The sequence below is a fragment of the Glandiceps talaboti genome, chromosome 15, assembly GCF_964340395.1.
Source record: "Glandiceps talaboti chromosome 15, keGlaTala1.1, whole genome shotgun sequence".
NCBI classification, from domain to species: domain Eukaryota; kingdom Metazoa; phylum Hemichordata; class Enteropneusta; family Spengelidae; genus Glandiceps; species Glandiceps talaboti.
In genome coordinates, this window is record NC_135563.1 from 5881697 (window position 1) to 5991730 (window position 110034).

Sequence of the window (110034 nt, forward strand, 5' to 3'; positions counted from 1 at the left end):
GTAAATGAGTAAACTCCAACTGTTAAAATGATGCAAACAATGTATGAATAACATCCTGATCTGACAATTATACCATATTTGGACGTTATGTAAGTGTCCCAATAAACACTAACTTATTATTGACTGTGTGGGTGGCTTCATTTCAAATTGAAATGTCATTTCAGGACCTAATTGAGCTAGATGTGAGAAGAGATTCGAAGGCACAGATAGCCTCTAGACTATCACTCAGTTAAAGACAGTGTAATGGGTTGTGAGTTCATATTACCCTATATCGACAAAGGTGTGCTACTTAGCCAAATCATAAAAATTAACAATCGTTAATTCAGTTACCTGGATAGACAGCTCCAACGTACCATATCAACAGAATATATACCAGACAATCACATAATACGAAAATACATATATTTGCAATTGTTATGTCTTGGTTAAATTCTGGCCATGGTGCATTAATGGTAGACCACTGTAGACCTTTAGCTTGCAGCTCATATTGTAATATATATCGAATTCCAAAAGTATGCGCAGTTTGTGGAATCAAACACTGAGAAAGGAAACAACAAAATAATTTATACAAACGGGAGTCCAGCAATTACCCTGGCTTTAACGTCCTGAATATTTGCGATATTGCCAACTTACGATTACATTTGACAGTGTAGTATTCTTATGAACATTTATACAATATATGATTACACGTGTTCACAATAATAACATTAACAAAAATAATAATTTTTTCCCCAAACACAAAAATCCATTAAAAAAATCGCGTAGGATATTTGGTAGTGCAAAGCACTGCAAAAAAAAATAATAAGCAGAAATTGATAAATGGGATTAATTGTAATTTTTCATTGTATTTCTACGAAAGATTGAAACATTCATATTTGGGTGTCCCTATATATTGTTTAAGCATAGCCAATAGTCTATTGTCTATGGTTTAAGTTTCTCATCTGACCTACAAATTAAAAAGAAAAAAGATTACGCCCTCTGTGGCCGGATGAATAAGAAATCACACCATCACTGATGGCATCTGAGCGGAAATTATTGTTTATCGGTGAAATTTGGGGCCTTTGCTGAATTATGTGGTTCATAGTATCCTTGACGTTTCTAAGGTATCACCAACATGTACTCACACACAAACAGACAGACGCTTGTTTTCTTCTCTTGAAACGGATTGTGATGAGAAACACAAACATGAAATTAAAGGCTCATTCTTACATGAACTAATACATTTTTGTGAATGTCAACAGCGAGATAAAATACAATACTGTCGGTGGTAATATCATGACAATACTGTGTACCCTAATTGCAACACGAATACTATATGTTAATGAGTCCAATGCATAAAGGACTTAATGTTTAATGTTCTCTGAATAAAAACTAGACTCATAAAATGTACTCACAGATAGTACTTTGAATGGACGGCTCACTGTCATGTACGACGAGTTTTCAGCGTTCATGATGAAGATGTATGGAATGTGAACGACAAGGTGTAGTATGGTAGAACATGCTGCAGCCAACTTGGCTTTAGAGAAGAAGACGCTTACAGTGAAACTAAGAACAAAAATAATATAAATCAGTTATTTTATGAATAATTACAGCAAAATGTTGACAAAGCTCTTAAAGGTCTTCGCATTAGTGTTATCTTAAGGCCTGAAAAACTTGTGTGGTTCCAATTACGCTCAATTTCAGTTTCCACATTCACTATTTCTCGCGAGATTTCGCGGTTTTATTCCAATTTTCGCGATTTTATTTCGAATACGTAAAACAAAGTTTAGGATCGGCTGTGAAAAACTAGGTCGGGTTGGGCTACTGGAACCAAACAATTTTTAGGCCTAATAAGAATTAGCATTCTTTTGTTCTGTACATAGTTTTTTCCAAAGCATTTGTCAGACGACCCCTTACAAATAGATTTTAATTCCAATCAGAAATAGGCCTTTAGATAGTGGTTCAGTAATACTATGGAAAACCATAATGACAAAATATATAACTTATTTCTTTAATTTAGATCTAATTTTCAGTTTGGTATCTTTTAAAAAGGTTCACTTTCCTGGTACTACAAAGTGTAGTTGCATATGAACTGTTAGCCGTAATACAGATACATACAGTTAAAGTCATCGATGGACAATGGCATATTGTTATGTAATATCTGTTTTAAATACAATGTGAACATGTACATTGTCTACATTGGTTGTTAGTCAAGTAGACTGGAATGGACAATTGTTTAACCGTAACTATTAGTAGGGACGCATCCACACCCTGACTTATTACGTTTTCGGAGGTAACTGCATATTAAAATGTACTTCACATTCTGAAGTATACTCAACCATCCCTTGGTATTGGCAAAACTCAAATCTGACATTCAGACATAAATATATATTAAAATGCTGTGAAGACAAAATTTAGTGTACGTCAAATGTCAAGGAAACACATATTATGCAAATAACTGTGCTAACATCGCCAGAGATGATTGTCTATGTTATTAAAGGGATACATACATTGATATTCACATCATGCTAGATCAGTAACATAATAGTTGTAATAATGCGAACATTTCTGGTCAACAACCCGAGAGTAAAAACGGTGATAAACTCAGCTTGTGCGATTTTAGTTTCATTATCATATAATCACACTAAAGACTACCGTAAACATGTATGGTAATTAATTTAAAGTTAATCTAATTTTGATTAAGCTCGTTTTTTTATTAGAATGTCTAAGGTATTTAATAATTGACATGCCCAGAGACGTCTTCTCATCACCATCGACTTCAATATTGTGAAGTTAAATCTCTCACCTATTTCAATATACCACACCGTTTTCAGATTTATTTACTTGAATGCATCTAATGTCTTGTGTAAGCTTTGTTATTCCCCTCTCCGACCAGTGTTGCATACACCCCTAGCGAAGTGTACGGTTCGTAAGTACAATCCAATATTGTTTGATATTCCCTTGTTCAAGAAAATTCGAACCCATTCTCAGAATAAAACAGGAACCACCGTACAAATCATTGCAATATAGGTCAACATCACATCAAACTTAGAACTTTTTAATGGCGGTCGAACAATAAATGTTAATTATATATGTAAATATATGTCAGTTTCTTGTTGATTTCATTGAAAACAAGATGGCGGACCCCACATTTCTATTTTATTTTAAAACAACCAGGAGCAAGTTTACATGGCAACGTTTGGAGAAATTTCAAGCACTTCGACTTTCAGAGAACTTTGTCCCAATCATGCCTTTAACGCCAGAAAATGGCAACATGGGAAAACTCACCTAAATAGTACAGATGTAACTGCGGATAGCATGTAATACAACCATAGCAGAAATGGGTTGCTATAGGGAAATATTTCTCCATATTTTACTATAACAACCAACATAGTTATAGTGATCGACATTTCCACAATACAGGTTATGAACCATGACAACCAATATGTCAAATCGTTTAGTCCCATTATCTTCACCATCTACAAGAAATCGATTATAACAGAGACAAGATGTTATGCCTATTCGTCTATGTAAACAATTTTGCTGGACAAATCCTAATAAATTAATTAGGTATTAAAACTGCTGGAACGTTTTGTTTGAACTTTTTTGTTAAATATAATCGACTTACTTGCAATATTGTACTAGACATTGAACAGTATTGAATCACCTCCGGGTAAATGCATTTGTGCCCATAATATGGTACAGTAAACCCTATCAAATTGATATTTGGGTCCGCACCCTAAAATCAGCACCACTGAAAATGTGATCACAATTTCAACATGGTACTGTAATACTTTTTGATACAATCAACCCCTAATTAACATGTACAATGTCTAATTACGGGTATTTTAATGATTTGTAAGGAATACACTGTCGGTTGTCTAACGCAAAAAAATAAGCCTTCAGTTACAGCTAGTGTAGCCTTAACAGCGATAGTTTTGAACATTTGTCGTCACTTTTGTTTTCTGCCATTCATTCAGCCCCGAGGTCAACTCATCAATGTCTATCGCGCGTAGTTCTGCTTGCCGACAAAGTAATTATAAAGGCGGGACTAGAATCTCATTTCATTCTCCGGGAATAACAGAATGCAGTCCCATACTCCGTCTGCAAGCAGAACTAGTTACATCGCATGGAAACAGAGCGCCAATAGTATTAAAAGGCGATGCAGGACGTGTAACTGTGCACCCAATTACCGGAAAAGTGTTCGTGTTTAGCACATGTAACTTTAACCGTTCACACTTAAAAAGGACTCTTCTATATTGCGAAGCCTTGACCCCTTTAACCAGATATTTCTGAATTGTAGTATTGTTGACACATACTTCTCTCTCATTTCATCATCATCATCATGTTTGTTTTGAAACCAGGCTTCAAACACCAAAGGCAGCCGTAATATAATGCCTCGTTCACGACAACAAATATTGACACTGAATGACATATTGCACGCGTTTTATACATGCATGACATACTGAACTGACACAAAAATAATATTTGCCATGCATATTGAAACATGTAAAGCAATCAAATTAAATAAATGTGATGTAGCAACTCTTAGGAACCACGATTATTAGAAACTAGCTTTGGCTAAGCAAGCTACCTTTTACAATACATTTAGATTATAAATACTAGTCTAAGCAAGTAAGTGTTTATATAATGTATTAGCAATGCTCTCAATACTCGAGGGATATTTGGTGATTCATTTACATGTATTACGTTGTCTTAAAGGGGCACAAGCTGAGTTTATATGTTCTGGGATGTAATTTTTTTCTGAATATCAAAAAAGTGCTCAGAGTATCCTACTTGCTGATGTATACTTAACCATCACTTGCAATTGACTGAATTCACACCTGGTATTAAGATATAACTCATAAATGATCTAATGACGTAATTTATTATACGTTTTAAAAATAATGTACATGAACTCCCAACTATGAAATCAAACGTTCTGACAATGCTAGAACACAAATTATAACGTCAGAGAAGGCATACATCGACTAGCACTATGCTAGAATAGTTAATTGAAGGATTTTTTTGTAAGGATTTTCTCTTGAGGAAAAAGCTTATAAACTCAGTTTGTGCCACTTTAAAGTCATTTTAAACAAACTTTGTGTTATATACACACCTCTTTAATTCTTTCTTCCTTTTCATGCACTACCGCCTGTGTAAACGTGATGACATAATACAACCATTGCAGGATAAAAATCATACTATAAGATGGTGAGATGATCTTCATAAGTCTACAACGGAGAAATAAAGTTTTTTTTTGAAAATATGGCACACATGTAATAAAATCTTTGATAGGGTAATGTAGCTGGTTATGAATATCGACCTTTTGACAATAAGTTGATACGATAGGTTGTATTACAATGAAACATTATACTTTTATTAACAAATGTGACAATAAGTCATTATTAATGCAATTATTTGAATTGTGAAGCAACTGGAGTACAATGACTCGAACAGTTGGGGTCGATAACTCACACGGACGTCGACCCAGCAGAGCCCTGGGTAACCCCAGGGTCGACTGTGGGACTGACAGCTTGGGAAATGAAAGCCTTGTCTGTTCCACAGTGATGTCCAACATGTTTAATTTATGACACATTGGTAGCGAGAGTGTAACATTGCACTGTCATGTAGTACCACACCTGAGCGGTTAGACAGTATCATGTGTGCATCATGTGTATGTGTTTAGCGTGTGTAATGTATTGGGAAAAAAATCGCTGGAAGCGATCCCTAACACAATTTAGAAAACTGTATGTTGCGTAACAATTAAATGAATATTCAATTCTATCTACAACAAGTGCTATATTTGCAGTTCCATATTTACCTCCCTTATCAAAATAAGAATAATACAATGCGTTTTTTCTGAATCAAAATAACTTACTCATCAAATCGACGACATGGCTGGGGAAATTCCCGTATGTGAACACCAGGCTCAAACACAGCCCGGCCGATTTTGTCTTCAATAATGGCTCTTTCAACAATATCTTGTATCCATGGAAACAACAAAAACCTGTAAGTTTCGTCATGGTAGTGATTTTGGTACCAGAGTCTGTTTTCAAGGTGCACTGCTCGCGGAGCGTATGTATCATTCATCTTGAGTTTGTATACTACATGGGGTGGCAGTTCTCCTCTTTCATTTGTTTGGAATGCAAGCCCTTTAAAAGTGAAATACCACATTATAAATGAGTATTACAAATAGAAAGCAAACAAAAATAAAATTTATCTATTTCTATTTATTTATTTACTCATGAACCAACAGGTTGCCCCAAATATAGGTTTATTTTCTGAAAAAAAAGTATCAATAATAAATAAAAATAAAAATGAATAAGTTGGCACAAAAATAAAAAAATGCACCTGTTTAGAAATAATCATTTTGTGACATTGTTAATTTGATTCACCCTTTAAAGCCGCAATAGCTGCAACTGGTAACTTTTTTTGAAAATGTTTTGTTAGGAACAATAACTTACTCGTTACATCGTACGTAGTGAAGGGTACTGCATCACCTGTGGGTAAACATATATTCTGTAGCTATATACTATAATTCTAATCAAATTCAGTTGGGGTCCGCACCCAAAAATCAATGCCCTCAACGGCGATAACGATTTCAATCTGTTTCTGCATTGCTTATGGATAATATCAACCCCTGATTAACATGTACAATGTCTAATTATTGGTATGTTAGTAATTTCTGTGAATATATTATGAATATCTGATCGAAAAATGATAATCCACTTATAACTTATAAAGTTTTAACATGATGCCAGATTCAAAACCGAGCTTTCGCTCAAGATTTAAACTTGCCACTACACTACCTGTGAAAAATACTAACCATTAATTAACAGATACAATGTCTTTTTTTAGTGACAGGCCAATTTTAGTGCATGTATCTTTGGTTATTTGATAAAAAAAATAATGTCCCTATTGCAGGTTTAAAAATACACTTAGCATTTATGGAGCGGAGTTTGAATCCTTGAATCACACAAATGTAGATTTCTAAACTTGCCTAAAACCAAGTCTTCTGTGAATTAATCAAAACCCAATACTTGACTGCAGGGAATGCAGTCGAGGTCTTTCTTTTTTTTCGAAACTATTACACAATACGTTAAAGCTCGGTAGTCGTCTGATTCACACACGAACGCCTCGGGGTCCCACCCTACAAAAACATATCCAGTAACTAGGGACTCTCAGACTAAAACATTGTTTCTGATCGAATTTACATGATTTGCGATCGACTCTGGCGTCATGCAAATCAGCAAATTTCAACTTAATGGTCGGAAATGTGGTTAAGTAACAGCTGACATGATAAAATCTTACCATCATTGGTACATTTTCTTTGCACAAGCTAGCATTATTTTAGCAGATCATGGCCCAACCAATATACTAGTATTATAACAATAGATACCAGTCGTTTTCAGGCATGTCAATGGATTAAAATTTAGCAATTGTACTTCCATTTTTGTTGAGCCATGGCAGACGATATCTTGTCATACCAGACAATACAATATAGCAATGTTGGCGACGAGCCAAACTACAATTTATTGCTACTGGACTGATTTTTCATTGTATTTTTGTTACAATTTGATTGCATATTCTTACCAGCAATAACTGCTATTTCGTCTGTTCTATCCGCCTCTGCTGAAAATCGCGCCATGCTTTGTTCATCAGGGAATGGACGAAATATATCCAAGTTCAGTTTTGACAACGCTGACTTTAAAAAACACGTCATTTGGACAAGATAAGTCGTCAGTTCCTTAACAGTGTGTATATCTGGCAGTGAAGAATAATAGGCCTAAGAAACAAAATGTAAAGAACACACATTAAAATAGAATAACATCTCTTGCTACAAATATTACGCAAATTGAATAATTCTAATGCCGCTATGGCTGGATCAGGAATAGAGAAATAGCCGAACACGAGATGTTGTCGCTTCTTCCACACTTATTTTATCATTCTTCAAACGTTTCATCTTTTCTATATCAAAAGAATCATCTATTAAGCCTATCTTTGTAAGTTTGTAGGGAATCAGGTATAAATATCTCTTTAACTCATCTAATTTGGAATGGCTTAAATCTATGTTTTGTAGCTCTTTATAGAATGTCTTCAGTTCCGTATTCTGAGTTTATAGAACATTCATTATATGACATTCAAGTTTAAATTCCCAGGGTGATATTAGTAAACGTAGTGGTAGTGTTTGTAGCACCAATTGTTGTAGAAGGAGTATCAAAGACAGCCGTAACAATTATAACAATACGTATGGTAAAGTAGTGATTATGTGGTCGTAGTGGTGGTGCTGGTAGTAGCAACAGTGATTGTGATGGCGATGGTGGTAGTACTAATACAATCGTGATTGTGGTGGTGTTAGGAGTAGTGGTCGTGGTGGTAGTGACGGTGGTACTACCAGTATAATAGTGGTAATAGTAGTAATGGTTGCGATATTGTATTGTATTGTATTGTATTGTATTGTATTGTATTGTATTGTATTGTATTGTAGTTGTTGTTGTTGTTGTTGTTGTTGCTGTTGTTATTAGAGAAGCAAGTGCATTGTAAAAATACTATTAGTTGCAATGATAGATCTATTCATCACATACACATACCGTTTGATAAGACCTATACGCTATCAGAGTGGACGGCTTCTTCAACAAAGCTTTGAGTTGAATCAATGAACTGTAAAGTACTTCAGAGTATTCGGCAATGTCTTGCAGCATTTGGAAAGATTCGTTGGCCTGTAGGAGTAAAACATACCAAGAATGTTAAGAATCGTTATACTATAACTTATAACGTTATACTATTACTTTAATATTAATCACATTGTGAGGGTACAAGACGAAATCCATCGCTGCTTTACTCGAATGTTATTGCAGGAAACACTTCAAATTACGATTAGTTGGTTTACACGTTATAGTTGAACAGAGAAAATAAATTTTGTTCGTAAACTTTGGGTTTTGGAGATTCAGTTCATCCCTCAACATCATTTACATTAAGCGAGATAAATCATCAAGTTGAAATGTGTTCCTCGTTTCGTGTTACATGGGTGTTTCTGCCATGGGCACGCATTGTCTCATGGGAGTCGGCAGACATTGCATATTTAATAACAGAACATAAATAAAGTACTTGATACCTTCGAATAAGAATGGTGAATGTTTACTCTGTTAGTATCTATAACACCTCTGGGTATTATTGACTAGTATTGACTAATTTTGGATAGTATTGACTAATATTGACTAGGATTGACTAGTATTGACTTATTATAATATTAATCTACTTGTGTTCTTACCTTTTTAATAACTTGATTAATATGTGTAGAGTTAGGTGTATACAGAATTTGAGGGTGACCTCTTAGAAGAAAGAAAGCCATGACTTTTAACTTCGCCATCTGCTTTTCCCCAAAGCCAAGTTTATGTGTCCAATTTGAATCATTAAGTATGGTTTCGTTCACAGTATTATTAACACCACAGATAACAGATTGAATCGAATTCCAAAGTCGTAGAAGAAGTACAACTGACTGTTTAGGTACCCTAAAGCCATAATGTTGGTCAACGGTTAAGTAGTCAGTTTTCGATTCTTTTGGTTTCTCAGACAACATATTATTATCCTGTGATGATTTGTCTTTTTGATTGGTACCGCAGCCGTCGTTGTCTGGGAGCTGAGACACAATGTTCTTGGATATACGTAGAACTGTATCTAGCTGATCCGTTGCCTATACGAGAAAGAATAATCACAGCGATAGTTAGACTTTTTAAAAAGTTTTAAGCAAGAAATTTATTGCTTTTTACACACAAAATGTACATCACTACCACAAAAAGGGAAAGCACTCAGAAACAGTTTACATATAACATACGGAACTGGAAAAGTAAAGAAAAGTAGCTGATGGTAAAAAATTATCCCCATTTTTTCAAGTGTTTATCCGTTTTTTCCTTTCTGCGTTGCGATAAATATGCTTGGAATTCTACCCAATTTGGGATTTTCAGGTCCATCTTAACTTTATAAATATACTTCTTAAATAGAAGGGTAATGAAATTACATGAAATTGAAAGATTGCTGTCGCCAAGAATTTCTTGATTTGCTAAAAGGGAGGATAAACCCAGTGCCAGAATGGGAAGCAATAGTCAGACTTAGCGACTTTTAAAACTAGCATGATTATGAATAAAACATGCCAAAAATATCATACTCAAACTATAGATAGTTAATGGAAACGATACTAAAATCTGACACCACAGACTAGACAAGTATTCTTCTTAGTTGTATGTACTGACACTGAAAAGAGCAAGGTAAATATTGTAGGCATAGCATTCGATGTCTGAAAGAAGCTTTTTACATTATGTATATCAGAAAACTGTGTTTAAATCATTTCTACAATTCTGACAAAATGTGGGAATGACTGATCTTACCAGTGCCAGGTCAATGGATTTATATTTAAACTTTTATTGAAAGCAATATATTAAAAAAGAATATCCAACTAAACCAAACGTACAGCTATCTAGTAGGTTAACTTTGGAAATGTTGTCCGAATTCTCTTTAGCAAACAGTCTTTATTTTGTGATTCAACAGCTTGGTTATAGACTTCAATTAACAGAAATTTGAAGATATTGTGAACACACACACACACACACACACACACACACACACACACACACACACACACACACACACACACACACACACGTACGCACGCAAACACACACACATACATACATACATACATACATACATACATACATACACACACACACAAACACACACGTACGCACGCAAACACACACATACATACATACATACATACATACATACATACATGCATGCATGCATACACACACATACATACATACATACATACATACATACATACATACATACATACATACAAAACTAAACTAAACTGAATGTACACCTAATTTAGCATTACAAGAAAAGGCAAACTTCGAAAATATTGTCCGCTATACATTTCATTGTAGCGAACCGACTTAATTTAACATCATAAATCATAACATCATAGATTTTCCTGAACTTTCAGAGGTGTAAAGATTTAGTTCTTGGAAGGTTGGAACCTGAAATATCAGCTATTTATAACTTTGTTGGACCTTGAACGTTTCATCTTAACAAGTTTTTGTCTTTATTTTATAATTGTCAAACAGATTGGTTACAGATTTAAATTGACAGAAACTTGAAGGTATTTTTGTAGAGTTACCCAAATGATGTACATATATTATAAGTACATGTACTGTCATTTATCGCATATGTACTAGATTGTCTAGTCGTACCCACCTTTGAAACCCCCGATTTCCCTGTCATTGCATCCATAATGATCGATGAGAAGATCGGATCTTTCATCAAAACATCTACAGAATCGCTGAAAGCTGTAACAGAATGGAGATTCTGATGAGGGGAGACTGAGGGGGGGGGGGGGTTTAACTCCTAAAACTCTCGATGTTATTGTGTTCAAGAAAGCTCTAACCTATTCTCAGTTACAAATCAATAAAATATAATCAGGGGGTCGCAGGACAAATTTTGGAAATATAGGTCAAAATGTTATCACAATTTAGTCATTTCATCTCATTGTGAACATAAATCATCGTAACTGTCGGATTAAGCAAGAGAGATTCAAACACAAATCTGTTTATTTGTGGTCACAGTGAGATAAAATGTAACATTCTATCTCAGACCACTATAGAGTGGTCTGAGATTACAAGTATATGTACATGTTATCAGTCACTCGAGTCTGTCTTTTCTTTGTATAATTCGCAACAAAAACATTGTGCGAGACTTAACAAACATTATGCCGCCTAATTGATCAGGTTTCTATAGTTTGGTAGTACATGTATATGTATTTACACAGAGAGATAACACACTTGAAACGTGATAGTAATATTAGCATATACATTCATTGGAACTTTTGTTACCGATGACAATATAATGTTTGAAAAGTTGAATAAGAATATTACCTTTGTTGTGTTTAGAGCGTTTCAATTCACCATTACCTGCCTGCTTCATTATTGATAACAAGGCGTGGATCGTCTGAATACTCACTGGGTAGCCATCCGGTGACTTCGACAGAAATGTTAGTATTTCAGGAACCCTGGGAAAAACAGAATAATTAGAATGTGCATTATACTAGGCAAACTGATCTACATAGGTCACGACGTTTGTGAATGATTAATCTGGGTTTTTTTTGTTATAAAATCTCCAAGACAGATTCTAAACTTTCTATAACTATTTTATTGACAAGAATAACTTTACTTGAGTTGATTTTCAAAATCCAAATGATTTCATAAAATAACATAAAATACACGTTTTTGAACATTTTCCGTCAGGTTTGAATTTTTTTTAAATTTAAAGACCCATGATCAAATCCTACGGTCTCACTTTAGTATTATCTTATCAGTGAAGTCATGAGGATAAATTTGAGATTGGGTCACTGAATTAGACACCAATATCTTCTATAGCTCTGCCAGAACACGGTGTAGTCTCATTCAAATTTTAAGCCTATTCTGATATGGGCTTGTATACATGCTGTAAGTATCTGAAGAAATGCAGAAAGTAAACAGGTGATGTTGTTGTAACTCGTCAACTATCACAGACAGAAAAAAAATGTGTCAGCTATTTGTTTTAAATGTGTTTCTATATACTTTCGTCTCCTGTGTAGATAGTAGTATGATGTACTTATAACTCAACAAGGAATTTCCGTTCGAATTATCAAATACATGGTACACACAGTTTCTGTGTATTAAAGTAATATAAACAGACTGTTACAGGTTTTTTTTCAATAACATTGTTGACTGTTACTGAGAGTATTCATACTTACCTGCTGTTAGAATAAATAGGAAAGCCATACGGATCACTTTGGTTTGTTTCGGGACAAAAGAATTGCAACATTGGGATCCATCCAGCTGTAGGTAGTGGTACGGCTTGGTTATACTCTAATGGGCGAAGTAGAAATACAAATGGATGTGACGTCATAATTAATGATGTACAGATATTTATCAAGAATGTCATTTGGGTTTTTGAATGTCCGTCATCATCATCATCATCAACTAGATAACTTCTAAACAGGGACATGATCATTTTTCAACAGTGTGTGCTCTTAATTAGGCCTAAAAATTGTTTGGTTCCGGTTACCCGACCCCACCTAGTTTTCCACTGCCAATCGTAAACTTTTTCTTAATGTATTCGAGAAAAAAAATAAAGTAAAATGGCGAAAATTTTGAAGTCTCGCGACAAATATACATCAACTTAAAAGGACAATATAAAACTGTTCTTCCAATCTGTAATGACTACACATATCTTGTCAATAACACAGAATCCATACGGAAAACAACGGAAACGATAACTGAGTTAAACACTCACACATGAAAAAAATGCTAAAAAATCTACCTACCCCACCTGTTCTAAAATTGAGCGCAATCGAGACCACACAGCCTTACTAAACAAATCTTCATTTTAATTATACTGTACATGTATACAGTATGTCGACTTTTCAAAAGTGTACGCTTAATTCCCCAATATTCCTCGTCTGCTTTTAGTACTTTACATGTTGCTAAAAGTTAAATTTTAATATTTAAAATTTCTTGAAACTATAGTACGTCAAAATTGAGTGCTTGTACAATGGCGCTCAAAATCGATTGTCTAATTTAAAGAGTACATCTGAATTGATTGAAAGATGCTCCTAAAATTGTATGTCTGGTTTACATTAGATGATGAACGTCTGGTTTTAGTGATTTATGCTGCGCCAAATACTACAGTCTTTACTTTAAGTGTACCTTTACACACACTAGATCACAGTTAACTTTCCCGTCGCTGTGATTAGAGATCATGATCACTCAGACACACAGCAAACATCTAAAAGTAAATAATGTTATGCAATGCTCTATTGTTCTATTATAAACTCCCACTGACAGCTATGTAGAAGCCTGTGGTAAATGAGTCATTTTCAAATGTATTTTTGTTATAACCATTTGTTTATGATGCAACCCAAAATATTCATCAGCTTGGTAGATCAAATGATTTACAAAGGGTATAACACACAAGCAGTTCAAAGGTTTTTTTAGCATTGAGCTTTCGATTTTGTATGTAATATCGCGATCTTGCACTGGGTTGACAAAACTACAGAGTTCACCCCCCACCCCCACCCCCACCCCCCACTATAGAGAAAGCAAGCACAGTGCTAACATTGTCCTTGCCTTGCCACCCAGGTTACCATTCTTGGTAGGTATCTGCCGTGCTTCAAAACTGTTCTACCATCCTTGAGTTTGAGTAATCTTTTGAATGACAATATGGTTATAATAATACTTTCACATGAAGAGAAATGGCTGATTCCCTATATGTACATTGTACATGTACTGTACATGTGTTTGTGTGTTAAAACAGACATGTCAGAGTTTGTTCCAGTGTTGAAGACATGTATATCGTATACTGATCATTATGCAAATCATTCTGCAAATTACAATGTTAATGATATGTAAATCAGTATGCAAATTTATCACCCTCCTTGAGAGCATTCTTACCTGGTGGAGCTGTTTTGATGGGTTCATTTTTTCGTACAAACAAAATGACTAACGATAAAGTCAGCGGAAGGAATATTTCGAAAGCCAATATGAACTGTAATGAAAGTTAATAAAAATTACGTTAACGATTGAGAACGTAAGCATATGTAGAGATATGTATGGATGAAGGTCGGATCAGGGTTGGGCAAGGTACATTTTGGACTCATTTGTTTGGGGTTCTGAGATTTGGACTAAATATAGTTTAATTGTTTATTATTTGGATTAACTACTTTCAATTTATATTTGTATTATATAAATATTATATATTAATTGAATATTAGGAATTTAATTTTGAATGTCGTACATCTTATCACGTTATTCAGCGATACATTTGTCTTGCCCGTATCTTCTTTCGACTCTACACGCTTCAAGGCTATTTCAATGTACAGGAATGCAATGTATTTTTAAAACTCCTCTTTTACAACCCAAACACTGTTCCCTTGCTTTGGAATCATAGTATGTTGTAGAAATTGTCCAACTCAGATTTTCTTTTTTTCTTTCTTTTAACGACATTTTCATATTTGCAATATAATTGTATTGTATTGCAGGAACACATGCATGCATGTATGCATGTACGCGTGTATGTGTGAATGTATGTATGTATGTATGTATGCATGTATGTGTGTATGTATGTGTATGCATGCATGTATATATGTATGTATGTATGTATGTATGTATGTATGTATGTATGTATGTATGTATGTATGTATGTGTGTGTATAAAATTATGTATGTATGTATGTATGTATGTATGTATGTGTGTGTGTTGTGTGTGTGTCTGTCTGTCTGTCTGTCTGTCTGTCTGTCTGTCTGTCTGTCTGTCTATTTGTCTGTCTGTCTGTCTGTCTGTCTGTTTATGAGACTGCTGACTTATTGGTCACTTATTCTGGTCACTTATTCAGCAAGAAGTAGAGAAAAATAATCTAAGCATGAATCGGTTCGGATGTGATTCGCCATAATAATGTTTTGAAACGTTGGGACAAATTTTGATACACAATGAAGGCAGTTACAGACGACGGACATGGGTTATTACGTAATATTAGTAATATGTAAATTATTGTTTCCAAAATAACCCTGCTTCATTCAGCAAAGAAACACCCCCGATGCCACCTCAACCATTGCCAGTCAATTCCCCAGGGCTAAGTGTGTCTTTTGGCTACAAATATTGTAACTAGTTAATTTGAACAATCTCCAATACAGAAGGAGTCGACCGAATTGAACATATTACTTTTTTAGCCAAGTGTGTGTTGGCTGCTAATGTTTGCACTTTTTGCAGTAGTTTGTTTTATCCGATGTGATCTCTTGCGGACTGTGCGGCCTAATGTAAGACACGACACCTACATAAAAAGCCAAATCAATCACAATCTATCGAACATGGTAAAAAGTCGTCATTGAAAGAAGATTTATCACTCTCAGAAAATTCTGACGAGTATCAAAGTCAGTATTACATTGTACTACTGTCTGCCATTGCTTATTGGCATGAACCGGAACTCTCTATGACGTCATAATCCCCAATTAAGGGAGAACAATAGACAGTATAACTGCAAAATCATGGCTGCTCGGCTGATCGCCAATTTTAACTCTTCTTTTCTCCCTTACAATGCAATTCTGAAGAGTTAGCTTTGTATTTACTGGTTATATAAAGAGACATATTGAGATCAATTTTCAAGGTTGTGGTATGGAGCATTTTGAATCATGTTTTAAATATAAATTTAAATATAGAGAGCGATCCCAATAATAGATCCATGCTTTGACCATCTCCTAATACATCGATTGACTTACCACATTCCGCTTCTTTAGTGTAAAGTTTTTCCACAACAGGAGTTTTAACTGACTGAATGCTGTCATGTTGCCATGATTTGGACTACATATACACGATGACTTGGCCATTTTGAAGGTTGAACGAGAAAACAATAGAGTTGTAGGAAATTTAGCACGCTGGCTAGGGCGCTTGTCGTCATCAACAGTGGCGTTGCCAACGTTGCCGTTACGTCATCTAGCCACAAATCCCATAGAGAACAGCGTATTTAGTTGCACGTTACTCTTGGTTTCTTTGTACAAGACGCTAATATTGAGCCAAAATCTGTTTGAAAGGTCCAGGAATTACATAGATTTCCAAGCACGAGAATGTAATGTACTTGTATTCCGAATTGGACATGCCTCTACAACAAACATTCACTAAATTATACTTTCTTTCATCAAATTAATAAAAGACAAAGACGTTATTTGAATACGTCAGACAATAAAATGTACATGTCCAACAACCATTGTCAATATATATATAATGTGCGACAAACAATCTGTAAGTGACGTAATAATGTTGACCTCTTAAACGTGACATTGCTATTTATCGTCCTGTGACTGTCTCGTTCAGTTTAATGTCACGATAGACAGACACAAGTACGCTACGGGATGTGCATAGGTTCATACCCTCGAGGGTCTATGGTTCAGTCTAGAATACGATTTGTATTTAAGTGACCACGGATGAGGTAAAGGCACGGAAGATGTACACGAAAACAGATTATAAATTATTTTACCCTTTTGCATGCAAAAAAATGTTTAGAGTCGGGGGCTTCTTAAACTAGGGTCCATCGGGTTATCAAAGTCGGAATTATTTTTAATGTTGGCCTAATAATGCTAATTTTGTGTCTATAGGAGTCAGTTTACAATGAGATTTGTAATATATTTGGATAGACATTCTAGTGTATTTCTCTCAAGAAAAATGGTTAGTTTTCACCGTTATATGGACTGAAATATGTTGTTAGTTTGTTAGAAACCTCCTATTTCCCTTTAGGCGATGGCAACACTTCGCCATAACTTATCCATGCTCCCAAAACTTTGCAATGCTCTGTGCTATTTGCTTTATATACATGTTATTGTTTTGTATCGCATTTTCCCACAGTATGCTCAGATATCTTGACAGTTACTACCCCTGGCCTTAGACCACTAGAAGTCCGAGTCCAAGCGTTAACCCATAAAGAAAGGCCCATTATGCTCAACTTTTTCAACTCTGTGGAGAGACATTCAATGACGATAATGTTCATATATGAGCAAAAAAAAGACACACAAAAATCCCACTAAACATGCGAAGATGCTTTTGAAGGAAAATAGAAGAGCGAAATTTGGCATTTTCGACCCTCGAATGAACAATCAGCACGCATAAATTTAATTTACAATTCTATAATTATATTATTTCTGGATTTTTATGATATACTTTTAGATGATACTATTCTTAGTAAACTCAGGGTTAAAATGACGTATAAGTTACATTATCAACATCTTACACCATACCGCTGACAAATATTAGGAAACTCCAATGAACAGAATCAAATACGGTTTCAATACGAGTGAAGGAAGCATGGTCGCATCACACGCGCTTCTAGATCTAATTCCCATCGGATTTTTTGATCACCTACAGTGCCTTTGTAACGGCTTTGCTTCAGCATGTCTGACTAGACTCTTTATTGTTGCGATACGTAATACTACTAGTAATAGAACGTTCATCGTTCCATTCAAGATAGCAAACTTCTTTTCACAGTCAAGTATTAAAATCTAGTTATGTGATCATGAAGAGTGGGCATTGTATGTCGCCTGTCTACGCCGCGCCGCACATCTGTGTGATTCTGCTTCACTCTAAGCTTCACTATCAGTGAAGCGGAAACATCTATATGTGACGTATACAGGCTATGGGTCCTGTAACCCAGTTTGAACTATGAAATATAACCACAAGACTCGCCTTTTAAAATATAACACTTCCTAGCACGTCTCTTTGACTAGCTATAATAACCCCCCCCCCCCCCCCCACCTCCGCATGCTAAGAACGCACCACGATCGAGGAGATATCTTTACCAATACGATGTTATCACCTAAGTTGACTGACTCTCACACTGACCAAACAATTTAATTCCTCGAAGCTTTTAACATATATGTCAAATACGTCGGTGTTATTGTCTACAAACCGTGCCGGCTTGTATTTTATTTTTCTATAGAATTGTGACAATTTTATTATTTTAAAATGTGGACTGTAGGGTCTCGAGGTGTTATTAACAACTATGTGTTATACAGTACATCGTTCCTATTGTGAAGTAAGTGTCTTAGTGTTTTCGATTGGAACAAAATTCACGAGAAAGATGTCCACATGTAATGTCCTTCTCTTCGGTAAAGCACAAAATTGCCATATTTTATATTATTTAGTAAGCCTTCACAAGAAGAGAAACAAAAAAACAACAACACAATTCGTGACAATTGTACCATGCAATACAATGTTAAAAATGGTATCAACAACATGCTAAGAATTTGACAACTTTGTGGATCCTTCGCATAGAAAAGCTGACGGGACCACTGTCTGTCAACCCATCTGACCTACGACAGAATTAGAATAATGCATGTCAAAGATATAGCGAAGAAATGAAACATTATTTTTGACACAAAATTACCCGAGTACGGGACAGTAAATCAGTTTGTCCCTTCAGCTTACCACACTATTATTTAAAAGATGAAAACGTTATTGTGATTGAATGATTAGTGTGGAACAATATATAAATTACAAACAACTTCTGTTAGAATGAAAAAAAATGTAGAGATATTAAAAGTATAAGACTAATAAATGTTTCCTCGTGATCGGCACGTAATAATATTGAGTATTCACTTTCGCAAGGCAATTGCTTAATAAAGAGTATGCTGTATTCTCGCAAGCATGATTTGACTGTCGACGCAAAGCGGTGTGTCTCACACAGTGCCGTTAAAGGGTTGTCTTACGACGTCGACGACGAAAGCTGGTCCACTATATTTCGCATTCTGTTAGGCCGACTGTGACGCAAGAAAAACTATTGGCACATTTGGAAGACGATTCAAAACCACGGCTCGAAAACATATAGAATATTCATCGATTTTGGGGAAAAAAGGAAATAGTTGCAGGATTACAATTCAAATTGCCAGACCGGTACATACAACACAGGGGCGTGTAATATTTCATAGATTGTTGTTTTCCAGGTCTACAGACTAAATATAACAACCTTACATGTAAGGGGATTTATCGTAGTATAGAGATTGGTACATTTGTAGCAGCAAGATTCGTACGACATTTTCCTAAGAAAACGGCATTCTAAGCAATAAGAAAACAACAATCTATGAAATATTACACGCCCCTGTGACCTACAATACATTGAAGGCAATGTCCTTATTTCAAGTACATGTGACAGTGTAACCTTCGGAAGTCTCTCAAAATATTCATGAGCCCCTGTTGTCCGTAGACGTTCCCAACTATCGACAACTTCCTCGTTTTACCGCCTTGTTAGTTGCCCAGATATGTCCTTTGACCTGGTGATCTAATAAATCAAAACGCTGACGTCATTGCAGTTTACGATCAGGTCTAGGCCTTACAGTTAAAAAAAGAAGAGTTTGCCAAAAGAATATATACATGTAAAGTATACATTCCGATCAAAGATTATCATTTTACAAGTTGACCATGTTTTACCTACTAGACAACACTTCTCTATTACAATCCGGCAGTGTTCAGTAATAAAAATGCTGAAATTATTATCTTGGGACTAAGAACAACCTCAAGCTGCCAACATTGTCGCAAACCACGGCCTTTCTTACCGCATCGTCCAAAACGCACTGTTAACAACAGGTTATAACTTCGTTATTTCGCAGTGTCGCGGAAGAAATATCAGCTCTGGTTTGCGAGAATGGCTACAAACTGCTCAGCATTGCTCATTAAATGTATATGTTATATATTCAATCTTCTGGAGAGCACTTCCTGTTTTAGCTGTAAATGATGTTTTTTTTTTACAACTTTACACTTATGTATGTATGTATGTATGTATGTATGTATGTATGTATGTATGTATGTATGTATGTATGTATGTATGTATGTATGTATGTATGTGTGTATGTGTCTGAGTGTGTGTATGTATGTATGTATGTATGTATGTATGTATGTATGTATGTGTGTGTATATGTATGTATGTATGTATGTATGTATGTATGTATGTATGTATGTATGTATGTATGTATGTATGTATGTATGTATGTATTTGTGTGTATGTGTCTGAGTGTGTGTGTGTGTGTGTATGTATGTATGTATGTATGTATGTATGTATGTATGTATGTATGTATGTATGTATGTGTTAGTGTATGTATGTATGTATGTATGTATGTATGTATGTATGTATGTGTTTGTTTATTTATATATTTCATTCAGAAAAATAGAAAAAAAAGTGCACAGTACAGATTATGAGGAAGGACGGTTAGACACAAGTCTCATCAATTTTAGATTTAAAAGACGGAGAACATTAAAATAAAGTTATTTGTGATTGGAATAGATTATAAGAACAAACTATCGCAAATTTTGAAAACGACAAACAAACAACCACACTGACATAAATGCTCATGCATCATTCACGGATTGTGTGGTTACGTGGTCTGTTTTTATTGACTCGAACATTTTGTTCCACGTGACACACTTTTTAGCGGGAAAGGAGGGAGTGGTTGCAAATAACCCAATTTTTGCATGATTATGTCAGCCGATTATTTCGTTACGTTCTAGCAATAAACTGGAAACCGAAACATAAAAAATATGAAAACTTAAATAATTATGAAACCTTCCGACACAAGTTTCAAATTGTTGGTGTCAGACGTTTTTTGTCACTGGTATAAATAAATAATGACCAATTTTACTTTAAACACTGGATGCTGTGACCTCAATCACAGACAGTGTTCCGTTCCATTGACTACCAACCTTTATATTCGGTCCATATTTAGAAAATAGTCACCAGCAGTAAGACCCTGGAACACAACGTTTTGCATCGGATTGGCTTTTGCATCATTCATGTCTGTCACCCGTCAATCAATCAATTTGATTGGATCGCCCACCTGTGTGATTTCAATGCGAGCGACGTAATACATGTGTCTGTCCCTACCTGTGGCCTACGACACTTGTTAGACTGCCCGAATATTCAAAACAGGGGTCGCTTATTTATGGGCCGACACATTATACTTTGATACGTCAGGAGGCCGACCATCGTACGCTGGTTGATTTTTTTGTTGTGTTTGCAATAGTACTGGTATGCAAATACCTTTCTCATATTATACTGCGCTCAGAGAAAGGACGAGTGAACTTTATGGCTGTGTGTCATGACCCATTCGTTGGATCTGCTTCATACGTTGACTACTACAGCTACGTGTACAGGTTAATAGGCATGGATTGCGACATTGTCAGTAGTATATTTTAACAGAACAGGCGCTGGTGTTGACCTCTTGCTAGAGAAAAACGACAATATTGCCACTTGCACTTATTCTGGTGTGATGACGAAGACAACAATAGCGAGTGTTGTTAACACCGCCAAAGCCTGAACGTGTACGTTACGCGTTTACATCGTAGACTTGTTTTCTGGGTCAATCAGTTCAACATGGAGGACTCGTCATGTACGTGCGGTCCTAGCTATTGTAAATCAGCGGCGTTCAGTCAACTGAAGCTCCTGCTTTGGAAAAACTTTACACTGAAGAAGCGAAGTCTGGTAAGATATCATTTAAATGCGGTCTTGTGAACATTTACTCAAACTATTTTTTTTAACGAGACGATATATTTAATCGACTTCTGCCTGTACCAATTCGACGCTATTGGCAGCTGTTCGGCATCATTTACATAGCGCCGAGGCATTGCCTTTCTCGGCGATTTTTTAAGATGAAGGGCTTTGACCTGAGGAAGAGTTTAGAGTAATACACTTATGCGTGATACGTCTACAGAAAGGGCTAATCCATTTATTCAATTAATTCCTACGGAAGACCGCAATACGGTAGTATAAGCTGCTTAACAAATGTATCATGTTGGGTACCCACTTGAGAAGTCTGAACGAATAGGTGTTATATAATAATGATATAACAGTTTTTAACATAAAAAAGCAGCCCAGCTTTCCCACGCATGGCCACTTTTTTAAAATTGAAAAACAAGAATGATTTAATGTGAATCTTTTGTTAAAAAACAAAGTGTTTTTTTCCTTCTAAAAAGTGTAATGACATGAGAGTATTCATTACGGTTGGGTCAGTAAAGCAGAACCAAAACTGCCGATTAATAATTAAATATAATAAATGGAAATGCAAAACAGTGAATGAAAAATTGAAAGCACATTGTAAAATTGAGGAAGGAGAGAAAAGAGATTATTTGGGATAAGAGTATGGATTTGAAACAAGGGAATAATGGAATGTCACGAATAAAAAACGTAATTGTGAGTGGAGACAAATAATTCATGTTGAAAGTCGGAAGGACTCGTCAGAAGGAGCGTATCGTCCACAAAGAACGGTGCACTTGCTCTCTTTCCGACCACGAGAGCAAAGTTTCTTGTTGTATTTACCGAGAAATAGATTGACCCAAATGAGTTGCCTTTGTCAGGTTCGGTCAAAAAAATCCCCGCGATTTCTTTGAGTAGAAGAAGAACAAACAGAGGTACAACGGACCTAACCCAGTGCTCTGACAACTTTCAATTTGAAATCTAGGACTTGGGAAACATTTGGTGTAGCTATAAATAAATTTAATAGCTCCATTTCAGCCATCGCGTTAATACACGTTTTAGCGCGTACAGGGTTACGTGTTAGTGCACGCCGCACATCTCCTTGTTTTCCAAAATAAATACTGGCATTGTTCAAAAACAATATCGATAGGGCAATGGAATCTCAGTTTATAGCCACCTGAAATCTTTAGATTTCATTCAGTGACAAAATCCTGTATCATCCATAGAAATTAGTCCGATTGTCCTTGTTGTTTTGTTTGTCCGTCCCATTTACAGAACACTGCTTTTTTAGCTCTCCATTATGATGGAAACAACAAATTCCTCTTCTTATATCCTCGTAGTACCGACGCTTAAAGAATGGTGTCCTCGGACAATCGTTCGCTTTCATGATTTTACTAGTATATCCATTCCACACCCTCACCGCTACAAAGAATGCATTGAAGTAGCGCCATATCGTGAATGAACCGATGAACTTCTTGGGCGATGGCCATCTACGGTGACTTTTAACCATTGGTAAATAGTAAACTTTCCTGCATTATATGCCACCATTAATTGAAACTATCAACTTATTACGTATGTGATGAATTCTTCAACAAAGACAGCCTTTAGAAGTAGTTTAACAAATTAAACGGCAAATGTCTCGACAAAACAGATTTATGAAATGTTGAATATTCTGAATTGAGTCGTAACTTTAAACGTCTCTGAGCGTGGTTTCATGTCAAGATTTAAAAGTGATTTGTCACTGTACTTCATTGTGACGTTTGTTTGTTTGTAATTTATTACGATGACATGACATTTTAGTTGTTACAACAATCACGTCGCATTTATTTGGATGTTGCTTTATGCGTACGCGTATTGTGTAAGTTCACCATTTACGGTAATACCATCCATACCTACAGTATAGAGTTCTTACATATCTACAGACACAACAAAAATGGATCGAGCTAACATCTGTGGTTTGGACCACCTGTCAATACAGCTTAAACTGGCTGATCAGGTCAAATTATAACATATACTAGATCATAGGTTACTAGCCGGATTGACACTATCAATTTGATAGAGCGATTAGGTTACACTACGCTGGGAATGTATATGCATACATGTATATAAATCAGTCTGGTTTTTTTTTTTGAAGAGTTACACATGATGCTCCTACCAGATAGATTTTTAACGCATCAATGCCCCTCTGTTGCTGCACTGACAATGAAATGCTATCTGTTTTCCACTTTCGAAAAACCCGAGTATAATTACAAAGTTGAATATGGCAAGCCATAAGCTTATTTGACAGTTATCACATTAGTACTATGTTTGTAAGTAGACTATAATCAAATTACCATTCTTGGTATTACATCCATGAGTGTGTACAATGTCAAGGTTATAAAATACTAATTTTAGTATGACCTTTGACCTAAAGAAAACTATGGCCCGCTGTAGGAATCTAGGAACGTGTATGTAACCTACATATAAGCCTCATGTAAATACATATGATTTATATATATGTATTTCGCGTAAAGTGCAATTCATATAGTCCCAAAAAAGTACCAAAGTCGTAGACGTTTCGATTTATGACTCTTTCTCAAAAGATGGGAGAAAAATGTTTATGTATGATACAGTGTTTTGGCTGAGGTTTGGGAAACCCTGGTAACAAATGAGAGAAAGTAGGTAAAAATTTGCATATATTTCTATACCCTATTTTGACGGGAACGGAATCCCGGTAAACACTTAGCCAACGCAGCAGGTGGATTTCACCTGTTCAAATGCAACGACAGGGGGGAAACTTGTGAAGAGTACTGATCTCGAAAATTGCGTACACTCGAATGAAGAGATCTAGCGTTTGTAAGGTCAACGTGTTTCACAGTCCGCCGAAATAGCTGCACGTATTTTCCTAAGTCCATAACCTTTTTTCGGATAGTAATTTATCACCTACCTCCCACTCCCCTTTGAACAATCCCCTTCGGTGCGGCGTAAGAGTTCCGTTCGCTCACTTAATCATCTTTCTACAGGGATGGTAGTGGGATGGGGGAATGTTTACACACACACACACACACACACACACACACACACACACACACACACACACAAGGAAGTTGGGGGACGAAACAGGATTAATTTCACTCTGACAGAATATTGAATAATAAACATATTATTCAGTCGTTCTTCTGTCTGTTAAACAAAAGAGATGAAAGGTCGAAAATGGCAGGGTGTACTCGAAATTCCAAAATGAAGTAGTGACCAAAAAAACACCCCATTTTATTACCAACGAATTCGAAGTAATCAGGTCATGCATAGGCCAGACAGACCGTACTTTAAACATATACAATCCTATTAAGTTGTCGTAAAGCTAGCCTCCATAAACCTACACTCCCTTTGCAGGACAGTAAAAGCAAGACGCAAACAAAAATACACAATGCAACAACTCACTTGAACATAGCTTACGGCTATTCTTTGTCAAAGCATGCTTAAACAATTTTCAAAATAGGTCTCGTGTCATCACCTTACTCTGCTCGCTGAAGCATGAAAACATGTTCTGTACTTTTGAGGCGACATTCAACATTCGTCCTGGTATGAACTCCTAATGCATGATAAGGCTTGTGTGTAAAAAAAGGGGAGGGGACCGGGGATAGGCAAACTACAGATCTCAAACGTCTCTAGTGTTTTATCCAATGGACAAAATATTATACTTAGTGTGTGTACACACACACACACACACACACACACACACACACACACACACACACACACACATACATATATATATATATATATGTATATATATATATATATATATATATATATATATATATATATATATATATATATATATATATATATATATATATATATATATATATATATATATATATATAACTCGGTGAGTATCAATCTGCTAAGACAGTGCTCTATACCGCAGTGGGAGAGCGTAATAGTTTTGGTAGTACTGGAACTCTTTCTTGGTTGTAACTCGGAGTTTATATATATATATATATATATATATATATATATATATATATATATATCACAACAAGTCAACCCGTTTTGTCAACCAAACACACCAAATTTAAAAGACTGACAATGCCCTACATGTATAGCCCTCTGTAGCAGGCTAGATGGTCGACCTGGCAAGCATTCAGTCCGAGTCTGTGTCGAGAAAATGCTTGCCAGGTCAGCGATCCACCCTGCTACAGAGGCTACAGCAATTCTTACGTTTGAACAAGGATTACATTTGCCTCAATGCTGGTGACGCGACGTGTAGTCACGTGCATGTTTCTCTGTGTTCAATGTACTGGTAAAAAAATACATTGATGGCCTACTGTCTACTTGGCGATCAGTAATACCGTACATTTACTTCCCCGTTTTCAATGTGAAATTGGTCGAGAGGGATACAATGCAGAACGGATAAGTCAGAAACACCTGTGACAAGTTTTGTCTACATACCTAGCGTTTTGGTTTCCTGTTTCTGTACACTCTCGTTGTGGGAGGCATTATATTGCAATATCACTTCCGCTTATATCCATTTCGTTCGGTTCTACACAAATTGCAAAGTGGTGAATTTGTGTGTAGATTACAGGTAAAATGATGTAGGCTTGATGGTAGTTTCACTCATGTAATATGGCATTTAGTACACACCCTCAGACAACTTCTAACGCAAAAGAAACATTTAAATTGTATAGGTGTAGAATTAATCAAGTTGAAATGTTGATTATCAGTTAGAAAATAACCAATTGCAGCCGTTAAAATCATCAAGTCCATGTGTAATGTTTTCATTTAGAAGCCTGTTTTTACTACACTGTGAAAGAATAGCAATGATTATCAGTGTTCAATGTGATTGGGTAAAGGATCCTGTTGTGTTTATTGTGTCTTGTCAATTGATCTACCAAGTTGATGAACATTTGTGGTCGTCTTGTTATTGTTAGTCAAGATTTGAAATTTGAAATTTGTCAGGCTATGTGTCAAAAACGTAATGTCTCATGGAAGAAACACCAAGCCTACATCATTTTAGCTGTAAGTATATTCTGTATATTGCTTTACTAGAAATAGTAATTTCCTCAAAGTTATAGAAATATTCAATTAGTGATGTTATCATCGGACTAACTACCCCATCGTCTCTGTCCATAAAACGTTTACAGCAAATGAACATATTTTTAACGCGTTCATTGTTCATGAAAAATACAACTCTTAACTTTTGTCCAGCTGTGTATTGTACGTAAAACTCAATGGTCTGTACATATGTTATAAATCTGAGAGGCAAAGTGTACTCAGATACCAGTACTGGAGGGAAAACAAACAACGTCTTTATGGGTTCTATTAAAGTTGGGAACTTACCAGGTAGATTTTTGTAGCTACTACCCTTTGTACCAGCGTACTCAATTATGAACACATTTGAGCCGAACAGTGTTGTACACTGTGTCTTATTTAAGAGCCAGAGAAAACTCAAATTTTTATCACTATTGAACACCAGCTTAGGGAGCTTTATATGACATATCGCTTGCATCTATAGTTTCACTAATATGAAAGGTAATTGTAAAATGATGTTAAGTAGATTAACGTACATCGGGAATTTGATAAGCAAATGACAATATGTATTTAATAAATATTAAATTTCATACCTTTTATTTCAAACTGATAAATGGGACGTGGGATAAATTTATAGGCATTTCATGTCCGAGAAATTGATTATGAAATGTGACTACCCCAATATGTTACCATGGTAATGCTGGGTTTAAAACTGTCGCTATGACTCTAATAAGTAGAGTGCTAAATTTGTTAGTCTGAACGATCTAGTCGTTGGTCGGTTTCTGTAACCACTCGCTACCCCATGAGAGAGTGCATTATTTAAGCAGAAAGAACGCGTGGACCTTTCAGGTTATGAAAATAACAAAACAAAAAATAATTCTCATTTCTCTGATGATCTTTATTTGTCTTCTTGCACATATCTCGGGCTGATCTTACTGTCGCCATCATTTTTTGATGATTTAACAGATTAAGGATTAAATGACTGAGATACGAGACGGCTACATTCATTCTCAGACGCCGTGGGATGATCAATACACAGTCCATTACAGGAAAGAAAACCAAGGCTACACTTAGTACCTGTACACATTTCATATCAACTCTATTACCATAATCGATTTTCCCTTTATCATACTGTCAAATGCAGAGTGGGATAACATGGAGAAGAGTGTTGGTTGTCGCGTCACCATAGAAACATCTTCTTCACGATGAATGTACAGTGCTTTTTCATTCTTGAACGTTGATGAATATGATGACATAGATAAAAACCAATATCTAATTAGTAACTCATCGTCCTTGATACAAAGCGATTTGATCATGTCCCAATATTTAGGTTATCATTCATTTGGATACAAGCATTGTCGTTGATATAGAAAACCATCAAAGTGTGGACAACAACTTGACGGCCGATGAACAGTTACACTAGCTAGTTTACAATGCAAAATGAAAAATTAATGAAATTATATAATTAATCGACGTTTTATGGATTCGATGTGTTTATCTACAAAAATAGCACGATAAAGAGAAACACCATTGTGTTATGTGTTATGCGTATCCATGTAGAAAGAAACTAGTGTTAGAGTGATCGTATGTCGTATCCCAACATAATTTCCATTCTCCTTTCGGTTTCTTTTTGTCGTGTAATTTTCCACTATACGGTTCCAAGGTTTGGACAATCCCAGAATACCAACATCCGTCTACGTACCTGCAAATGTTATAAAACCCAACCCCCGGTAACTGACTGACCTGGGACTATCGTTCCAGGAAGTGTCCACTACAAACACTTCAAACAAGAAATAGACGAGGCAAAATCTATTGCTGTACTTGGTGTTGAGAATTGTATCAGTCGCACACTGGAAGGGGCCGAAAATATCGCCAGTGAATTTACACTAAATTACGTTACACTAATCCCAAATACTGGGAGCTTATAATATGTTATATATAGATCAAGAACCAACGAATTATACAACCTGTTTAGAGTTACTGTTCAGTGTCTCTGTTTGATTCAATCCGGGACATAAAGTGGCATTGATACAACCACAGACTGACTTGACTGTGATGCAACGATACAGCAATCAATATACCGCACATGCTACACTTTAAGAAAGCAAAGTTGAATGAATATAATTTCTTGCCACATCTTGCCGAAATGAAGTGAACTAAGTGCCACCCTGCAGACTTCAAATGCAGACTTCAAAACAATGGCGCCCGCGTGTCTGCGTCTAATTATAGTATATTTAAGTGGTTTTATTTCATTAAGACAAAATGTAGCAAGAAATTGTAATATTGCTACCTTAGAGAAGAACATCTGAACATACAGGTTTTTATTGGTTTCTGCATGGTTGTATCAAACAGACAGGGTGGACGGTACCGTGAAACGGGCTGTATGAAAGCGGTCTATATATGACTGTCGTAGATTCAACGGTTTCTCTCATACTACTACACACTATGTCATGCAGTGGGTTACAATGTTTAATGAAGCACATTTTATGCATCAAATCTCATTAGCAATTATTAAATGTCATGTTTTCTTTATCTGAGTCACACATTTCTATTCTTAAAATCGTACTTTGGATGAATAAAAATGTTTGTATTCGTAAATTTCATTTTGTTATTCATCACCGTTCTTTCACGTGGTTGCATAAGGTATTTTATATTCGTCAAATGTTTTGTAAAAACTTCCTTTCGAGTTCGCGGTTTTCAGTATTGTTATTGATGAATTATTTTTGTATTCGCATCATATTTGCACTCACCAATTCATCTAGGAAATATGTATATTGCCATTCGGGTGACATATATATGTATGCATAAATTTGCATTCCTAGATAAACTGTACTGACACGGAAAACTTGCCAGTACCCGCATATCGACACTGATAGTGATATCCCCGTCACGTTGTCAATACAAAAAAACCCACTAGTATTGTATGTGTAGAAGCGAATTACAAAAAATGAACATATTTTGAACAGTCTCGTACATAACACATGAACGCCATTCTTTTGAAATTAGTAAAAAACATTACATTATTTTAACAATTCGTTTGTTTAACTTTCATTTCAGCTTGCAGTGGCATGTGAAGTGTTCCTACCGTTAGCCTTATTTCTAGTCTTCTTAGCTGCACGCAAAAACGAACCCATTCAAACGGCGCCTGCAGGTGAGAAAACGATAATTGTTTTTAGAGAAATTTTCATTGGTCTTGTTCGTTCACTGCGAAAGCATCTATCACATGCCAAACCATCGTAGGAAAAGAGAGGTATGGCGTACAGAACTGTTATCAGTAAAACACGTCAAAATTAAAATATACCACAACACAGCGGGTGCAAACAATGTCCTTAGAAAGCATGGGGTTGTTTGTATGTCGACATTCCAACGAAATTCAAGTTGTTATGCATACTGTAGGGTCTATGGCGAAAACTAACAAAAGAATCTGTGCTAGATATTGCAATTGCAAACGGGTCTTGTGATAATTTTACCAGCTCTGTACATGTCAGGATTCGCAATATATGGTTTTGTTTTTATTATAGACGCAGTGTTATTTTTACCATACATGGCAACATTGCCAGGTGTAATTGCAAGGCTTGTGACTAATGGACAATAAATTCACAAATTAATATAAATAAGTTATTTGCAAGCTGCAACAATTACTTCCCAAACTTAAACAACCGAATCAAAGCACTGAATATACAATGTAGCAGTCCTAAGAAATTATTTACGCAAGCGCTATGGTTATCGCAGGATTTTAGCAATGGTAATCACAAAGCGCAAATCGCAAGTATAGGTGTTGTGAAAATGATGCTGTGTGATGACGTAGCCTTAGTTATAGAGGGAAATTGAATCGCATATTACAAAGTATTTAAAGTTGTTACAACATATCAGAAGTTAATTGATGTTTTAAAGAGTAAGTAGTTATAATCCCTTTGTACATAGAAAGTGTACTTAACCGTGAATGACACCTTGGGGTGATGTCAATGGGATAGGTCTTGACAAACATCCCAAATGATAGTGATATTGGACATTATCGCTAGGGCAGATTTCCATAACTTAATATGCTGATCCAATCATAATACTTAGATAAATCAAGTGATGACGACTATCCAATGAGTAGCATGCCAACTCTTTAGGGAGGTGTTAAGAGAGTCTAACTGGGTTTAAATAGTTGTGTATTCACGTGACGTGTTAAATTTGGATTTGGAGTTCATGTGGAATAATAAATCAAATCAAGTGAAAAGCTGTTGTACGAGAGCCTTTGCTGTATACTGTGAGATTTGTCGTCCCTCTCTGTGTAACTGACAGTTCGGTAACGTTTGAGAGTTTAAAATCCATCTGGAGTAGAGCTTTTACAACTAACTACTCCTCAATGTTATTTAATGAGTAGCCGAGGGCGCTATTCAATATCAAGTTCACGATATCACATATTTATTTATAACAACGTGAGCTGAAAAAAAGTGCAAGGTCTAAAATCAAGACGTGTTTTTTCCAAATGGAAAGAAAATGTAAAAAAATAATAATCGTGTCGGAAGACACCCTCTAAGTCTATGATGACATTCAGATAATCATTCGGAGGACCCATGCGTTGCTTACAATTAACGCAACAATAATATATTATAACTTCTATTTTTACACTGTTTATAGAGTATAACCAAGCCGTACCTCTTCCTAGTGCTGGATGGATCCCAATGCTACAATTCTTTTGTCCTGAAACCAATCAAACTGATCCTTATGGCTTTCCAATTTATACTAATAACAGGCAAGTTTCGTCATAAAAAAATCTAAAGTCAATTATATCTTGATGCTATTTACTAACAGTGAAACAGGTCAGGTGCAATGTATTGCTGGTTGCTGTTCATCTGGTTCTCTTTTGATGCAGCTACACAGAAACCAATAAGAAACTGCAATGCTACAAGCAAGATTGCATAATTAAAGTTTCTTGCTATATTTTGTCTACACATATTAAAAGGAACTACAATACCACCATGCAAACATGAAACGCAGACGTCAACAAAAAACATTTGTGCCAGTTTGTCAGCGTTTCGTTACAGTATATTTGATTGGTTGATTTCAGTCGGACTAATGTAGCAAGAAATTGCGACCGACCTTGCTATCTTAAAGTGTTAGGGTGTGTATTTTCTTGGTTTCTGCGTGGTTGTATCAAACAGATTCAGTGAACATCAACCTGCAATGCTCTGTCATTCAGGTAATCTCATATTTAGGTGCATGTAGTATGCATATCATATTGTGCAGAATATGGATTCATTCTTTATTGGACAGTAGTGTGTTTCTGCCCCAAAATATCACCTAACTCATTTACTGCTCGCTAGGAAATACAACTTGACTGTAATAGGTTTCTTCATTTATGTCAAATCGCATTCTTTGCATATCGGAATATCGTAAACAGTTGTATCAGTTATCGTGTTCAATTCTGTGTAATGTATCTGATGTTATCATTTATCACAATATACGTACTCTTTTCCTTGTCTGTGCACAACCTGACGGACGAACACATAAAAGAACAATATGCACATGTTTCATACTATAAAAAATTGTTTGTGTCTTAGACTCAAGTACACAATGTCAGTAGGCAAGACCTTGGATACTATACTTATAGCTAAAACAGGGAATGTGCGCCAGAAAGCTGCACATAACATATACAATTAATGACCAACGTTGATCATTTGGCATGTTGAGCTTGCTGTTTTACTCACTACTACTAGTAGGTAAGAACACTTTTATTGCTGAACCCAGTAGGATTGTGATTGGAGAGAGGGTTTTGTTTATGTTAATTCAGCATTCGAGACTTATCTCAACAATCATGTTATGTTCAGCAGTACAAGTGTCGTTATCTATCAAGTAAAACAACAACCTAAACTTGCAAACTTATCAATATTTGATCGTCAATGTACATATGTTACATATAGTCTTATGGCGAACGCTACCTGTTTTAGCTGTAACATCATTTCCTGTTTCGTCGAGGGGGTGGGGGTTGAAGTTGTTGTAAGCGTGAAAGGTTGACAGCGTGTGCTAATTGGTCGTTCAAATTTACTATTGCAGAGTTCCCGAGTTACTAGAATTCTTAGCAATGTCACCTGAGGGATACCCTGTCAAAATAGAGACAATCGAAGCCTTGATAACGTTTATTAAAGGGGCTGCAGCTAAAGATGATGATGCAGAACAAACAGCAGGTATGAATATTCAAAGTACACAATCCATCTGGCTCGACAGAAATCTTACTAACTCTACAATTTCTCGTCTGGATCAAGAAAAATATTACTAACACTGCTACATTTTGTCGTTTTATTCGACAAATATCTCTGTTGGTAAGAATTTTATTGAGTCAGACGATAAACTAGCCCTGTTGTAAGATTTTTGTTGATCCAGACGATAAAATGTTGGTAAGAGATTTGTTGATTCAGTCGATAAAATGTAGCACTATAGTGATAGTAAGAATTTTGTGGAGCCAGACGACGTTTTGTTTCAGGTTAACGTCGTGATTTTCATAGTGTTAGTGTTGAGAGCCGATAATAAGACGACATCGTCAATCGACACTGACATCGAAATAATCGGATGATACGACAGACCAACCTAATTTCATTTTCTTTTAAATGCACCCGTCAAATCTTTCGGAGATCTGATCGCCGATTCTGCCAAATATATCCAAACACAAGTATTGATTTATACAGTGCCTTCACATAAGTTCACTATAGTGGTAGTGGTGGGCTGGCACACTAGTCAGTGCCGGTATAGATGGCAGGTAGTATAATATGGCAAATCACCTTCAACGTAGAGAAGTGTCTTGGATAACAACCTTCACAGTATCCATATCTAAAAAATAAGAAAAAGAGGAGTAACTCGACCATTTTCTAGGACAAAATAATCCAGTCATTTTATGCAAAAAAGCGGGTTGTGACACCCATCACTAATTGCAACACAATTTATTTTTTCACCATACATCTCGGAAACACTGAACCCGAGAAACTTTGCAGAATCACTAGGTCGATCGGTTGTATACTTATGAAGGATGAAGATATTATTTTAAAAACTTTCCACACAAAAAATTAACTTTTGATATGGCATATTTTTCAACATTCGCGGATGTGCGTGTGGTTATGATGAAGCGACCGACAACAGCCAGACTCAGAGTCGGGTCGCGAAATTCGGTATAAATGCTTCAAAAATTTCATTTCTGTACTTGATTGTCCACATTTCATTGCAGATTTCAATGATGCTATGAATATTTTAATGGGCGACGCTTTCTTCTCAACAATTATCACAGATGCAATGACTGGTGAATCGAATTTCTCAAAGGTAAATTTTCTAAATATATCTGATCATTAGTATGCATATGATCACATATCAACAAGATATACTGTGCTTTGCAGATTACTGTTCACGCCCCCCCCCCGTTCGATACAATCATGACATCAAGGAGAAACCACATATTCTACAAAATAAGATTTGCAAGATTGCAATTAAAATGTAGCCTACTTCTTACAGTTTGTCTGTGGTTTATGACGCGACTGTAACGACTTCAGCAACACTGTGCGGCATATTCTCGAATCCCGTATGACAAAACAGAAACGCTCGTCTGAGATGGTTCACGCATTTACATACCTTATTTGTAACTGCATCTATCTCCGTCTTTATAGGAAATGGATAAACTACATTCAGTTATACGTGTGACGGAGAATATGGAGTCAATACTACCAGAGAACAGTGCCTGTCAAGATGATACGATAACACACGAAAGCAGCGATAACGTTTATGATGAAAATTGGACATACCATTCCGAAGAAACTGAGTTTATAACTCTGGGCGGTGATCTTGATCTCAAAGTGCCCAGGGAATCTACAGTACTACTTTTAAAACTGTGGAATTCTCTACAGTTTGTACTCTGTGGTGTTAATAACACTATAAATGAAACAATATTGGATGATTCTGATTGGATAGAGAAACTCGACTTTACGGAGAAACAGTTATCAAAGTTTAAAATCATGGCTTTCTTGCTTCTGAGAGGTCATCCACAAATATTGTATACACCCAACACAACAGATGTAAATAGAATTATAACAAAGGTGAGTTAAGACGAACAGCTGATATACAGTAGTCGATATGGTACACACAACCTGACAAGGTATAAGATGTCGACATAATCCTATTTACCATATTTGGTCCTTGAACTGTATTGCGCATGCGTTATTCTATATCAACATTTCACTCTCTTTCAGTCTTTGATTTTTTTTTCTCGAACTTCAAGACGATGCGATGATGTATTATGGCTTCAGCAGCATTTTGCACTTTACAAAACCTCTCTGACATTGTAAAATGGAGACATTCATTTTTCTGAGATACCTTTTTAAATTTTTTTTTTTACAAAATTTTTTACTTCAACAGGCCAACGAATCACTACGAGCATTGGACAACTTGGCAGAATACTCCCGGATGCTATACAACTCGTCCATCAAACTTAAAGATTTACTGGACAAGAACGAAACTTTCAATTTTGATTTGTACAGTGACCAACAAGAGGTACATACATGTATTAATATCAACAACTGCTATTTGGTGAAGCGACCCTTTGTAATCTGCGGATATTAATATCTAAATCCTCCGAATCATTGGGGTTTTAATCCCACATTAATTCAATTCTAATCCTAGTAGATACTGCTGTCATTTCTGTGTATATAATACACCCATGCATGACCACAATTTCATCATTTTTAAAAATCCTACAACTTTTTGGCAAATCGGAAACGTCCTTTTTTACCTGCTACGTTGGGAGAATCGTACATTCGCATCATAAGACGCAACAAAATTGACAGCCTTTGAGTTGTTGGCGGATTTTGACTTACGTCCGTCGGCGGAGGGACAATTAGTCGAAATCCGCCAGCGCGAGGAATCTAGGGTACAAAATACATGTATAAGCTCATGCAACGAATTGCCGTATGAGGGCGGGCTATATATACGAAAATTACAATATCATGGGTTGCATGGACTTGAAAGTTGTTTTTATGATTGTATAATATCTTCTGTTCGTGATTCTTCAATTTATATTTGGATCTGAAATCATATGTGGATCAATACAACTTTACAACTGATAGAGAAAAGTAAGGTAACATCCGATGTCTTTTTGAATTTCAGATGGCGAGTTTCTCCGACTACAGCGATGACATTGGAATGGGACCCTCACCATTTCCAGATATAGCAACTCTTCAACAACTTACCAAGTCTTTGATTAAAATCACATGTTTTTGGAACTCGTTTATGTCACAACTCAATCTAGATATATTCCGTCCATTTCCCGATGAAAAGAGTATGGCACGGTTTTCATCGGAAGCAGACAGGAGAGACGATATCGCAGTTATTGCAGGTATGCCTGAGTTCAGTACCCAGGGTTCAGTAGTGATGAAGAAGGAGTTCAATGCACGCGTAACAAAGCTCTTGTTACGAACTGAAGCATGACAAAGTCGTAAATCGCTTTTTCTGATTTGAATTCAACAAAACCATTTATTTCAAGACGTTGTGAAACTCGCTTTTCTTTGTCTAATATTTCGGCCACGATCTTCACCAGCTGTTACCTGTCTCAGATTCGTCACATGACCTTGACTTCTACTGACAGGATTGTATTACTATTCATAAAAAACAAATAGCTTGTGTTACAACATACAGCTAACGATTTCTCGGTCTAATATAACCAGTTTGAATTACCAATGTTTTGTTCTCGCGAAGTAGCAAGCCACTACATGACTGAAAAAAAGTTATTACCTTGAAACCCAGTGACCAAACGTTTTATAGCAGCCATATGCCGCATTTCATGATAAACGAAAGAACGCATACACCATTCTGTAAATGGAAGCACAGATAACGATTCGCCTTCTAGGACGAGGCAATGTCGACTGCCACCAGTCAAAGTTACTATGTGGAACGTGCTGTACGCACGACAATTCCCTCAAGAACATTAAACAAGCGCTTTGTCATTCAAAAAGGTTAAATTACAACTAGAAACAATTAACTAAATAGTCACGGTGGAATGTTTAAAAAGGACATAAGAACAGTTTTTGTAATTGAAGGTCAGTGTACACTTCAGATAAAAGTTCTTAAAATTGAAAATAAATGAGAGAAAACAAAAGGGAAAGCCCTTTTAAAAATGTATGTTAAATTTATATATAATTTAAAGGAATCTAGAGATGTTTGTTTTCGTTAAAACGAAACGCTGTGGCACCGATTGAAGATATTTATAGTGGTTAAACTCGCTGCACTTTCTTATATCATTCCACTAAATACAATGTTCCAATTTTGTTATAAAGGACTGGCATTTGAAACAAATGAAAATGGAGAACTACCAACGCATGTTATTTACAAGCTGAAATTGAACGACACCTACGCCCCAGCTAGTATACTGGACGAAGAAAGACAATGGAGCCAAGTACATTACCATGATGACAGTTATCAATCTTTATTATTTCCTTGGTTGCAAGACGTTGTTGAAAGAGCAATTATCGAGGACAAAGTCGGCAGACCTGTTACGGAACCAGGTGTTTACATCCGGGAATTTCCACATCCCTGCCGTCGATATGATGAGTAAGTTAATAGCGTGATCATATCATTCTCCTTTTATTTGAAGTGGTGCTTATAAAGACCAGTGTCAGATTAGGATTAGAACTTCGATAAATAAAATCAAAAACACGCCAATTTTAAGAGCTGTCGTGAAAGTTGATCCAGACAGAAATTGATCTATATTAGTTCGCACTACTCTATTGTGCATACCTGGGATTGAATTATGAGCCTTTAATTCAACACACCAGCCAACAAAAAATGGTATGTGAAAGAAAATTACTTTAGCTTAGAGTACATACCTTTCAGACATTCTTGCAACTTATATAGCATAGAGTTTGCAATCGGCTACGATTCCTACTTTTGTCACTGCTCTAGTAGAAGCACACACTCTCTTGTTTTATCCTTTTGTGTCAATGACAGCTACAACATCAGCAACAATAGAAACTGTCCGATGACTATCCTAGCAAAGGCAAACGTTAATGATAACCTATAGATTCTGAAATTTAAGTTAACCTTTCAATAAGTCAGCGCAATTTCACATACGCCCATATTTTATAAGGACCCCCCCCCGCCACCGCAGTGAAAACAGTAGCATACATAAAAGAGGCCGACAGATATCACATCAGATCATATCACGTGATGTCAAGTCATATGATGTCATGACGTGTCATGTGACGTCATGACATGTGGTCACTTCATGTCATGTCACATCATATGTTGAATTATGTTTTCTTTACAGAATTTTACTTCTACGAATAAAATGTCAGTAAAAATTGTGTCAATGTTAGAGTAATCAATCTTATCAAATTATTAATAAATTGCATGACTTTGTGTCGTTTATTGGTAGTTTTTGATAATAATATTCTGTTTATATTACAGATTTATGCATCATATTTCGACATCTTTGAGTATGTTGTTCATCCTGGCATGGATATTCCACGTCATCATATTTACAAAATCCATTGTACATGAAAAAGAACAAAGACTGAAAGAGGTAAATAGTTTTGATGACGTAAACAATTACAAATGCTCATTTTTAATGTAAACCTCAAGATCGGTGCCTTCGTACATGTAAATTGATTTGACCTTGGCAATATTCATTTTTAAAAACAGCGTAAGGCATAGACAGTGAGATACATGGTGTCGTTCGACCCTTAGTGGTATCTGGTACGAAGGGACCACTCGTCGATTTTACAGCCTACACAGCCAAGTGACGGTAAACGCGTACTTAAGAGGCCCATTTCTAAAATGGTAATGCCTAGACTTTCCTGTATTTTGTGGTGTGGTGTGGTGTGGGTTGGGGTGGGGGATGGGGATGGGGATGTGGGTGGGGTGGTGGTGGTATTATTTTTGCAGCTCCATCAATTATCATTCTATTTATCCTAATTGACAGATGATGAAGATAATGGGACTGAGTAATTTCATCTATTGGTTGTCATGGTTCATAACCTGTCTAGTGGAGATATCCATCACCGCCACTTTATTACTTATTATTATGAAATGTGGACAGTTATTTCCATACAGTGATCCATTTCTGCTGTGGTTGTATTTCATGTTGAACGCAGTTTCCACTGTACTGTTTAGGTGAGTACGATAACCTGTTATGGCAATTTAGTTCAGTTAAGGTAGAATGCGCCTAGGTGACAAACATCCCTGGAATCAAAGTGCTTCAATTCTCTCCAAACCTTTTCACACGAAAGCTTGTTCGTGGTACCTTTTAAATAATAAAAAGAAATTTGGTGTCCATCATCCAGTTTTCAAGGAAATCATCAATCTTTTATTTAACACAGTATTCGGCGGCCATATTGGATTTGGCGGCCATATTGGATTCTATAATAACTTGATTTTGATAACATTTTGATCACTATTTCACGAAATTGTACGGTGACCCCAGATTATTTTAATTGATTTTAACTGAGAATAGGGTGGAATTTTCTTGTTCGAAGTAAACACAATATTTTAAAAAAGTTTAGAGGCGTATTCCACGTTGAGAGTATGTTTTATATAGTCAAGATAACACTACTAATCTCAACAGCCGAAACATAAATTGTGGATTGTGGTTGTTGTGTCATAGACAGTGGAGGCCCTTCTACTGTCTATGGTTGCATACAGCCCCTAACCATGGAAAAGTATGGGAACAATTAAAACTGGGTGTGAAAACCCATATTCGAGTCGAGAAGCTTTTATTACTCAATGCTACTAGCTAACTTCCTGCCGCTTACTTATTGCATTTTCATTTGAATTTCATTTCCAGTTTCTTTTTGAGTGCATTTTTCTCAAAAGCCAAGTTAGCAGCTGCATGTAGCGGAATACTGTATATTATTATCTGCCTACCCTTCTGGTATATCCTGAATATGGAGAATACATCATATGCAACAGTATCGCTACCAGTGAAGATATTTACAGTGAGTATCTTGTACCAGAAGTTACGACTATAAAACAATCGAACATTATTTCAAATGTACAATCCATGAATCACATAATCACATCAATACGCTTCAACACTATGGTACGCATTACGTAAAACTGCGGAATCAAATATCATGGCATATAGTTTTTGTTCAGGTAAAAGTGACCATTCTATCATCAATAATGATTGACCTCGAATGAATCTTGACCTCCTGAGGTAATATTGAGCAAAAACATTTACCGTTACATAATTACCTTCCTGAGGGAAGCTAATACAATATCGAGCCTTGTGTGTGTGTGTGTGTGTGTGTGTGTGTGTGTGTGTGTGTGTGTGTGTGTGTTACCGTAGAACTTATGACCATTCAAATATTCTCTACCCATCTGTTTAATATACAAAAAGCTGTATGTTCTCCTATAGAGCTTTGAGTTGTATGTTAATGCCAGGACCTAATTTTATAATGACTTGCAAAGACGAAAATGTCATATTTTGTATGCAAATAGCAAATGATGGCCTTATGGTAACCAATACTGTTCAATAAGGGAACCTAGTCATGACTCTATTTTTGTATTTGAGCAGTGTTTGGTCTCACAAAGTGCTCATAACCTGGGCATTCGATACATTTTACAACATGAACAGCAAGCCAATGGTCTACAGTGGTCTACTATTAATACACCATGGCCAGATTACAGCCAAGACATAACAATTGGAAATATCACTTTGTTCATCGTTTTGGATTGGTTTATTTATATGATTATACTATGGTACCTTGAAGCTGTATATCCAGGTAAATTCTTTGAGTAATAATCATCTGACTGAAACTCATGGAAAATCAATTAATTTGTCAATTCAGGTTTTACTCGAGAAAAGGGACGAGGTATATACTGTGGTGGATTTTGTGCCCGATTCACTTCTTTCATCAAATGACTAAATGACAAAATCACATGAGTATTTTTGTCCAATGGCGTGTTGCCACGTTGACATTTGCAATCTGTGCTTCTCTCTGTATGAATGACTGACATGTTTAGTCAGCTGGCATAAGCGTCTCCTAAATTTGTCTCTTCGTATGGGCGTAGTCAACCAAGAAATCTAATTTGCGCTGTTTGATGAGAAGTCCGACGGTCTACAGAATGGCGTGGTGTTGTCAGACACACAGGATAGTTTGTTCTGCTACCGCTTTAAACTCGAACTCCGTCAGTGTACTAAACTAGAACTGTTATTGTTAAATAATATAACATGCCGTAACACAGGCTGCACAAGTTTATGAAAATATAATAAGAATATACACACTCAAAAATGATTTATTTTTCAGTGTCAAAGACAGTAACAGATTTTACTAAATTAAATTTACATTATCTCTTCATAGGTGAATAATTTTTTTTACACAAAAAATGAACTATTTTCAAGAAAGAGACAACAACTATAACATTTATTTTACGTTATGATTACTGCAAGTAATTACATTTCATGATGATATTCCAGTAGCCTTCACAGCATACGACTGTTAACATATATTCTTAATTTTCAGGAACATATGGTGTCCCTCAGCCATGGTACTTCCCATTTCTTAAGTCATATTGGTGTGGTGGAGACAGTGATGGTGACACTTGTCTGGACAAACATAGAGGTTTACATGAAGGGGAAACAGAGGATGTCTTATATAATATTTTCAATGTTACAGGTAATAAATCTCATTTATAATTTCTATCTTTTTCTATTCTCTAATATATCAGATACGACTTTGAACAAATATCCTGCCAGTTATTTCTGCTTTGTTACACTTGTATTGATGATATTGCTATTTTGGGTGCGGTGATACAATAGCACCTTGGTAACTTTTTAAATTTTTTTTAATGATTCTCATAGTGCTCCTTTATTCAAGAAACTTAAAATTCTTGATATACACAATCAATTCAAGTTACAAGTTGCTATTTTCGTTCATGACGCACTCCATGACAGACTCCCCTCACATTTCAAGTCATACTTCTCCCCTTCAGAGCATGTTTATTGTACTCGGTAACTTACTCAACTTTGAAATCTTGTTAAGCAAAATCCCTACTGCATAGTAAAGAAGCCGCACTGCCCTAATGTGTTCTGCAAAATGGCAGATTTCCTGCAATGGTTTGTAGGAATACCTTGCAACAAATGACACCACACTTACCACAATCTATGTCACAAGTGTACTTCAGACAGAAATAACCTTTCCTTTGTGTCTGTACTTTTGATAATTCATACCTTTTTCATCTTAAATATCTTCAGTGTTTCAATGTGTCATTATACAGTTCTTTTTACAATACCTCGTTTGACAAAGACTGGGCTTCGACTGAACAAGTACGATACAATAATGGACACGGTTTATGACTGGGAAACGCACAGTCACATTTCGATTTGATCAGGCTGTGCTATATTGAATTGAATTGAATTGAATTGTTTATTCACCAGATATAAAACAGGATAACATTTTTATGTACATTTCAAAAAGGAGGTTGATTTGAACACTGGATTACGTAATATCATGTCAATTCTGTAGGATACCATAAGCAAAAGATATGATGAAATAACAATTAAAGATTAGATACATCACTCTCAATTATTGTAAATATTTGAACATACAACACAGATCAGATTGATGTTCTTGCGACGACAACGGCGACATTTTTTACATTTTCACTTTTTCAGCACCAGATAATCCTCAAACGTCACAGTCTATCCACGAAGATAACCGAGTAGGAATTTGCATTAAGAGATTAGTTAAGGTAAGAAAACAATCGATTTTCACAGTGGTTGACAGATGAAACGCATTGTCTCATCTCATCCTAAAAGAAACTATTGTGTCTTAGTACTCAATGCCAACTTTTATCTTCGTAAGTTCTGTATTCTATTGTTCCATCTTTTAAGGTGTTATTTTGTTGTTTGTGAAATGTTACAAAATATGTTTCGGTCGTCCTCTAAAGTTTACCATGTACTTAATTTTAAACAGGTGTACCGGAAAGGTAAAGCACAAGCAGTGAAAAGCCTGAGTCTCAATTTGTATGAAGATCAAATAACAGCGTTACTTGGCCACAATGGTGCTGGTAAAACAACCATTATGTAAGTAAACTTTAGTTGTTTAATCAGGTGCCTCTAATGGACTATGTACTTTTGTAGAAGATGTAATTTATGACTGTTTGTCTTCCAAATCAAGATCACACTTATGAAACATTTTGTTAGATCATGCCATCCATGTGAATAGAGGATAACTTGAACTCGTAGAAGAGAGCGCTCGATGCTTGGGTGAGCAGGGCGGGAATAATCAAGTATGTTGTTTGGAACTTGAGGTGCTTAGTTGTTACTCCGAGTTTCACCTCTATGCGATCATCAGACAACTGGCAGCTACTCGTTGTGTTACTGTATCTATATGTGTAAGGTGTGAAAGACTTTATTGAAAGTTGATTGTGTATTGTTTCTATGCATACAAGGAGTCCTCAGATTTGTCAGGTGGTGTTACTTTTGAAGTTCGCTATGTATAAATTGTTTTCGTATCGGCACTTTGAGATGAGTTCAGATTTTTTGTTGAGAAGTGTTTGTTTGTCGGCAATGAGGATGCAGAGTTTTTCAGTTAGGCAGAGGTAGCACCGTTTGGTTTCATTACTGTATGCGCGTGCTCTCTGTGATATAGACCAGTCTACTTTGAACGGTTTTTTTATTTCTTTTCAGCTGCCAGATGTACTTCGAAAGTTCAGTGCTGTTTGCGTATTTTTTGTGTCTGAAGGTTTGGCTGTGGTCATTGTATCTTTGTTTGAAGGCATGTTCAGTCAGGCCGATGTACAGTTTGGGGGGGGGGGGGTGTTGCATTCCTCTCTTTTTACTTCTGCATTGTAGATTATGCTGGCGGTCAGGCAGCTTTCCTGTAGGGGCATGTGCTCTTATTTCGGCAATTGCAGGATTTCTGTTTGGTCGTTGTATTGTTGTTCGCGATTTTGTTGTTATGTATTTTGATGATGTTGGCGACGTTTGGCATGCAGCTGTAACTGACTTTCATTGTGTTTTGGTTGAAGATCTTGTGTAGGGTTGATTTCTTTGGGAAATGTTTCCTGATGAGTTTTAGATGTTCCCCCAATGCTTGTTCTGACGTTAGTGCTGAATGGTGGGTTGAACCAGATGATGTTACGTTGGCGGGTCCTTTTTTAGTTGCTTGTGGGTTATTAGTGTAGGATATTTTCTCAGTGTAACCGCTGTCCTTCAGTGAATTGTAGTACTGTAACTGTGGTGCTGAGAGGAATGCAACCAACACCCCAAACTGTACATCGGCCTGACTGAACATGCCTTCAAACAAAGATACAATGACCACAGCCAAACCTTCAGACACAAAAAATACGCAAACAGCACTGAACTTTCGAAGTACATCTGGCAGCTGAAAAGAAATAAAAAAACGTTCAAAGTAGACTGGTCTATATCACAGAGAGCACACGCATACAGTAATGAAACCAAACTGTGCTACCTCTGCCTAACTGAAAAACTCTGCATCCTCATTGCCGACAAACAAACACTTCTCAACAAAAAATCTGAACTCATCTCAAAGTGCCGACACGAAAACAAGTTCTACCACAGATAACTAACACAACACCATCTGACAAATCTGAGGACTCCTTGTATGCATAGAAACAATACACAATCAACTTATATATATATATATATATATATATATATATATATATATATATATATAATGGTGGGTGTATGTGTATATGATCGATCGTTAATCTTACAATTTATTTCGTCTCCAAGGTCAATATTAACAGGGTTTATAACTCCATCTTCTGGCACTGCCATCATCTATGGTAGAGATATACGAAGAGAAATGGTGCAAATCAGACAAAGTCTAGGAATCTGTCCACAATACAATGCATTATTTGAGAAGTAAGTAATACCCATACACGTCATACTCGTTCTTGTACTCCTTAGCATTGTTTCACCTATTGTATGATCTGAGTTGCATTTCGTTTGAATCAGGTTGTGTTAAAATAAGCACTACGAAAAGTAACCTGCTGGTGTAGATAGTCATGTGGGGGAAGGGCAAGAGGTGTACAAAGGGGTAAATGAAGATAATATATGTAAAGTGGACAGCACAACATGCAGACCGTAAGAATTGAAGATAATAGAACAACTATCATACTTTCATAAACAAAATAAGTGCATTCATGCCAAAATCAAGGCAGATGTTTATGCGATTCCAGAGACATCAAGATAATGAAACATGCATTGAAGATAGAAAATATTGGATATTATGTTGCTTTGAACAAATCTGAGCACGCTAAACACTGCGCATAAAGAGCAGCATGATCAGTATCAATGGTTTCAGAGAACTGACAATTCAAATATTGGTTTAGACCAAAAATGAAAAAGTGTCCACCGTGTATACAAAGTGGACAGGTATCATCTTAGCATGAACAAATCCGAGAAGACACCCATCTACACTCATACTAACTATCTGAACAAACGGATGAATAGTTCTAGAGAGGTCGAAAATAGAAGTCGACAATAGAAAACGTCGACGGGGGAACCATGTCAATAGACCACCACCTAGTAATTCAGCTGTCGTTGAAAGTTGAAGTTTTACCATAAGAGTGTTTAATCATAGGTTGATCTGCTGATTGTCTTCCAGATTAACTGTCCAGGAGCATTTATGGTTCTACAGCAAAATAAAGGATGCACCAATGAAATGTTTCAAAAGTGAAACGGACAGGTAAAGGACTTTACATATGAAGGACTCGCATTCTTTATATATCATTATGTGACTATCTTTTGAATTATTGAGAGGAAGTGTCCAAGAACAGAAGAAAATGAAACATTTGATATTTTGTATTTTCCCCATCCTCAGATTACTGACAGATATGGGACTATATAATAAAAAACACAGTACTATCAAGACACTGTCTGGAGGAATGAAAAGGAAACTATCAGTAGCTGTAGCATTTACTGGTGGGGCTAAAACTGTTATCCTGGATGAACCTACAGCAGGGGTGGATCCTTATGCTAGAAGAGCCATATGGGACTTGTTGCAGAAGTATAAACAGGGTAAGGTCTCCGCTATCAATATGGTGATTGCACTTATGGATGTGATAGCACACCTATATATGACCGACCTTGTCCATTGTAGTCCTCACTTCGAAAAACGGTCCACCAGGGACTATAAATGGAACGTTCTGGCGAGAATGGTTGTCTTATGTGCGGCTATATAATAATAAAATTGATTGATTGATTGATTGATTGATTGATTGATTGATTGATTGATTGATTGATTGATTGATTGATAAATGATAAAGTAAAGCCAAGCCAATTGCAGCCAAACATTTCTACGAATGTGGACACACTTGAAATTTAAAATGTGTTTTGCAATTCCTTTTCAGGTCGTACTATCCTACTCTCAACCCATCACATGGATGAAGCTAGTCTCCTTGGTGACAGAATAGCAATTTTGTCAAATGGACAGCTGAAGTGCTGTGGACCGCCGCAATACCTAAAAGCCAACTTTGGAGTCGGTTACCAGTTGACGCTAGTTAAAGACAAGGGAATTGACAAGTTTGACAAAGGTATAGTGACGTGGAAAGTATTGTGATGGTCCGGTATTACACTGATAGAAAACTAAACACACCCGATAACCATATCTACAAAATTGTTATATAGATATTACTTAACAATTACAATTAAGCCCCCAATACTAAACTTTTGCTATAAACTTGAAGAAATCTTTGCTGCCAATGCTGATGTGTAAAACCACGGATAACATATATACATTGTGTATAAATGTGTCTATAAGTGAATCTGTTTTACCAATATATGTTCAGAAGACCCTTTTAAAATAGTTTTTGCTTCAAAGACAACTGCCACATATTGTACATATGAATCTAAATTCAAAAGTTGAAAAGAAATGTTATGGTCTTTCCATTGGATCTATGTACCATTATGGAGGCATGTAACTATGTTCATTGAATATAATATTCTTTTATATGATAATATGTACCAGAACGCAATATTTGTTTCATGAAGTTTACTAAATAGAGATTCAATTCAAATATGTACACCCATGTTATCAAATGCGAGCTTTCATTTTCGAACTTGGCATTGACCTTGATATTCATCTTCATTGGTCAAACCGCCAGACATGTTTCTGTGCATGTTATATTATATTTATTATATAGTTACCTAAATGTTCACTTCATGAAGTATATTTAACGAATTTATATAATCAACAACATTCAAACCCTTACGAGAGGCGTTAACATGTTCAATGTGTATCTGATTTCAGATCATATTTCCCTTATGCTTTTTACTTTCTTCTTGGAATAAATTGTGTAGGGAGAACTGAAAGCCGGACAACAATTCCAAGACAGGTTGGAACAGGTCAATTATATGGACTGCAGCTGGCAAGCGTGACCTCATTTATACAGCAATACTTGCCATTAGCTGAATTTAAATCACAAAGTGACCATGAACTGTTATACCAGGTTCCAGTTAAAGCAACCCCAAAATCAAAATTCATACAATTGTTCGATGCCCTGTGTAATAATAAAGACAATTTAGGTATATCATCTTTTGGGATGACAGAAACTACACTGGAACAAATTTTCCTCAAAGTTATGCACGGTAAGTAACAGTTTCTAAGTTTAGTATTTCAATGAAACCTATCTGCATAGTGTAATATGTCATTTTTGAGCATTTTACTCTGTATATTGACTTTCGATGTAGTTGGGGAAACTCCTGTATTAATCCTAAATCTTAAACTTTAAGGTTTGGTTGGGGATGGGTTTATAATTAAACGGATGGTTTAAGTGTTAAAAAGAAGGGGTGGGTGCATAAATCTTTTTACAAGAACTTTCTAACTTTTTACAACGATCTACTATCGTTCCTGTTCTGGGCCATAGAACATTATGTCGTATTGGATTTTGGCGCTGTACAAATTATTTTGATTGATTGATTGATTGATTGATTGATTGATTGATTGATTGATTGATCGATCGAATTTTCTTTAAGTTCAATGAGTATACAGTATTCGTCGATAACCCTTGCTCATGTAACTATCAATAAATCAATCGACCGGTCGATTGATTGATAGTTACATTAGCAGGGGGTTATGGACGAATACTGTATACTCATTGAATTTATAGAAAATCCGCCTTATTTACCTGCGCATTTTAGAAGACACTGCAACACAGATGAGGTTAGCACCCTTGTTGGACATTATGAAGTCATTCTATCGACGAAGTGATTCGCTGTTCATGTTGAGAAAAATACGAATTTGTTATTAAATGCGAAAAGAAACTTTGTTGTATTCTTGTATTGAAGATGATGTGCCCAATTACACCCTTAATAATGGAAATTGCACTGATAATCTTGAACCCGATTGTGGATTGCACAATGATACTACAGTTGTAGGAAATGGTGTAGTCGTTGGTGAAGAAGTGACAATGAATGGCTTCGAGCAGAACAACACAAGTAAAGTATCCCACATTTTCACTTTTGAAAAGTTTGAAATACAGACAGAGACGATTACGAAATACTTTATTACCCTCATTAAGAGGAGGTGTTGATATAGCGACGTCTGTCCGTTAGTCGTGGCCGCTTACATACATACATACATACATACATACATACACACACACACACACGCACGCACGCACGCACGCACACACACACACACACACATACATACATACATACATACATACATACATACATACATACATACATCCATCCATCCATCCATCCGTACATACATACATACATACATACATACATACATACATACATACATATATACATACATACATACATACATACATACATACATACATAGAGACAGACAGACAGACAGACAGACAGACAGACAGACAGACAGACATTGACATGTGCACATGTGTAGGTGTATTATGTGTATTTATGTGTACGTTTTTGTGTATTGAAGTACATATGTTGTCTAATATTATTCTTCCTATATACCCTGTGACATAAGTATTTACCTATTCAATCATCAGGTACAAGGAGAAAAGAGAAAGCACAACTTGTAAAAGCATCGTCTTCGGTCATCATTCTTGGTTTATTAGTTAAGCGTATCCAATACTTAAGGAGAGATGTCAAGATATTTTTCTCACAACTGCTGTTGCCTGTACTCCTCATCGCTTGTGCACTTGCTCTGTCAGTATCAATGCTTGATCTTCAAAAGACAGCATCCCTGACTCTACAATCAACGATGTACAAATCTGGTGTGATCTATGTGCCTTACGCGGACGAAATGAAACTTCTTCCTGCAGTGAATATAACAGGGGATGACAAAAATGATAGCACGATTGATAAATTGATTGAGACTTTATATTACCCAGCTGGTCTAGGAGCAACTTGTCTACTATCATCACCATTCAACTCTACTTTAAATGGTTTACTACATACAAACACTAGTATTGAAATAACTAGTAAGGACTTTAATCAAATGTGCCAGAAGACTGTACCAAAGTCATTGAGGGTAACTTTCCCTTACGGTGGGAGGGACACACAGAGCAATAAACCAGGTAAGAAAGTTATCTCCTGATAAGGTGTTCATTCCGTAGAAAGTGTTCGAACAAAGATTTCATCTTTCTTCTTGTCAGACCTTTACACCTGTCGACATCAGACCGTGGACGAACGGAACGTGTTGCAAACAGGGAAAGAAACGACCGAATTGGAAAAACAACACTTGGTACATCATGTTGGAACAGTAGAGACTTGTATTACACGCCATCATTTGATAAAAATAGTTTTATAGCCATTTTACATAATAGTTCACGTTAACACGTTTCATGCACACAAAAAGAAGCCATAAAACAAACTGTTCTTATCAAACCTGATGAGCCAAGTGTTATTAATCCAATTCATTTGTTTACTTTCCCTGTTTGTAAAAGGTTCCGTTCGTCCATGGTCCGATGTCTGCAGCTGTAATTTAGATTTCATCCTCTCATGCTGTGTATACCTTAAAGTAGCCATATGGATGAGGATTTGGTATTTATTATGGATTTCTAAAATATAAGACAATTTTATCATGGTTTCCTACTTGAAAAATCAATGTGAAACAACATAGACCAAAGTCCTTGTTTGTAATTCAATAACTTGCAAATGCACGATAAAAGTGTAAAATAATTAAATTTGTAGAAATGAGGAAAGAAACGTGACGTGTGTAGGAATTCAACCTATGTCCCCCTAAACAATAGTCAGAGTGCTCTAACCAGGTGAACTAACGTGCCAACTGGTAGATACCGTGATGAGTTGTTCCTGATGTGTACTTTCTTTCCCCAAGGCGGAAATGTACATGGAACGAAAATATACAACCGAAAACGTGTCAAGAATAAAAGTTTTCTCTTATAAATATACATTGCAAGTTGTCTTAAGTGATGAGGATTTTTACTTGCCATTAAATGATAAAAAATATCTAGCGACGGATGAGTACAAATATTACATGGAAGGTATTGCTGTCTTAGGAATATGCAAAATCACAAATAAAGAGAAAATGATACTTGTTTTCATTAAAACTATGGTCATTGATTGGACAAAACTTGCAAAGTTTATCCTGTAATTTTTTCCCATCCCTTCTTCCAGTCTCAATACACAGATCATGAGATGAACATCTAAACCTTGCTAAGGTGACCTTAAATTTATGAATATTAATACAATCCAAATAAAGCTCAGATTCTAAAAGTGTCTTAAATTACAGTAACTCCTTAACATGGAAGATGAATTTATACTATCATGCAATTCTTGAAAGAAACAATACCTGGTATTTTCCATTTCAAGAATTCTTAGCCAATATGATATACAGCGTTTCATATAAAATGATGCAAGGGGAGGGGGGTACGCCCACATTCACCAAGTACAGCAGAATCATTTGTCTTAGGGCTTACACCATCTTGGTGTGAGCTAAACGAGTAAGGATACACAACTCAAATTTCAGAGGTCAGAACTTCTTTGAATTCTAGGTGATTTTATAGAAGGTGTGTGTCACTGCAAAGCAGACTCAACGGGTATGGAATGTTCAGATGATGGAATTGCATCTCCTGTTCCTTCGTATCGACTTATCAGTGGAGATATTTTACAAGATGTGACTGGAAGAAACCTCACTCATTATTTTATGAAAACTATAAGAAAATATAACCAAACAAGGTAACAAATAGCATACTTGATTTATTTCTGACTTAACATGGAATTTGATATATACACATTGCAGAAATAAGAAATCTTCAACATGCACTGTTGTCAGTATTTTAGATTGACTCTAACGATATGCGAAAATTACACTAAGAAACCTTCATGTTTTAACTTACGATTGATTTTTAAACTTCCAAACAACAACAACAACAACAACAACAACAACAACAACATCTCGAATAACTTGTCGGTATTGCTAACGAGTGCATTTTAACAACTCAAAATAATGCCAAAATTGATCAATTTGTGACATTATTTTCTCTTCGACATAAAAGAAATATGTCCCTGTTATGTTTACAGGTATGGTGCTTTATCTTTCGTCCGTCAGAGATCTCCTGATTTGATGAAACACTTTAATTCATCCTCCCCTATAAGAAGATTAACAACAAAGTATGCTGCTATTGTAAGTTTTGTTTTGCCATAAAATAGTTTTAATTCGGATGTTTTTATCAGTTTGATATTCATGGTGTAAGTAATGGAGAATGAGAAGTGTAGAGCTATACTTTAGATATTGCACTGCACGTTGTCACGAGGGTGGTAACTTAAATCTAGCTGTTTTGAAGGCTGGCTAAAATTATGAATAGAATTATCTACAAAGCCACAGACTTGCCTTTGTTTACACAAATCACAGCCTTAAAGCGACTGCATGTACCCTTGAACGATATATTTCAACTCCTTTATGTGTTATATGTTTGTGTATGTTCCCAGGCTTTTATCGGCATATACATATATATGTGTACGTGAAATTACGCTGTAATCACAACAGGAATTAAATAAATGTCTCTTCTTCTGTGTTGATTTGTGATTTAATGGTATTAATCATTCCGTTATTATTCTTTCTAGGCATGGCACAGTCGTGATAGTAATCATAGTGTACCTCTGTATACCAATATGATAAACAATGCTATATTGAGAGCCAATGTGGACCCTGCAACTCATGGCAATCCTTCAGCATATGGTATTACAGTTATCAACGAACCGATCCACTCCAAATGGAAACTTGTTTTCGAGTTCATGTAAGATACCTAGTATTATTCCTCTAGCCTCTGTTCCTAATCTGTTTGTAATCATTAATAATGCTATGCCAAACAACTTTGGAATAAGTGGATTGATTACTTCACAAATCAATTCGTGAAATTAAGTAATCGTAATGAACTTGTGTGTTTTAACGTTTCTTTAACAGCCAACTTGGAAAATTGCCTTTCCTTGTTTTGAAGTTTTAATCTGAAATTTGAATCATGGCGGATGAATAAATGTGCATATACGTAACTCCCAACAATAAAGCCACACCATCGTTTCCTTGAATCTGGAATTGTTTCATTGCACTACAAGGTACAACATTGCTGACCTATGAATATCGGTTTGTACGCCGGATTTATCAATTGAAACTTTGCAATTCACAATCACGTCACATTATTTATGTGGTTGATGTAAGATGCAACATCGCACACGATTTCTATTCATGGATACCATCTTTTTCGAATAATTGCCTAATAATATTGTAATGTATGGTGTAAGATCTGTGTAATTTCCCTTTTACTATAGCAACTCATTGTTTTATGATATTTTATTAAAGGAATCATGGATTAAATATGAATACGTCATTCATAACTTATATATTCACAAATTGTACTAAGACAACATGACATCACTGAGACACGATATGATAACGTCACTAGGTTCATAATGTGATTTGGGACACAGTATGATGACATCATGGGGACACAATATGGAGATATCATGGGGTCACAATATGATGACATCACACGGACACAATGTGATCTGGGACACAATATGATAACATCACTAGGACACGATGTGATCTTGGACACTGGTGACATTACTGGTCATGGGACACAATATGAGATGACATCACTGGAGAACAATATACTGACATCAGGGGGACACCTTGTGATGACATCAATGTGTTTATAATGTGATCTGAGACAGTATGGTGACATCAATTTGACACTGATGGCATCACTGGTGCATAATATGATGACATCACTGGGGAATGATACGATGACATCACTAGAACACATGACGGCATTTATACTGCAATACTGTTTGTCATTTTGTTCTGATCATAATTATAAAGTTGTTTTAATACATTACTGTTTATAGGAGGCGTGGAGTATCATTACAGATTGCTGTGTTGATGCTGTTGGGTGCATCGTTCATTCCGTCCAGTGTTATAGTATTCATCGTCTACGAGAGAGCAAGCAAAGCCAAACATTTACATTTCATCAGTGGAATCAGCCCTTTTATGTATTGGCTCTCAAATTATATTTGGGATATGGTGAGTTTGCGATGACTATTGGGATTACGTAAATGAACACAAGGCAGAAACTGCCAAATATCAATATGTGAACAAAAGGACAATGTATCCCATTGTACACAACAAAAGTACACCACATGCTAGCCAAGCTGAACACAATCAAACAAAAAGTATGGCGTTATTTATTGGTCGTTCTGTGTCAGGTCAATTAGTTTACCTTATTCATTCTGTGGTGCTTGCAATACAAATCATAACGTTCATAATCACCATTACTCTTCTCAATATTTCATGAATAATGGTTGCACGGGTATAATTATAGTCGTCCCTAATATTGTTTCTACATTAAGTAAGACAATTTTATCACTCCTCGTCTTCAACGCGAAGTGACACGGCCCCTTAGGTCCCTCGTATTTTCATTCATCTAATGACGAAAACCATGGGTAACTATCTAGTAGTTGTAAATCAAGTTGGGTATTCATGATATTAATGTTATGATACATGTTATCTGATTTGTTCCAGCTTATATGCTTGGTTCCTATAGGTTGTGGCATTGCTATCGTTATAGCACTTGGTGTGCCAGTATTCTCAATGCCTAAGAATCTACCAGCTGTAGCTACCCTGTTTATCCTTTTTGGGTGAGTGCGAATTAGAGTTATTTAAAGCTACCACTCGTACAACCGAGATCATATGGTGCAAGGTACAGTCAACGCAACATCATTACTTTGCACTAACCTGTCGCTTTTTCCTTTTGAAAACTTTGTGACCTTTGGTACCTATTCATAAGTCCAAAGTAATTGCATGGATATAGTTGCAACAATGCTTCACTTTAAGTGGTAATTAATCAAAGTTACCAGACACAACACTTTCAACACCAGAAACAGTTGGTGTATACCTCAGACAACAGACACAATGTCTGAGGCGTTATTCAAAAACAACGTCTATTTTGTCTTTGTTTGTTGATGCCATCTTTGATGTACTCTGCAATGCAAAAATAATGTTGTGTTTAATATGTCATACCTGTGTATACTTTGGAAAGTCTAGGCATCTATGATGATGATGTAGTAGTAGTAGTAGTAGTAGTAGTAGTAGTAGTAGTAGTAGTAGTAGTAGTAGTAGTGAGTACCTACATACCACCATCACCTGCAAGGTCTCGGATGAAAGCCTTGATTTTACACAGATCAACCATTTCTGAGTCTTTAGTTAGCAAAGTTTTGTCTGCATCTGAAGATTGCGGATAAACTTGTGGGTGAATTTCAAACATTCTTCATCAACTCCTTAGCGTAGATAAACGACATATTCACCTATTTGTTTACATTATAAAATGATATAACTATATATTTGCAGCTGGTCTTCCATACCAATGATGTATCCAGTGTCATTTCTATTCAGTACACCAAGCAGTGCCTATGTCTTTTTATCAATCTTTCATATATGTATTGGACTGATACCTACAACAGCAATGTTCTTCATTCAACATCTCCTTCATGGCGAGGTAGGTTTACTTGGCATGAAAAATTCATCACATATATCACATCACATCACGTCACGTCAGGTGAGATGAGGTCAGGTTAGGTAACGCCATAGCATGTTGAATATTCGTGGTGTCTTCATTCAAGGTACTAAGCACTTAGGATCATGACTATTCATTGTTAACCAATTGCATATGTATTTCTGTCGACTACCATGGGCCCAATATCCCCAAATGAGTTACAACTTCAAATTGGTGTTTCTCTGTCTGTCTGTCTGTCTGTCTGTCTGTCTGTCTGTCTGTCTGTCTGTCTGTCTGTCTGTCTGTCTGTCTCTCTCTCTCTCTCTCTCTCTCTCTCTCTCTCTCTCTCTCTCTCTCTCTCTCTCTCTCTCTCTCTCTCTCTCTCTCTCTGAAATCGCAAGTGATATAGGTGATGTAAAATCTTGTAATAGTTTGTTCTACTCACAAGAGAGATTATCATAGTTATATATGCTTATTCGTCAATGTCCCCCTTCTAAATATTGCAGATTTTTGACACGCTCGCTGTGGTGCTACACAAAATATTCATGTTTATTCCAAACTACTGCTTTGCCCATGGACTAGTACAGATGTCATACAATGAGATGGTGAACACCTTTTACGAAAAATTGGGTAAGTTGATTGAAGTCATGTTTATCCTCCATGTCGACTTCCATGATGATATTTTTGGACACCAGAATTCAAATTCAAGTTGATGACCTTTGTGGTGTGGTAATCAAAGCTATTCGCTTTACTTCAAACTAGCACATCTCAGAATAGAATACATCGGCATCATACATATATCATAAGATAAAACGTCATTTTCCAAAGAAAAACCTGTTATTTCGTCTTTTTTTGCTGTAATTTAACAGACATTTGTGAATGTTCTTGTCTTCCAGGGTTAATTGACAAGATGCAGAATCAATATGAATTCCTGACAGACATGTTTGTTGTCATGGCAATAGAGGGATTTGTTTTCTTTGGTTTGGCTGTTCTTTGTGAATACAGATTTGATGAGCGGTTATGCAGGTATATTAATCTATATTCGTCACACGTGATTAGTGAACATTTTTGGTCTCGAAAGTTGCGCTTTTTGGCTACATTATTCATTTTTTGAAAAATCACAGCGTGAATGATGACGGTGTAATTTACTTGAAAATCTTTTATTTTATTGGTGTTTGATTTAAAACACTTGTATGGTGGTATGGTTATTTGTGCCATATGCCAGAGGTGATGCATAAATATACATTTTCCACGCTTAGATACAGCACAACCATCTTCCTTCTAATTGAAGGTATCGTGTATATTGGCATACATCATTTAATATTTTAACACACTCTCCTCGTTTTTGTTGTATATTATGAAATGTTCAGGACACTTAGGGTTGGATTATATAGGAAACATGCACATGTCCTTGGAGAGGAAGATGAAGATGTTATACATGAAAGGGAGAGAATTCTGAGAGGATTAAATGATGATGTTCTTAGACTGGTTAACCTTACAAAGGTAAAAGAGTATTGTCATCCACTGCTTTATTGCACCATATCTGATGAATAAATGTACTAATACCAAAACATCATTATCTTCAATTGCACATGCCACGCGATAGGTTTGATGAAGAAGGTTTTCACCCAAAATCCCAGAATACCAAACCCAAAAAAAAGAATCTCCGTGAGTCTTTCCAAACTTTTTACAGTTACTGTATATCCTCCACTGCAAGACAAATATAGAAAATATTACAATTTGAATTGGAACAACGGACGTGAAGTCAGTTTTTCTATGCAGAAGCCTCTTTCACTGTTAGGACAAAGTTGAGAAATAGAAAAAAATCGTAGATAAACAAGACTTCATTTTCTGGAAATTGATTGATGCTGTTGAGACTATAATGACGTGTACTATGGCGATTTCTTGACAGGTGTACAAAGCTACCAAATTAAAGAGAGCAAGAAAGTCAAAAAAGCAATTTACAGCTGTTGACAAAATATGTCTTGGTGTACCACAAGGACAGGTATGTAAGGAGAAGAACCTCAAGCGACAATAGTAAAGAATTAGTGTCTTTAAGTATGTAAGCCCTCAAATGTTACAACTGGTTCTATAACAACACATTTGACAAAACATTTGAAATTGTGTAGATTTTACACTATAAAAAAATTGTAATTTTGTGGATGACGCATGTGTAATATTTAAGTAATGATATACTAATTACTAATGATGTTACTTGTGTTGGTTGATAACGAAAGTGTTGCATCCATCGATTAGATTAGAGGAAACGCAGTTTGCGTGGAAACTTTAGAAGTTACAATATATTGCGAGTGTTTAAAATGATATACTCTTTTTTATTCGTAGTGTTTCGGGTTGCTTGGAATTAACGGTGCTGGCAAGACGTCACTGTTCCAGATGTTAACAGGCGATAAAAGTATTACAAGTGGCGATGCCTATCTCCATGGTTACAGGTGAAGTGATAGTATATAACGTAATATAGTACAACTCAGTTATCATGCCAGTGCATTAAGTCTATATATATATATTGTTACAGTAGTCAATGTAGCATTACAACATTAACATGTGCGGCTTGTATGACTGTGTTCATGTGCTCCTCTTTACTTATATACTTTTTTGCGCAAAAGATATGAATGGGTGATGTGTGTATAAATGTTATGAAATTACGTTAAAATCCAAATTTCTGTCGAAACTCTCTCCACTCTCGTTTACTACTTTCTCCACATTAAGGATGATAATATAGCACATTCTTTTAACGATTAACGTTTACAAGACATTGTATCGTTGTTATTCTTGAATTGACATCAGATAGAGGTTTTACTCGGCCAGCTTGTGTAATCTTTATTTATGACTATTTTACAGACTCGTCTACTCGTACGAATCCTCGCGTTTACAAGTTTTGTTATTCTTTCATTTTCAGTATCTCCAATGATATAAGGAAAGTCTATCAACACATTGGATACTGTCCACAATTCGATGCTTTATATGATAAACTAACTGGGAGAGAGCATTTAATGTTATATGCTAAACTTCGTGGTATTCCATCCAGGAAGAGAAATGAGGTAGGATGACTGTAAAAGTTGTACTGTACACTTTTTCAGATGTCTTTCAATGTTTACATGTTTTGCACCAAATTACCTCAAATGTCGCAAGAAATCACTTTGACAGTTTGTGAATACAGATGGAGAATTTGATGTGTGGTGTGTATTAAGTAGTATATATGAGTATATTGCTTTTATTTGCAGGTGGTACAATCTCTACTAAAGACAATCAACTTACTACAATATGGTGATAAATTAGTTGGTACTTACAGTGGAGGCAATAAACGTAAACTATCAACAGCAATTTCGTTGGTTGGTAACCCATCAGTAATATTCATGGTAAGCAGATAACATCACAAATGTCAAGGAGATATATATTTCTCAAAATTCAAGTATATTTCTTTGAAATATGGAATAAAATTGCATCAATGCTTTACTGCAAAAGGCAAAGGAAGTGTACCCCAATCAATCAATCAATCAATCAAACAATTTATATAGCGCCTGAATCCATTACTCAGAATGTTCAAAGGCACTTTACAGGACACTAAAAAGAGTTCTTATCAAAATGCTCTCATAAAAAGATGAGTCTTAATGTCTTTCCTGAACTTGTCCAGGGTTGGTGATTGACGCAGAGCAACCGGAAGACTGTTCCATAATTGCGGGGCAGCGCGTGAAAAAGCACGTTCACCATAGGATTTAAGTTTGCAGGGTGGGATGTGTAATAGACCTTTGTTGTTGGAGCGAAGTACACGTGGAGCATGCTTATAACTGATCAGATCCGATATATAACTAGGTGCAGCATTGTTGAGAGCTTTGTAGGTCATCAAGAGTATTTTGTAATGTATTCTGTAGTAGACTGGTAGCCAATGTAGATCCTTGAGAACTGGGGAGATATGGTCTGATTTCTTGCGGCGTGAAACAATTCTGGCCGCTGTATTTTGAGCATGTTGTAGATGAGTAATGTCTTTAGATGCTAAACCATATAAGAGTCCATTACAGTAATCCAGTTTGCATGAGACAAGAGCATGGACTAGATTTTCACATGCTTCATTTGTCAGATAGCGACGAATGCGACCAATTTTTCGAAGATTGTAATAGATCGAATTGCATGTTATGGTAATGTGCTTCCTAAGAGTGTGTTTATCATCGAAGGTTACACCAATATTGCGTGCATAGTTAACCAAGTCAACAGAACATGATCCAATGTTTATACTGTCAATGGGACGGGGTATGCGCATAAACTGAGACCTAATGAGTAGTACCTCAGTTTTACCATCATTTAGTTGAAGTTTGTTTTGTGTCATCCATGATTTTATGTCCAGTACTGCAGTCTCCATCTTGGCAACAGTGGTGGATGTGTCAGCCAAAGCAAAGCCTTCATATAGTTGATTGTCATCAGCATATTGTATAAAATTCAAATCATGATGTCTTAATAGGGTGGCAAGTGGAGAAATGTAGATGCAAAATAGCAGTGGGCCTAGCACAGAGCCCTGGGGTACGCCATATTGTAGATGACAGTTGGTACTTCATGTAGATCGAATGAATATAGCTTTATTAAAATGAAGTCATAGTACCATAAAGTTAGTTAAATTCTTAAATATTTGATGATACACAATCATGATTTTACATATTTTATCGTTGTATCTTAACTAACATGGTCGAATTGAACATAAAATAGTGAATATACAACACATTGTTTTAGAAATATCAATTCTAAGGAGGGGATTTCAAATTTAATAAGCGATGGAAAGTATAATATGCTTTGCAAATGAACAGAAATGATACAAATATCTTTAACATTTTTGACACTACATTAACGGTATTTTGATTTACCGTATTTTGATTTTTACTTTCAGGATGAACCTACAACTGGCATGGATCCACAGTCCAAGCGGTTTCTATGGAAGATTATCCATAGTGTCGTTCAAAGTGGTACTTCAGTTATATTTACATCTCATAGGTATGAATTGAAAGAATGTGTTGTTGTTCTTGTGAATTTGTGCTTGGTAAAGAGCCTCGGAAATACTAAACCTATGCCATTATTTAGATGTCACTCGCCAAATTTATTTGATAAAGGTCAAATGTATATTGAAAATAAGCCATTTTACAATCCAATATGGCCGCCGAATGTTGTGTTAAATTCTCTAGGAAAATACAAGTTTGTCGATAACTTTGAAAAATAATACCTTGGGCTCCCGAATTTACCTTCTTACTACTAAAGGAATACCAAAAATATGTCAATTTTATGAACGGTGTACTAGCATACAAAGTGTTCAGTACCCTTAATACTACCGTGCCGATTACAAGGACTTGATGTAGAATGACAAGCACTTGATGTACAAATCCCATAGTTTTTGTTCGAACGCGTTCAACTTATCTCGCTTATGGTATAATCATGATAACACATATTGGACAGTACAATATAGTTCTCCACAGTTACTGTTGTTCTTGCACAATATTTCCTGATGACAGTAGTTTTGTCAGTCGTGTGAGAGATAGAATGTATATCATGTTAAAATAATAAGATTGTTAATGCATCAAAATTCTCAGTCATCTTTTTTTTGTAAATTGAATATTCATAGAACTCTCATCGTTATAATTAAATTCAATTATTTGTTGATGTTAGTGTTTGTGTCAAGAGCATATTATTGTTTTGATATTTGTACATTTTTATGTATATCTACAAATCAAGTCGTACATATGTTTTGACTCAGCTTGTTTTCACCTCTTTCAGTATGGAAGAATGTGAGAATCTCTGCAGTCGTCTTGCCATAATGGTGAATGGACAGTTTAAATGTATTGGTAGTATACAACATCTCAAGTCTAAATTTGGAGATGGTTACACAATCACAGTTATTCTTAATAAAAATCAACCAAAGCAACAACAAGTTAGATCATTCTTTCTACAAGCATTCCCTGAAAGTATAATAAAGGTAACTTTATTACAAATATGTAGTTTTATACATAGCTTGAAATGTACCATATTTCATATATAATATGTGAGGTTAGCTTTTAAAGATATCACCAGGTTTAAATCATGTATCGGTAAAATCGTGTAACTTAGGGAAGAAGGTACACAACATATTCCTAATTGCTCTTCGAGAGTGAGTGCAGGAGAAAGAACATGGCGAACATAAATTATCATGACGTTTACATTTTTACAAAGATCTTAAAATTATCATTTTTGCAATAATCAAGATATAAAATCGACATTCTATAGGTATTGCATTAGGTTTAGTGGGAAGTTACTGTTTTACCGATGTCTGTCTGTCTGTGTACTGATTATTTCAGAAACTAATAGTTCGTGAGGGCCCAACGAAACCCATTCTATAGAGGTAAATAACATCGAAATTACGATTTTAAAGATTTGTATCATGAAATGCGTTTGTCAGGTTAAACCGTATGAGGCATATAATAATGTTATCTTCAGGGAAATATACAGCAAACAGAATTAATATTGTTGGTTTGTAAACTTAATAATACTTAATACGTTTGGTCAATTTGTTTCATATTACAGGATAGCCATTGTAACATGGTGGAATTTGAGGTAAAGTCAATATCATTGAGTGAGGTGTTCTCAACGTTAGAAGCAATGAAGGAGACTTTAGATATTGAAGATTATTCTGTAAGACAGACCTCATTAGATGATGTAAGTTCTAACAAAACTTAAGTTTGACACGTTCGGTCGATTTCACACGACATTCACAGTTTGAGTTCGTACATCACCCTTTCCATTTGCAATAGTATAGAAAGCGGGACAATAACGTGAAATAAAAATAGCTACAGAACTGTTGATCGGTATCCCTAAGGAAGAATGGTTAATCTAATTTTGTTATGATTACGGCATTGTAGTAAGACGGTGCAGATAAGGGATATTGCAACATATTTATTCATTATAGTATTTATTGAATAATTCCTATTTTCAAGTATAGTAAATAGACATTTACATCAAATATTGCAAAACAATATCGTTTTTCGCCTTTATTGTTGTTCTTATCTAACTATACATTAGCAATGATCTAAATATGTTATAATGTTGCAATTTGCAGGTGTTTATCAACTTTGCCAAGAAACAGCATAAGTCATTAATGGTACAAACAAACTCGGAAGATGACGATACATCTGCATCACGGTCTGAGAACACATTTGAAATAGATATCTCTGTACTAAGCACAATTCCTTATTTGGAAAGTACACCTGTGTAGTTGTGATATATAGATTAATCAGTGATCAATAGGGGCAATAATTGAAGGTGCACAACTTTACTGATAATACTCATGTCAGTGTTAGGTAGAGACAGAGCTCAAGACCGGTAAGAAAAATACGAAAACGTGATTCAAAGATATAACCCTTTATACATTGGGAAAATATTGGGTTGCTTACTCAGAATCGTATGTTACACTGAAGTGAAAGATTCCTCGCTGTAGGTGTTCTTTTAATTCGTAGCGCCTATAACGTAAGATCTTTCAATCGTACAATATGGTACTCAATATCTTAACGATAGTTGATAGTTATGCCAATAGTGGTAATGATTAGCTATGCGTCGAAAAGTAGAAAAGCGAAAGAAACTAATACATTCCTCATCATGAGAGCTTAGCGTTTCTGAATTGGACAGATTTGTGTGTTGAACTACGCAATATCTTCCCATGATACACAATATATCAAAAGATTTGCGAAGACGAAAGTTAGTCTGGGTGACAGATATATTGTTGGTCAATCCTTTAATGTGGTCTTCATCGCACCATAGTAAAAATGTCAGACGGTTGATCACCTATCTGTATGGAGCTCTTCAACGGTAGCCTTTTAATAGGTGAATTGTTGTTGTCTATGAGATTTCGTCACGGTCTGGTTACTTCAACATAATTAATGCCTTTGGGTGTGGGTGTGATATTGAATCAGATTGTAGTACTTTGAAATACATATCAATATAGCCTTCTTTTATTTGCACAACATAAGCTTCAAAATATATACTATTGACAAGTAAACATTTACCAATGTGAAATACAAACACCCACCGGTACCTTCTCAGACGGGGATATTTACGTGTATTCTATGCAATAAAACTTGACAATTTTCCAAATCATTATTATTTTTAAGTGGGTTATGTTTGTCATGTTCTCGGTGAGTCCGACTAACTAGTGTCAATTATCCTGCCGGAGACCTACACAGACACACACAGTGGATTGCAATATTGGTGAGCTCCATCCAATAGATATAAGGAGCATGGGTGACTAATGAACAAATAAATTCATTACTCACTTTTTTATGTTTTGCTGAAATAGCTTTTGAAGTGCGAGCAGAATTGATTAAAAAGGCCGGGTTTAGATACATCTCAATCAAGTGATTTAATAATTTGAATAACAATCAGCATTTTTATGGTGTAATAATAATGATAAACTTGATACCATGTTTGGTGGACAGGTTAAATATAAGTTGTATAATACAAGGTCTTTTTTTATTATCGATGTACAGTAAGTTCTTATTGAAAGTTTGACTTTAGATAACTCAAATCTTTGGAAAACATTGCCTACCATCGAAATTACAATCATTCCTGGGAATCATGCATTAAATGTTCTCCAACCCATCTTTCATATTATCATTAGAAAACAGTTTTCTAATTCAAGCATTCAAAATAGATTTGATTTGCAAACTTTTTTAGCACAAGTTAAAATGTCCCTGATGAACAATGTCATTGTTCTCGTGTTTCGAGATATTTGCTTCATCTTCACCTTGATTACGCGATGTTTACCAATGTGTTCCTTCTCTTAAGATGAAGATTGGTTTCAGACTAACTAGCTCCTAGCAGTATTCACGAGGTCAATTTTGACATCACATTGGAATTAACAAGTTTGACAGGCATTTTTGTGTTGTGAGTCTTCGCTCAACTTTTATCACTTATTGTTGGCCTGCACGTCCAGACTACGTTTAATGGTTGTTAATGTAGTTGTTCCTGCAATGTATTTTTTTCCTATTAATCGTAAATGGTTCTGCATTTTACTTTTAAGAAATGGGTGTCATTTATTACTTAACACTGCAACATATCAATGCCTCTTAAACTAGTACCAAATATATTTTAATATATTGCTAAATTGTTAATTTTATTTTCGTTTTAAGGTAACATACGCCTCAGGGACCATTTTAAAGCAACGCTTTCCAAATCCAACCAAAATTTGTCATTTGAAAGCAAGTCTTGTTCCTGATCCTTTTTGAAATAACAAAAACAAATTTGGGAATTGTGTCATCGTGTTATCAAAGAAATCGGCAATGATCTCGTTTCCCCATAGATTTAACCATAGACAATAGCGATCTCCAACGTCTGTGAGTTAATGCAGTGTTCGCCGACCATTTTGGATTCTGAAATGGGTTTATTTTAATATCACCTTGGCTTTTATTTTAACATTTGTATGGTGATTCTTGATATTTTGTTTTCTTAATTTTAACTGGGAATGGGTTGGAGTTCTTTTGACCAACGTAATATATAAAAAACTAAGATACAATTATTTCCGACTTGCATAAGTACCTAGTCGTTATTTTGTGAATAATTGTTAATGTACTGTTGCCGATTTATTGCATTTTCTTTTAATTGTGGAAGGGTCAAGTGGACTCTTAATCTTCGCAACCCAACCAAATTAACTTTTTGAAACGTGAACTGTCATCTTTCCAGACAGACAAAACGATGCGTGAGGTGATTCTAACATTCTTTGCGATGCATGGTTTGTTTATTCTGTTTTAGCGTATTTTCACGAATTCTCATCACGAATTATGTTAGAGCTGAAATGATATTCAAATGAAGCGGGTTGCTTTTTGTGAAATAAATGTATTGACGAAAGGGGAAAGCTTTGTATTGGGACAGTCGTGAAATGACACCGGTAGAAATAAATTTTGGGGTTGTTTTAAGATGTCGGGTAAGAACTAGCTATGTAGACTGAGTATTATGGTTGAGAACTGAATTTTGTACTAAACTGAACTGTTTCGAAGCCATCAGAATACATGCACAGTTAATGCAAACCACAAGTGTTATACAGTAAATAACTTACAATGCAGAGTAATACTGAAATAAGTAAAATATTTATTTTCACTATCGAATTGTATGTACTATTACAAATGTATTATTTATTCCAACGTAGAGTAAACATGCAGGTGAAAATATTTCCATTTACTTTTAAGCCTCACATTGTTGTGGACACATTCAACAATTTTCCTATCATGGCGCCATTAGAACATCCAGGGCACCCGGAGCACAGTGGCAGGTCTGTTGCTTACAAAATATGGTTTTACTCCTACATTGACTAATCGGTGACAATATCAACAAGCATAAGCTAGTATTTGACTTCAGCGAGAAAATAAACTATGCAAAGATGACAAATAATAAAGGGAAATTTACTTCATATTTAGATCATGGTTTTGAAAAAAATTTACATTTTATAATTTATTATCGACATGGGATGTAGATGTACTACTGAAACGAGATTTCGTGTCTTGTATTTGTTGTATTTATATCACCGTTATGTAAATTTTAGTTTGGTCTCACTCAGGACGCTATTTTCGCTTCCACTAAATAGTGGTGCTATGCAGATTGTATATAATATCACATATTGATGAACAAGAGTAGCTGATATGCTGAGGCTCCATATACGTATTTGAAAATGTGCTCCCAAGTCAAAGGATTTTAGGTAATGTGGCATATGCATCTGTTGCATAGGCTTAATTTTTCTGATTTTTATTTTACTCATCAGGGTGCTTAACACCAAACACGGTGTTCTTAGAGTGCTTGTTGATTCCAATTTAATACACTGATGTACTTATTTAATTTTTGTTTTTCATTTTGATGTTAATATTGAGTAGTGTTATTACATTGAGTTGAACCTATGTATTTTAATTAAACACGGGATATTGAATATAATCGACCGTTGCAGTATAGACATTCAATTTGATTCTTTTAATACAGCACACATGTAATATAAAGCTGGTTGATTTTGGCATTATGGCAATGTTGGATGACGAAGACGATTATCAAAGACGTTTTCCAAAATGCCAGCCTCCCATTTGCAGGTCCTGCCTTGGGTGCCCTTTAAGGAACGTGGGCATTTGTGTTGCTAGTGTGAGACCAGAGACCTGACTGAGGATGTTTTTGCGGTAGATAAAAAAAAACGTAACTTAAGTTCTTACAAATTGAAATAATGGAGTAAAACGTATGTCAGACTATACATCTGGAACGTAGAGTTTCTAAACAGGCAAGCTTTGATGTAAATGACATAATTGAAATATTCTTTGTAGTAACTAAACTCTTCATATACTCTGTTATACCGGTAGCATAACTTTAAAACGTGTATTATGTATATGTTGAAATATGTTTGGACATAACACAGATTGAAATAATATATATATATATATATATATATATATATATATATATATATATATATATATATATATATATATATATATATATATATATATATATATATATATATATATGGCTTAGAGACAAATATTGCCAAAACATTAACGCCATGTCAAGTTGAATACCAAAGAAAACGCCCACGGACAGACTGTATTAAAACTACATTACATTCTCATTATATAACACCTACAAATCAACATGAAAAACATTCATATGTTCCATATCATCCACCACATCAACATTTTCAGCCACCTTCCCCACCTGTACAGCACCCTCCTCCACTGCCTGCATCATCAGCATCACCCTCACCATCGCCACCATCACCACTACAATCACCACCACCACCACTATCACAACCAGCACCCACCATCATTGCCACTATCACTGTCAATGATGTTGTCTGACAGTTTATTATGGGCCCAAGCCTATGATCTCGGGCCCCTATTGCTGTTGTTATGTTTTTCTTCTTCTTCTGCCGTTTATTTGTCGAGCTAGAACTAGAAAACGGTTGCCCACAAACCTTTCAAACTTGGTAGGCTTATCGAGGACCATGAGTACTCATACACCTGACCCAGGAATTTCGGGCTGGTCACGTGACCTGGTCGCCATATTGGAATCTTAAGACGATTTGGCATTGACATTGGTTGAACTATTGGATTTTCGAAAAAATGACAATTTCCCTTTAAAAATCTTCTTCTCCAGAACGAGCAGTCCATGTGTTGTGACCTTTTGTGTATAGCCTCATCTAAGTGAACTCTTTCAAGTTGCGAAAAGCGTTGGAATCGGTTGACTGCTATGGTGGCTATATTGGATTATACGAAAGTTTAAAAATGACAACTTCTCCAAAAGCACTGCACTGATTGACTTGCATTTTGGCAAATAGAATCAACTACTTGACTACTTTAAAGTTTGCAAACGAGAAAACATTTCAATACGTAGTTTTACGGCAATCATTGATTTAAAAAAATCCAGTGTGGCCATATTGGATTTTCCTCCAAATCATTTTTAAAATGTTCTTCTCTGAAACCAGTGTATTGATAACCTTACAATTTGGCATATAGAAAGAAGACTACTCCAATCTCCTTGCAGCACATCATCACCTGCTGGGCGAACTGCTTGGGCCCCCACAAACGCTGCTTGCAGCTTTAATTTAGTTTTGTATTTGCCCGTCCTTCCATTTTTCAAAAACCTGTTGAAACTTATCTTGGTCATCTTCTTGAAAACGCAATCTTCAATAGATATTGTATGCCTCAATGTAGTTTACTTCTCAGTAAGCCCAATTCGATTGAGATCGCTTTAATAGGCTAATTGGATTTTGGGATCTTTTAAAAATATTTCGGGCATGGCGAAGGGCAAAAACATGGAAAACAAGGTAAAATTAGTATAACTATCAAGGAACCACGTAAATTATACAATTGGTAATTATGTATGTAATAAAATGAAAACTGTTCAGTAGTAAGGGAACGGTCTCTCCAGCCTGGGAGGGGAGGGCGGTGGATTCTTAAATCGGGCCGACAAAAAAGTCAGTGACTCCCTCCCAAGGTTCAAGGTATTTTTTCATCGTGACTCAGTGTGGACTGCTTGACTGTCTTGCATCTACTTTATAAGATCCCGGGTTAGCTAGCACTATCATAATTATAATTATTGACTACAGAGGGTAAATATATTCCAAAAGGAGTTTAATAGCCTCTTGACAGTGAAAGGTAGGGGGAAAGCTTGAGAAGGAGATATGTACATCTCCCCTAGAAGCCCAGAAGGTTTTTAACTCTGAACAGTCTACATGTCTTATTAACCAACATTTACCGATATTTACTCATACTTTCTGACTAATTGTCAGTGTCTGTGGGTAAACACTTGTAATGTCGCGTGTTTCACATTCAATGACTTTTATTTATCTGATTTTTTTTATTATTTACCAACAAGAAGCATTAAGCTTACAGTACTTTTGACACGCATGAGGCGTCGACAGCATATTTTAGCCCACTATACTCATACTCGCTGATGTTGCCTTTTGAATGGCCCATGTATTTTTTCACAACGCTGTTGAGTTTTATTCACCTGTTGACTACGCTCGTCATAGGCTACGTGCTAACGAGTACCCCTTATGACGTCACAAAATCCCGTGGTGTAGGTGGGACCGGAAATACCCGAAAACTCTCGAAGTAAATCCGAAGGGAGCTGATTGAAAAAAGGTCATTTTAAGGTGTTTGCAGACGCTTTTTTAAAGTTTTAAAACCAGTATACATTTCACAAACATGTCGTCTAGCAAAATACCAATAGTGAATGTGAGCATTTTGAATCACCTTTAATACTAGGCACTACACAGTTAAGTTTATCTTTCGTTCATTGTGCATTGTACCTGCTACCTTGTACCTTGTACCTTGTAAAGTTTTCTTCCAAAATCGGTCACCAGGGCAGTCTTGTTTCTGCCTACCTACACATATATCGCCAAATCATTTCAAATGAACTGCGCCCTCACGTTCGGCCGAGTGGCCGTTACACAGTTTTTCAGCTGTCAAGGAAAATGCGTTTTTAAGTAGGTTCTTTTCGAAAAACGAAGACAAAACTGCATTCCCGTTTGCGTTTATGTCGGTAAGTTGTCGATTTTGATAAGTATTTTGTCATCCCATCTTTGTAAGTGGGGGAAATACAATTTGCAGCGGGTCGGTGGGCGTGGGTCAGTTCAATGAATGCCGACGTAACGAAGTCGAGAAAGTACATAAAGGAATAGTTTAACTTATAGATAAACCAAAATCTTGGGATTTATTGATGTTCAGGCCGTTGTAAAGATGCGAGAGATGTTTGTAGTTGATATTAAAATCCGATCTTTTCCAAAATGGTGACGTGATAGCATCGCATCAAACTGAACTGGAAGTGGTGTTGATCTTTTCTATGTCAATACCACAATAGCTGCACGAGTAGAAGTCCATGTAATGTCACTAGCCACGATACTTCTCATAAACGCTAAGGGAGCGATCAGTTTTTACGGCCGGGGGAGGGGTTAAATCGGGGGAGGGGGCACCTTATTTTCAACAACTGAACGAAATCATGAACCACCCTGCTGTACTTAAATTACCATACAACAAATGTATGTGTACATACAATAAACCATAAACAATAGCTATAAATATACATTCAAATATAACATAAACTCTTTGCCTCTTGATACATCCCAAGCATATGACATTGCACCTTTTAAGCAACAGTTTTGTCAGAAATGACTTCTCAATATTGCAGGCCATTAGTTGCATTGTGTCATCATGTGGTATAAAAACGTGCATGTGTAGTTGTACACATAACACATAAGAAATGAATTACCTTGAAATTTACTGGATGGACTGACTTTAAAATCTGTGCCTCCATTGACCTGAACATGTTGAATTGCACACAAACATCGCCAATAGAGATGAACTTTCTAATAAATGTGTATCTTCAAATGGTAACTGACCTCCACTGTGCATGTTTCCCCCAAATTTTCTCACTTCCTACTTGATCTTGTTTTATTATCATTTGTGTCAGTATGACTTGAAATGATTTAAACTTTTAAAACCTTAAAATAAGTTATACTTTTATGATGTAACTAAGTTGTGTTTTACTTCTGAATTGTTCTCTAAATGGCCTCCAAAGGGTGTTGATTTTTACCTTGGGAGGGGCGACACCCCTCCCCGCACTTTTATAGCAGGTGCGCACGAATGTAGCATGCACTTCTTCCCCATACTTTTTCCAGTTCTCTTCCTACTTTGAAACTTACTGAAACCCCTAGGTTTACAATTATATTAACACCATTTCTTATATTGTACTTTATAATTACCTGAATTAATCTATAACATGGCAATAGCTCACTCAATCTAAGAGATATCTTAGAACTTTTGGTTACTAAACCATGAGTATTTTGCATGTCCATGAACAGGCAACTATACTTCTCATGGGGTTCCTGTCTGAAGAGCTTTATACAAGTGAAGCAATGGATTTGGGATAGCAGTTTACCAGATACACTTAAAATTACTGTAAATGTAACAAGTAAAATTAACTATGCAGTGTGCTGCATTGTGCTTTGAGAATCTGGAGTGTCATTTGCAAGAACAAGAAGATTATTTCTTGTCAACAGATGTCGGGTGGGTCAGTGTGTTCTTTTATTTGTCAGAGGGGGTTGGGTCGTTTTGTGGGTGAATCGCGTTCACTATTTTTAAGTACAACACGAACAAGAAGTCACCGGCCTACCCCCGGCCATAAAAACTGATCGCTCCCTAACTCCAAATCTCCAAGCAGACTGAGTATAGATTACTTTAACCTGTTTACATAGCGATTTGTCGTTTTGCTTCACTGTCGGAAAGACATTTTGTTGTATCGATGACTCCCCACAACCACCTCCCAGGCCAAATAAACTGATCAGACCCTTCCTACCAACAATTACAGCAGTTACTGTAGCATAGATATTTTTAGATGTAACGTTTAATACCTTACATGTAGTTACTATAAACGTGGCAAAAATATGTGCAAAACTATTACAAAGTACGAGAAACAATTCAACACATGGACGTACTATAGAGGAAATATTAAGGGTGAAACAAATAAAGAATAAACTCTTTGGGTATCACGCACAATTCGGTGTTATGGTACAGTATCCAGATAACTTGCGAATTCTACTATAGAAAAACTAGTAGTAACTGACGAAGTCAAAGTACACGTTTTTTTTGTCATTTCAGAGGCAGCTAATGTTGACTTGAAATTTAAGGAAGGGGAGGTATTGTATGCTCATGAATAGGAAGATTTGAGCATAAAATGGATCTGGGAACAGTTTGTCAATGTCGCTGAGAAAGGCAGAATGTTCGTGGACAAGAAGTGGACAGATGAAAACAACACGTTTGGTTTGGCGATGCTGAAGCGATTTTAGAATCAAAACATTTATTTATCCCACCTAATTACTATACGTCGTATTCTATTAATTTGATTACGAAATTTTCCCTAAAAACTTCCATACATCGTGTTTTCAGCAGTATTGGAAACAAGTTTCTAATCTCACTGAATAAACCACACTTATTTTATGTTGTGCTATACTTTTCCTAACAAAATTAACTCTTTTAATTCCTATCCCTGGCCTGGAGAGGGAATCCCTGTAGCGTTTTACCCAAAGCCTCATTCTGAGTAAAATGCATGCATGCTTGCAGGACTCTAGACAGATGCTTTAATCCACATCCATAGTACATTCACCCTAGTTGGACACTAGAGGGACACTTTTGTCAGAGTAATATGGTAAAATACATTGTCATATATTGCTATTGTAATATAAATGATATTCTTATTAATAAGTCCTAAAGAAATTGTTTGGTTCCGGTTACCCGACCCCACCTAGTTTTCCACTGCCGACCCTTTTTTTTTTTTTTTTTTTTTACATATTTGAGAAATAGATAATAAAATCGCGAAAATAGTGGATGCGGAAATTGACATCAACTTAAAAGACAATATAAAACTTTTCTTTCAATCTGTAATGGCTGTACATAAAATTCAAAAATCTACCTACCCCACCTAATCTAAAATTAAACGTAAGCGGAACCACACAATTCTTTAGGCCTTAACGTCACTTTTTTTTCATAATGTTTTACTACTATCCGCTGGTTGGATCTTTCCTTTGATGAAAATACAAAAAGTATATAAAATTGTGATACTATCACAGAATGTAACTGGTTCAGAACTAACTTTTGTATAATACTGAACAGTTTTGGAATAAATACACAGTTAATGCAATCCACAAGTGTTGTACAGTAACAACTTACAATGCAGAGTAATACTGAAATAAGTAAAATTCTTATTTTCACTATCGAATTGTATGTACTATTACAAATATAGTATTTACATGGTTCTTTGTGTGACTATTCTAACCTAGACTAAGCACACGTGTGAAGATATTTCCATTACTTGTAAACTTCATGTTATTGTACGTTTTCAAGAATGTTACTATCGTGGCGCCATTAGAACATTCAAGGCACTGGGAGCGCAGTCGCAGAAGTCTTTAGCTTACAAAACATAGGTATACTCCTACGCCATCAGTTTGAATTTTATAATCTGTGTAACAATATGAAGAGAGCATAGTATTTTACTACCCCGAGAAGATATTCCTTTGCAAATTGACGAAATATAAAAGTGGGGAATTTAAATCAGCCAATAGATCAACATGGTTTTGAATAAAAATAACATTTTATAAATTATTTTTCAAAGCAGATCTAGAGACGATATTTCGTGTCTCTCATATTATTATTATTATTATTATTATTATTATTATTTTTTTTTTTTTTTTTTTTTTTTTTTTTTTTTTTTTGTATTTATTTCTCACAGCTATGCCCATTTACGTTGCACATTATTTTAGTTTGGTCTCACTCAGGACACAGCATTACGTTTCCCACTTAATGGTGGACTGTACATATAATAGCATAAATTGACCAACAAATGCGGTTGAAGAGCTGTGGCTCCATATATGTACTGTCAAGTCAAAGATGTTTTAAGATTATCGCTGATGTGACACATGCATCTTTTGCCTTGCCCAGGTTTAATTTCTCCGATTTATTAATTAATCATCAGAGTGCTTAACACCAAAGTACCCACAATTATGCACATTGAGCGGTATAATGTAAACATTTTGCTTGGAAGGCATGTGTGCCCAAATTACAAAGCAAAGTTGCCTTCCAGCTTTTACCCCGAAATGTCTTTTACCCCTGAAATTGGAAATAGACTATATATACAAAGTACATATCAGCATAAAAAACATTCACATGTTCCATATTATCCATCACATCAACATTCTTTGCAACTTTCTCTCCTTCTCCACAGCACCGTCGTCCTCTCCATCATCACCATCATCATCACCACCACCACCACCACCATCACCACCACCACCACCACCACCACCACCAGTCATTTTCCCTATCATTGGCACTATCACTGTCAACGATGTTGACTGATACTTTCTGTACTTTTGTATTTACCCATGCTTCCATTATTGCAAGATACCTTTAATAGCAAATTCAGATTAAGGATATTTTTAAAGATCATCGCGAAGAGCAATACCATGGAAAACAGGGAAGAACAAATAAATTTATATTAATTGATCACATAATATGGCTATCAAGGAAGATGTACAGTATTCTTTTGATAACTTTGTATGTATTAAAACGAGAACTATTTGGTAAAGTATCTCTGGAGTACAAAAGTGTTGTTAGGTCAAAAACAACAAGAATTGTTTCTGGTCAGCGCGCATCATTTAAATACCCCCGCATCGGTCTTTTTTTCGTGTTTATCCAACCCATGAACTCTGCAGATACGTGGGGGAAACACAAAAACAATATGTTATTTAAAGCCATATCACTTCGCTCAATGATACTACCGATTGTATTAAGGATTGGGACCGAGATGTTAATGGTGGTAATCCCAAGCAAAGTGATGTTATCCTTAGGGTGGATGGGTGGGTGGGTGGGAGTCGCACACGTATTGCCAACATTCGTCGATATCTCCCCTCCAGGTTTACACTTCTCACCACTGTCATAACTCCTTTACTACTTGGTTAGTGGCCAAGGGAAAAGACTGCATCTTTTGTCTCACCTGCTTATATATTGATTCATTAATATTCATCAGCAATTTGCATATTGTGGAAGTATTTCCCTTCGTGCTAATAAGGTTTTGAATGATATATTATTTAAAGCCTTATCACTTCACTTATAAGGATACAACCTATTGTAATAAGGATTGGGACCAGGATGTTAATAGTTCCCATCCCCTGCTTATATTCCTTATCCTTTTCCACTTTATAATATTTCCTTGGAAACCTTAAAATAAGCTTTCCCTAATCCACACATTATTGTACCCCATTACTTCAACAAGCTTTAGATTACACTTGTGCCTTTATATTTTTCAATGAATGTGCAGACTTATATGGACTTTGAAAGTTATATTTTTGAGATATAGTTTCATTATTGAAAATTGTTAATTATACAAGTGACACGTTAATATTCATAGGATGTTCCCAAAATCTAATCATTTCGTCATTATCATAAGGAAGACGTGTAGCAAGGTTCATCAGAATTGATGCAGTAGTTTTTGACATATGGTGACACACAGTCACAGACATGCAGAGACAGACAGACAGGCAGACAGACAGACAGACAGGCAGGCAGACAGACAGACAGACAGACAGACAGACAGACAGACAGACAGACAGACAGAACGGCAGATGTATAACATAACCCTCCCTTATGGAAGGTTGAATTGGCATCTAACTCATAGTAACTTGACGAACATTAAAAATGTAACCCTATACACGTCAAAGGGAGGGACTTTACCGATCTTGTTTCATAACGCTTTAGAAGATGTTTTGCCCAAGAATACGCTCAGATTACCATATTTTCGCATTTACTTTCATAAAAAACCTCTCTGCTTTTGAGTGACAATAAAAAAAACGTGTTCCATAGATAGACGGACAAACAGAAAGACATCGTAATTATTACATTACAACAGTGTCTTTTGCAACTACAACCAATAGTTATGGGTACCAGCCTAATAATCCATCAACAATGAAAGATGTTTCTCTCAAATCGTGGAATCCTTGTCAAAACCTTACATTATCAAATGCCATTCGCACTACTTTGCTATACCATTGTACCTTGTGTAGACATGGATTCCAAGAGCTATCATATTGAGGAGAACAACAGTACCAGTAGCGAGATTATTTCGTCCATATTACCTGGCTTACAATCAACTCCAAAATATGTATGTATCTCACTGGTATATGTTTGACACACTCGGATTTTAGTTCTTTGATAAGATTACTATGGAAAGTCCATACTACCAACTATATTGGGCAGATCCTCGATTCTGAAGGTACGTGCTGTTAAGTTTTTTTTCCAATGAGTACTGCAATTGTCCCTAGCAGCTCAGACCACTCATATAGTGGTCTGAGCTAGCAGACAATATCACGCTACACAAAAAAGCAGGGAGGGCATGGTCATGAATAAGAAAACGTAGTTACTTCTTTGCCAGTTGTGGGTTCTTTTCGATTTGCGACCGATTTTCGGTCTATAATTTTAGGTGTAATGTTATTTTCTAGTTTGTGATAACGTTTCAGATAATATAGTGTCATCTTTGGGAGAATCTGTGTCAGTGTTGTCTGAACTTGGAGCTGGTAGTTCTACAAAGACACAATACATCATAGAGGCATTACTGAAGCGAAGTGAAAGATTAACATTCGTACCAATAGATGTAGCTGAAGGTAAGTTTTGAGTGTTGATACCTTACATTATAAAGTTTAAATTTGAATGCACCTCCCTGAATGCATTTCCATGAAATCAAAGTTCTTCAATTTTCGGCATTTGAAAGCATGAAGCTGGTCCTTTTGGAATAATAAAAGAAATGGGAGAGGAGTAACACATTTAACAATTTTATATCCGAGGGGCATTCTACGTTAAACTTGATGTGTGTCTATTTCTTTAGTTTTGTCAAATTGAATATATAAATGGAGGGGGGGGATTTACTCTCTACACCCCCGTACAAAGACACAAAATTGTTAACTGATACATTTCCATTAACATGAACAATTTTCCTCTGCTAATAGCTCTACTAATTGCCTCTAATAGCTTGATTATTCTACAATATAATGCATTACTAGGTAGTGTGAATGGTTAGCTGCAATTTTATATTGCAAATAGAGACCCGTCATTTCTCATTTGATCTTTAGTCAGATTCAAAATAAACTATAATTGCTTATTTGGCTTAAGTGATGTTAGATTTGAAACATTCATCATCTGTCAGTATTCATAAAAACATATTTGATCCTCTAAAGAGTCATCCATATTCTTTTTAATAAATAGTATTACTGTGTAAGGATGGTTTAATTTTAGGCAACCCCCTCTTCCATCTATCTGAGTAGTGAATACCATCCCGGGGGATGGGGAAGCCAGCAAATTCATTTACCCCTACTCCATATTATGAATAGAAAACTGTCTATCTGTGGCAGGTGAAAATGGTGGATTTCTCGTTGGAAAAGACCTGTGCAGAGATGAGAACCTACTGCAAATGTATGATCATCTGGGCACTTTGGGAACCTTTTCCATGAGTGCTTTAGATCGATTAAACAGAGAGTTCATTGCTAATTTACGACATGAAGATTTCACCGTGCACTGCAAGTATGTCAAAAGTGATGACAAATGTTTATTTATTAACAAATCTCAATACATACAGATTGGTTTGATGAGTACAGTAGATCAAACAGTTCACTTAGTTAGGTAGTACAAATTACTATCGGTCACTCAAATAGGTTGTAAAGGTCATTGTACTCTGCAAGCATAATTACAGTTTGTGGTGCAGATAAAATTGTAGTGACGATAGTACTACTAGTAGTAGGGTGGTGGCGTTAGGGACGTTTTCCTATCAGGAACTATTAAACATTTGCTCAACTTGTCAACTCCCATGTAATGATTCATTGCTTAAAGTACGATAGTGCTTTCTTATAAAATAATTTGTAACATCAGGATTTAGAGTCGGACAGATTATTGCCTGAATCAGGATAATTTACGCAGCATATGAAACAAAATTGTGTGTGGAGGGGGGGGGGGGGTGTTTTTAAAGTTACCAGGGGGGGGGGGGCATAGGGACAGGTAGTATTTTTTCGACTGCTTATTTGATTAACAGGCTAAAAATAATAATGCTGTGACTTGAATATATTTCCCCTACATATATAGTATATGGTATACAATACATTTGTAGTGTGCTTTGTGTGATGTTTTCCTTTTTATATTTATATTTCATATATATATATATATATATATATATATATATATATATATATATATATATATATATATATATATATATATATATATATATATATATATATATATACGTGTATATGCCTTAACGTCATTTTCTAGCTGACAATTAAAAAGATGGATGTTATACATGCCCCAACGTTGTTCACTAACTGACCATTAAAACGGTGGATGTTTAAACATGTCTACCTATTCCAAATAGAAACGTGTGAGCAAAATACAATAAATACTAAAAATGAATACAAGTTACAACTCGGCTTCGGCATTTGTGTTATCTATAGCCTCAAATTGTGCAAGTCTCTTAGTTTCGTATGTTTTAATTCGACATTATTTTTCACTTCTCTGGCGACTTGACTTGTGACCGGGTGTGCTACATTTGTAATTAAGGTAACGTATGTTCACTTATTTTTTGTTGCATATCACAATACATGTATTGCACTACTAGGGGTATTATTATTTAAGACAATTCTTTTACAAACAGCAGCAAAGAGCAAAGTAGCCAGAAAAAGAAGAAAAAAGTTTCATATCACCACAAAAAAAGAGTCAATTGATCAATATCACACACAAAATAACTTTTATTGCACCACAAAAAATGATCATTCAATCGATCAATCAACCAATTACATGCTCGCTGAACCCTTTGTTTCATAGTAGAGAAAAATTCACTCTTCAGAGTCTTCTCTGCGAAATCTTGAAATTACGGAAATTGATGGGGAACATAAAAGAATTACTTATCAGTCTCTGCATCATTCCTTTAGCAGTACTGGAAAGGGGACTTTCAATCTGCCTGGATAAATTACCCTTTTTAAGGTTTCATACTTTATTTGCCAGAATTAACTGTTTTGATATTGTCGATTATTTTAGTGGACTTGGTTTAGCATTGTTGAAGCTCTTAAATTTGGAATAAATCCCCCATGATAATGGTACTTTAATTCAATAATAAATGTAATTTCCATCCAAACTGTAACCTTACATTCTTAGTGGGGTCAATTTATCTGTACAGGAAATAGCATACTACCAAACCAGAAACACTGTAAATTTTGAATTAGACAACGTGATGTTTTTTTGTATACATTTACACAATATTTATAATATGGTTACGAATTACACAAACAATATACAGGCACTGATAGCGCGAACACACATGAAGTGTTATATTTTTATGTCACTGTGAACGAACACAAATAAACAGTTTTGGGTTTGAATCTTCCTTGATTCATCCAACAGCGATGTCGAAGGTACAGCTCTGTTTACAATTCAAGGCTATTCTTTCCATAGCAAATTGTCGCTTCAAAATGAATTGCGGAATAACGCTAGTGTCTGTGTGCAATGAGATAATTATATCAAACAACATTTTAACCAAAGACAACGTCGAACACAATTATTGAAAGAAATATCTTCAAATAGTGGATCTTAAACTGCGTACCTAGTTTAATAGTTTTTCAGGGGCACCAAATATTCCAAAAAGAGATCTGCCGTTTTATCAGTATGAAATGTTTTAATATAAGGAACAAGATGTAAATGAGATCGAGCGCATCTTCGGAGTCACTGCATGCAGCATAGCAGGCGACCTCACGTTGAACGACTTTTTCTTTTTTTTCTTTTTTTTTAAGTTTCACTCGCTGACATTATAATTGCGACTTGCTTCAAATAAAGGAGACTTTCAAGACTACTGTTACTCGCGGAAAATGCACAGTGCATGTGCGCACTTCTTTTGTACTTTCCCGCACAAAGAATTTTTATTTGCTGCAAAAAGTAACAATTTTTAACTGGACACATTTTAATTCAAAGTTAATCAGGCATACAATAGCGATATAAGATATATATTAGCCATGAGTCAGTGTACAGTCACTTTAGTGAACTATCCATTGAAATCGCGCATGCTAGGAATCGTCACGTAAATAACGATTTTAATAGCATCGCTATGTATTCAAAAAGTAGCTTTTTTTCTTGCTTTTTTCCAAAATCTCAGGGGGGGGGGGGGGGGGCAGCTGCCCCCCTTGCCCCCCGCATGCTACGGTACTGAAGATTACGGTCCGAGGAGGGAAATGACATTCTATCGATTCATTGCAATGCTGTACCATTGTCTTGTTTAGCAGCTGTTACAGCGGTAGCGAGATAGTGCTACGGAAGTCGACTTTGCACTAACTCCGACCGACACGCCACTCAAGCAATAGATGTTTTGTTGAGTCATGATGGGTGAATGGTTAGCGTGACCGGCTTGGAATCTACAGGTTGCAGGTTCGAGCCCCGTCGCTGCTTGCTGTTTGTTTCTGAGTGGCTAAAGTCCTTGGGCAAGATTTGAACCACGACTGTGCCTCAGTCAACCCAGCTGTATAACTGGGGACCTGGTAGGATGTAGGTTGCAATGTGAAGGCTTTAATCCTATGCGCTTAAATGGCTGCAATGGATTGTATGCTCCCCGAGGAGTTGAGGAAGACTAAAGGGCCGTTGTGCCGTTCTGATCCGAGCCAGGGGAATAATTGTAAAGTGCTTTGAGCACGGAGTGGGAAAGCGCTATATAAGAAACCAACATTATTAACATTATTATTATGTTTTGGACACCCTTTTCTACCTTCCCGCCACTGCAGCTAGCATATTTATATAGTAATAAAATTCACGTATAAAATGTGTGATAGTGAGGCGTAGATATATATTCAAATATGCAAATGGTAGACGTTCTACCTGAAACAAAAACAGAAATATTCAAACCTCACGAAAAGTGCCTTCATATTTACCATGGCACAGAGATCGTGCTCCGATCCGACACGTTTTCAACTAGTGCCTCCTCAGAGTACGGAGTCTATATAACTACATGTAAAGCTATTGCACACCATTATTTCAGATTCCGATTGCGGAGTCAATTTTTACTCTTTATCACAATGCTATATGATATGACAGTTTGTTGTGTCATATGTCCCTCCTAACAGCAACTCCATGCGCCTAAGAGTGGCCCTATATTTTTTCTCTTTCTCATTACTGTACCATTACAAATAGGCTTATGGGTCGGTCGGTCGGTCGATTAAAAAAGTCATCATCATGTAGTTGCTACTCTTCTCTTTTCCTCCTTGATGTTTTCTCTTTGTTGTTGATGTCGGAGGGTTGAAACTTTGTATTGGGTCGGCCGGATAATGAAAACAAAAACAGAAAAAAGAATATACGGTGGCCCACAGGTGACAGACGAAAACTAAATTTGTGCTATAAATAATTGATTTTTGAGGGCAAAGTATTTAATAAAAGGATAACACTTTTATTTCATACGACAAAACATTAATTTCTTGGGTCAATATAGAAATATCAAAGCAAAAAACTACAATTTCTGTGACAAATAAATTCTTTTTACGGAGCAGAAAATTAATTTGCGAAACGAAAACTTTTATTCGTGTGGCCCAACCTTTATTTTCGAGTGATAACATTTAAGTTGCGGGATAAAATGTAAATGTCAAGCCGGAATATGAATTTAAGTCCCTTACAATCTTATACTCTGACTGCAGAAACAACATTTGTCACTATACAACCTCCTTTTCTTATCGACGAGATTTACTTAACACAGGATGCAACATTAATGTTTGGGGACGAAACATTAATACGCGAGGACAAAACTTTCTTTTTGCTTGACGGAAGTTGGACTGCATGACGGAAATTGATTATATATCCCACAATCCTCGGCACACTCTTGGCGGCTATTTCAACTTCGCGACCAGCACTATATCTGATCATGTCAAGTGGTAAACACATCAATTGTTTCCAGTGTATAATTTTTTCTCTGTCTGTCTGTCTGTCTGTCTGTCTGTCTGTCTGTCTGTCTGTCTGTCTGTCTGTCTGTCTGTCTGTCTGTCTGTCTGTCTGTCTGTCTGTCTGTCTGTCTGTCTGTCTGTCTGTCTGTCCGTCCGTCCGTCCGTCCGTCCGTCCGTCCGTCCGTCCGTCCGTCCGTCCGTCCGTCCGTCCGTCCGTCCGTCCGTCCGTCCGCCCGCCCGCCCGCCCGCCCGTCTGTCTGTCTGTCTGTCTGTCTGTCTGTCTGTCTCTATCTCTGTCTGTCTGTATGTATGTATGTCTGTCTGTCTCTTCTGTCTGTATGTCTGGCTGTATGTGTGTGTATGTATGTATGTCTGCCCCGCCCCTCTGTATGTCTGTCTGTCTGTCTCTATCTCTGTCTGTCTGTCTCTTCTGACTGACTGGCTGTATGTGTGTGTGTGTGTGTGTGTATGTATGTATGTATGTATGTATGTATGTATGTATGTATGCATGTATGTATGTATGTATGGCTGACTGGCTGGCTGTCCGTCTCTCTCTCTCTCTCTCACTCTCTCTCTCTCTCTCTCTTTCTTATCTTTATCATCCGTTATCATAACAATTTAAAGCACACTGTGGGAGAGGAACCCCTCCGATACCCTCCCCACAAGCTATCATGGATGATGCTGTTTCTACCCAAATCAAAATTGAAAGAAAAAACCCTGCTGGCCAAGTATTTCAAAGTGTAGATTACAGCCCAATGTAAGACATTTTGTTGCATCTATTTGGGTAATGAAATTTTAAATCTTATATTGTAATGTATGGACGCTGAAGTCGATTGTCACTTTTATTCTAATGCAGTGTACCATATAGTTGTACGGAAGTGGGGGTGGGTTATAATTACACATATTAAAATGTGTCGGGGGTTACGAAAATTATGGGGGGGGGGCCTACGAATTCTTTTGACCAAAATATTTTCTTTCCCCCCCCCCTCCTCCCTGCCGTACATTCTAACCGTAGCCTTATGTGATGAATACCCGTGACATTACCCAACCCAATGATTAAGAGGACGCTTTAAAGTTCCACAAAGATCTTGTAAACATTTGGCATTTGAGATGAGGGACATACATGTGGGTATAATAAATCTGATGGCACGGGTTCCTGCAACATGACGATCGCGCAAACATAATAATCACTCCCGTGTTTTGTTATAGAAGTCAAAATGCCGCGTGAATCCATAGCAATTAAAAAGTGTTTTTTCAATGTCCATAAATAAAACCAGTTATCAGTACATTGTAAATGACATTTCGTCCTATAAGTATCTTTTAAAGTTTTGGTTGTGTGTTAACGTGGGCAAGTAGTAACGATATGAATACATAAAAACAATGGGTGAATCTCAATTATAGATCTTGATAAAACTAACTTCCTTTTTTCCAAGGGATTTTGTTTACGGAATCTTTTGATTTCATTGTATGTAAGAGGCATCTCAAAGTATTCATTTTAGCAATAAATAGAATCAAGAAAAGATGCTATTGTTTGCAGCGTGAACAGCGCCACCAGGCGACTAAACTGAGAACATATACAATAGCGTCATTGATGTGTATTGTAACACAATTCTAACTTTTTAAGGACTGGTGGTTATATTAATTGTCTTTTCAAAAGTTGGAGTCCATTATCCCCATGGAAAGTGAAAATCTCATTTTTGACATCAATTTCTTATATTGGGAGCATACATCACAATACATCATGGCCTTTTAATAGTACATGTTTTGCGTGTGATTAAAGTTGGTGATTAGATCAAATTGTACTGAATGCTGGTGCTTCCCAAGGTTGCGTGTTGTCACCAACATTATTTTCAATTTATACTGATCACATGAGATGTAATTCTGCAATAAGTTGTCTGTTTAAATTTGCCGATGACATGGCACTTGTTGGTCTGTTACTTGATGAAGCTCTTTAGCTGAATATTTTAAAGAATTGGTGTAAAGACTGCTTCTTAGAAATGAATGTTTCAAAAACAAAATAATTAGTTGTAGCACATAAAGTAACTGACCAATTTACACCTGTATCAATGAATGGAGACTCTGTTGAAGTTGTTACTAGTTTCAAATACCTTGGGTCAATTCTTGATGGCAAGCTCTCCTTCGCCGAAAACACAGACTATATTGCGAAAAAAGCTCAACAGAGACTATATCTCCTTAGGAAATTAAAGTCATTCGATGTCAGTCAGAACGTGCTGCAATTAGTGTATAGGTCTATTATTGAAAGTGTTTTGACTTTCAATATAATCTTTTGGTATGGTAATCTCACGGTTAAAAACAAGAGTAAACTTTGTCGTATTGTAAATACAGCAGAGAAGATCATTGGCTGTCGTCAAACAACACTGGCATGTCATTATCATACGGCAGTTAACAGGAAAGGCCAGAAAGTAGTCAACGATTATATGCACCCCTTACATAATTCTTTCACTAAGCTCCCATCTGGTCGCCATCACAGAATGCCTCTTGCAAGGAAAAACCTTTTTTAAAAATCGTTCGTTCCAACAGCTGTGTCTATTTTAAACTCACTGTAAAGTCCTTTTAAACTCACTGTATGTATATGTATATATTGTACTTGTGTAAATTGTTTGTAAATTGTGTTTTGAGCCGAAAGACAAATTTCCGGATAATAAATTTATTGAATTGAATTGAATTGAATTGAATTGAATTGAATTGAACAGACAGACAGACAGCCAGACAGACAGACAGACAGACAGACAGACAGACAGACAGACAGACAGACAGACAGACAGACAGACAGACAGACAGACAGACAGACAGACAGGCAGGCAGGCAGGCAGAGAAAAAAAATTATGCACTGGAAACAATTGATGTGTTTACCACTTGACATGATCAGATATAGTGCTGGTCGCGAAGTTGAAATAGCCGCCAAGAGTGTGCCGAGGATTGTGGGATATATAATCAATTTCCGTCATGCAGTCCAACTTCCGTCAAGCACAAAGAAAGTTTTGTCCTCGCGTATTAATGTTTCGTCCCCAAACATTAATGTTACATCCTGTGTTAAGTAAATCTCGTCGATAAGAAAAGGAGGTTGTATAGTGACAAATGTTGTTTCTGCAGTCAGAGTATAAGATTGTAAGGGACTTAAATTCATATTCCGGCTTGACATTTACATTTTATCCCGCAACTTAAATGTTATCACTCGAAAATAAAGGTTGAGCCACACGAATAAAAGTTTTCGTTTCGCAAATTAATTTTCTGCTCCGTAAAAAGAATTTATTTGTCACAGAAATTGTAGTTTTTTTGCTTTGATATTTCTATATTGACCCAAGAAATTAATGTTTTGTCGTATGAAATAAAAGTGTTATCCTTTTATTAAATATTTTGCCCTCAAAAATCAATTATTTATAGCACAAATTTAGTTTTCGTCTGTCACCTGTGGGCCGCCGTAAGAATAGGGTGACCCTAATAAACTGAAGTACGTCAGACAACAATTTAGCATTTCATGGTCATCTGATTTTTTAATTTTACAGTTAGAGAAAGATCAGTACACGCGATCACGAGATATAATGGTCAAAAAACAAATATTGATCATCTCAACTGAATATGGTAGTTGATTCAGTACATTAGGCGTCCAGCCCCTTTGTAAAAAATGAAAATAAATATAAAAATAAATGTAAACATACAGAAAACAACCGAATTTTAAGGTTATAAGCCATTACAATTGAGGAAAACATCACAGACGCAGAACTAAATGTTTCAGATGACAGTAAACATAACAAAACATCACATTTGCACTCTAAACGTGTACCATTATTTACTTTGGCCAGGAGTCAGACACGATTAGCATAGCTATTTTCTGACTCCTGTTATCCGATCTAGTTTGCTTTTCCTGTATTTACGTTTGTATTGTACTTATTTTTGATCGGGTAATAAAATATATATCATATCATATCACATAAGCTGAATTACATGTTTTTGAGAATCCCTTTCCTTAATGTAAAACTATATGCAACATCTAGATTAGATTGTGTGTCAGAAGTACATGACATTTAAAATTTGATGAAAAATAATATTGAGCAATAAATTACATCTAGGATATTTAAATACAAGACAAACTAGACAAATTAAATTCGTTTTCGACAAGATTGAGATCGCAATGTTGACAAATACGTTCATTTCTTTGCAAATTCACATTTCGACCACTCTCAATACGGAGCTTGTGGTCAGAGACATGAAATTTCCTGAACTCCTGAGTTCATTATCAATAACAAAAAGGTATTGCAATAGGTTTTGTAAAGACAGTAGGTATCTACTTTGGGTAAAGAATATATGTCTGTATGCCAATTTTGGTTATCGATGTCAAATAACCTTTCTTTAAATTCAGAAAAGAAAATACTCTCATTACCAACACTGTTCAATCCAGGCAATCTCAACACCAAATTTCATAAACTTCCGATAAATCGTGTTCTGACGCCATGTAGGAGAATTGGAGCAAATACATATTTTCTAACTACCTTCTGTGAACGTGATTGGATATCGATGTTCACTCTTGTCCATAGCGCTGCTATCAGCGATATCTAATCACAAACCGAATCAAGATATATGTATTCTCTCAAGTGACTATGGCGGCCTCAACCGATCAAGCCATTCAAAGCAAACTTCCTACTGCACATGCTCAATAACCATCCCTCTGCAACAAGTTATATTTTTTTACAATGTCCTTTGTGGAAGTTAGCTTACTTCCTTTATCCTTTCAATAAAGTTCAACTTCTGTTCAACAATTGTCAATAACACTTGACCAACAATTATAACAGCACAATGTCAATATCAGTTCCTTCTACAGGAGCACTTTATACATATGAAATGTTCATTATGTCCAAAGGTTTCCTATTGTAACAGGGATTCACTGGATGACACACATTCCAAATATTACATAATACATCAACTATGGGTTGGATATCATCCACGTTTCTATGCAAAAGGCATTTGTAATTGTTGGCATCCTATACTTTACCTGTACCTAACCGACAACTAACCTAATTTGACATACATTAATAATAAAACCCCATATTGGTCAAAGGGATGGACTTTACCGATCCTATTTCAGAGTGCTTTAGAAGATGTTTTGCCCCAGAGTATGCTCAGATTAATTACTATATTTTCGAATTTACTTTCAAAAAAATCTCTCTGCTTTTGAGTGACATTAAAAAATTAAATGTTCCATAGATAGACGGACAAACACAAAGACATCATAATTACAAGTGTCTTTTGCAAATATAACCAATAGTTATGGATACCAGTCTGATTAATCCATCAACAGTGAAAGATGTCTCCCTCAAATCATAGAATCCTTGCCAAAACCTTACATTATCAAATGCCATTGGCACTACTTTGCTATACCATTTTACCTTGTGTAGACATGGATACCAAGAGCCATCATACTGAGGAGAACAACAGCATCAATAGTGAGATAATTACTTCCATATTACCTGGTTTACAATCAACTCCAAAATATGTACCTCACTGGTATATGTTTGACACACTCGGATCTGAGTTCTTTGATAAGATTGCTATGGAAAGTCCATACTACCATCTGTATTGGGCAGAATCCTCGATTCTGAAGGCACATGCTGGTAAGGTTTTCAATTCAATCTCATTACAAAAGAAAGACTAACAAACAAGAAAATAAAACAAACAAACAAACAAACAAACAAACATTGTATTTCTGTTTTCAGAATATGGAATATTCCAAAGAGTTCTGCAATTGTCCCTAGCAGTCAAAATCACGTGACACACAATACAGGGAGGGTATGATTATGATTTAGAAAACGTGGTTACTTCTTTGCCAGATTTAAACTGAATGCCTTCCATAAGGGTATAGTCTTGCAATTTCAAGTCCAAATGAAAGTTACTTGTCAAAAATGTTGTTCAAATGCCCGCCTCCTATTCTCAGTACAGGAAAGCTTGCCATCCTTGACTTCACTCAGCTTTCGTAAGTTTCTGCTTCCAACTTTCATCAACTTTGTCACATAGCTTTTGTCAAGATTTTGTTGAGTGGCATGCCTTCACTGTACACTAATTATATACATGCCAATATATAGGTCACAAGTATCTTTACATTGTCGCGAACTCACTCAATGGACTACCGAATAGAAATATCGATTTTCAGTGTTGAAGGCAATTTTCATCCTAGGCTTGGTCCATTTTCCGCATTTTGACCTCATATATTTCGGTATAATTGGTAGATTATTACACTTGATAAATATGTGAGAGTGTATTTATTTCCTGAGATACCAAGCTACATAAACGATTACAAGCCTTGCAACAAACAGCGGTAATTTGTTATCGAGAGAAATCGGAAAAGAACACGGTAAAAAGGAGACAGTTCGAGGTCAATATAATACTTCCTGAACTTCTAATCGAAAACCTAAAAAGATACGATTTCTCTTTATTCATCTGCGCATTAGTGTGTGAAAGTTCAAAATGATATGTCCGTAGTTGACGTAATTGAAACAATGATAAGTATTTCACCTGTTTGTGAACTCCACGCCCATTGTAAACTTATTGAAAAACGCCATTTTGTTATCACCACAGGCCAAAGAATTGTTTTCTTTTGAGTTTGCATCACTTAAATACCCCGCCTCGGTCTTCTTTTTTTTCTGGTGTTTGTCCAGCCAATGCAAACTGCAGATCCAAGGAAAACACAAAATAAGTCTCCCTACATTAATTGCTACTTCAGGGAAGACAACTGCATAACTAATCATGAACAATTAACAAAAATACTCGCGTCGTCACACAACTTTAGGCAACGTTTCCTGACCAGAAACAACAACTTTCTTTTCTGTGGCCAATGAATCTAATTACTGAAAATATGCAATAACTTATTAAAACTAAAAGCTAAATCGATAATATTTTCAGGATAGATGCGCTTTGGAATCGCAAATGTATGTATCAAGTTATCAAGAATTCGAAGCGTGCATTCTTGAGATATAGCCTAATTACCGAAAACCATTAATTACGCAAATTGCTCATTAATATTCATGGTATGTTTACCAAAAACCTAATCAGTTCTTGCCATTCCCTACGAAACATGTGTGCCGTATTTCATTTGAATTGAGCCGGCTGTTTTGGAGAAAAGGATGACACAGACAGACAGATAGACAGACTTTTCTCCCCCTGAAGTATCTCCTTCCTTATGGAAGGAAAACATGAATAATTCTCGGTTATAGGAACTGCAAATACGAGTTTTTCGCTAACAAACATTGTATCAAATTCAAAATCGCGTGGTTATTTTCTAATTTGTGGTAATGTTTCAGGTAATATAGTGTCATCGTTGGTAGAATCTGTGCCAGTGTTGTCTGAACTTGGAGCTGGTAGTTCTACAAAGACACAATACATCATAGAGGCATTACTGAAGCAAAGTGAGAGATTAACATTCATACCAATAGATGTAGCTGAAGGTAAGAATTATATAACTGGATGGGGGGGGGGGGGGGCTTTACTCTCTACGCTCCCATACAAAGACACAAATATGTTAATTGATACATTTCCTCTACGAATGAAGATATCTAAAATGAACAATTTTCCTCTGCTTTTGTTTATCCTTGAAGAGTTTATGGAAGAAAATGGAAAACACCTGAGTGCAAAATACGATGCACTGGAAGTGAAGCCATTCCCTGGAGAATACTTGGAAGGAATTCGTCATATTAAACATGTTCAGCAAAGCAAATTAATTCTCTTTTTGGGAAGCAGTTTCAGTAATATACCGATGAATAAAATGAAGTCATTTTTACTACAAGTGAGAGATGCAATGGGTAAGTAGACGACCTAGCTACACCCTCTCCCTTTATGATGTCATCAGGAGAGGTTTTCTAATACACTCTTGCAGGAAGTTTTCACAAGATATTTCAAATTCGAGTTAACTTTATCACCCAAAACCATATGCAAGTTGTAGCAGTAATCAAAATAAGTGTGTTGAAGGCATATAATCTAAGCTTGACAGTAGTTTGACCTTACGAAAGGTTGGTCAGATACTAAACAGGAGTACTTTGTGCTTATTTGGCATAAGATGTATTAGATTTCATAAATATATCATTTATGAACTTGAATATATTTTAGTTCATCCTCTAACGAGTAGCCCATGTTCTTTCTAATTAAATGTTGAAACTTTTTAAATGTTTATTTTTAGACAAAGCCCCCATCTGAGCAGTGACTACCTCCCCCCTCCCAATGAAATTAATTTACCCTGACAATATATACTGTCTTGTTGATCCAAAACTTCTTTCTGTGGCAGGTGAAAATGATGGATTTCTTGTTGGAATAGATCTATGCAGAGATGAGGAGAAGCTTCTGCAAATGTATAGTCATCCGGGTTCTTTTGGGCCCTTCACTATGAATATCTTGGATCGATTAAACAGAGACTTTATTGCTAATTTACGACATGAGGATTTCACCTTGCACTGCAAGTATGTCAAAAGGGATGACAGTTGCGGATTTATTAACAAACCTCAATACATACAGCTTGGTTTGATGAGTAAAATAGATCAGACAGTTCACTTAGGTAGGTGGAATAACATAAAGCATTCACAATGTCAGTGTTCTGTCTGGTGTAGATAGTGATGTAAAAGCAGAGGATGTTTGGAAAGATATGTCAGCTTTGTATAGGAATAGAATAATAGCACCGTACCGTGACATTACCTCTAAAGATAGTGGCAGAGGTTATTTCGATGATGATAGTTGTGTGTGTGTGTGTGTGTGGAGAGAGAGAGAGATGGAGAGAGAGAGGGGGGGGGTTGTAGCAATGGAAGTGACATCTAACAGTACGTAGCTAGCAGTTGCAGTAGTTGTGGTGGTGGTGGTGGTGGTGGTGGTGGTGGTGGCGGCGATAGTAGTAGTAGTGATGGTATTGGGGTAAAAGACATTTTACTATCATGATATTTTTAAACATTTGCTGAATATTTCAAACACCATGACATTGTAAATATTCTTTGTTAACTATATGATAGTTCTATCTTGTAAAGCATGTTGTAACACTGTGATTCAGAGTCAGATACTTTATTCTATGAGTTAAGATAATTTACCACACATGTGAATATTTTGTTTGGGGGGGGGTGGTATTCATCTTGTACTTTAAGTTAATAATGGTGTGTCCCTTGCTTTAAGAAGTGAGGGGGCCAGAGAGACATTTGTTTAACGATTTCTCTCTCTCTCTCTCTCTCTCTCTCTCTCTCTCTCTCTCTCTCTCTCTCTCTCTCTCTCTCTCTCTCTCTCTCTCTCTCTCTCTCTCTCTCTCTCTCTCTCTCTCTCTCTCTCTCTCTCTCTCTCTCCAATCCCCACGAACAGAAACTGAAGAGTCCCTTCGTGGCAATATTGGTAGTATATGTACAATAGAAGTTAGTCCGTAGTAGATGTATGCATGGATGGATGGATGAAAACATAAAGAATTAGCACTTTGATGATCAGACACAATTCGATGCTATATTGAAATATCAAAATTACTAAAGTTTTATACTGTAGCAGAAGTAGTAACCGTAGTAATCGAAGTACATTATGTTTTTATCATTTCAGAGGCAGTTAATGTCGACTTGAAGTTTAAGCAAGGGGATGTATTGTATGGTCATGAATTGGAAAGTTTGAGCATAAAATGGACCTGGGAACAGTTTGCCAGTGTTGCTGAGAAAGGCAGCATGTTCGTGGACAAGAAGTGGACAGATAAAAACAACAAGTTTGGTTTGGCGATGCTGAAGCGATGTTAGAATGTGTCATTGCCTAATCATTATACTGAATCTAAATGATTCTCATGCATATGCATAATTCCTTTAGCAGTATTGGAAATAAGAATTTCAATATGTCTGGATAAATTACCTTTAATTTGAGGTGTCATACTTTACATGCCAGAATTAACTCTTTTGATATTGTAGACTAATTAATGGTAAGTGGATATTTTAGTGGACTTGGTTTAGCATTATTGAAGCTTAAATTTGGAATAAATCCACCATTATAATGCTACTTTCAATAATAAAATAAATTTACATGAAATTTGAACCTTACCTTCTTAGCGGGGTCAACTTATCTGTACGGGGAATAGCATACTACCAAACCAGAAACACTAAAGTTTTAATTAGGCGACATGATGTGTTTTTTATACATTTACACAATATTTTGGTTACGAATTACACAAACAATATACAGGCACTGATAGCGCGAACACACATGAAATGTTATATTTTTATGTCAATGTGAACGAACACAAATAAGAGTTCACCTGTTTTTGAATCTTCCTTGATTCATCCAACAGAGACGTTCATTTGTGTTTACAGTGAGACAAAATGTGTTATTGTATCTGCTTACGCGCTTACAGTCTCTGCATTTTATTTTATTTTAGTAATATTGTATTGTATTGTATTGTATTGTATTGTATTGTATTGTATTGTATTGTATTGTATTGCATTGTATTGTGTTGTAATTCGTAACAATAAACCTTGTGCAAAGCGTAAACATCATCGTGGAAAATCTATAGATCGCTATAGTCACTCTGGTTTGGTAGTATTTTCATCTTGAATATATAACCTTTTCAACATTTTATGGGTTCATAATTACCTTGTGTGATTTTATAACTTGTCGATTATTCGAGACAGATATTCGAAACAGACGCCATTAGATATCTTATTTATTTGTAATGTGTGGTGGAGCCAAATTCGACTAGGGAAAGCTATTTTTTGAACTCCAAAAATGCGTATATTGTTTTGCTTATGATTACCGTATTGGTTTTTCCCCGTTTTCTTGTCTTGTTAAACTTTGCTTCCGCATTGTTTATAATTTCTTTTTGTGTGGTATGTAATGTTTTTTGGTGAATGGTAACAGGGCCCAGGTGGAAATCCGCTTTTGTTGTTTCCTGGCTACCCAGCTGTTCTTAAATAAATTTTACTACTACTACTACTACTACTACTACTACTACTAGTAGTAGTAGTAGTAGTAGTAGTATACTATAATTTTACTACGACTGACATGTAAATTTTGACTTCCAAATTCGCAATGAGTGAATGGATGAATGAATGAATGAATGAACGAACGAACGAATGAATGAATGAATGAATGAATGAATGAATGAATGAATGAATGAATGAATGAATGAAAACAACACAAAGTCTCAAACAGAATTACTGTTACAACAGATCATAGCTAAACGCACAAACGAGAGACAGACATCAAACCCATACAATACATGAAATAAATGAGTCAAGAATAAACAACGTACAATCTACTATTGTCGGTGTATGTTCGACTTTGTTTTACTACAAAATGTCAAGATCGGATATTGGATCGACTAATAAACCGCTGTTGAAAGTGACCGAGGGAAAGTTGCCTACAAAATGGAGTTTGACATCTCAAAGTCTGTCATGAATCAGATTGGCACTTCTTGGGTTATTCATCAATCAAATTCGATACCGCTTCCACCTATAAGGTTGAGCTCAGAATTTACAGGGGGGGGTGTACAAAAAATTTGGGATTGAAAGAAAGTGTTAGGGTGACACTTGCGACTGAAGCTGTGAATCTGAAATAAAGAAGAATGTCCTTTAATGTAATATTATTTTGTGGTCATGTAAATCTTCATCAACGGTGGAAATTAGAAGTGAATGTACTTATTTTAACAATAGACAGTGTCCCCTCCACTGTCGTCGTTTTTTAACGTAGACTTTGCCTCATGGAACATGTTGCTGTCAAGGTCAGGAATAAGCGCGTGCTTTGCGGTTGAAAACATTTACTTTTAACCTTCTCACTCCAAAAAAATAGCATCGATAGCGTAAGAATTTTATCTTTTATTGCGATACTGTGTTGCTCATACTAACAAAACGAATTCTAGAATGTAAGTAACAGCTAAACAATTTTCGGCTAAGCTTTGTATACCGAAATTAATGTTCGTGATTAACCATGTTAAACGCCTTCAAGTTAGAGGAGAAATCTATTTAAAAAATACCAAGTATTAGTTGGCACTTTTCCAACTCTTCTAGTAGCGATTGTGTCGACTAATAAAGAATTTCAAAGTTTACAACTATCTTTTTCTCTAAACTGATAATGATCTTACAAAATGAGGTATTGGAATTTTAAAAGATAATTACTCACAATTCTTTCAAAGGCTTTATAAAGAACAAGCACAATAGATAAAGGTCGATAGTTACTTTCAACATTCCGTGCTGCCTTTTATGTACACAGGAAAAAAAACTTTTGCAATTTTCAGATGGTCTGATCTGGTCAGTTGACCGGATAAAAAATTAATAAGTTAGGAAAGAGGGGTTGAAATAAAAGATTTACCCTTATTAATAAGTTTAGCAGAAATATTGTTCCAAAGTAGCTTTATGTGCATGTTTTGAAATATTCTTTTCTACACCCCACTTTGTAACGAGGTTTTGGTTTAGACAAAGAATGAGTGATTCTCTCACCTTAACAAATCTTTGATAATATCCTTTTGTTGGGTGTGGAAAAGCTCGACCTTTTTTGTTGACTTTCACTTGTTTTTGAATACTGGATTCTTTCTCTTTACTTCTACCAATAATATCATTAATAAAATCCCAGGTCTCTCACCTTACCCACGTTAGATGGCCATTTATTTATTTATTTATTTATTTATTTATTTATTATTTATTTATTCATTTATTTATTTATTTATTTATTTATTTATTTATTTATTTATTTATTTATTTATTTATTTATTTATTTATTTATTCATTTGTTGTTTATAGTTTTGACGTTTGGGTTTCCTTGGATTTTTGGAAGAATATTTCTAAATTTCTTATGGCGGTTGTGCATTTGTGCTTCGAAATTACTTTTTATTAACTTTTTGTGCAACTAATTTGTTGGCTTAATCGATTTGTGGATTCCAAAGTTAAACCAAGGTTCGTCCCCTTTTACTGAGAAATTCACATTTCAATGGAGCATGAATTGAAATTGACTGTGACCGTATTCCGTACTTCAATGTACTTCCATCGCTATCCGATTAAGTTCATGGAAGTACGGAATACGGTCTCTGTCAGGAACTAGACTATAATTGAACAAATTCTCTGAAACTTATCTATCAAGTCATGATACAAACAGTATTTACGTTAATCTATCTGCTAGACCTCGGATGTTCTTCCGATACAACACAAGACTAAACATCGCTATCGGGGATGGAACATCCATCCAAGCCCAACTTCGAATTCGTTCGCTTATTATATCGAAGTGTTATCGACTTGTCTTTGGTGGTGATAGCTATTGACCAAATTAAGTTGTAATGTCAGACTCACACAGTCAATCTCAGAGGTACCAGAATCTCACTACACGTATTCAGTGGATAAACTCACAAACACTCAAATTTTCCTTCACTTACAGCAGTTCAGACTAGATTGAAACAATTAGTTCTCCGTAGTATTTCTACTACGACTCTGATCAGTTATCGTAAGTTAAAGACGTGTAGCTCTTCTGTTGCCCCACGACATATCTTATTGTATAAGTTGGCTTTCCCGCATACACCCTACATTCACATTTTATTCAAATTCAAAGGTTCATTCCGTAATACAAATATGGTTAGTAAATAACATGTTTACAATAAACTTCAATTCTTTTCCTTATTTAGGAAGTGTTTATGAACTACGGTTAATGTAATTCAGATATAAATAGTTTTGAAGATACCCTTTTCTACTATAGCTGAATTCATTAAAAGTTGTGATTTATCACTTATAGTGACACTTGCAACATTCACTTAATTACATATAATAACATGGCCTAGCTCGTGTTACTATCTCATTAATCAATTAGACATCACACGGTCGGGAAGCCTAGATACACTTAAATACTTTGTAACAGAAAAAAGCCCGAACGTCTAGCAACAAGACTATATTTACGTCTTCACAATCACAGACCTCCGATGTCTCAACATTTAAGTCTTTTCTGACGGTCTGTGTATCGAAATTTGAGACGTGTCTTATGTATACAGTATGGTTACAGCCATACATAATATATATGCTTTAAACTTGGTAACAATCCTTAGAAATCAATTATTGCATCTAGCAGTCACTAATGTTCCCTTCTACACGACTGTATATTGTTCAAATGAATACATCTCTAATATAACGTGTGTGTGTGTGTGTGTGTGTGTGTGTGTGTGTGTGTGTGTGTGTGTTGACAATCACTATGGTATGGGGTATTTAATGCGTAGAGAATACCACATATGGGGTCACTTCTAATAGTGGGGTAAAAAGTTGGACCCCACAGGTAGTTTCAATTGATATCATTCACGGATGCCGCAACGATGCCTAACAAATGGTCCCTAAAATGTACCCCACGTGGCCATTTTGGGTAGTGTGTGAATCTGTGTGTGTGTCCTGCGTCCAGATATTGCCATCCACCAAGCTGACTGCCCCCTTGCTGTTTAAGAAGGGATAGTGGTAAACAAACATCTGTATACATTACAGTAAACATACCAACGTCAGTACTACGTCAGTACAGTTGGTGGATGTGACATATTATACTCTGTGACCTAATTTTTCGGGTCAATCAATGCCATAGTGCATAAGCTTGGAGAATGTGGTTAAAGAGGGTGAATTAGACATGGGTAACGTGTTCAATAGATATTACCGTCCAATATATTTGTTGACCTGAAACGTAATCTTCAATAGCGACCATAAAAAACTCCTACATGAGGGGGGTGTCCCTCTTCCACACAGCACTGTTTTGAAAATGACACTTAGAAGTTAGGAAGAGTTTTAAAGGCTTGAAATTTCAACAAATACCCATTATCAAAAACAGTAGAATACTTGAAGATTTTCTGCAATACTCCACTTTTACTCTCGTTAAATCGTCATATATTTTACTACACTTTAACATATACGGATATTAAGGTAGATACATGCATTCGCTTAGCTACCAACTCTCTCTCTCTCTCTCTCTCTCTCTCTCTCTCTCTCTCTCTCTCTCTCTCTCTCTCTCTCTCTCTCTCTCTCTCTCTCTCTCTCTCTCTCTCTCTCTCTCTGCCAAGGGGGCAGAAATATGTCTTGCACTTAGAATTTCGCAAGGTTGTTAATTTACAGAACTTTGCATGCAAATTACATTATATCTATTTTAGCAAACGTAATTACATATGACAGTCATGTAAATTGTAATGTAGTTTTGTAAAGTACCTGTCGAAACGATACCACATTCAAAGGTAAAAAGAAACAGATTTAAACTGAGTGCCTAGCAAAGATATTTGGGCATATACACAGTGTTGGAATGAACACCTCTGAACTATAGCTCTTATTAATGATGTACGTACCACTTAATTTGAAAATTTTATACGGAACTGTATGAAGTTTGAAGATTACATTGTTAACAAATTGTCTAATTATAAAAACATTAATTATGCAAATTAACTCAGTTTATACATTTCATCATCAAGCTTCAATGCCGCATGTACGTCTTTAGTATAAATGCATGTGCTAAATTGCCTGAAATTTAAAGTTTGCATTTAAAACATAATTAAAATCATTAAAAATGTGAATTACCCATTAAAGGTAATAAAAGCTACATCAAGAAACCTCAAGTGCGTATTGTTATGATTGACATATGTACCAAATAATATGGAATTGCAGTTTAAATTCTTAAGATAAAGCTAATTACCGAAAACACTAAGTATACAAATTACTCATTACAATTATAAACAAATATGCTGATAAGCTTTTTTGTTTCTCATAATTATTTGTACTAATTTGAAACTTGAATATGCACTTATCAAGCCACCATGATAAATTAAATTCATAATTATCTGAGGTACAATGAATAAAAAAGAGTTGCCAAATTTCCTATGTTTATTAACATTTCCTCACCTGTTATGTAACATTATAATTTTTTATCAAATCTGTACACTTTCTATCTAACTGTTGTCAAAATCCGAAATCAGCATGTAATATTAAAAATAACAGCCTGAGAGTCAATTGTTAATTTTAATAAGAAGGCTAGGAAGTCAAAATCACTCCCAAAATCCTTGGTTGGCCCCATTATCTGCTTCAAATGTTTCCAATTGTAAACATAATATGGTGAATTTGTAGATGTTACAGAGTTAATGGGCCAGTGTTGACACGTTCAGTACTGCAATGAAAGGAATTCCACTCCTGAATTGGGGTCAAAATAAATACACACACATGGGTTTTGCAACACACTCATATGGTATTCTTCTTTGCGTGTAAATGAATGACCATCCTGACACTTCGTTATCATCATGGATCAAATGCAGCCTTTTGTAGAGGATAACGCGTATAATAAGTAAACGATGTCGAGTTTAAGAGATGTCTTTCAAGCTATAATTTCAAATTAATCCATAGCATTAGTAACATTAAATTACATTGATTTTTGTATCAGTCTTATTTCTACAAAACAATAGTATACAATTACACAAATCCCAGCTGATTTTGGCTCCCCGACCCAGGTGTTGACAAAACTGAAATGGGGGGGGGGGGGGGTTGTTAGACTGTATGATTGAAAAATTCGATTTGGTGGGGTTGAGGGGTATAATACTAAATAATTTAATTTTAGGTTATCTCTAAATTTTAGGATATATGCATGGCTCTACGTTGTGTTATCTTTTCTTTCTCAGAAATAAATTCTTATACATTTAATGTTTACTACTAACTGACATGTTAAGAATATTCTTGATACTGTAAGAATATGTGACAGAAAATTATTAAATGCAGATATGAAAAAATGAATACGATTGTAGCATTGTGTGTACAAAGAAAATAATGATAAAAAAGGTTTGAGACCCAATATATCAGAATGCGACTATTATCTTTTTGAGAATTATTTTTCAAAGTATTTGTACATTGTAGAGAACTAGGGTTAAAAATCACCGAGTCAAAATCAAGCATAATTTTTCAGCGTTTGTCTTCACCTCTCTTCCTCTTAATGGATATGCAATGTGAACGGTTTTGAAACGTTTTGCAATATGATGTAACGAGCTTTACTTCATACTTTACTGCATGAGATGTATTGAAACACCTATGGGTATACATATTTGTGTTGATGTACACATAAACTTTAATATGGAAAAGAAATCTAACTAAATTAATTTCTGGGTCCAAATGCGATTTCAGCATGACACTATACAATTTATGGATATTGCCGACGTCTAGTTTATTAACATGTACATGTCTAATTATCCGTATTTGGATAATTTTCAGTGAAAATATTGCTGATTGTCTGATCGAAAATGTAATACTCAAGTTACAGTTAGCGTAGTTTCATAACAGATCTTAAAGTAACCTCAAAGTCATGTATTGTTCAAGATTAACACAATTACTGACTTACTGCGATGGAATTCATTAGGTATACACAGAAATACATTTAAGAGAATTCTGTCAGTGATGTTTGATGAAGTCCAGGTAGAACGCATGCAAACAAGAACATTACTGCTATGACATACAGGCCATTTAAATAATTAATTATACATTTGCAATTACTGATAAATACATCGCTTCCACTGACACGATGAAAAGAAAGGGTTTTTTAAAGACTTTATGTGTAACTCTCAACCTGTCAATACATTTAAAATATATCGAGGATGGAAGATTCGGATTCCCATTAAATTTAAGGAGTGGATAAACTACACATTCCAATGTCTTGGTTTAGGTAATATAATATCAAATCCAGAACGATTTATCTGTGCTTTCTGGGCTTCTGATGTGAAAGGTTTGTTACATATTGTTGACAAATATGATGTGCCACAGGATCGAACAAACACTATAACATTGAATTTTGCCTATTTGTAGGGAAGGCAGGTTTCACCTGGAGACCATTGTCCTCATACTACATTACGTAGTGTGTGTCTTTCAATCCATGCATACTAGAGTATACATGTAATGTGTTCACCTTTGTCTCAAACATGTACTAGCTAATTTCAACCAAACCTTCAATAGCCAATAACTTCATACTTTGCTGATTAACACCACAAACCAAATAGATATATTCATTTGTCTAAATCCACGTCATCAATAATGAGCCTTCTATCTAATAATGAAATGACTTTTGACCCTGACCTTTATTTTCAAGTTCAAATTGGCATATAGCATAAACTTCATGTTTTGCCCACTAACCACTAAACGATTTACTTAGGCTTACATTTACAGGTTTAAAGTAAAACCATGATTGTCTGTATTAATTCATTTAAAACTTGGATATGCAGTTACAATAGCCTGCAATATTATAGAAATTAAATTCATAATACGTTGAAACACAATGTATAAAAGAGCTGCCAAATACCTTATGTTTGTTAACATTTCCTCATCAATTATGTTATAAGATTATTAGTAATTTATCAAATCTGTTCACTTTCTACCTAAGTGTGGCGAACATCAGTTTGTAATATTAAAAATGACAGCATGAGAGTCAATTGCTTATTAACTTTAATAAGTAGGCAAGAAAATAGCGCCAATGGCGTTGTAGCACAACTGTACAGTTTATAAAAATATTTACACACATACTGATCCAAGCTATGTATACGTGTTCCTTTGCTGAATGATTATCCAGTTATCTTTGCAATATGCGCATTTGGCTGTTGTTATGGGCGTGATCGTGTTGCTAGACATATTTGCATACATTTTTTGAATGTTCATTCACTTGTCTATGAATCTCTGATGTTATCTTTACGATATAGGTGATCATATGTCAGTTGCTATGTGCGTGGTCTGATTCGAGGTATATTTACATACATTTTATGAATGTTTATATATTTGTCTATTAATCCCTGTTGTTATTTTTGCAATATATGTGATCATTTGGCTGTTGCCATGGGCGTGGTCTTGTTGCAATGCATATTTTCATACACATTTTGAATATTTGTTCACTTGTCTAAGAATCCCTGTTGTTATTTTTGGGAAATAGACACCGTTTCGTTGTTACTATGGGCATGGTCATGGTTGCTAGAAATCTAGAAACATCTCACCAACTTTCAGTCTCATTGACCAAGTACTTTTTGAGATATAAAGTTTTGACCAAAAGTCACATTTTTACACCTTATTTGCATATCACTGATAAGTTGCTTCATCTATACACCCCCATTAAATGTCTGCCCAATCTGCTCAGCAGTTTTGGAATTAAGGATTTTCGACCAAAAAGACACATTTTAACCCAAATTTGCATATCACTTATGGGATCATCATGTCATGAACAATTCTTAATATCAACATGAATATTCCCACCAAATGTCAGACCAATCTGCCAAGTAGCTTTTGAGTTTAAACTTTTTTGACCGAAAATAAAATGTTTTGACCCAAATCACACGCCGGTGGTAAGATTTCCCAACTAGACACCCAAAGTAATATATCCACCAAATATCATGGCAATCGGTCCAGTGGTTTTTGACTTTAAGTTGTTTGCACACACACACACAGACAGACAGACAGACAGACAGACAGACAGACAGACAGACAGAGAGACAGACAGACAGACAGACAGACACTTTGCCATGCCTATATCACTACTGAATCTAAGTAGTTCAGTTGTGCTAAAAAAAAATGCCGGTATGCTGAATGGAAAATTACCCCACTCACATGGTTTTAGAAAGGAAATTAATCAACTTGAAAAAAAGTACATTTTGCGGAGTCCAAAGTCAAAATCACTCCCTGGCCTCTGCTTCCAATGTTTCAAAATGTTGACATAAGATGGTGAAATGGTAGATGTCACAAGGTTAATGGACCAGTGTTGACAAGTACACAATAACAATGAGAGGAATTCAACTCCTGAATTGGCCGAGTCACCAATATAAACACACAAGGCATCTGCAAGAAACTCATATGGTTAGGGTTCTGTGTCCTTTTTATAGCAGTGACCTTGCTGACACTTTGTTGATAGATTAGTTAGCTTTGTGTAGAGGATTCGTTTTTATCTATTTTGCTGTATCAGTGTGACCAACCTACATTTTAAAATTTCAAGAGACTGTGAATTAGTGCTCTGCCAACAAAACTCACACTCCACAAAGAAAATCAGTTTGTACAAAAATGTCTTTCAAGCGATATTTTCAAATTAACCCCCAAAATGTCACAACATTTGCACAAAATGACATTGATTACAATGATTGTATTAGTCGTATTTCTGCAAAAACAACAACATATAAAACAAAGAAAACAGCGGAAGGATCCCAAAGACTTCTTACCCCACCCCCACCCCAACAATTGACATAAATACGATACTTTGGTATCAAAAATGCCGTCCGATGGCTATCGTAATCGTGTGACCTGTTGCGAGGTCAACCCTTACGTACCGTGCTGTGCTTTCTCCCTGGGGTTTCTCAACCAACATTATCGGTTATAACCTTGCGATGTACACGTAATAACAAATTTAGCTTTATAATGTAAGTAAACTTTGTCTGAATGCGATTTTTGTTCCATAATGTTTAACTATATTCGCTCTGGATGTGCAAGTTCGGAGCTCTGAGCTAGCTCAACAGAAAATCGGAAGTAAGTTTACCGGCTGCTACTATATACAAATTGTCATCAATGATCTACAAATGTATTAAATGAAAATAAAAGATTACATCATTAGAAGATATGTTTATTAGACAATGGTTTGTATGACCGCAATTTATAGACGTATTTCTAGCTTTTCAAGACAATAACGACCATTTAAACAGTGTTTTGGATTACACTCTCCTACCATTTGCCTTATAGTTTTAACTAATGTACCAAACCACTATGGCGAGAGGCCCTGTTTATGATTCATTTTTTCCCGCTTAGTTTTATGACACATATCACTAGTTGATTTACATGGTGTATGCTTATGGAGGTGTCAAGTTTTCTATGAAAAAAATGTATTGCAGTCACTGACAGCTAATGTTAGTACTTGTCAGACTAATGTATTACTGCACACAGGGAAACTGAATTGAGGGATAGGCACAAAAACTGACCAAATTAGAATAAATATTGGCATAAATTAAGTGTTCAGGATATCTACTATTTGTTGAACAACATAATATGTCAAAGACATGTGTTTTACCACTAAACCCTCTTTGGCAAAACTACAGTTAAATGTGTGACTGTACATGATTTCATCATCACAATGTAATAGCAGTGAGCATGAAATGTAATCCAATTAAAATCAAATGAATTTGTCTGTCTTGCAACTCTTTTTACCATTGAAGATGGCTAACGTTATGAATGGATATGTGCTATAACTCTCTTTACCATTCAGGACGGCTAAAGTTATCTACCTGTTTTGTAATTCATGACGTCCAACTGGTAGACATGCATAGCACAGACAAATGAAAAAGGGCAGGGAAAGAAATTAAAATAAAATGAATTAGTATATCTTGTAGTTCTTTTTACCATCAAGATGGCTAAAGTTATGAATGTTATAGCTCTGTTCACCATTCGAGAAGGCTAAAGTTATCTACCTGTTTTGACATTCGTGCCAACTGGTAAAATAAAATGAATGGGTCCATGATATACATGTAGCTCTTTTTACCATTGAGACGACTAAAGTTATCTACCTATTTTGACATTTGTGATGTCCAACTGGCAGACATTCATATCACAGAAAGAAATGGAAAAGGATAGTGGAAATATTTAAAATGAAATGAATGTCTGTGTTGGAGTTGTTCATGATTCAAGACGGCTAAAGTGAATATGGCTATTAAAGTGACTTACTTACTTTACACAAGCAGTAATGTGACACGCACCTTCTGATCTTTATTGAGTTCATTTGTTTTCACTAAATGTGATAAATTTTGCATCATACTCTACTGGGTTTGGATATCTCTTGCAAAACTTACACTCTACAATTGAAAGATCAGGAACGTTTTACATGAAATTATATGCATTTATGCACATTTAAGAGTCACACTAAATATGCTTTCAGGTGATACTAAAATTGTCCATATTCATGGATTTCTATAAAGATCTATACATTTGCTATTTTACCATTTGAATTTATCAAACTATGCAGAATCTTTTACATTCAGATGTTTAGGACAAATTCTTAATGTATCAACTACTATATGCATAACACAGAGCTTGGTACAAAGTATGTCATGTAATACATACACGATTCGAACTCAGTTTTGTTCTTGCAGACTACAATGTACAGCATAGTGAGTATTGGGGAAAGTGTTTGTTCGTTTATTCAATCAATAAACTTTGGACACTCAAGACAGATGTGTTATTAACTGAACCAATAAACTATTTGGCCTCCTACATAAAAGTATTCCAAGTCCCATTCTTACTCCTACAAGCGAATTTGCTGACAAAGTTATGGTTAAGATATGATTAGATTACAAAAGAAAACGCACACGATTGCCAGAAATGTGTCATGTTTTGAACAAAAGTAGGTCAACAACACCCACATTGGAACAGGAACTACTCGAAAGATGAAGTAATGATTACCTCAAGAAATCGCCAACGTCCTCAATAGCTCATTTAACATAACTGATAGTTTGCCATACTTAAGTCCAATATCAAAGTATGATTTTAAAAAAGTTACATAAATGTATACAAAATTTTATGACAACATAGCCTAACGAAATAAATCTATACACATACGAATTACATGTTAGCATCGAATACATTTATCAAAAGACAGCAACACGCTTTTGTAGTAAAACGTGTTATTTAGAAATTTAAATTTAAATTATACCTACAAAATTAAATTTAGATCAATAGGATTTTAGTATCCACAAATAACAATCAAAATAATATTAATTTTTAATGGGCAAGGCAAATCTGGGCTATTCATTGCCATGGTTATAAGGAATTTATAGTACAAGTAAAACATGTAGTACATGTTTTGCGCACCTCATATCCATCGGTAATAACAATGCAAAGTACAGTGCCAACAACCAAAAAATCAAAATAATATTCATTTTTAAGGGGTCACCATGTGTCCACCTACTATATTGTATGGGGTTTGCAAGTGATGCACGTCGCACAACGATGCGATGTCAAAATCACACAGTGTTGCTAAGTTAGATAATACAGTTAAAAATATGGCTGAAATATGGCCCTCCCGTGACAACCGTTTTGTAAAAAGTAACCCCCCCCCCCATTCCCCCGGCCCTCCCCCTGTAAATACTGAAGGCTCCCTTGACGTTACAAAAAAAACATTACAACGTCAACCCATATATAAATCATTGTACAAAAGTTCGGTCAAACAATTTATTCTGGACAGCTATCACACATAGTCATAGTTTATTTTCACACTTGCTGCCCTGTCTATTATAGTTAGGTTATTGTACTCACCAATTTGACGGACAGCAAACATCCACATATTAATTGCTTTTACTGTGTAATGCATGTACTATATTGTAGCTTTCAGTGATAGTTTTAGAGTATATAAATATCATAAACCTATCTTTAACTTCCATTTCTGTTCGGCGTTCACAATAGTTTGTCCTGATATACACCACACATGGTCTCTCACTCAGTTCAACTCTGTCAATTAATATGGTATCCGTGGGTAATAACATCCCTGTACTTCACATATGTCTTGGCAGCCACGTTCATTTTCATGGCATTTACTGTTTGACGATTACAACATTTGTTGGTAAACAGTTCAATGTATTTACAGTGCTGGATGTTATAAAGAATTGCCTGGTATAAAGCCCATAGTTAGTGTGAGTAGATTTAGATTCTGCCAATGTGTTATACATGATGAAGCCAGCTGAATTGGACGGTCACACGAGTTGGAAGGTCAACATTTGTTGAAAGGCTCTCTTAATTCCCTAGATGATATCTGCTTGCTTTGCTAACTGAGTGAAGTTGGTTTCCATGACAACCATGTTTCAGAGTTCCATGGATACTATTTTCGCTGTTTCCAACAAGTAACAAATCATTGTTATATAATCCCCGGTCACAACCTTTCTTATTGTAGAGCGCTTCAGGTTTTTCCATTGTATTTTAAGTTCACGTCTTGCCCGTGTATAGTGGGTTGTGGTAACCTTATCCATGGTGGTTACTTGTTTGTACAAAAAGAGCTCGAAGTCACGGTCACTAGCTAGCTTGTGAATATACACATCAAAGTCTCACAAATCTAATGCCACAGTGTGTAGTAAAGAGCTAAACTTTACATCGCCCGGGAGTTTCTAAAAATATTTTGTATAATTATAAGTATCACCAATAATTGACTAATCAAGACTCTCGTTAACCTTAGAGTTTAGAATAGCACTTCTTGTCTAATTGAGAATTCCTGACTCCATCATGTTCTCCCAACGGCTGTGGTACCAATCTTTATATTTGTGTTCTGTTGAATAAAAGTGTTTTGCACTGGAAAGTTTATACCACCGGGCCAAATGAGTTATGTGACCAAAATGATAAAAAAAATGAGATTCACTTTGTTTTACATTGCAGTTTTAATGATGGCGTAGGCAATACTTATATTGTCACACAAAAAACACTGAATACATCAGATAATGAGATACTGTCAGATAATGAGAAATTAAAGTACTTGGTGACAAATCTATGAAAACCCGTTAGTGCCATCCACAAAAGCAAACAAATATATATATCTCATGCTCTCGACTTATTATCTCGTGTGCACGAGATATTAAACCCCCCCCCAAAAAAAATAAATGAATAAATAAAATTTTTGTGGAAAATGAAGTTATCTCGTGCTCACAACTTATTATCTTGTGCGCATGACTTATTATCTCATGCTCACGACTTATTATCTCGTGCACACGAGATATCAAAACAAAAAAAAATTGTGAAAAATGAAGTCATCTCGACTCGTGCTCATGACTTATTATTTCGTGTGCACGACTTATTATTTCGTGCTCACAACTTATAATCTCATGCACACAACTTATTATCTTGTGCGCACGAGATAACATCAAAAGCAAAAAAATAAAAAATGAAAATTTGAGGAAAGCGAAGTTATCTCGCGCTCACGATTTATTATCTTGTGCGCACGACTTACTATCTCATGCTCACGACTTATTATCTTATGTGCAAGACTTATCTCATTTGCATGAGATATCAAAACAAAACAAAATTTCATGCAAAACAAAGTTATCTTGGGCTCACGACATATTAGCTCGTGCGCACGACTTATTATCTCGTGCTCATGACATTATCTCGTGCACACGACTTGTTTTCCTTTTTTTTGGTTTTGATATCGCTTGTGCACAAGATAATAAGTTGTAAGCACGAGATAATAAGTCATGTGCATGAGATAATAAGTCGTGAGCATGAGATAATGAAGTCCGGGACGGGGACTTATGGATTTTGTTCCGACCGTCTGTCCGACCGGAACCGTTTCTTGAAGATGCCTGGACCGACTTTTTTCAAACTTGGTACAGGGGCAACATACTATGGCATACATATGCACGTCAATTTGTTTCATGATACAATCCAATATGGCCGCCTAGCAGCCATTTGTTTGCGAATTTTCCATGTCCAAAGCCATAACTCAGACATGCTTGAACAGATCTCATTCAAAGTTGGTATTAGGACAGTGTTCTATGACAAACATGTGCATAATAATTATTCATTTTTGTCATGATACAATCCGATATGGGTGCCTAGCAGCCATTTTGCTGGCGCAGTTTTCATGTCCAAAGCTATAACTCAGACATGCTTGATCAGGTCCCCCCCCCCATACCCGACCCATCCTTTATTGTTGAATGGTTTATTCCATGATGTCATCTTGAAGAGTAGGCATGTCCCATGTCCAACGAGGAGACACAGCATGAGTAGGCATGTGCAACGAACAGACACAACATATCTAAGTCTGTTTGATTTAGGTTCACAAGTGTTGTTGTGTGATCAGAGTAGTGATATCAAAAACAACCATATGAGGCCAAACAACATTAACCAGGTTTGAAAATGACAACATAAACTGACAGTTCCTTAAAACCCAATCATAGCGGGACTATGTCATTCTCAATGACTTGTTATCTTGTGCTCACGACTTATTATCTCGTGCTCACTACTTATTATCTCGTGTGCAGGATATAACATCAAAAGCAATAAAAAAATGTGGAAAACGAAGTTATCTCGGGCTCACAGCTTATTATCTCGTGCGCATGACTTATTACCTTGTACTCACGACTTATTATCTCGTGTGCACAACTTGTTTTCTGCAATTTTTTTCAGTTCTGATATCTCTTGCACATGAGATAATAACTCGTGAGCACAAAATAATAAGTCATGCGCGTGAGATAATAAGTTGTGAGCACGAGATAACATCAAAACCAAGAAAAAAATGAAAGTTTGCGGAAAACAGAGTTATCCTGTATGCACGACTTATTATCTCAGGCTCTAAACTTATTATCTCATACTCACGACTTATTATTTTGTGCTCATGACTTGTTATCTCATGTGCTTGACTTATTACCTCATGTGTACGACATATTATCTCGTGAGCATGAGGTAACATATCATGCGCACAAGATAATTAGTCGTGAGCACGAGATAACTTCGTTTTCCACACAATTTTTTTTAGATATCTCATGCGCATGAGATAATAAGTCGAGATATCTATATCTATCTATATATATATATATATATATATATATATATATATATATATATATATATATATATATATATATATATATATATATATATATGTATATACATATATATATACATATATATATATATATATATATATATATATATATATATATATATAATATATATATATATGCTTTTGTAGATGGCACTAACAGGCTTTCATACAAATCAGATTAGGAATACAGCAAAAATATTTGAAGCCGCCTTTTAAAAATGCCATGAAACTTTGTATCAGAGTTAATCTATTTTTTCTCACACTGAATGTACAATTACTTTTTTTCACTGTAACCTCTCTATATTGCCAATATATCCTGTTTTTTGTTTAAGGTGACTTACAAGCCTGATAGGCTGGGATGTATTTTATATCATTAATTAATTGACAGTATACTTTTAAATGTGTAAAACTTCTATTAAATGGTGGAAAAGAAACAAAAGACCATAGGCACGTACAGCTAATAGTGCATGTTTCACCGCATTTTATTTTGATAACGACAGCATTAAATATAGTTTGTCTTACGTTAACGTTATACATGTAAATGTCACACTGATCGTGCTGAGATACATTACTAGAAATATATTTACACTTAGAGTAAATTCATAAAAATAAAAATATAAAAAAGCATTCCCAGTGGTCAAATCTAAATAAATAAAGCAAACAACTACCGGGAAGTACATTTAAAACATCTTGCAAAAACTAGTTTGGTTAAATACGTAAACGACAATAACTCTTTTATTTCTCTTTGATTTTTGTTTTATTTGATGAGTGAAGTAAACATTTCACTTCATTTCAACTTGTTTCTACCCCATTACGAGTTGCTTGCATAATTGATCATGTTCCATAATTAGGCAATGTCTTACGAATGCATACTACAAATTAAGAGTCAACATTAATGATAACGACGTTATCAAACACCTAGTTAGCAGAAAGGAGAACTAAATTAGGGAGGGGTAGCATTTCAAGTTACAAATAAATTTAGTTAACAAGTTGCTGATTGGTAGTCGATATAGAGTACAATTCCACCACAGTTAGTAGGTAGACACACATCCATGGCCAAAAGTCAGATAATTTGCATGTATTTTTACATTTAACTCATACATGTTTTACATTTTTAACAGTAGTTAGAAATGATTTTCTTTTTTATATTCTATGACTGCACAGAATACATTCTAGGATCATCGCCCATGTATTAAATGTAGACACTCACCCATGGCCAGAAGTCAGATAATTTGTCTGTGATTGATAGATGATGCAAACTTACAAATATTGTTACGCCTATTGTCAACGGTGTCAATTGTCTGATATTTTCATGTTTCAGATGATAATGTCTCTAGAATGATAACATCTTGCTCCCCTACTTTATTGAAGGTTATCAAATAGTTTGCTTGTTCTCCATTTTGCGAAGCTTAAAGTTTAGCATTCTCCAATTGTAGAAACCATAAAGTAAAGGATCAGTGGGAAATAATTCTTCAATTGTCCTTTGCTTAGGTTCGTGGGAGATTGGAGTATGAATTTCCTCCTCAGATGATGATGAATCAAATCGTGGCAACTCAGTTTGTAGATAAGATGAATGGTTAGAATCATGATCAGTCAGAAATACATCTTTCTGGGTCCTTTTCTTGGATTCACAGTATATAGGTGTATGAACTTGCTCCTCATATGATGAATCGAATGAAGGTAACACAGTAAGTGGATGAGATGAATGTTTTTGCAACTTGTGAAGTTTTCTTTTTCTTTGTCTTCTAGCTTTACTACGTCTCTTTATGGATGCAGTGTTTCTTTTCCCCATACTCTGGTAGATCTACAAATGATAACTAAATTTAATGGCATATACATGCAGTTTCAATCTTTTTAAAAATCACCAGCACTACACATTAATTGCATTAGTTAGGTAGTTATTTATAGTGCTTTACTTTAAAAGCCCCAGTCCAGGTTATTTAATAATCCTAACTTGTCAAATTTTCCCCCATTTCAATGACACAACTAAGAAAAACTATCAATACTGAGGCATATTTTTTTTTACTCACATGCTGTCCCAATTATACGTACTTGACATGAATATGTATACATGTCACCTGTCGTCTCATCAATACATCTACATATGTAGAATATACTACACATTGACACTGCAATTACAACATCATCTAACTTTTTAAATTAAAAGGCAATGAAGAACCAATAGTATTCAAGCTAAACTTGTGTTTTATCCCTACACAGTACATATTACGAAATGGCTGAGTTGTGTGGCCACACTCATCAGAGATCATTGACCGTCACACCACAAACCATCTAAACTTTGTTATCCCTACACAGTACATATTACAAAATGGCTGAGTTGTGTGGCCACACTCATCAGAGATCACTGACAGTCACACCACAAACCATCTAAACTTTGTTATCCCTACACAATACATATTAAAAAATGGTTGAGTTGTGTGGCCGCACTCACCAAAGATCATTGACCGTCACACCACGAACCATCTAAACTTTGTTATCCCTACACAGTACATATTTACAAAATGGCTGAGTTATGTGGCCACAACCATCAGAGATCACTGACCGTCACA

General features: G+C 35.7%; 4 protein-coding genes across 4 annotated transcripts; 3 read left to right on the forward strand and 1 right to left on the reverse strand.

Annotated features, from left to right (window-relative positions):
• Window positions 1–1343: 1343 nt before the first annotated feature.
• LOC144446873 (ATP-binding cassette sub-family A member 2-like) lies at window positions 1344–16405 on the reverse strand. Its single transcript, XM_078136717.1, has 10 exons — window positions 16298–16405; window positions 14478–14571; window positions 12779–12893; window positions 11919–12052; window positions 11242–11333; window positions 9254–9676; window positions 8574–8702; window positions 7576–7768; window positions 5861–6134; window positions 1344–1545 (listed from the first exon to the last, which is right to left on the reverse strand). Exons 1-10 carry the CDS (start codon window positions 16403–16405, stop codon window positions 1344–1346), a joined length of 1764 nt encoding a protein of 587 aa, XP_077992843.1.
• Window positions 16406–21927: 5522 nt separating this feature from the next.
• LOC144446874 (ATP-binding cassette sub-family A member 2-like) lies at window positions 21928–49041 on the forward strand. Its single transcript, XM_078136718.1, has 23 exons — window positions 21928–22035; window positions 30097–30190; window positions 31669–31783; window positions 33085–33215; window positions 34247–34338; window positions 34680–35105; window positions 35425–35559; window positions 36172–36400; window positions 37338–37611; window positions 38467–38581; window positions 38981–39171; window positions 39842–39992; window positions 40574–40781; window positions 41523–41675; window positions 42674–42750; window positions 42975–43084; window positions 44762–44893; window positions 45639–45719; window positions 45855–46051; window positions 46384–46566; window positions 47333–47620; window positions 48320–48474; window positions 49009–49041. The coding sequence occupies exons 1-23, from the start codon at window positions 21928–21930 to the stop codon at window positions 49039–49041; spliced, it is 3678 nt and encodes a 1225-aa protein (XP_077992844.1).
• LOC144446544 (ATP-binding cassette sub-family A member 2-like) lies at window positions 49032–65895 on the forward strand. Its single transcript, XM_078136329.1, has 18 exons — window positions 49032–49539; window positions 50977–51160; window positions 51506–51608; window positions 52049–52221; window positions 53330–53504; window positions 54003–54118; window positions 54828–54975; window positions 55479–55602; window positions 55869–55998; window positions 56343–56475; window positions 56885–56977; window positions 57316–57422; window positions 57890–58031; window positions 58215–58349; window positions 59867–59970; window positions 60745–60943; window positions 61528–61659; window positions 62060–65895. The coding sequence occupies exons 1-18, from the start codon at window positions 49179–49181 to the stop codon at window positions 62213–62215; spliced, it is 2715 nt and encodes a 904-aa protein (XP_077992455.1). The 5' UTR covers window positions 49032–49178; the 3' UTR covers window positions 62216–65895.
• Window positions 65896–75075: 9180 nt separating this feature from the next.
• LOC144446875 (histidine N-alpha-methyltransferase-like) lies at window positions 75076–90714 on the forward strand. Its single transcript, XM_078136720.1, has 7 exons — window positions 75076–75112; window positions 75509–75670; window positions 86377–86592; window positions 88276–88419; window positions 88570–88773; window positions 89253–89519; window positions 90533–90714. Exons 1-7 carry the CDS (start codon window positions 75076–75078, stop codon window positions 90712–90714), a joined length of 1212 nt encoding a protein of 403 aa, XP_077992846.1.
• The last annotated feature ends 19320 nt before the right edge of the window (window positions 90715–110034 follow it).

Excerpts from the sequence above, each read along its gene's own strand:
- LOC144446875 (XM_078136720.1), top strand. The coding sequence starts at position 75,076 with ATGGATTCCAAGAGCTATCATATTGAGGAGAACAACA. Across the intron at positions 88,420-88,569 it reads ACCAATAGATGTAGCTGAAG|AGTTTATGGAAGAAAATGGA; the intron begins GTAAGAATTATA and ends TTATCCTTGAAG. Across the intron at positions 88,774-89,252 it reads ACAAGTGAGAGATGCAATGG|GTGAAAATGATGGATTTCTT; the intron begins GTAAGTAGACGA and ends TTTCTGTGGCAG.
- LOC144446873 (XM_078136717.1), bottom strand. The coding sequence starts at position 16,405 with ATGGCCAAGTCATCGTGTATATGTAGTCCAAATCATGGCAACATGACA. Across the intron at positions 9,677-11,241 it reads GGAAATCGGGGGTTTCAAAG|GCAACGGATCAGCTAGATAC; the intron begins GTGGGTACGACT and ends TTTCTCGTATAG. Across the intron at positions 1,546-5,860 it reads CCATGTCGTCGATTTGATGA|TTTCACTGTAAGCGTCTTCT; the intron begins GTAAGTTATTTT and ends TTTTGTTCTTAG.
- LOC144446874 (XM_078136718.1), top strand. The coding sequence starts at position 21,928 with ATGGAGGACTCGTCATGTACGTGCGGTCCTAGCTATTGTAAATCAGCG. Across the intron at positions 40,782-41,522 it reads CCTTGAAGCTGTATATCCAG|GAACATATGGTGTCCCTCAG; the intron begins GTAAATTCTTTG and ends CTTAATTTTCAG. Across the intron at positions 43,085-44,761 it reads GCTGGTAAAACAACCATTAT|GTCAATATTAACAGGGTTTA; the intron begins GTAAGTAAACTT and ends TTCGTCTCCAAG.
- LOC144446544 (XM_078136329.1), top strand. The coding sequence starts at position 49,179 with ATGCTTGATCTTCAAAAGACAGCATCCCTGACTCTACAATCAACGATG. Across the intron at positions 56,476-56,884 it reads GACTGGTTAACCTTACAAAG|GTGTACAAAGCTACCAAATT; the intron begins GTAAAAGAGTAT and ends ATTTCTTGACAG. Across the intron at positions 60,944-61,527 it reads TCCCTGAAAGTATAATAAAG|GATAGCCATTGTAACATGGT; the intron begins GTAACTTTATTA and ends TTCATATTACAG.